General features: G+C 54.1%; 3 protein-coding genes across 3 annotated transcripts in view; 2 read left to right on the top strand and 1 right to left on the bottom strand.

The window, feature by feature from the left end:
* Nucleotides 1–7,927, bottom strand: part of LOC111159606 (serpin family H member 1) — an 8,665-nt gene extending 738 nt beyond the window's left edge. The window contains exons 1-5 of the mRNA XM_022522144.1: nucleotides 7,855–7,927; nucleotides 3,244–3,899; nucleotides 2,803–2,901; nucleotides 2,480–2,712; nucleotides 1–267 (exon numbers count right to left, since the gene is read on the bottom strand). The exon at nucleotides 1–267 is cut by the window's left edge and continues 738 nt beyond it. Coding sequence (XP_022377852.1) covers nucleotides 1–267; nucleotides 2,480–2,712; nucleotides 2,803–2,901; nucleotides 3,244–3,856 — 1,212 coding nt within the window. The 5' untranslated portion in view covers nucleotides 3,857–3,899; nucleotides 7,855–7,927. The remainder of the gene's footprint in view (nucleotides 268–2,479; nucleotides 2,713–2,802; nucleotides 2,902–3,243; nucleotides 3,900–7,854) is intronic.
* A 29,682-nt stretch (nucleotides 7,928–37,609) lies between these two features.
* LOC111159474 (glycerophosphodiester phosphodiesterase domain containing 5) lies at nucleotides 37,610–120,001 on the top strand. The gene is made up of 18 exons (XM_022521982.1): nucleotides 37,610–38,138; nucleotides 67,550–67,633; nucleotides 78,579–78,755; nucleotides 93,959–94,062; nucleotides 97,138–97,231; nucleotides 97,860–97,919; nucleotides 103,934–104,032; nucleotides 104,338–104,431; nucleotides 104,785–104,930; nucleotides 109,270–109,352; nucleotides 110,411–110,561; nucleotides 111,075–111,293; nucleotides 111,755–111,912; nucleotides 112,150–112,297; nucleotides 113,539–113,621; nucleotides 114,186–114,200; nucleotides 116,385–116,497; nucleotides 119,075–120,001. The coding sequence occupies exons 3-18, from the start codon at nucleotides 78,639–78,641 to the stop codon at nucleotides 119,221–119,223; spliced, it is 1,833 nt and encodes a 610-aa protein (XP_022377690.1). The 5' UTR covers nucleotides 37,610–38,138; nucleotides 67,550–67,633; nucleotides 78,579–78,638; the 3' UTR covers nucleotides 119,224–120,001.
* Nucleotides 120,002–125,355: 5,354 nt separating this feature from the next.
* On the top strand, nucleotides 125,356–132,856 carry LOC111159653 (kelch like family member 35). Its single transcript, XM_022522209.1, has 6 exons — nucleotides 125,356–126,224; nucleotides 127,373–127,557; nucleotides 129,195–129,313; nucleotides 129,922–130,110; nucleotides 131,513–131,701; nucleotides 132,668–132,856. Exons 1-6 carry the CDS (start codon nucleotides 125,356–125,358, stop codon nucleotides 132,854–132,856), a joined length of 1,740 nt encoding a protein of 579 aa, XP_022377917.1.
* Nucleotides 132,857–139,817: the final 6,961 nt, after the last annotated feature.

The following is a 139,817-nucleotide window of genomic DNA, read 5'->3' as shown; positions in this document are numbered from 1 at the left end:
GACCAGGCGCCCAATGAACAGCAGGGAGCCGGTCTGGGTGTCTCGAACCAGGAAGATGAAGGGGTGGTCAGCGTAGAAGAGCTTGGGACTGCGCAGCTCCTCACGCCCGTAGATGTCCTGGTCAAAGGGGTTGCCCTCTGTGTCCCACTCGAAGGCGGTGGCGTGGAACACGCTGGCCAGGTACAGGTCCTTCTTGCCTGACATGCGTGACAGGTCTGCCTTGTTCTTGTCGATGGCCTCAGTCAGACCCAGTCCAGCCAGGTGTTTCTGTGGGAGAAGGGGGGTACCAGGTGAGGTCACAGCGGGCATGGCTCCTAGACCCTCACCCTCCGCCCATACCACCCATCACCTCCTATGCTGTCTGTTCCCCTCCCGGTCCTCTTCTGTGTGCTGGACATGACGTGGGCCCTCTGAACCATGGCCTCGTCACTCTCATGACAACCCTCCAAGACCTTCTAATCACCACTTCGAAGATGAGGAAACTGAGGTTGGGGAAAGGGAAGAATTTTATCCCTGTTCCTGCCAAGCGATCCGGATCAGTGCTTCTCAAAGCAGGGGCTGTGGACAGCCAGTATGGGCAGCACCCAGGAGCTTATAGGGAACATACATTTCCTGACCCACTCCCTCCCACAGCCACCATCTCAGTCTCCAGGGGTGGACCTGGGAACCTTCAATAAAATCTCTAGGTAATTCTTGGCGCACTCAAACATGAGGAAGACTAATCTAAGGATAGCTAACCCTGGGAGTTAAAGCCTGTCCAGAGTGACAGATGCCTGGGACTTGCTTCAAAATAATCTGACTGGGGAGGAATAGGTGTGTTTAGGTGAATCCTTATTGGTCATGAGTTAATGAGGGTTGAAGCAGGATGATGGATACAGGAGAGCTCATTATGCTGATCCCTCTATTTTTAATATATTTCCATAGAAAGAAAACACAGCCCCACAAACATACACACCCCCACCCCCACCACACATACCTTCCATGGTTCTGCAGAGGCCCTGGAAGCCAAGTACAAGCTCTTCCACACGTGAATTGTGTTTGCACCATAGCCTCACCTCCAACCGTCTCCCTTTCCAACAGCCTCACTGAACCATCAGCGCCCACAACAGTGTCTCAATGGCCGACATGCATTCCGGTAAGGTGCTTTCACCACCCCATCTCCCAGGAAGCCTTCCCTCTCCCCAAGACTGCAGCCCTGCCTCCCTGCGGCTCAGCACCCCAGCCTCGCTCTGTTTCAGTGTCTGGGCCTGTCTCTGGCCCCCGACTCAGAGCTCTCCCAGGGCAGGGCCCCGGTCCCACATCCTCCCTGACTCTCAGCAAGGAAGACGCAGCCATGGAGGGCTGCCGTCTTGAGTCCAAGGCCCACTTCCCCGGCAGGACCAAACGGGCACCTGACCTGGGATCCTGAGGGTCAGGGGTCCTGAGGCAGGTGTTCCAGGCCCAGCCAGCGATTCCAGTCCCAACGACCCTATACAAGTTACACCCTTCCCATTTCCCAACTCCGTGTACCCACTGGACTGGTGTGTCCACTCAGGGTTCCAAGAAGACACATGAGAGAAAGGGGGACCATGGAGTCAGGTAGCAGTGACTACAGGAGGAGGAGCTGGGAAGGGCCGGGGACAGGCTCAGGACACAGGGATGGCCCGTGTCTGGAAAGCGCAGCTCAATCCACAGTACAGACTCACAAGTGCCCCATTTTGTCTCAAGCTTCCTGTCCACTGTGTCAGCAGTGACTGTGAATCAATCCTGTGAGGGAGAAGCTTGCCAAGGAACCCTTTCTGGCATCCAAGGCAGGAATGAGATAAAAGCTTCCTCTTTTGAGTACATAAAGAAGTCTCTCTGGACAGACAAGGCCACCCTGAGTTTTCACCTTGAGGACTAACTACAGCTCCACCACTGACTAGCCAGTGTGACCTCAGCGAGTCCCGGCTTCTCTCAGAGCCACGGGCCACCACCCAGGGTGGTCACGAGGGGAAAAGACTGTTGAGCACGTGGCTTTGGGTTCCGGTCGTGGCTAGTGCCACACTGCTGGCAGCCATTGTTAGTCTTACTGCTATGTGAGCGTCGAGGTGGGCTTGAAGAGCCCGTCGCTGGGGGCACCTCAGACTCTCTGAGGGCACGGCCTGGCACCAGCCGCCTGAGCCACTCTCTGTGTGACTCTGGAGAAGCTGTTTAACCTTCCTGAGCCTCCATTTCCTCATTTGTAAGGAGCTCGATAGCCCTACCTGACGAAGCTGTTTTGAGCATGAAAAGTTTAATATATATGAAGTACTCTGTATACAGCAGGTGCCCCATTATATTTAGCTACTGAGATCATCATCATGTTCCCAAGGACAGGTTCCATGCCTCCTTCCCCAGCAGCGCTCAGTCCTGCCTGGACACCTAGAGGCTCAGGACAGCCCTGCTGAGCGGACAAATGGGCACCCCAAGCACCCCTCTCCTGCAGGCCCTGCAGCCCCCAAGCGGAGCCGTCCCTCACCTGCAGGTCATGGGTCACCTCTACCACCCCCTTGGGCAGGGAGATGGCAACAGCTTTCTTCTGCATCTTCCCCATCCAGATCTTCAGCTGCTCCTTGGTCAGAAGCTTCTCCAGGCGCTCCAGGGGCTCCACGTGGTGCGGCATGAGGATGAGGAGGCTGGACAGCTTATGGGCCAGGGGCATCTCCACCATCTGCAGCTTCTCCTTCTCGTCGTCGTAGTAGTTGTAGAGTCCTGTGGGGACAGCAGGGAGGCCGCTGGGCAGGCCAGGCCCCAGGCACCCTCACACCCCCAGCTCAGCCCCCTACTTGGCCAGGCACCCACCTGTGCGGTGCATCATCGTAACCCCGACGGTATATGAGCGGGTCACCATGAAGCCTCGGTTGTCCACCATCTTGTGGTGGAACTTCTCGTCCCAGTGCGCTGTAGCGGGAGGCAGAACAGGGTCGGAAACAGGCCCCGGCTTGGGAAACATGCCTTCGTTCCAGTCTTTGGAGCTCAGCAGCAGTCCCCCTCCCCTCTGAGCGCCCACCCCCCAGAGTACATGCTTCCCCCGCTTTGGGGGACTGGGGTGCTGGCCCCAGGACACTGCCGGAAGCTATGGCTCTCTACAGTCAGGGCCTGGCTGTTTCCACGTGACGGGGAATGCCTTCCGGAGGAGGACCCCCAGCTCAGCCACCACCCACCTCCGCCCTCCACTTGGCACCTGTCAGGCATTTAGGCGGCCCCTGCGGAGCTGTAGCCACCACCCCTGCCCAGACTCACGCTTGAAGAACATGGCGTTGACCAGCAGTGCGCCATCCGTCCGCTCTACATCCTTGGTGACCTCAGGCAGCTTGCCGTCGGTGGTCTGCGCAGCCCACTCATTGATGGACTGCAGGGCGCTGCGCTTGTCGCGGAAGTTGATCTTGGAGTGCTCGCAGTTATAGTGCTGCTTGCTGCTGCGCACGAAGTCCTCCGCGAAGCTCACCGAGCTGGGCCCATACAGGCGGCTGCCCAGCTTCCAGGTCACGTTGCGCGCTGTGCTATTGCTGAAGGCTCGCAGCAGCTCGCCCAGGCCCGCGTGCACCTCCTCGTCTCGCAGCTGCTCTGCACTCAGCACCGACTTGGCCTGGGACGCCGTAGTGGCCTTGCCCCCTAGCGACACGAGCCCCAGGGATGAGGCCACCACCACAGGCGACAGCAGGATGTTCTCCACTGCCTGGTCCTTGGCCATTGCCTGGTACAGGCTGAAGGCCAGGCCGGCACTGCGCTCAGCCAGCGTGGCTGCTTTGGGGCTCAGCTTCTCTGCCGTGCCTGGGGCCGCCGGTTTCTTCACCTCGGCGGCCAGGGCCATGGCCAGGAGGCAGCAAGTGCTGGTAAGCAGGAGGAAGCGCATGGCTGGGAGGCGGATGGTATGCACCACGAAGGACCTGTGAGGGCTGCAGAGAGGGTGGGCCTGAAACCTCGGGTATTCCTCCCTGATGACCATCCCCAGCCTTCTGGCAGCCACCAAGTCCCCTGCAGATGGGAGCAAGAAAGCCCCAAGTTCTGAGGAAAACAGCCCTAACTCAGAGCTGCCCAGATCCAACGTCTTACTCAGCCCACTCTCTGAGCTCCTCATCCAAAACAGCGTTTCTAGCAAGCCACCACCTCCTCCCAATTGATTTCTGAGGTGGAACTGACAACATGCAGTCTTATGCATTAATTATGCACTACCTCCATGCCTAACTAGACTGTGACCTCCAAGAGGACAGGAAATCTGGCCAGTCTGGTTTCCCTGTGTATCTCCAGCGCCTAGCACACAATAGGCCTCAGCTATTCCTGAATGAACAGAAACCAGGGCCACTCGGCCAGACTCAGGGTCCTCAGTTTGCATAAAGATTAGCTCTGATCTCATACCACCCCAGGGCCCTTCTCCCAGTGGCAAAAAGTGGCAGATGGACTGAGGGTCTGCATGAAACACAGGTGCCTGGGCAGAGGATGTCCTGTTGGGACAGGCGAAGGCCTGCTCCTCCCCCTATGCCTTTCCTTCTGCCCTGGGATATTAATGAGTCACTGGTTAGCTCACTCATTAAGCGGGGAAGCCCAGATGCTCCACTCTCCCGCCCCACGGTGCCCTTGCGTGTCACCTCCTTGCTCAGCCTTGGTCCCCATTTTCCACGCTGTCAGGGTCTAGGTCTCCATGCCCAAGGCCTGTGTCCTAGCAGGGACAGGACTGCCCAGCTCTCCACGGTCCCTGGCGTGAAGGGGAAATTCCCAGGACACAAGCTGAGTGCGGGGTAGGTTTCCTGAGAGGAAGGATACTGGAGGAGGGGTAGGTCACAGCTCAGTGGAGCAATGACACCCCCTCCCCTTCACCAGAGGCTGGCCAGATGTGTGTTTGCAGGAAGCTGGGTCTACCTCAAGTTCCATTCTGCCCTCTCATCTGACAGTCGCTGCCACCCAGGCCCTCTGCTCTATGGCTTCAGGGTGGGCAAGACCCCTCTCAAACCACAGTGGTAGCAGTGGCCCCTAAAACCAGCCTCACTCGCCTCTCTGGGGCCTCCAACCAGGACAGTCTCTCTGCATGGGATACATCCCCCCTACTTTCATGCAGGACAGAAGAGATGACAGGGCAAAGGGAAGGGTTGGAAGAACTCTAGTGGAAGCTGGGACCCCACTGCTCTGGCAGATCCCATCTCGTGGTTGTCCAAAAAGTACAAATTCGGAATCCTGGTGGAAGACCCTCAGGACCCTCAGGACAGATCCTGCAGGCCTGTCTGTAGGAGCCCCGGGTTTCTGGGAAGACTCCACGCTATAGCTACCCTATGAACCAGGGCACGTCCCCCCTCCCTGGGCTGCCAGCTCTTTGAAGGTATGGTGTAAAGGGAAAGCAAAAAATGCATGGGAGAGGGATGGGGTGGGGGGAGGCAAGGCACAGAGAGACCCGTACCCTACCGAGAGTCCAGACTGGGGAGATCATCTATCCCAGGGCCCAGGCCGCCTTCCTCCCAGCCCTAGCTCCTTCCCCACCAGGCCTGGAGCCTCAAAAGCAGAATGACCATAGGATTATTGCACAAACAAGGACACCTAAGAAAATGAAATGGAGCACTACTGATGATTACACCAGGACAACAAACATATGGCCACTCTATTAAAAGGCCACCACTAGTTCATACAGCTGTGATCCAGAGCACAGACCCTGGGCAGAGGCCACGAGCAACTCATTAGAAGAAAGTCAAGGAGCCCAGCTCACAGCTACGCCACGTGGCAGACACCATCTTGACAGCCCCCACCCACAGCCAACTACGACCTCAAAGGACTGGGAGGGGCCTTCCAAGAAAGCGCCAAATGACTAGTTTAGGATTCCTCAGGCAGCCACAGAGCTGCGCTCCTGCTCCTGCTCCTGCTCCCACTCTGGCTCTAGGTGACGTGGCAGGCTGGAAACGGAATTATCTGCATCCGCCAGCAGAGGGGGGCTTCCAGCTTGGGAAGCAGGAGGGTTCAGGTCCCAAGGGGTGCTCCAGGGCCTCCCTGGCCTTGGCTATGATAGGCACATCTGGCTCTGCAGGGAGATCCGTGGCTGTGTAGAGGGCTGCCTTGTTAATCCAGCAGCAGTCACAGAGGAAGACAAGTCATGGCAAGCAAGCCAGCTTCCCGAAGCCCAGCAGCCCAGCCCACGTTGCCACAGAGAAATCCCAGGCCCGAGGCCATGGTTAGACAATTTACAGTCCAACAAAGGACAGGAGCCAAGGGCTGTGCCCATAGCCAGACTCAGCTGAGACTGGATTCCGGGCTTCTCTAAGAGGGGAAGGGTAGCAAATTTTCAGGGGTCCACAAGAGAGGATCTCAAACAATTGAGGGAGTCTAAAGTACCTTGAAACTGCCTCAGAGGGAGGTCAATGCCTGCCTTTTTCATTCTGAAAGAAAACAGAAGAGTGAGGAGGGTGGGATAGGGCAGAGCTGGGGTGGGTGGTGGTGAGGGAGGGGCCTGTAAGGCCTAAGCCCCAAAATGGGGCTCTCCCCCAGCACAAAAAAAGGTTTAACCAGTCCCAGATCCACAGGGACCTTGGAGGCTGTCCACCTCACTGGGCAATGGGAGCAACTGAGGCCAGAAAGTGGGCAGGGAGGCACCCCAGGTCCCACAGGATCAGTGGGGGTCAGGCCTCCTAGCTCAGGGCTCCTTCCTCCCAGAAGCACCCACAGAGCCCCCTGAGGAAGCCAGGATGTAGTATCCTGTTACACAGGGAGTTAAAAAAAAATTCTGCTGGGAATCCCGTTGACCAGAGACAAAAGGAGTGGATCAAAACGGGAGGCCTCAGGAAGGGGGGGATGGGCAGATGAACCATCTGAGGACAGGAGGGTGTGGTACCAGCCAAAGACTTCCAGGGAACCAAGGCCCCCTAATTTTCCTCCGGCCTCCATCCGGGCCCTATAGCCCAGAGGGACATGGTGGACGGAAACCGGGAAGAGGAGGGGCCGGACCTCCTGGCAATGCTGGAAGTGGTTTCATTCTTTCTCCACTCCAGCCACCTCAGGAATGTCCCTGAGCTGGGGGCAGGGAACCCTGGCCTCTGGAAGTAGTACTCTTAACCCTGCAGTTACCCCCAGGACCAGGAGGTGGACAGAGTTAAGAGTGCCTTCTAGTCAGCTAACCCTTCCCTCCTGGGTGGGGGGATAGGGACCCAGCTGTTTCCTCCCCCCCAACCCCGTTCTGGAAGGAGGTGGGGGAGACCGTGCTGGTCAAGTTCCTTCTTTAGGAGCCAACATCTACCGGTGCAGGCTGCTGATCAGAAAAGGAGCAACCGTTGGTGACCCCTCGCAAACTGTGGGGAACCCAAGACACACACACACCCCCGCCCTGAGAAGAGCCTAGACTATTTCACCTCCTTTCCTACCTTCAGGAGGCTCCCCCCACCCCCAACAAGCCCGTCAGGAGCTGGACCACCCACCCCTGATGACCCCTGGGCCTCAGCCCCAGAGGCGGAGGCACCATTAACCGTAAAGCTGGCCTGGCCTCCTACCCCAGCTGGAAAGGGCCCCAGACCCCATCTTCTCCCTTCTGGTTCCCACACAGAGGCAATTCCCAGCATCCTGGCTCCCAGGCCCACTGTTTGCTCTCTGCCATCGCAACCCCTGCCCCATACTTCTGTAGAACTCCGCACTTGGTCCCAGCCCCCCAGTGCTCCGACTCCCCGCCCCGCCCTACACCTACGGGCTCACTCGGCCATCACCATCTACCCCCGAGCTCCGGATCCCAAACGCTCCAGCAGCTCCCAGGGTGCCAGGGCCTCCAGTTCGCCGGCTCTGGGTTGGCCCCCAACCCCTCCCCGAGGACCTCCCACCCCCTCTCACTCTCCGGAGCACCCCCCCCCCAAGGCGCCGGCTGCACGCTCGCCGGCCCCCCGCCCTCACCTGGGCCGGGCGGGCTGGCGCCGGACTAGAGTCCCACTCGAGCCGCGGACCGATTCCACTCTCCGCCGCTCCCGACTCCCCAGGTCTATATATGGCGTTCCCCTCCTCCCGCCCGTCCCGAGAAACTTCTGGAAAGTTGGAAAAGCTTCCGGAGGGCGCCCCGGCTCCGCCACAAAAAGCCAAAGACCTCCCCCAGACCGCCCCGGCTCCCGCCCCTCCCTCTGAGGGCTTTCACCCGGCCCCTGGGTCCTACTGCCCCCCACACCGGGCGGGGCTCGAGGAACCCCCGCAGAGAGGCTGGGCGCTGAGACCTGCACGACCTGCCCAGGGCGCGGGTGACCTCTGCCTCGGCGCACACTGCGGAGACTCCGCACTTTCGAGGTCCTGGAGATGGGGAACGGGGGGAGGGCGGTCGTTCGAACCGCTGAGCTGGATGGGACACTGAGCTCCTGGGTCCAGCTCCCAGGAGAGGAGCTCCCTCCTCCCCACATGCTGGCTTACCCCCGTCACACACCCTTCCAGCAGCCCTTACCCTAGCAGAGGCTCTGCCCGGAGGCGATCCACTCCCCCGTTTTAGAACGGAAACTTAATTAGGCCCCCGGACACAACCCTCCTCAGTCAGGGTCCCCCGCCTTTGTTTTAGGGGAGGTAGTCAGAAATTGAGAGACCGTTATCTTTCTCCATCCGCAGCTTATCCTGAACAGCTCGACCTCAGCGACCGCCCTGCCCAAAAGGGATCCTACCGGGCCCAATACCTGAGCCTAACTCTGGAAAGTCCCGACAGAGGCGGAGACTCCGGGAACGTCGTGGTTTGGCCGGGTCTGGACAAGTGCACAGGAAGGAGAACCTTGGCTGTCCACTAAGGAATACGTTGTATGATTCTAAGCAAGTTACTTGCCTTTTCCGGGCCCAGTTCCTTCTTTGGCTGTGAAATGTGCGGCTGTCATTCCTTGCCTAAGTCCCCCCACCCCCTTGCTTCCCTGTCTGTCTCTCGCTCTCCTTGGTTATCCCTGCCCCCTCCCAGGGCTCCAGGGCTCATTATCAAACCCTCTCATCCCACCCCTCCCACAACTGATAGTCCCTTGAGCCCAGAGCTAAGCTGGGTGTTCAGGTCTGTGCTAGGTGCTGAAGCCGCAGCTGAGAACAGGACAAAGCCCTGCGCTCAAGGATGTACAGTGTGAGGTGGTAAAGCGCACGTTAGCAGGGAACTCCGCAGAAGATTATTTAGGACTTCCCACTACCTCCCAGGAGTGCAATGATGGCTAACAGATGAGCCCAGTATAGAGAGGACAGGGCAGGTCAGAGAGACAGGACAGAGAGACACTTCATTCATTCATTCGTTCAACCAATCATTCAGCTGGGCTGAGTGTCTTCTGTCTTCCAGGTGCATCCTTGGATCTTGGGGAGCCAATGAATCTCAGCCACTGTGGTGAATCATCTGGATCCCCAGCAGCAGGGGTGGGGGAAGGGCCCTTTCCCTTTCCAGTGGTGACTAACTACAAAGTCTGGGTTAGGTGCTGCTGCTCAGAGTTTGAGGAAAAGGACTGTGGGAAATCTTAGGTTCCAAGAGCTTCAGACTCTTTGAGTCAGGGTCAAAGAATCAGAGAGGACTTGAATCCAAAAGTGACCATCATAGAAGGTAATATCTTACTTGAGTCCCCATGGAGTCTTTGAATCCATCTAGAGAATCTTAGAGTGTTAAATCTCAGAGTCAGAGAAGCTTAGAAGAAAAGGAGCAGGATCTCAGGGCCACAAGGCATCTCAGAGGTCATGGGTTCCTGTATGTGGCCCCTGGCAGGATCCCAAAGGCAGTATCCCAAAGGCAAGTGCACAGCCTCTCCTAGAACAGGGAATTCAAGCCCCACAGAGGCAGCCCAGTATTCTTTCTTAGGATAGGTCCCATTACTAACAAAATTGTTCCTCCTCAGTGTGGTGTCCATCTTCTTGGAGTGGCTGTCCTGGTTTCTACGTGCCTCTTCCTGCCTCAACTGTGGAACGCTTTTTTCTTTTTTTAAGATTTTATTTATTTATTTGACAGGTAAAGATCACAAGTAGGTGGAGAGAGGCAGGCAGAGAGAGAGAAGGAAATAGACTCCCCGCCGAGCAGAGACCCTGATGCGGGGCTCAATCCCAGTACCCCAGGATCATGACCCAAGCAGAAGGCAGAGGCCTTAACCCACTGAGCCACCCAGGCACCCCTGTGGAATGCTTTTAAGGGTAAGTCCTTGTTATCCAAGGAAGCCCGCTGGGTCACAGGCCATACCCTGCCCTCTATCCAATCCCCATGCACAGCTTGGTGCTCACAGGGTGATCAGCCCCTGAACTAAGAGTCCACAAAACTGGTGGAATAAAGGAAATGTCTTGGTTTCCAGTGGGTCCAGATGTCAAAGTCCCAAGAGACTTCCTTTTCTCCACACTCTTCCATTTCTTAACTCTCTGAGGCCTCACCAACACTTCCAGGATGAGCTGAGTGCTATGATTCTCAGTGCTGGCCCTGAAGGGGAAGGGTCAGTGGAGGCTCCTGCTGCTGGATAAACCCAGAATCCTAAGGTCAGAGTAGAAAGGACAAATGCCCTCCATTTACAGAGAGAGAAGCCGAGGCCTAAGGAGAAGGCTAGGTCTGAAGTAGATGGCTACTGTAGCTCAAACTGGGCCAGAAGCCTTCGCCATGGCATTATTTCTGTATCATCACCCTACAGTGTCACTGAGTGTCACTGGAGACCCAGGCCTTCTTCTCACTAGGCGTCCCCAGTACCCAGCACAGTGCAGGCCAAAAAGAGGAACTTGGTAAGCGTGGTCAGAGAGCAAGTGGTGGGAAGTTGCTGCCTGAGTCTGTGGGGCTCATAGCACCGCCTCCCTGAGGAAAGACCACGGCTCCTTTAAACTTCCAAGATCAGCAAAAAAATGTTGAGAGCCTTTGCCACATTATTCTTAGCTCTGAGCCCAGCCCAGGCCTGGCTGTGGCCCTTCCCCCACACTCCCAGGCTGCACATTCTGGAAAAAGCACTCTCTTTGGAGGGAGGAAAGGCTGAATTACAGTGAGGCTCTCCAGCATTTCAGGTCTTTCCTCCAGTGCCTTGGCTCCCTGAAGGAGCTCTTCCTGCCCTTCACCCCCATCCCATCCCTGAGAGGGGTGGAAAGTTGCCCAAGGTCACAGGGCAGGTCCAAGGTAGAGCTGGGCTGGCAGATTCGAGGTAGAGTTAGGCCAGAGTCCAGGCGCGGGACCCCCAGCTCTCTTACCCCCAAACCACCTTCTGATTGATCCAGCCCGATAGGCAGGCCCCATTCTGGGGCCTGGGATTCAGCCAGGGATTACAGAAACAGCTTTCTCTGGCTCCAGTGGCTAGACTGATGCAGTCCTTGCCCTGTAGAACCCTGGGGCGAAAACTAACATATCATTTAAGTGCTCAGCATACCCCTATTTAATATTTTCAGACTAAGTAAGAATGTCACCATCATATTTTCAAGTAGACTCCACACCCAGCATGGAGCCCAGAGTGGGGTTTGAACTCCCGACCCTGAGATCAAGACTTGAGCTGAGATGAAGAGTTGGATGTTTAACCCACTAACCCACCAGACACCCCAGAACGTCGCCATTTTAAACCCGAGGAAACTGAGGCTCAGGGAGGCCCAGTGGCATGTCTAAGGACATAGAGCGAGCTGCATTCAGCCCGGGGATTTGAACTAGGTCAGTTTGTCCAAGGGAAGTTAGGGAAAGAAACGGCATTTATGGGTCACTTTGCTCTGGCTGGCCGTGCTGGGCACCTAAACAGTATCTCACTTTTAATTATAGGACACTAATTGGAAAGAAGTGTAATCCCTTTCTCCTTTTTACATGGGTTAAAACGGGCCAAGAAAGGCTCTGCTAACCAGACCACGGTGGGCCTTCTTCCTCAGGGAGCCTGTGCAATCACAGGCAGTTCTTTGAGATGCTGCCCAGAAGCCAAGAATTTGCTCGCAGCCCAAAGCATGAGTCAGGGAAACACAATTTCTGCGATCTCTGATGCTCTCCATGGCGTGTGGGGCCTTCCCACCGAAAGGGCTGTGCCATAAGCTGCCACGTAGGAGGGTGGGAGGCCTGAGTGGGGTTGTGGGTGGGCGGGTACGAGGTCTCTCCCCTCCTCCTCCCAGAGCCTGCCCACCTCACCCCCACCCCTCAGCAGTTCTTTGCTGCGGAGGCTAATCACAGGGGCCATCCAGTGTCTTCACTCACACGCCTGACGCGGCACCCAGGAGACACGCCCACAGACATGTGACACTGCAGATGCACGTGTGTCAGTCCACCCGCTGTGGCCCCTTCATGCAATCCACCTACACACGTGGCTGAGTATTCTCTAGCAACACAAATGCACCGCACGGAGCATGCTTGCCTTGTGGGAGCCCGTGTGCCCGCGTGGACGGGGGCGGGGGCACAGCCAGGAAGTCAGGGGTCCTACTCTCATCTCTTTACCCTTTATTAGCTGTGAAGAACCGAGGAAGTCACTGCCCTCTCTGAGTTTCCATTTGTAAAATGAGAGGCTGGGACTCCTTGCCACCCCACTCTCCACTCCCTGTGGACATTCACCCTGCCTTCACCTCAGAACCTGCAGGTTGGGGCCACCTGGGTGGCTCAGTCAGTTAAGCGTCTGCCTTCGGCTCAGGTCGGGATCTCAGAGTTAAGGGATCAAGCCCCACATTGGCTCCCTGATGAGCAGGGAGTCTGCTTCTACTTCTCTTCCCCACCGCCCCCCACCCCGACCACCTTGAGTGGTCTCTCTCTTTTGCTCACTCTCTCTCAAATAAATAAATAAAAATCTTTAAAAAAAAAAAAATCTGCAGGCCTTTCTTGAGCATCTACCATGGGTGGGGTGCTCAAACACTACGAGGCTAAGACACAGTTCCCACTGGGAAATGGAATGAGCTAGGTACAGAGCATAGGGACAGGGCTCCTGACCCCAGCCTGGGCTCCCTCCATTGCACCAGCTCTCCGGTGGCTTCCAACAGTCCCTGGAGAAAGTCCAAGCCCCTTCTTCCCCTCATCCCTGTGCATCAGGCATGCCAGTTTGCAAGTGCAGGTCCTTGGGGCCCCGGGGCAGAGATGTTCTGCCTTCTAAGGGTCAGAGCAAGGGAAAATGCTCTTTAAAAAAACTCAGCTTTAGGGGTACCTGGGTGGCTCAGTGGGTTAAAGCCTCTGTCTTTGGCTCAGGTCATAATCCCAGGGTCCTGGGATCAAGCCCGCAGGGAGCTTGCTTCCCTTCCTCTCTCTCTGCCTGCCTCTCTGCCTGCTTGTGATCTCTGTCTGTCAAATAAATAAATAAAATCTTAAAAACAAACAAACAAACAAACAAACAGCTTTAGGGACTGGGGGAGTACATTCTATTTTGGGTGGATTGGTAGCTCTCTCCCTGCACCCAGCCTCTTCCTCCTAGGCCTCCTCTGGCAGCCCCCATGGAAATGGCTCCAGCTGCCTGTAAGGCCAGGCCAAGAGGGCTGGTATGGTAGTAGATGCTTGTTAAATACACTCTGGCCTTTCCCTTCCCCTGCTCCCTCTTCCACCCCGTCACCCAGCACCCAGCTCTTTTCTTCCCGCCTAGGTGACACCCACAGCTGTCATAATAGTGATGCCCAGCTCAGCCACAGGGCTGCCCTCCCTGTCTCACCATCTATCTCTGACACTCAGAAAAGGGACCCCTGAGTCCTGACCACCCACCCACCCCCACCCTCCCGCCCAAGTCTAATCTGGTTCAGCCCAGGGCAGCCTCCCCAGTGTTACGAGTCCAAGAAGTCCTGGCTTGGAGGTCTGCTACATTTTAGCCTCATGCCCTTGATCTAGAAACACCACGCCCCCAATCCCCTTAAACTAGGAATGATCATCTCCAAGATAATGAGAAGCACAGATGAAACAAAGAATTGGAGAGCACTTTGAGAACTCCGGATGAGTTTCCACTCCGCTCTCCTCTTCATTGCCTAGTCCAGTCCTACCTGGCCACTCCTGCTCTGTCCTCTGAGCCCTGTCCTGTCGGTTCACTCACACCTGCCCTTGCACATACACATGAGGACCCCAAATGGCTGTGAGTGTCATGGCGACTGCTCTGGGGAAGCACAGGCAGAGGATGGCAGCCCAGCCAAGGGGGAAGAACCCAGCCTGGGAGTCAGGAGATCTGGGTGCCACTACTCGTTGAGTGACCTTGGAAAGTCACTGCACCTCCTTGTGCCTCAGTTTCCTCATGTGTAACATGGGGGTATGAGCAGGATCTAGAAGGATCTGAGAGATTTCATTTTAAATAGGAAGAAGTGTTCTGCAAGGGGAAGAAATGGGCACAGCCTTTCTAGAAGGCACTTTGCACCAGGAGCTTTCAAGACATGTTACTGAATAATTCCCTGCAACATTGCTGTAATAGCAAAAATTGGGAATAATACCTCTATTGGTAGGGAATGGGAATACCCAGAAGCTGGGAAAAACAGTAAGTAGGATGTTCTTTATGTCCTGATACTGACATGGAAGAGGGAAGTGAAGGAGAATGTGTAAGTTACACTGATGTCTTTCAGACCCCCACATAGCATCCCCTGCAGGGGGGTGAGAAGCTTGTACCATTCTTCCCTGCAGGGGAAGGGCTGGAGGGAAGGGAGAAAGGGAGGGGTGACACATATGTTTGGAGGACTGACCCAGAGCTGACCCAGAACAGCTCTGGTTTGAACATTGTGAGTCCGCTTATATGCAGATTTTTTTTTAAATAAATACTGTACAATACTGTGATCCTTATGATTTTCTCAAAAACATTTTCTTTTCTCTAGCTTACTTTGTGGTAAGAATACAGTATATAATACATATAACATCCAAAATATGTGTTAACTGACTTTATATTATCAGTAAGGCTTCTGATCAACAATAGGCTATTAGTAGTTAAGTTTTGAGGGAGTCCAAAGTTATATGTGGAATTTCTGACTGTGAAGGGGTTCAGCACCCCTAGCCCCTGTGTTGTTCAAGGGTCAGCTGTATATAAATGCATTATGTATTCACACATTTTTAAATTTTTAAATTATTTCTGTTCTTTTGGGGGGAAAATCAACTTTTTTGAATTTAGCCTAAGGAAATTATTTTTGAAAATATGAGCCTAGGAACATATACAAAGATGCTCATTACAGCCTCTGTGTGTAAGGGCCAAAAATTGGAGACAGTGTCAGTATGGGATGGACTCTTGGCAGCCATCATAATGGGGGAAATTGTTTTAATCCTCAAGCAGAGAAAGACAGCTCAAAGGATTTGGTGGATTAAAAAATAGAGCAGCTTATAAAATAGCATGTTTATGAAAACTCTCTGTGCAGAGGGACAGATGTGTGGAAGTATGTTCACATTACCCCGAGAAGTCCACTCTTGGTATTAGATTATTTCCACTTAATTTTTAAAACATTTCTGCTGTTCAACATTGTCTTATTTACTTATTTTTTTATTTTTTAAAATTTTATTTTTTAAAGTAATGTCCATATCCAACGTGGGGCTCGAACTTACGACCCTGAGACCAAGAATCCCATGCTCTACTGACTGAGCCAGGCAGGCATCCCTGAAGTTGTTTTATTTTTTTCAATGAATGTGTGTTAATAAAAAATATGAAGAAATGTGTATAAAACTCATAGAAAAAGACCAGAAGAAAATACTCTTAAATGGTTTAATACTGTTTATCTTTGGAGATGGAAATATACATTATTTCTATTTTCTTCTTTCTGCTTCTCTGAAAATTTTCAATAGCATATATCATGTCTATAGTCAGTTTCTAAAAATCAATAAAGTGAATAGGGAAGAAACATCCAGTGGGAGGTCAAGCTGGACCTGAAGGCCACATCTGAGTGGGGGGCGGGGAAGTGCAGGCCAATGGCCAGTCTGCTCAGGGCCCCTCACTGCAGCTCTGGGGAGGATGGGAGGGTGGGAGGCCAGAGCTGGAGCTCTTCTGGCTAGACCTGGCATTTTCCACCCCCACCACTCCAAGCCTGCTGGCTTTAGGCCTCAGGCTAAAATGAGCTAGATCCCAACAGTACTTCATGGGAAGCCGCCAAGGCAGGCAGAGAAGGTCCCAACAAAGGTCACTATGTGAGGGGTCGGGAGTATGTGTGGATAAAGCTGCAGAAGATGATGGCCAGCCAGGGTTGTCCCAGGAGCTTGGAGGCGGAGAACTTGGAGCTTCCTCCTGAAGACAATTTAGCAGGGAACAGACAAGGTCACGTTGGTGTTTTTAAAGATTTTATTTATTTATTTTAGAGGTGGGGGGAGTGGGGAGGAGTAGAGGAACAAACAGACTGGTTGAGCCAGGAGGGAACCCCAGGGCTCAATCTCAGGACCCTGAGATTGTGACCTGAGCCAAAACCAAGAGTCAGGTGCTTAACAAACTGAGCCACCCAGGCACCCACACCCTTTTTTTTTTTTTAAGATTTTATTTATTCATTTATTTGAGAGAGAGAAAGGTGTTTTTAAAGTAGTTCTCTGCCTGCTGCGTGGAGAGTGACAGAGGCCAGGAGGAGAATGTCACAACAGTCCCAAGCGAGGTGTTAATGCATGCACCCGGGCAGGAATCATAGGACTGGAGAGGTCCTGGTGGCAGACTGAGCATGGAGGGGCCAGGAGCAGGAGGAAGGAGGGCTCTGGGGCCTGCAGCCTGGGGGAATGGGTGGCCCATGGTCCCCTTCCTGAGATGGACTCTGGAGGGAAGGTGTTGTCTGTAGCTTGAAGAATCTGGGAGGCTGTAGCATCCATTATTATGGAGCTCAAGCGAGAAGGCCAGGCTGGAGAGGACGATTTGGGAGTACCCGACATCACGGGATGGGAGGTGTGGGTGAGGGCCGGTCCAGAGCGAGAGAAGAACTGAGCCCGGGGAGAAACAAGGCCACTCCAGGCAGAGGGGGCTCCCCTGCCACCGTCAGGAAGGAGGATCAGAGCGGAGCTGGCCGGGCCACCCTGAAAGGGGGCCGGGTGTCGGGGAGGGAGGTAGTGGGAAGAAAGCCTTGCAGGATGCAACGGAGAAATCGTGCCCTGGTCCCCTCCTCCCTCGCTGGGAATGCCGAGGGAGGACCGGGCTGCCCCATTCCATGGCGGGTGGGGTGCGACCTAGCCGGGATCTGTACACTCGGCCCGACCCCATTGGCTGGCGGGCGGGAGCGGGCGCAGAGACACGCCGCGCTGATGCAACGTGGGCCTATGGTTGCCGGCCCCGCTGAGGGGATGCAGCTGTGCAGGCCGCGGCCCAAAGGTTCCAGCGGGGAGGGGGGACCGGCTCTTAGGGGGGCGGAGGAGAGGCCAGAGCTCTGGGACTGCAGCCCAGCCAAGCTCCAAGGCTGTCTGTTGTGCGTCTGCTCTGACTCACGAGGGAAACACGCCTTTCATGGAAGCACCCAGAGCCCTCAGCTGGGTGCGAGTGCGTGGGGGCGCGGGCTGGGGGAGGGGCCGCGAACGAGGCGCCCGCTCCGCTGTCCCTCTCCAGCTCAGCGTTCTTGAGGCCAGATAGGGAGGTGGGTAAGGGGGAGGGGAGAAGGGAGAGGAGGGGAGGAGCTGGGCACCTGCGGAGCCCAGGCTGAGCATCGGGTCTTGGGTTTCCATCTGTGCTCAGCCTCTGACTCTGTACGTGACTTCGGGCAAATTCCTCATCCCTCTGAGCCTGTTTCGCCATCTCTTTGGGAGATGACAGTTATGGAAAAGGACTTGGAGGTTGGGGGCTGGAGCGGGAAGGGGGTTCACCAGGAGCAGAGCTGACTAGTCCGAGTCCCCATACCAGGCACAGAGGAAAAGGAAATGGCATTTATGATGCCCACTGTGTGCCTTCTCTGTTAAGTCCCATAACCCCGCTGTGAGGTAGGCCTTTTTAATTCCCACTTTACAGATGGGGAAACTGAGCCTCAAACAGCCCAAGAATGATAGAGCCTGGATTTGAAGCCAGGTTTCCCTGCTTGGGGTCTGGAGTTCCGTCAACTCTAACAACTTGGGTCGTACCTGAGGGCATCAGGAGGCTGAGGCTGGCTGGCATCACTGATGACCAGAACTCAAAGTTGGCCAAATCTTGGACACTTTCTGTCCTTAAGCAATGAGCGTCACGTGGGATGCTCAGAGATATGACAGAGGGGAACAGGGAGAGGGTATTAGAACCCAAAAGTACCTAGCCCCATGCAGGAATGAAGGGCAAGGAAGATTTCCCAGAGGAGACTGCCTGGGGTTGAGAAGGCACTCACAGCAAGCTCAGAAGGCTTGGGAGGGTGAGGAAAGTGAGGTGCTCACCTCAGGTGCACAACTGATGGCAACACCCAAACCCACAGTAATCAAGGTAAGTAATATTTTCCAAAAATCAAAATCAACACACACAACACACACAAAAATCCATGATGAACAAAATATCAAAATTTTAAATAAAGCCAGAACCAAGCCAACTTCATGGGTGTACAACCCGTGTAGTCTCCAGGGGCCCCACACTGTTCTTCTGTTGCCATCTTGAAATTCCGAATAATTTTTGAGAAAGGAGCCCCACACATCATGTAACCCGTCCTGAGCGAGAACAGTAAAACAGTCCTGTGTCCTGCTGTATTGGAGGCTGAGCCCAAAGAGGAAAAAATAAACATTTCTTTTTGCATTAACTTTGATTTTTTTTTTAACAAAAACTGTTATTAAAAATATTGCAAATGTTATTTCTCTTGATTACTGAGGTTTTTGGTGCTCCTTTTATTTTTATTTATTTATTTATTGAAAGATTTTCTTTATTTATTTGGCAGAGAGAAACAGTGAGAGAGGGAAAGCAAGCAGGGGGAGTGCGATGCGAGGCTCAATTCCCAGGACCCCAGGATCATGACCTGGGCTGAAGGCAGAAGCTCAACAACTGAGCCACCCACCGCTCCTCTGATCCCCCTTTGAATTCGCAGCAGCCAGCTGAGTGCCTCCTGGCCTCCTCCAGTCCCACCCTGACTAGAAGTTGAGGAAGGGCAGCTGGGGTAGAGGGAGCCACAGGGCAGTGGTCAGAAGCCGGCCTGGCTAGCAGAACCAGCCTGTGAGGAGTTTTGGCAAGACTGGGGCGTGGGGGGAGGCTGGTGAGCCACAGAGTCCTTGCAAGAGAGGCACCTGGAGGTCTCCCTGCCTTGCAATCACTGTCCAGAGCCTTAGTGCCCTATCTGGGAAGTGAGAACAAGGGTTCCTTTCAACAGCCCCTCTTCCAGGTTGTTCTGAGGGACAGAAGGAAAAAAGTTGCCCTGTAAATGGGAAAGTACATGGCCAAGTTCTGTGATGAATGCCACTCTGCTCCCACAGGCATGCTTGGGACCCTCTCCCCTCCCCCGCCCCATGTCTCAGACCCTCTGTCCCTCTGTCCCTCCATTCTCCTTTCTCCCTCTGCAAAGGCAACAGCGCAGCAGCATCCTATCTCCCCCTCTCTCTGCCTCCTGTTATGTTATCACACCTCTTTCTCTGACTTGAACCCCTGTCCCCACCTCCCTCCTACAGGGACCCATGTGGTTGTGTTGGCCCACCAGGGTAATCTCCCAATCTAAGATCCGTAATCGAATCACCCTTACCATGTAAATGAACATATCCAAAATTAGGACCCAGACATCTTTGGGGGACCATTGTTCTGCTTACCACAGAGGCCAACCCTGTGAAGGCCTTTGAGGAGAGGACAGCAAGTCCTCCAAGCAGAGGGAACTGTGTGTGCAAAAGCTTCAAGGCTAGGCATGTTCTCAGAATAGCAAGAAGGCCACCCTTCTAGAAAGTCTTGCTCCAATTAGCTTGATCTAGTCAACTTGATCCATGAGGTCAGTCCCACCTCTGCAGATGAGTGTGTTGTGCTCCAGGAACCCTAAGCATCCAGGACAATCCCTATGGAGCAGTCCCTGGGCACTTCCGGTCATCTCCTCCATCCCCCAACTTCTTGCTGGCCAGCCGTTCACATGCTTAGAATGAGAGCCCTGGGTGTTTGAAGAAGGGGCCTGCCTGGGCAGCCACCTAGAGCTGGAGGCCACACTGATTCTGGTCAAGGAGTAGGCCCAGCCCCTGGTACTTGCACATAATCCTGCTTTTTCTTCCCCTCTGAAGGCCAGGGTTGTGTGGCTAAGGGAGGAGGGGGGCAGGAAAGGCTAGGCCTCTAGCAGAGGCAGCGGCCTTCAATGGCCACACTGTTAACTCTGGACTGTGGCAGGGAGGGCGCCGGGGTCTGGCTGAATGAGGCATCTGTGATCTCTAGGTCAGGGGCTCTCCTGGGATATACCTCCCACCTCCTACCTCTACCTGTACAGTTGGTTTCCTTAGCATCCCTCGTACTGTCCCACAGGGACCGCAGCTGCCTCCCTGGGCCACTGGCTGTTGGATGGTGGTCTTTCCTGTTAGAACTGAAGCTCTGAGAAGGCCAGACACTCTCTGTCTTCAACACGCCAAGGCCCAGCACCCAGTCCAGGGCTTGGCTCAGAGAAGTTCTTCCATAAATGTATGGCATGAATGAATGAATGAATGAATGAATGAATGAGGGACTGTTGCCATCCTTGCTTCATCTGATCACCTCTTCCCTGGACCATTGCACCAGCTTCCTCACCAGTCTCCCTACCTCTAACCCCTGCTCCACACCATTTCAGGGGGTGATGCTAGCATACCTAGTTAAAACCCTCCAGAAGCTCCCTGAAACCAGCTAAGTAGCTGCAAGACTCACTAGGCATTCACCCACGAATTCTCTTCCCTGCTCCTGCACTATCCGCGGAGCACACTAAATACTTTCCAGCCTGTGTGCCCTTCCATTTGTGGGTTCCTAAGCCCAGATGCCCTTCCTCCTCTTCTCCCCACCTGGGTTACTTCTACTCATGGTTCAGGAGACAAGTTCCTCCAGGAAACCTGCCCTGACTACCCCCAGTTTCCTCTGGGCTCCCATAGCCTCCCCATTCCACTCCGTGCTTCCCACCATCTCAGCACCAATTCTGTCTCCTTCTCCAGACCCTAAGCTCCTCAAAGGTAGGCACTGAATCTGACCTATGTTTTTTTCCTAACAAGGGCTCTGGACAGGGTCAGGCATGGAGCAAACGCTCAACAAAGCTCAGCCTCCAGAGAGCGGGAGGCCTGAGGCCTGACTAGTGGGCACTTCTGCCCTCTGGTGGCCCTTTCGGATCACTGCGCTTTTCTGTGTCCTATTTATGAGCCTCACTAGGGTAATGGACTGGCTCCTAGAACAGTGGTTTTCGAAATGTGCCGCCAGGGGGCGCTTGGGTGGTTCAGTCTGTTGGGCGTTTGCCTTCGGCTCACATCATGATCTCGGGCTGATCTTGGGATCCTGGGATCCTGGGATCCAGCCCAGCGGCTAGCCCCGCGTGGGGCTCCCGGCTCAGCGGGAAGTCTGCTTCTTCCTCTGCCTCTGCCCCTCTCCCTGCTGCTCTTGCTCTCTCTCTGTCTCTCTAATAAATAAATAAAACCTTAAAAAAAAAAAAAGGAAGAAGAATGTGGCCTCAGGACCACAGCATCAGCATCACATTGGAACTTGTTAGAAATGAAAATTCTGGGGCACCTGACTGGCTCAGTCCGTGGAGCATGCGACTCTTGATATCAGGGTCTTGAGTTCAAACCCAATGTGGGTCATAAAGCATACTTTTAAAAAAAGGGGGGGGGGAAGAAATGAAAATTCTTGGACTCCACCCCAGACCTATGAATCAGAAACCCTAGGGGTGGGGCCTAGAAGTCTGTTTTAACCAGCCCTCCAGGGGCTTCTGATGAAAGCTAGTTTGACAAGTCACCTCCCAGGAGCCCCAGGCGGTGGAGGAGACAAGGGGACCTACCTGGTGGGGCTGGCAGTTAAAACACAGGACTCCTGCTTAAAGGTGAATCTCAAATAAACCATGAAAGATTTTTATTGCAACGATTGCATCAGACACATTTACTTTTTATTTTTATTTTTTTATTTTAAAGATTTTATTTGTTCATTTGACAGAGAGAGACACAGCGAGAGAGGGAACACAAGCAAGGGGAGTGGCAGAGGGAGAGGGAGAAGCAGACTCCCGGATGAGCAGGGAGCCCGACGTGGGGCTCAATTCCAGGACCTGGGATCATAACCTGAGCTGTAGACAGATGCTTAAAGACTGAGCCACCCAGGTGCCCCACACCAGATATATTTATACTGAAACATTGTTTGTTGTTCATCTGAAATTCACCTTTAACTGGGTTTCCTTTGTTTCTCCCCCTTCTAAATCTGTAGGTTTTTGTTGTTTTTTTTTTTTTTTTAAGATTTTATTTATTTATCTGACAGACAGAGATCACAAGCAGGCAGAGAGGCAGGCAGAGGAGAGAGGAGGAAGCAGGCTCCCTCCGGAGCAGAGAGCCCAACTTGGGGCTCCATCCCAGGACCCTGGGACCACGACCCGAGCGGAAGGCAGAGGCTTTAACCCACTGAGCCACCCAGGCGCCCCTAAATCTGTAGGTCTTAAGCAAAGAACTCTTCTCCTGGTTTAATGCTCTGGTGTCATCATCTTGAAATTCTTTTTTTTTTTTAAGATTTTATTTATTTATTTGAGAGAGCACACAAGACAAAGCATGAGAGGGGCAGAAGGAGAGGGAGAAGCAGGCTCCCCACTGAACAGAGAGCCCCACACAGGACTCAATCGCAGAACCCTTGAAGTCTGGAGCCAAAGGCTTAACCGACTGAGCCACCCAGGCGCCCCATCCATCTTCCAATTCTTAATAGTTTTTGGACATGGAGCCCTGCATTTTCATTTTGCACAAGTATTGAGTCATAGTAAGGACCTTTGCAAAGCCTTATCCGGAATATTCAGAACCCAGAGCTCAAAGACAGGAGGGGTCTGCTCTCCAGCCGCTGAGCCATACCTCTAAGTTTTCCCAGACACCCTGTCTCCCACATCCCCCTTTGCTCCCTGGCCGGATGGGTCAAACCTTCATCTCCTCTCCCCAGAGTGTACTATGTGTCTCCTCATTGTCTAGCTGTCCCCATCCTTACCCCTTCTCTTCCTGGTTCCACTCAGTGAACTCCCCCAAATGTTTGCCATGCCACCCTCCTGCTCAAAACTTTTCTTGGAGCATCTTCTAACTCTGCCTTTGTTATACCAGCCACCTGCCATTAAGAGCACTGAGCTGGGCACTTTGCGGCCTCGTTTCCCATGTTCAGGGCAGGAATCTTGCCTCTGGCCCAGGCCTCTAGGTGGGAGCACTGTGGGCAGAGCCCTGCTGCAGCCTTGACTGGAAGGCTGTTTCATCTCCAGCATAGCAGGAAAGTTGCTGCCTGGGACGGCAAGAACAGGTAGAGAGGCTCCAGAATGACTTATCGAGCACCTCCTTTGTGCCTGGCATTGTCCTGGGTACCGGGAGAGAGAGGGAGAGAGAGAATCTTAAGCAGGCTCCAGAACCAGTGCAGAGCCTGTCACGGGGCTCAATCCCACAACCCCAAGACTGTGATCTGAGCCCAAATCAAGAGCCAGGCGCCCAGCTGACTGAGCCACCCAGGTGTCCTGCACACATTTACTTTTTCAAAGTAATATTAAGACTCCAAAATCTTTCTAGTCTAGAATGAGACCCTTCCTTCAGGCTAAGCTTGCCTCAGAGATTGGAAACCTGGAGAGAATGCTGCTCTCCTACCACGACCATCTCTAGCTACCCATGGTCCCTCCAGAGTGGAGTGCAGGTGGGAGAGAGGGCAGAAGAGGCCCTCCTTGCCTGACATGTTGTAACCTGGCCTGGGAACCCTCTGGCCATGGTGGATGTCCCAAGTTGATCTTAACCCATGGGATTCTCCTGGAGATTTTTCAGGAAAACTCCTCCTCTGGGGCCCTCTCACTTAGATTTCCCCTGATAAAGTAGGTCCTCCACCGATTTGGCACTTCCCCGTTGGTTTCCAGCTGTCCCCATTCTGTCAGGATCTCACCACCCCCCAAAGTGGTCCTCAGGCAGCGGGACACCAGCTTAGGTGGGCAGGCCCTCATCTGGTCCCCTGGAAAATCAGTCATCCTCTACCTGGTCTACCTCGGCTGTAAGCCATTCCCAGTGGGGCTGCGGCTCTCTCCACTCTGCCGTTGCTCGCAGCCCCTTCCTGTTAGACGGCGCGGCATGTGAGAGCCCTTCTGGTCCCAGTGTCTCCCAGACTCGAGGCACCTAGGTCAAGCTCTCTAAACAGTGCTCTGGAAGACCCCTCATTTGGCTTCAAGGAGGGAAGGGAAGCAGAGCAGAAAGACAATTGTCTTTTAAACAGCCCCTGTACCACAGCTGGGTGATGGCTTGAGGCTGGCAGGACCGGTCTAGGAGCCTTCCCTCTATTGCTCCTGCAGGATGGGCTGGCACTCCATTTAGGACTCTGGGTGCTGGGGACCTCTTGTCCTCAGCTGGAGCCCTTGGCAAGACACCAGCTATAGTATGAGCCGCATTCCCACCCCAGCCTATCAGGTGATAAGAGAACCCCCAACTTAGTTGTCAGAGGCTCCTCCATCACCTGGGTTTGCCTGGCAAAAACTTGCTCCTCCGCAAGACTCCAGTCAAGCTCTGCCTCCTCCAGGATGACCTCCCTGATTGCCCCATGGAGCACACTGAGACTCTCCTCCTCCCTGGGGCTCTCACCCTACCTTGTTCTCTCCTCCTATAAGAACTGTTCTAGTTCCTGTACTTTTGAAATGTCTGGTGTCATCTTTCCCCATTAGATTGTGAGTTTCTTGAAGAATATCCCTGGATGGCTTCTGGTTTGTCTCTGGGTCCCTGTTATCCAGCACAGAGGCTGCTGGAGACCAAGGAGTAGTAATGCAAGAGCAGCAATGATGACAACCTCCACTGAGGGTTAATTGCATGCCAGGCCCTGTGCCAAGCCTTGTGGTGAATTATCACCTTAATCCTGTTTGAGTCTTATGTAGTAGGTACTATTATCCCTGTTTTACAGAGAAGGAAACTGAGGCTCAGAAGGGGAAGTCACTGGCCAAGGTTACACGGCTTGAAGGCAGGAGAGCCGGGAGTAGACACAAGTCCTCCTGGGTGCAGGGCCCCTTGTGCTAACTGAGTTGGGGCTCAGTCATGCTTGATAGGCACCGGGATGGGGGCAGGGATGGCTGGGGCCCCCTTAGGTCAGCCTGATGGCCTCAGAGCCCACCACGCCAGGACTCTGTGCTTTCCTGGGGGGGTCGCAGGACATGCAGAGAAATCAGTGGATACGGAAGGGTCAAGATGGGTATGGGAGATGCTGACTTCTGAGGCCAGTGCAAGGTCAAGTCAGGGATCCTGGGAGGGAGAAAACACATCCCTGGAAACGGACAGCTTGTAATGGCACAGGGTCTGGGTGTCACAGTGCAGCAATGGGGGTTGGCTGGGCCGCAGTTCTGGGTGACCACCTGTCCGGGTTTGCCTGTGACTGAGGGGTATGGGGCTTCTAGGACTAGAACTATCCAGGAAGCAGTTGTCACCCTGCAACTTTAGATGTTTCTGCTCACTAGATGCTTGTGGGCCCTGGAGGAAACACTCTTGGGAAGACCAGGTGTCAGCGCACGCAGGTTGGTTGGCCTGGCTGTGGACCCAGGGGCTGGTGGAAAGAGCAGGACCAGCTGTCAGAGCATTGGGGGCTGATACCCACTTCAGCCTTACCCTGGTCAAGGGCCTTAGGCCACTTGCCTAAATGACATCCCTGAGCCTCCTTTCCTTTTCTCTCCAATGAGGTGGATAACATCCGCTTGGTGGGACTCTTGGGAGGATGTAAATGAGATAACCTGGCAAAAGGCAGGCACCATCGCAAGATCAGGTTCATCTGAGAAAAACAGATCACCAGAATTGTTCTGGTTTAAACGAGAGTTCATTTCTCTCTCACATGCCCCAGGCAGCACATCCATGTTTCAGGCAGCAGATGAGAGAAGGACCAAAGAAGGGCACATCCCACTCCCTTTAAGAGTACTTCCCACAAGTTGTGCGCAGCCATTCCGCTTACATTCCACTGGTCCTAACTTGAGTCCCAAGGTCACGGCAAGAGAGTCTGTGAGATGTACTTTTATTCCAAGGGGCCTGGTAAAATCAGGAGTGCTATTCTTTTTTTTTTTTTTTAAGATTTTATTTATTTGACAGAGAGAAAGAGAGATCACAAGTAGGCAGAACGGCAGGCAGAGGGGGAGGGGGAAGCAGGCTCTCCACTAAGCAGAGAGCCCAATGTGGGGCTCGATCCAGGACCTGAGATCATGACCTGAGCCAAAGGCAGACGCTTAACCACCTGAGCCACCCAGGTGCCCCAGGAGTGCTATTTTTATGGAAGAAGGAGGGTACAGATTTTGGGGAAATAGCAGAAGGGCTGGCTGCATGCACCTGGTATAGGGCCTGACCTACATCAGAAGGGTTCAGCAAATGTGAGCTCCTTCTCTGCAGCCTGAGAAAGCTTAGGGCTCCAGCTCCCGAACCAGCACAGAGCCTCCTGGGTGCCTCGGTGGGACACGGAAGGAGGAGAGCAGAGCTGGGACCGGCTGGGATGTAAGAGGCAGGGACATCCCCAGGTACCACAAGGCTCAACCTGTGCCCCCCCACATCTGAAGGCCAGCCCCCTAGGAGCTCAGCAGTGGGGTTCTGGGGGGCAAGGAGCCCTCATAGCCAGGCCAGAAGCTGGAGGCGGGAGATGGTCCAGTAAGGGGAAAGGGCTTGACCAATGCCAGGCAGGACACCAGAGGCCACCCACGTGGCCTGAGATCGGGACAGAAAAGCAGCAGGCAGGGGGGTCCCTAAGAGCCAGGCCTTTACTGATGGCCACCATAGAGGAGAAGAACACCAGGGAGTCACATTTGTCCAGTTTTATTTTGGAAGCAAGCTAACAGATGTTAAGTCATCTAGGAAAAACAGCATCTGCCAAAAAACAGACCCCAAAATACAAGGACAGTGAAACCAGTCAGGGAAGCCCCACACTGGCTCTTGCCCCGGAGATGGGGGTCTCCTTCCTAAGGACACGACAGGGATACTATCTGTAGTATTTATGGGTATAGTAGGGTTGGTGGCATGTAAGACCTTCCCAAAGAGAGGCCGCTGAGTGCCCCACTCCCCACATAAGCTGTTGGAAATGGAGGCCGGGGAGTTTTGCCTAAAGATGTCAGTCCAGTCTTGGAAGCTTGAGGTGTGCTGGACACATTCCTTCTCCTGGACCCTGACAGGCAGCATGTCGTTTATTCCCCGAGTGCACGTCCGTCCACGCCGTGTTGCCTGGCCCGCCGACCCAGGTTGGAAGAGCTGGTGCTTCCAGGCAGGTGCCTGGGCTTGGGGTCCTCCAAGGACCCTGCAAATTTCCATGCACGCATACCAGGGCGTGCCCTCCCAGGCAACAGCTTCTGCCCTCCCATCTCCAAGACCCCTTCCCCGACCCCACCTCCCCGCTTATGGTCTTGCCTCCTGAGTCACTGAGAGTAGGAAAGAAAATGGACATTTCGCTCTCTCCCACCCCTTCAGCTCTTCTCGCCTCTAGATCCTTCCCTTGGGCGTGCACAAGTTCTAGTTCTAGCTCATGAAGGCCCTCTCTGTTTCCCTCCTTCCCCAAGTCTTCCCTTTCTCCCACAGCAGAACCCCTCGGAGGAACGGTGCGGACCTCTGTCTCCAGTTCCAGCCTTCTCTTCTTTCTTACACCCACCCTAACCAGCGTTTCTCCTGTCCACCAAAGGTCCTTCCAAGGTCGCTCTGTACTGTGGACCCAGTAAGTGAGTTCAATGCTGCCGCCTGTCCCTCGTCGGGAGCCGTTCCTCTCTTAAGTTCCAGGACTCCACACACCTTATGGTTCCCTCCTCCTCTTCTCCCAGACGCCCCCTCTCCATCTCTGTTGTTCGTTCCTCCTCTTCCTCTGACATGGGAGGCTGGGGCTGGTCCCCAACCTTCTCTCCAGCAGCCACCATTTCCTTGTTGGTCTTATCCCACCTCGAGGTTTTAAATACCTTTTCTTTGCCCCAACTGCCATGTTTCTGGACCTCTCCCAGACGCCAGACGAGTATCTCCCAACTGTGCGCCCACCATCTCCTCTTGGATTTCTCAGAGACGTCTGAGAATTAGCACATCCGGATCCGAATTCTGATCTGACATCCCAGAATGTGACTCCCTCTCCCACTCCCTGCTGGGGCCCTCCCCTCAGCCACCTGTCCTCTGACTGTCACATCTGCTTCAACCCTACTACCCACCTTGGTGTGTTTCACTCATGAGGCAAAAACACTGACGGCCTCCTGCTTTGAACTCTGCAGTGCCTTCCCCGTTCAACTGGATGGAGACTTAAATTCTTACCGTGGGCTCTAGTCCCTCTGTGCTCTGATCTCCGTGACCTCATGGATCCACATTTTCCCTCCCTGCCCCACACCACCCCTTCCATCACCTCCTTCTTTCAAGCCACACTGGCCTCCTGGCTTGAACATACTAGCTGTGCCCCACCTCAGGGTCTTTGCACGTGGGGTAAGATTTGTTGTTTTTTTTTTTTAAGATTTTATTTATTTGACAGACAGAGATCACAAGTAGGCAGAGAGGCAGGCAGAGAGAGAGGAGGAAGCAGGCTCCCTGCTGAGCAGAGAGCCGGATGTGGGGCTCATCCCAGGACCCCAGGATCATGACCCGAGCCAAAGGCAGAGGCTTCAACCCACTGAGCCGCCCAGGCGCCCCAGTTTTGGGTTTTTTTACTCAAATGCCACCTTTCCTGACCACTCCATTTAAAATGGTAAATCCCCTGTTCACCTTTCATGTTCTCCTCTGTCTGTGGTGTTCTTTCTTTTCTCCATAGCACATATCCCATTCTTTTTTTTTTCTTGCTTATCATCTACCTCCTTCCACTAGAAAGTAAATTTCATGAAGGTAGAGATCTTTCCCTGCTGTACCCCCAGCATTCAAACAATGCTAAGCACAGAATAGTCACTCAACGTGAACATATTTAAAGAATGAAGAAAAGCAAGGAGCAGTGACTATGTGAAGGGGTTGCTCTCTCTGCCCAAGGGGGCTGGGCTCCCAAAGAGGGCACTAGAACGGGGGTGACAATGACTATTGTTGAGAGTCCCAAGATGTACCAGGTCCCGTGCTGGGGGCTGGGGGCAGGGTGTGGCAGACACAGACGCTGACAGTTGCAGAGACAAGTGATAAATGAGGGGACAGTGGGAACCCCCAGAGGAAGCCTGTGGCAACCCACAGGAGAGCTTACCCATGGAAGACTCCTGTGAGAAGGGGACCCCTGAGCCCTGCCTGAGTCCTACCTGGCCACTCTCTGATCAACTCTCCTCTAAGCCTCCTGGAGACTCTGGGGGAGCAGTGAGATAAAGTTGCCCCGATGTGGTGTCAGAACTACCTGGGTTTCCGTGTTGGGTTCCCGGCTGCGTGGCTTTGGGCAAAACATTTCCCCTCACCAAGTCTCAGTTTTCTCCTATGGAAAGCGTGCCAGCTGCTGACCGGAGCTTCTCCTAGATTCCTTCAGACGGCAGACCTCAATCAGGTCATGGAAGCTGGCCACTCAGAGAGAGCCCACAGCACGGAGTGGAAGGAAGCCCGGGGCCTCTTGGCTAGGGACAACAAGCACCCGTAAGACTGACGGACCATTCGCAAACTATGGTGTTTACAGTTGAAGAAACAGAGACCAAGCAGAGTAAGCTATGTCGTTTGTTCTCCATTCTTCCTTCTACCGTTGCCATGGTCCACAAAGAGTAGAGATACTTCCTTGCTTTGCTGAACTTGGCTTGGTCACGTGACTTGCTTCGGCCAGTGGAATGGGGCCAGAAGGGACCAGGCGATTGTTCTGAGCCCCGGCCTTAAGAGGCATCACGTGTTTTCACTTGCACCCTGGGAGTTTCTGTCATCCACCTTGAGGAAAGCGTGCTCTGGGGAGACAGCGATCCCCGAATGAGAGGCACGTGGGGCAGACCTGAGCCTGAAAGACAGCTGGAAGCCTTCCCTGCCATCCCAGCCCACCTGCGGACTGTGAGCAGGACAGAGGAATATTGCTTATAAGCCACTCAGAGATTTAATTTTCTGTTATGCGGCTTTATCGTAGCAATAGCTGACCGAGCCCCCGAGGTAAGAGAAGTCCTATCACAAAAGGCCACACTAGAAGTCACAGCATGTGAATCTGATCAACGCTATGCATATAGAATTGTTTAGTAAAAGAAAAGTTCAAAATATTATCAACTAACTTCATTGTGACTGAACAAAAGACCCGTTTGTGTCCTGGTCAGTATGGGACCAACTGGGCAGAGGGTCTGCCAAGCACCTTGTTTCTGAGATTTGCCTCTGCTCCTCCGTCCACATTTGCAGACAAAGATACCACAGTCCTTTGCTCTCAACCTCCATGATGAGAAATGAGGGCATAGTCAATCTAGGCCACATGCCTTCTTTCCAAGAATTTTGGAACTAGGACAGAGATAGAAAACTCCGTTTCTCTTTGGAGGGGGGTGGACCATAATATTAATTTAGGACCTGTTTGATGGCCCTGTTTTTGCCTCATCCTGAGGCCTGATGGTACCTCTGCCCTTTGAGCTTGGGGGACTCCCCAGTAACCTTCCACTGAATTCCCCTTTGGGCTGACACTTGTTCTATTACAGAAACTGAATCAGAAGAAAACTCTTTGGGAAGCAATAGGGGGCATTTTGAGTTCATGATATTTTGTTTGGTATAGTTATTACTATGATGTGGTACATCTGTTTACCCCCACTAAACTGGACACTCCTAAAGGGTGGAAGATGGGGCCTGGTTCCATTCTGCATGTTCCTGTGCCAGCTTCAGGTCTGGTGTGGTCTGGGTGCTCAGCAAAGTTTCACTGAATTGAGTCATTACAGGAAGCCACAGCTAATATCACCTTTCCTGTGATGTTGGCTGGTTGAAGGATACTTTTATTCCCATGTTCATAGCATTATGCCCAGCAGCCAAAAGGTGGAAGCAACAGATGAATGGAGAAAATACATGCAGTGGCATATTATTCAGCCCTCAAAAGGGAAGACAATCTGATCCATGCTACAACACATAGCCTTGAAGCCATCATGCTAAGTGAATAAGTCTGTACAACTCCACTAATATGAGGTAACTAAAGTAGTCAAATTCATAAAGACAGAACGGAGAATGCTGGTTGGTAGGAGCTGGGGGGTTGAGGGAATGGGGTGTCATTGTTTAATGGGTACTGACTTTCAGTTTGGTAAGACAAAGAAAGTTCTGGAGACAGATGGTGGTGATGGTTGCACAACACTGAATGGACCTCATGCCACTGAACTGGACACTGACAGTGAAACACAAATTTTATTTTATGTATATTTTACTACAATTTAAAAAAAAGGAATAAAATGCTTGGGCCAGTGCCTAGTACCCAATACACACTCCAGAGCAGATGGGGGAACACTTTCGGATCAAAACTTCTTTCGTTTTTTGCCTTTTTCAATGGGGTGATGTTTCACAGATGGGGCCAAACAAGGGGGGTGTGACCAGGGCTGCCCCCACACCCATCAGAGTGCCAAATTGTCCTAGAAATAGCCATATTCTTTGCTGCCTTGCCCTCACAGTAAAACACTGCCAACATCACTCAAGAAAGCAATAACATTATTTTATTGATGAAACAATAAAATGTATCCAATTCATTATATATTGAACCTTGAATATACACCTTTTTAATATTCCATGTGGCGGGGGCACCTGGGTGGCTCAGTGGGTTGAAGCCTCTGCCTCGGCTCAGGTCATGATCCCAGGGTCCTGGGATCGAGCCCTGCATCTGGCTCTCTGCTCAGCGGGGAGCCTGCTTCCCCCTCTCTCTGTCTCTGCCTGCCTCTCTGCCTACTTGTGATATCTGTCAAATAAATAAATAAAACCTTTTTTAAAAATTCCGTGTGGCCAAGAGGAAAGTATCATAAAACACTTCTGCTGTAGACAGAAGCATCATGGCCGTCTCTGGGAAATGCATCTGTGCCATTGTTTGAATTGTGAGCTAAACTAGCCACTTTTTTCATGGAAACAGCATTTTGACTTGGAAGAAAAATTGACAGGCAAATTATGGTCATGCTGACTTGAGTATCTGGCAGGCAGTTCTCAAAAATGAATAAATGAGCCTGACAGTTTGAGGTAGACTGACAGTATTTGCTGCTAATGATAAAATTCAACCTTTCAAGTGAAAATTAGAATTCTGGAAAACTGTGTTCACCAATGTAAGCCTGACAGCTTCTCAATCTGTAAAGGTTTCTCTGATGAGAACTGCAGTGATATTCATGAATATGATTTTTTTTACATTACATGCTAAAATTTGTCAGTATTTGAAAGATAAATTGATGAACTATTTTCTCCCCTAACGGCCAATGCATGCTCTTACAAAATCATGCATGGGCAAAAGATACATTCAAAGTGCAAAAAAAGGGCTTGTGGCAGGTTCAGTTGGTAGAGCGTTGATCTTGGAGTCAGGAGCTTAAGCCCCAATGTTGGACGGAGAGCTCACTTAACCAAAAATGCAAAAGAGACCAATGAATATTAATGTAACTGAGGAAGAAAATTTCATTGCTATGATTTCAGATTCTAATAGCAGCTAACTGTCAAGAAATTTATGGAGTTTGGGTTAGTATCAAAGAAGAATATGCACAATTATTTGAAAAGACCATGAAAATACCTCTCCTTTTCTAGCTACAAATCAGTAGAAGCCTGTATTTTCTTTATAAGCTTCAAACAAAACAACATATTGTGCCTGATTGAAGGCAGAAACAGGAGAATCCAGCTGTCATCTATTAGGAAAGCATTAAAGAAATTTGTAAACCTATGAAACAATGCCACTCCTGCATTAGTTTTTGTTGTTGTTGTTTAGAAAAATATATTTTTCATAAAAATATGTTAAAATTTAATATGATTGTTATTTTAAGTTAATTACATAAATATTTTTAAATGTCTGTTTTAATTTAGAACACTGGAAATACCAATATAAGCCACATGAAGAGAAGTTCCGTGAAGTCCTCAATAATTTTTAGGTGTGAAACTGTCCCTGAGATCCACAAGTTTGAGAGGGAGAGCTCAAGTGTCAGCCCTTTGAACAATTATGCTGCACCAACCCATATCAGACACCAGGAGGCAGCAGAGACAGTCAGAGAAAGTTATCCCTCTTGTCTGTCTAAAGCTATTAGGCACTTTTGGGGTGTGACCCCTGCCGTTTGCTGCTGAAGACACAGAAGAAATCCAACATGGAGTTCATGGTCCAGTGGTAATGCAGTCGACAATGGGAGAGCCATGATCCCCCCTCCTGTGAACATCAGGAGGTGCTGGTAAAGTCATAATGATCCCGGTTATTCCCATGGACGTGTGGCAAGGCCTGCCAGAGGGAGGGAGCCCACAGGATCTGGGGTCAGAAAGGACCCTGAAGCTCCCCATCTTTTCAAGGCTGGAGCCAAGGAGCCAGCAGAAGGAGAAGCAAGTCAGGTATAAGTTTTTACTTACCCGAAAGAGATACTGCCCAGAGCCGTCCCCAGTCCCCTCACCATGTGAAAAAGGCCCGCACAGATCTATGCCTCTCACCTCTGTCTCCCTTCCACTTTCCACGGCCGCACCTCCCAGCCTTCCGCCTTGGCTCCTGCTTCCGTGAGGCTTCAGGCCTGATCTTCCTCACCTACCCTAGCAGCTCTAGCCACCACCACCACCACCTAGAAGCTGGGAAGTGCTGTCTCTCCTGAGTCTCTGGTCAGTGCCCTGTCTCTCTCCAGCACTGCTACTCCCTCTCCTCACGTGGCTTTAGGCTTTAAGTCCTCCTCCAAAAACAAAAACCCAAAGCCTCCAACTCTACCTCCTGCCCCCGCTGCCACCCAAGTGTGACCCCCCTTTGCCAGCGACCCTGGAAAAGGCTGCCCACACTGTGTCCACGTGTTCCTGCCGCCACTTCTCCCGGAAACCACCCTCAGTCCCCAGCTGCTGACCCTAACGATTCAGCCCCGATGCTCCTAGCCTGTGCCCTTCTCCCCTTCTCTGACCAGTTTTTCCCTGACTCTGTCCTGGCCTCCATCCCCTGTGGGGTTTCCTGTGGCATCCTTGTGAACCACATTCCCTCCCTGGGGCTGGTCCCCTCTTACCCCAAAGACAGGCCCAGACCCCACAGATTCTCTATCTCCCTTATCTTACATAGACACCACCAGCAGCTTGCCCCTTCCCCGCTAAATATTCTTGACCCTCCATGCCCACCCTGAAGGATGGACGAAATTCCACGGCCAAGGATTCCAGGCTGGCAGAGGCAGAAAGGTCCGAAAGCAGCACGTATGGGGAGTTCAGCTGAGCCTCCAGGACCCACCAACAGGAGTCCCCCAAATCCGGGGACAGCGCCTGTACGTGGTGGGTGCCCCACGAGGATTTGTGAGAAGCAGAGCTCATGAGGTGTGAAGTCATATAATTTGGTGGCCCTGTGTTTAAGAAAAAGAATGCAAGATTCCTACTATAAATGTAGGCATGAAAGTGAGTATTTATTTGCGATGAAAATACAAAGGATCTGTGCAACAGAGTGGTGGCTACGGCAGCTTCACTGTCACTGTCCTCTGGTCAGAAGGCTATGAGGAGGATGGGGGGTTCGGGGAGTGCGGGGGCACAAGACTGACAAAGTTAGCCTCTCCTGTCAGTGCCAGACGCCCAGGTTCAGAGCCTGCCTCTGAGCCCTCAATCACCCTCCCAGCCAAGCAACCATGACCGTGACTCTGTCACCCTTTGTGGGCCTCTCCAGTGGCAAAAAGGCCCAGATTCTCCCAGCTCAGGAGACTTCCTCCCCCGTGGGAGTGTAGCCAGAGGACAAATGTGGGTGTCTGAGAACTCTTTGCTGGTCCCCTCCTGGTGACCTTGGGCACTCTTCTCCTGGGCCTCAGGGGTGATGGCGCGGCTGTTCTGAAAGCCTCCTTTTCATTCTGGCATTCTGTTCATCTGACCCGCCTGGGAAGCTCTCCCAGAAGGGGCAGCCAGAGAACGGAGCTCTGAGAGCCTCATTCATTCCCCAGGGCTGAGGTCTTCCAGGGGCCTGCTCCACACTCTGCTGGCTGCTGGTGGGTGGGGCCACACGGCCACGGAGGTGCTCCCAACCCCCATGGGGCCAACTAGACAAGAAATATGTCATTACCACGACTTCCAGCCAAGAGATCTTATACCAAAGGCAGACTCCCTGGAGGAGTCCAGGAAGGCTTCTCAGCAAGGTGACACTTGATTTGAGAGATGCAACATTGACTCAACCATTACTTCCTGAGCACCTACTGTGTGGCAGGCTCTGGGCTAGGCTCTAAGGATATAGCAGGAAAGAGGCCACGTGGGCATTTGCCCTAAAGTTCCTTCTCTTTGGTCCAGCAAGGAAGTAGAAATTACTCAGGAGTGAAAAGGGGTATGGGATCCCAGGCAAGGAGAACAGTAACAGCAACCCCATGGAAGGGACGGACTGTATCCTGCTTGTGCACAGAGCTGAGAGTTTAGTATATTGGGAGATGAGGCTGGTGAGGTTGGTAGAGAGCAATCATGGAGGGCCTCTAACACCAGACTAGGGATTTAGGATTTGATCATGCTGGCAACTGGAAGCCATAGAAGGTTCTGAACAGAGGGAGAAGTCAAAGGTTTCTTAGCAAAATAGCCTCCTCGCAGTCCTCCTGCCACAGCCACCAGTGTGAGCTTCCTGGGGCCAGACTCCCCACCCCAACCCCTGGACTTCGCTAACAGAGGGTGCCCCCTCCCCCCAGCCTGGACTTCAGCTTTCAGCTTACCCTCTTCCTTGTTGTTCCAACCAGACTCAAAGGATGGGGTACTTCAAGAGGGGATGAGGCAGAGCCTCACTGAGGACTCCAACCCTTCACTGTGTAGGCTCCAGAGGATTTGCCTCCTGGGGTTGTTAAATGTTTTCATGCTACCTGGTTTCCCTACAAAGTCTTTCCCATATCAATGCCTGGCTTAAAAATTTTCAGGACACCCCTCTGACAACCAGTAAGTCCAAGCTACGGCCTCAGAATAAGCCTGCTGGGTTCGCGGTCATGAGCAAGATCCCAACAGAGTTCTTGGACTCCTACCTTTGCATATGCTGTGTCCTCTGCTAGGAATACCTTTCCCTCCACCTCTTAAAAGTCTGGTGCCTGTCTGCCCAGTCCCTGCCAAGTAGCCGCATCTTTAGATCCCTTTTACAGATGAGGAACCAGAGGCTCAGAAAGGTCAAGTAACCTGGTCAAAGCCACACAGCTCTGCCCTAGAAAGTGATAGTGATGAGTGGCTAGAATCCTGTGCCAGGTATATGGTCTTGGGAACATCACTTGGCCTCTCAGTGCTTTGGTGTCCTCATCAGTGCAATGGGGTACCATGCTGTGCAAGGTTGACACGGGGCTTACAGAAAAGCTGTCCTGTGCGGCCTCCATTCCTTTGCTCCCCAGACCAATTAGTGGCTCTCACATGGCCCCAGTGGCAAGTCCACTACTCATTCATTCGTACATCAATAATCTCCAGCCCCTGCCCTGTGCCCTGCCCAGTCCACTGGGGACTCCTGGAGATAATCAGACACAGCTCCTGCCCATTGTGCGGGGTGAAGGAAAGGGAGGGGAGGAGAAGGGCTGGAGCGGACGGCAGCTCCATCACTACTTGAGGAGAGTGTGTGTATGTATGTGTGTTATCCTCACACACTGCTAGTGACTTGATATTTCTTTTCTTTTAATTTTTAAAGATTTTATTTATTCATTTGCTAGAAGGAGAGAGAGCAGAAGCAGGGGGAGCAGCAGGCAGAGGGAGAAGCAGGCTCCCCACTGAGTGAGGAGCCCACGTGGGACTTGATCCCAGGATCTGGGATCATGACCTGACCCAAAGGCAAACGTTCAACCAACTGAGCCACCCAGGCATCCCCTTGACTTCGTATTTCTAAAACTGACAATAACTTTCCTTCCCGCGGATGAGCGCTGGGAAGGGGGTAATGTTGACGAAAGAGCCGCTCTTAAGAAAGAAAGAAAAGATCCGCTCTTTATTTTAAAAAACTTGTTTTTCACCGCTTCCTGAAATCTGAGTATTTCACAGCTTCCAAGGTTCACCTCTGCGCCCTGAGCCCTAGAAGCTGAGGAGAGGGGAAGAGTACTGTGAGGGCGCTGTCCCAACCACCCCGGAGAGCTCCCCTATCTCTGGGAGACTCCACTACCCGCCAATAACCCACCTGACCTCCATCCAGCTTCTTTTCCGACCCCAACCCCTGTTCTTACCTCCTGACTCCCCACTCCTCAATACACGGCAGTCCCCACTCCCCCATCCCACACAAACCAGCCGTCATCGCCTCTGCCACCATCCGGGTCCCCAGGTGACCCTGTACCCTGTTCCACTCTTTAAACCCCCCCCCACCCCTCCATTGTCCTCTCCCCAGCCGCAACCTAGTCCCTGTCTGCCCCGCCCTCTCCGGGGTAGAGTACACATTCCGCAGAGCGCCGCTCTTTTCCCACTCTCCCATTGGCTCCTGCGGCCGGACTGCGCGGGGGCCGGAGGAGGGGTTCTGGGGCGCGCCCGCCCCCTGCCCGTGGCCCGGGCGGGGGCGGGGCCACCGCTGACCCCACCCCTTTCGGATGGTGCCTCGCCGACTGGCGCTCAGGCGCTGGGCGGCGCTGCCACCGCTGGGCTGGGCTCCGGCTCTGGCTGCAGCTCCTGTGGGGGTGGGCCGCGGGGATGACAGCAGCGGGGGTGGCAGCGGCTGCCGCACGGGGCTGAGCGAGCGGCGAACGAGCCGGGGGGGAAGAGGAGGAAGTGGAGCCGGAGCCAGGAGCTTCGGAGTCAGCCGCCGCGCCGAAGTCCGCCCCATTTTGCAGAGCGAGCGGAGTCCGGACCTGGGAAGACTTCCCCGCGGGGCTCCGGCCGCGGCGGCTGCGAGCGTCCTCGCCTGCGCCTTGCCCTGCCCCGCCTGCCCCAGCCAGAGGTTCTGCGCCGGGACTCTCCCAGTCCCGCGATCTCGGGCGTTGTGGCCGGGACGCCCTGAGCCCCCAACCCGATTCAAGTGCACCTGGGCGGGACGCTCCCGGCCCACCATACGGGTCCACGGTTGCGGGCTCGTTCCCAGCCTTTCTATAGTGTGTGTCGGAGCCCTCCGCCCGACACCCGGCTTGAGGCAGGTGCCCAGCAGCCCCCCCGGCTGAGTGCAAAGGGGCCCAGAAGTCCCCAGCGTCGGGCTCCCGAGACCTGAACCTTCAGCTGCCTTCGCCCCGGTGCTTCGGACTTGGGACTGTGCGAACGTCCAGGAAGCCCCGGCCCGGCTCCAGAGCCCTGTGAGGAGTCCCAGGCGGGCTGGGCAGTCGGACTAAGCAGGACCGAGCTGGTGCTGCGAGCCGAAGCTGCCACCTTTTCTGCCGCCTTGGACGAGGGGCTCAGCGCTTGCCCGGAAGAAGGGAGCACCGGGCTCCCCCCTTGGCGCGGCGCCGGCGATAGCCGAGAGCTGCAGGTGAGAGAGCCCCGGATGCCGAGTAAGGGCGGCCTTCGACCCAGCGGGACAGCGCCGGGGCCAGCAGCGGGCGTGTACCGGTCACTAGCTGGGGCTGCAGCTGGGTAGAAGAGGGCGCGGGAGAGGGCGGAGGAAGGGAGAAAACAGGCACTTATTGAGCGCCCATTGTGTGCGGGTCCGCGCCCCACCCTTGCGCAAAAGGTCCCTCCTTGTGCGGCTCACTTCTACTCTGCGAGATAAAAAGGTGTTGTGTATTGATGCGGGCTCTTACAGATGGGGAAGCTGAGGCTCAGCGGGGTTGAGTGACCCTGCTCTTTCACTCTGGGGATGAGAGTGGGTAGGAGGGTTAGGGTGGAGAGGGAAAGAAGCAGGGAAGGGAGAGAGAAAGGAAGTGGATAGCTGCCAAGCAGGAGGCGATGGGGAGGGGTCAAGGTGGGGCCACTGGGGCATCCAGAGCTGAACCTGAGGCCCAGGAGGTGGCTTCCTCTGACCTCCTTCCCTCCCACTCCCTGGCCAAGTCACGTCCGGGGAAAGGTGACCCAGAGTTGAGTCTGGGCAGAGGTAGGAAGCTTCCCAGTTCCACAGCTTCCCTCCTTGGGGGCCCCAGACCAGGGAGCCATGGCCCCTCGCCCCTGTGTGCCAGACTCTAGGGTCCTTAAGACATGGTGGCATCCTGAGATGCTGCTTACATGTTGGGAAAACTCACTCTAAAGGTCCCCAAGTCAGAGCCCATCAGAGCTGGGGAGGTGAGGTCTCCCAGCACTCTCCAACTCCCATCCTTCACATTGTCCACGGGACATGGGAGGCTGGTGGGGTGGAGGGTCCCAACTGCCCTGGGGCCTAGAGTAAGTTAGTGGTTGAGGCAGAAGTACACTTTAGGAAGCCTTCCCAGACATCCTTCAAGGTATCTGTTCCCAGCTAGCATCTTCTGGGTGGGTGGCTGGGGTTTTCCCAGCCCTCATGTGAGGTCAGGGTGACAACTTCTGAGGCTGCTTTGAGAGTCTTGTGTGGTTGTTGCTGGGGTCCAAGACAAGCCAGCAGCCTCATTGCCTTTGGCCCAGACTGGAGGTCCGACCTCAACTACTCCTGGGCAGGGGAACCTGCCAGACATCTCTGGCCCTGGAGGGGAGGGGCTTGCTCAAGGTCTCAGGGCTGGGACTGCCAGTCTGGGGGCTCAGTCCCATGAGTCTGGATTCCCAGGCAAGGGCTCCTTCTGTTGCCCCTTGGGGCTGTGCCGAAAGAGGGGTGTTTTGAAAGATAGCTTGGCATGAACTCTGTGGGTTCTTGTTCTGAATTGGGAGGGGGAGGGAATGTGGCCTTGGTCTAAGCCCTGTGGCCTTGGCTGGGACTAGTTAACCCCTGCTGTGCCCAGCTTCCCGGAGTCTAGGGGAACCACCCTGGAAAGCCCCTGGGACGTGGAGGAAGGTGGGGAAATCGGCTGAAGGCTGGAGTCTCGGTCGAGGTGCTGGAGGGGTTGGGAGCACCAGAAGAGAAGGTAACTGAAGGGCTTAGGATTACCCCCACTCCCATCGGTGAGGATTCAAATTCTCATAATAATCCCTGCATCTAAACAAAGCTCCTCTTTGGTGAGATAATTTCACACCTGTGATCTCATTTCATGGCATGGTGGGAAGAGCCTGGAACCTGGAGTGAGGCAGAATGGGGGGTTGGGGAGGCACCTGGGACCTCTCCGATGCATCCGTGGCTCCAAGCCTCACCTGTAAAATGGGGTCAAGGCAGGCTGTTTGTTATGTGCTCAGATAATGGGGCCATCACATCTGGCAAACTGTCAAGTGCTCAGGAGATTTTCATGTCTGCCAAGACTGGGCTTGTTACTAATGGCTACCACGTGTGGGAAACTGAGGCTCAGAGCGATGAAGCCTCTTGCCCGGGACCTTTGAGTTTGCTTCAGGAACTGAGAGTTGACTCATGCCAGGTGCTCTGGAAGCTACCCAGATGGAAAAGGCAGTGGGGCGACTAGCTCCCAATTGGGTGGACTAAACAGCGCCGACAGACAGGCCGGGTGGGCGTGAGTCCGTGCTTCTTCCCACTCGCCATGTGGCGCTGGGCAGAGCTCTTCACTCCTCAGAGCCCCTGTCTTCTCTGTAAATTAGAATTTCTCCTTTCCAAGGCTGTCCTGAGGATGAAATGAGATATAAATGTATAGCGCTTGGCCGAATACCTATTTCCTTCCTAAAGGAAGGAAGCTTGAATTTTGACCAGGAAATTCTCAGGCTTGCCTTAGATTAGAAGGTTCTGTTGCAGGCTCACAGACTTGGGTTTGCTCAGCTGGGACTCCAGTATGGGTCATGCTCCCCTGTTCTGCAGCCCTCTACAATCTGCTTGGGGACCCGGCAAGGGGCCTCTAGATTCTGAGCCCCTCACCCCAGGGCTGTTGGCTCCTGGGGTTGGGGGCTGCTGGTACTCATTCTGTCTGTGGCCCATTGTCTGGCCTCCAGGGCACAAAGGTGTGGTGAATAATTTACGGCTCCCCTCAGGAGCTGGGAGGCAGGCTCTGGGAAATTGTGCTCAGCGGAGCTTCTGAACTCCTCCAGAGCAGGTGGTGGTTCCTATCAGTGGTGGAAGAAGTCTTGGGTATGGGGGGAAGGGGAACAGGACCCAAAAAATGTGACCTATCTTCAACCCTGGCTCTTCTCTTATTGGAGGCGGGGGCAAGCTGGACCCATAGGAAGAAACAGAAACTAAGCTAGAAGAGCTAGGATCAAGCTGTGGGCCTCTGATGCCAAGTGGGTGGTGGCGGCTGGCAGGGAGAGGCCCTTGAGGACTGGAGTAACCCAGAAGGCTTCATCAAGGAGGAAGGTGTCTGGGCTAGGACAAGAGGCAACTTGCTATGGCGAGTAGGGGTCCCGACATTAGTTCAAGGTTGAAACCTCTCTGTGTGAGATGGTGAACAGGACACCGACTCTGCCATACCTCCGTTTTCTCCTCTGTGAAATAAGCGTAGTTATGGGTCATATCCATAAAGCACATGGCGTGATGGGTACTTGGTGAAAGGGTGCTTCACTGTGAACTTGAAACATGGGGTGGGCTTGTAGAAGGGCAGACGAGATGGTGTAGTGAGCAGAGAGGCAGGGAGAATTCTGGGGTCGTCATCCAGGGGATCGTGGGCTCAGCGAGGGGTGTGGAGACGAGCAGGTGGCCAGGGCCTTGAGTGTCAGACAGAATTCACCTTTCAGAAAGCACTATGCAGCCCCCGTCTTCATCTTGTCTGTAAGATGAAGACCCCTTTGTTGTGCGTTTAAGCCCTTGGCTGGCACAGCTGCTGCAGGGACCTCTGGCTTAGTGCTCATCACCGGCTCCTGGACCTGTCCCATGGAGGCTTATCACAGCCCCTTTGCTGCTGCTTTGCTCACCTCCCTGTCTCTCTAGGCCCAGCTCCAGTCATGATTTCCCCCAGAAACATTCCTGGATTACCTAAGCCTCTGGTCACATCTCCTCTGGATTTTTAACACTTCCCGGGAATAGTCATAAATAATACCTACCCCTGCATCACATTTTGCAGCGTGTAGGATGTCTCTCCGTACTCCTAGCACCATACTGATGCTATTGACAGTAGCTAATGCCCTTGAGTACTCTCCATGAGCCACTGTGCTAAGCACTTTGTAAAGATTTTATTTATTTATTTGTCAGAGAGCAAGAGAGTGAGCACAAGCGCACAAGCAGGGGGATCGGCAGGTGGAGGGAGAAGCAGGCTTCCTGCTGAGCAGAGAGCCCAATGTGGGGCTCAATCCCAGGACCCTGGAATCATGACCTGTGCCGAAGGCAGAGGCTTTAACCCACTGAGCCACGGAGGCGCCTCTGTGCTAAGCACTCTATAGACACTCTCATTCACAGCTCTGGGAGGTAGCTACTGTTATCACCCAGAAACTGGGTTCCAAGAGGTACCCTGTCTTTTCAAGGTCACACAGCTAGACAGCAAGGAGTGAACAATCAGCCTCCTATCTGGCACTGAACAAACGTCCTGTCCCCTCAACTTTCCCCAAGTACCTCGAGAGCATAACCTCACATGTAAAATGCCTGAAAATGAGCCTTATTCTCAAGGATAAGGAAGGGCCAGGTGTCCAGGCCCCGGGTGTGTGACTGGGTATGAGTCGGGCCTCCTCTGGGGTCCTGTTTGCCCATGTCTGTGGGGTGGGGCATTCTGAGCCCCCAGTGCTGCAGCCTTCTGCAGTATCCTCTGTGACTCTGGAAAGTAGAGGAGGAGACGACAGCAATCAGGGCCAGAGGATGTGGTGTGACAGGCAGCTGTGATTTTTGGCCTGGCCACTGTCTGGGCCAGCAGGCTCTGTAGTTAGCTGCTGCCTCCCCTGAAGGAGGGTGGAGGCCTGGGCTACCGGCAGCACAGTCATTAGCTGGACGGAGAAGACCCTGTGATTGGGAGCCGACGGGGCCATGCCAGGCTGGCGGGGCCACAGCAGGGTCAGAGGCAGGGCATCTGGCCGGGCAGCTCCTTCTTTTTCCTTCGCGGCCTCCAAGGTGGTAACAAGTACTCACTGGGCACCAGACCTTTGGAGGCCAAGGCTTGCCCTTCTTCCTGTTGTGGTGGTCATGGGAGTAGAGCAGTGAGGATTCCAGCCACGCCTAAAGATGCCTCCTCCTAGAAGCTTCCATGACTTCCCTGAAGCAGGGGGAATCTGAGCTGCCTTTTCTGCAGACGCACGGCCCTCACTCATGAACTGTGGTCTGCGGAGGGGGGCGGTGCACGTCTGCTTCCCTTGCTGGCTTGTCAGAACTAGATTCTCCACCTCTCCAATTCTCCCCTGCTGACTGAGCTCCTGGCACAAAGTAGTGACCCCCTAGTCAGGGGAGGCAGCCCCTTGGGCAGCCTGCTCAACCCCTATACCTCTGGTCCCTGGCCTGTAAAATGGGGCTAATGATAACAGTGGGGGGGGAGGGGGCACTAAATGAGATGACAGAAGGGAGGGACCCGGCCAGGTCTGGCACGTGGACTGGTGCTTGGTCAACCTGAGTCCCCTCCTCTGTCCCCTGGGTAGCCCTGTGAGGGAGTGAGTCAGAAAGAAGCTGATTGAAGAGTCCGGCCAGTGATACCAGGAGAGAGGGTGAAGGACTTCCAGAGGAAGACACTCTGCTGCCCGGGGGGAGGACTCTGTCAGAGAGCTGGGGTTCCTGTACCTTCCCCTGGGGGCAGGCAGCTGTCACACACAGAGGGCCCGGAGCTAAGTTCAGGACAGTTGGCAGCACCGGGGTGGCCAGCGACCTGGTTCTTCTCAGGCCTTAGCAGCAGCAGGGGCCCAGTTGGCAGGAGCCGTCTGGGTCCTACAGACTGGGCCCTACAGGTAGCAGAGGCTGGGCAGAGAGCGAGTCCTTCCTTAAACGGAAGCAGTGTTCATTTGGTCTGTGTCCCAGCTCTCTGTCTCTGTCTCACACATGCACATCCAAAATGTGGTTCAACTGTTGGGGATTTTCATCTGCGGGCGGTGTTGTGTGTGTGGTGGGGGGGTGGGAACACAGATACTAAACAAGTGGGCACACAGAGTGAAAGGTGAGCTCCTGGGGCAGGGCCCGCCCCATCTGTGTTTGTGGATGGTCACAGTCATGCTCAAACCACAGCCTGAGTGCACGTACTCATTAACCATGTGACTTGGGGAAGTGATTTACCCTCTCTGGGTCACAGTGTCCCCGTCTGTAAAATGGGGACAATTATAGCACCTGGTGCATAAGGCTGGGGTGAGGAGTAAAGAAATTATATGTATAATGCACTCAGAAAATTACCAAGCACGCAACAAGCACTCGAGATTGCTATTGTTAGCTCTATCCCCAGCACACAGCAGGGAGTTCGACAGAGATCAGGAATGGCCTGTGGAAGGAATCCCAGGCAAAGGGCTCTGTGGAATGAATGAATGAATGGCCTGGGAGGGAGGGGAGGACACAGGAGCAGTGACAACATAGCATGGGATAGAATGCGGCAAGGAAGGCCAGGGGCTGGGGTTGTCCAGTGTTGGGTGGGGAGGGTATCAGGAAAGGCTTCCTGGAGGTGGTGTCCCTAGAGCTGAGTGTGAGCATATCCTTTAAAACACACAAGGACCACGGCACCATGCACTTCCTTCGGAGAGGAGAGACTCCTGTCCCAGGGGAGCTGGTGGGGGGCCAAACTTGGGCAGAAAACCCCACAGGCTTCCCTCTTTGCAGAACCACACGCTGTCTCACCACCTGTGACATTCTGCTTTGAGGGCACGAGGAAGGCAGGTGCGGAGGATGTGTGGGCTACCTGAGAGTCTCAGCTCTTCCCAGGCCTGGGACAAATCTCCCTTGGAAAAGAATAAACAGGTTTTGCTCAGAATTGTTTCCTCTTCTTGCCGCCACAGCAATCCCACCCCTAGAGGTGGTCTTGCAGCATTATCACTCCGGTGGCTGTTTAGTTTTTAAATAAGTGGACGCTTCTAAAGGAAAAAAATGCCGTGAAGAATTTGTCTCACCCTCCCACGCAAGAGGCTCAAAGACACTGACAGGAGCCGGGCTCCCCAAGTATTGTAAAGGAGTTCGCCCCTGAAATGTCCTGAAGTCAGGGGTCCCTGGGGCTGTCTGAGCTCCTGGTTGGCTGTGGGGTCTTGAGGACAAGACCTCACCCTTGCTGTGAAATGGGCTCTGAGTAATAAAGCCTTTCTCTTCAGGAGGCAGGTGGGGAGCTTGTCAGGTGGGAGAGGCTCCAGTGGGCATCTGGGCCCATGACTCTCAAATTTTGCTGCACACCAGAATCCTTTAGGAAACTTTTAAAAGTCCTGCCTGGGCCAAAGACCAAGGCATGAGGAGTTTTTAAAGCTTCCCAGGTGATGTCCGCTCCCCAGGCTTGACAACCAGCCACCACCCTCTGGGGCCTGCGTTCTTCTTCAGGGTCCTCAGAGGGATACCCACACACCCCCGTGAGATGGAGCTCATGGCTTCCACTCTGTGTCCTCCTTTGGGACCCAGCCCTCCCCAGGAGCTCCCTGCCTGGAGAGATGGAGGAGTGGGAAGACTTTGCAGTCTGATAAGTCTGGGTTCCAACCCTCCTCTGCTCCCTGCTTGGCATCTTCTCTGAGCCTCTGTGTCCCCCCTGCCCTGAATAGTGCTCTTCCTCCTGCCCCAGCCACCTGAGGCTGGGTCTCTTAGAGGTGTGAGGAGGGACCCACACCCTGTCTTGGAGCCCTTGCCTACTCCCCCTTCTCTAAGAGATAAGACGAGGCGGCAAGCATTTTGTTTTGCTGGGGTTTGTTTTAATGGCCAAAGCGTCAGACCCTCTGTAACAATGAAGCCTTGTCTGAGTCTGCTTGTTTTTCCAACCTGGACACCCAACTGTGCCACCCGCTTGGGGCCCTGTCCCACCTGGGAGAACAGAAGAATGTCAGAAGGTTGTTGTTGTTGTTGTTGTTTTCATTTAGGGGAGGGTCACGGGGAGACATTGGAGGCCTCTATCTGGCCCTCACCAATAATTGACCCCATTTAAGTCAGCTGCCTCTGTTGGAAGCCAGTTCAATGAAATTATTTCAAGGGAGTCGCCAGCATGGGTTTTGTAGGCTGAAGAACTTGCATTTGCGCTCTGTCTTTGTCGGTCACCAGTGGTGTGACCCTGGGTGCGTCATTTCAGCTTTTTGAACCCCAGTTTTCTTCTCTGGAAAATGCCTAAATAGGATGTCCTTCTTGGGCTGTAGTGAGACGTGAATGAATTGCTTGGTGCCTCCTGCAGAGTGAGCACTCAGAAACTGTCCTCAATTATTCTCCTTCGGAGCCCAATGCTTCCTCCTAGGCCTCCCTCCCTGGGCCTGGCGCCACCCCTGCCTCCTGCCTGCTCCCTGTGCTGGGACAGCAGAGGCCTGCATTCTCAGTAATAGTAACAAGTCCCCCGTAGCTGCCCTGCTCCCCTCGTTCACCCCTTGTGTATTTACAAGCAACTTTCAAGGGCTGTTCAGGGAGAAGGCTGCAGAAAGAGGGTTGTCAGGGGTGGTGTTTGGTCTCCTCTGCTCTGGCCCTGCCAGAGGGGTGTCTCAGCCCAGCGTGAGCTGCTCAGGCGAGAAGTAGGGGCATGGCAGACCCGTAAAGTAGTGGGCAGCACTCAGAGCTCACAGTCCCCCGGGAACAGTCACTGCCCAGGGCTGAAGTGGGCCGACATGGCCAAGGGAGGAAGTGGCCAGTGATAGGGACTGGGGCTGTGGCCCGAAGTAGAGGGAGTCAACCCCGGAGACCCATGTGGTGGGGTGGAAAGCCTCAACTATCTCTCTTCCTTCCTCCAATCTCCCATTGGGGCTCCCCCGTGGGTGAACCTACCCAGAAGCTGATGGCACGGAACCCAGTGCAGCCCAACCGTGGGGATCAGGCTCCCCGTCCCGGGCATTGTGGGGAGGGGGCCTGGAGTGGCAAACGGAAGATACTCCTCACTTGCTCACTCAAAAGCCATGGAGTCCCGTGGGCCCACCCTCCTCAGGAAGCAGTTTAAGGATCACGTGTGGTTACTTGAGCATCCCCCTTCTGACGGGGATCTCAGCCCCCCACCAAAGATGAACTAAAGCGTTCCACCTGCCGCAATCCTCCCAGAGAGGGAGCTCTGGGGGGAGCCCATCTTTCCATCCCTGCCTTACCAGTGGTGCCTTAGCCCACCTTTGAGATTGGTGCCTGGGCCTCTGCCTACCGTGCCTGCTGCTCTGTTGGGCTCCACCCCCACTGGTCCCGGGAGGACCTGGCTCTGAGTTTTGTCCGGCCTGATCACCTGAACAGCCTGTGGCTCTGTCCCTCCTTGTCAGGCAGTGTGGAGTCATGGTTAGAACACAGGCTCCGAAACCAGACTTTCCTGAAATCCTGACTCTACCATAAAAGCCTGGAGAATGACACATTGTGCCCCTTAATCTCTTATGCCTTGGTTTTCTCAGCTGTGAAATGGAGGTAACAGAGGGTACGCAGGGTCGCTGTGAAGAACAGACGAGTGAGGAAGTGTGAGTACTTGGGACGGTGCCCGGCGAGCAGGGAGTGCCCAGGAAATGACAGTCTTTACTGTGATCACAAATAATACAGCGGGAGCCCAGAGCTCACACTGTGACTGGACCATCAGTGAGAGGACGGGGACTGTCACCACTCTCAGTCTAGACTTTGCTCTAGTGACAAAGCTCTCATAGGGTCATGCAGCCTGGCAATACTGTGGACACTCATGTATCAGCTATCTACCCCTCCCCCCAGTCCTCAGCTGCAAACCATGTCCTGTGAGAAATGGCTTCTCATTCTGTCAAGCCTCAGTTTCCCCATCTGTGGAAAGCAGTTGGACTGGGTGTTGCCAAGTTGTGCCCCGAGTCCATCTGTGCCAGAAGAGGAATCAGGTTGTCCCTCCCATGGAGGATCTCTTGGTGGGGGGCAGGGAATGGGGTGAAGGCAAGTGGTCAGGACACAGGCCAGTTCTGTTCGTCACGGGTGGGCTGGACAGCCATGAGCAGGAGGCAGAGGAGAAAACAGGAGCTAGAAGAGAATGAGAGAAATTAGGGGGGGCTTCATGGCAAAGTGGGTGTATGAAATGAGTCCTAAAGGTAGGCTAGGCCATCTGTTGGGCCATATTAGAGGTGAGAGGGTGCATGGCCCTAGGGGAGCAGTGAGTGGGGCGTGCAGCTACCAGAGCTCACAGCAGGGACCCAAAGAGAGAGTGGTGTGGTGGGAAATCAGGCTTCTGGATTTAGGCCGACCTGGGTTTGAATCCTGGCTTAGTTTCGTATTGGTTCTTTGATGGTTGACGGGTGGCTTGGCCTCTCTGACCCTCCATTTGGGGGGAATGTGGGCTTCCTGTCAAGCAGGGAGCTGGAGGCATGGTCAGAAGGAAGATGTGTTGGGGTACATGACATGGAAGAATGAAGACACCTGTGAGGCTCCCGGTGCGTGGCATCTTGGGAGTGGCTGCACAGGCCTGAGACGCAGAGCCCTTCTTTGCATCCAGCCTCCCCTGAACCTCCCTCCTCCCTGATGGAACGGGTGCCTCTGCCACAACTTGCCCTTGGGCGTCTGAGGAGGGGTGCTGAGATGCCCAGAGCGGGTGTGGTAGGGCCTTGATCCTCAGAGGCCTTCCTGGGAAGGGAGGTATGCAGCTTCCGAGTCTGTCCTGGCTGCAAGGCCCAGCTCTGCCTCTTTTGATCAGGACTTGGAAGACACCGGGCTGGTCACTCCACCTCCTGGAGCCTCGGTTACTCACCGATGAAATGAGGGCAGCAGCTCTTACCTTGAAGGCCTTTTTCACTGCTGAAGTGACCCTAGTGGGTGAGCTCAGGCCTCTTGTGTTAGATGGGACTCCTCAGTCCTCCTCATGCTTCTCCCCCTCCCCCGGTCTGTTTTTAATGCCACCTCAGGAAGTTCTTTCTTGTGTTTGACTCAGAGCCATTGTGCTGTAACTGGAACCTCCTCCCTCTTGCTGAGGGCTCCACAGAGGTGGACTGAGCTGGGCCTAGAGACCTGGATCCTGGTGCCCACTTGACCTGTCTTGCTGTATGGCCTGGAGCCAGTTAGCGACCTCTCTGGGCCATGGTGAGGATGTCTGTGCCCGGGGTTCAACTCTCACCCGTGAAGATGTATGCAGTTCTGCCTAAAGACTGTTTTCTTACCTCTCCCCTGACCTGGGCCCCAGCCACCTGGGGAAACCAGCAGGTTAGGGTCCTGTTGGTGCTGGTAAAGGCTGAGTCCACTCTCAGACCAGGGCTCCCAAGGGCAGCTAGGGAGTTCGAGGTTAGATGGGGGATTCCTGGTGGGTGGGATAGCACCCTCCTCTTCAAACCAGGGATTTTGAGAGCCTGGATCTCCTCCTACCCACCCAGCTAAACTCACTCAGCTCAAGGTCAGTCACATTTCTTGAGTCCCTCCTTGGAGAGTATCTTTCCCTTGTGAAGTCTGCTTTAACCCCTCATGTTGTGGGGGAGCCCAAGGCTCCGAGAGATGAGAAGACTGGCCTGGGCCCCACAGCCTCTCTGTGGGGAGTGGTGAGGGTGCCCAGAACTCCTGATTCTGCCCTGGCGTCCCCCATGGCACCTGGGCCACTCTGTGTCCTCTAGGTGCTTGGTCGGGTAGAGCACGGGGGAGCCAGGTGGGTGGTCATGAGCAAGGCTGTTTCTGGTCTGGGATGGGGGCTCTGGGAAGAAGTTGGCCAAGGAATGGAGGAGGCAGAGGGGTCAAGAGCCCAGGAGTCCTGAGCTGCGGCCTGTTCTGAACGCCCCTGTGAACTTTAGTGTTTGGTTTCACGGAGGAATCAAGATTTGTTTCTTGTTGGCTTGGGATACCTAATAGTTTACGTTTTTTAAAGCACTTTGATATCCATGGTGTTACCGAATCCTCAGCAATCAGTGAGAGGCAGCTTGGGACTCCTCCGGGAGGGCCGGAGAAGGTGAGCTCTGGAATCTGACAAACAGGGGCTTAAATTCCAGCTCCCACCAACTCTCTGACCTCAAGCAAGTGAGTGAGCAGCTGAGTCTCAGTTTGTTTATCTGTGAAAGGGACAATCATTCCCAGCAACAAATAGCAACAGCTATCCGGCTGGCTGTGCCGCCCAGGGCCGGATAACGTCTATAACCACTGGCCCAGCGCCTGGGGCAACATCACAGTTTTCATGGTATTTAGTATCTCCCCACTTTATAGACGAGAAGATGGAGGCTCAGGGAAGGAAGGTGACTTGCCTGAGGTCACGAGGTCATTTAGCTTGGTCCTCCAGACTTCCCGTCTGTGGCTTTTTCCTCCAGCTCTTCCCTTTCTGTCTTCAAGTGACCTCACACCTCATTTATCCAGTCTTCAGCGTGATGCTATCTGATGAGGCCCTGAGTCTGCCCTCCCCCACCCACATACCTAACAGTGCTTGCCTGGCACGCAGTAGGCACTTTTAAGATGTTTGTCCCGCGCACGAATATGTTGGTAACTTGGTAGGAAAACATAAGAAGTATTTTTCCAGGCAGCTAAGCTTGTGTCCCTAAAGTTTCCTTCTGCTCCCTTATCCCCTTTAAAAACAACCTTTTAATAGTTTGGGTTGGAAACCTTTGTGAAAAGGATAGATCACTTCCTTTCCCTGCACAATGCCGACATGGTTAACTCTCAGGGACGGGCCTGGGGCACAGACTGCATTGCTGGGAGCGCCAAGCCCCGCTGACCCCTGGACCCAGCTGCTGGGGCTACTGCACCTGCTCCATGAGAGTGTCGGCCTTGGCAGGCTTCTGGTTCTTCTCACCCTGACCTTCATTCTGCTGCCCACAGACCAGCCTCCAGCCATCCGGTACCTTTCTTCCCTCTTGTGTGTGCCTGTGCATGTGTGTTTCCTTTCTGATTTACTATTTCTACCAGTCAGGGACTAAGAGGTGCAACAATTGAATTTATTGGATTTGTTCATTCATTTGTGTGTTCATACCTATTCAAATAGACCCATTCTGGGTCTTGCTAGGGAATCATCCATCCCCCCCCCCCCCCCCCCCCCCCCCCCCCCCCCTGATCAAGGACTTCTGCAGTGGCTTGTGATCAATCCAGACGTGACCACAGCCTCCAGGCAGTGTATGCAGGGTGAGAGCGATGTACCTCACACATGCCGGTACAGGACCTCCGGTTTATACCCTGCCTCTGCGTGCATCAGCACACTGAGTCTTTGCAGCAGCTCTGAGAATAGCATTCGCCCCGTTTTGTGCATGATTAAAGCAGAGCTCAGCAAGATGAGGTCTCCCGCCCAGTGGCCAGCAGTGAGCACAGAATTGCAAGGGGAGCTCAGGTCTCCAGCTTGTCCCGTCCCCTGTTCCTTTTCCTCTGTGTTCCGTTTGTCAGCTGGATGACGTCCCTTTCATTTTCTGCTTCTGTCCTGAAAGATGGTTGGTGGCGGCTTAGGTCAGACCCATTCCTCTGTAAAAAGGCGGGTGCGAGGAAGAGTACCCTTTAGTGCCCATACCTTGTCCTGCAGTAAGTAGATCAGCGCACACCCTACAGGCCATACTTCCCCAACTGTGCTCTCAGGAGCCCTGCTTCCCTGTGATGGTCAGGGTCCTAGGACGCATGTGCACACAAATTCGGGAAATGCTGGATCACGTCGGTTGAAATAGGACTCCTCAGGGCTTTCCAATGTGTTGATGTCAATTAGGGATCCCAAAAGGCGGTACAGTAGGCAGCCAGCCTTCCCCAGCCTGCAACTCCTTTGTCACAGAGCAGACTCTGGGACTCATCATCGCCTAGAGGGGACACTTGGGGAACCGCTGATCTACAAACCCTCGCTTTCCCATCTTGTACACAAGGCCTCCAGCTAGAGCGGCTTCCTTGCCCGAGGCTGTTTGCATTTTGACAGAGGATCACAGGGAGCATGGTTTAGCCCCAGGAAGGAATCAGTAATAATGGCAGAGTTTCGGGAGAGGAAGTGCGAGGTGGAGACCCTCTCATTCTTATTCTTTCATCCTCCACAAAACATATCTCAGACATCTACCGTGCGCTGGGCACAGAGCCAGCATCTGGAAATGCCAAGATGAGTCTGACTAAGAAGCTTCCATTTCATTTCCCCGTGCCCGCCAAGGGTTTTTAAAGAAAGCCAAATTCAAGCCCTAAAAGGAATAAGTAATTCTTCTCGTTTTTCAGGGGTCTTTGTGGTGGGTGTGGGTTGACGCTCTCTTCATCTGGGCTTTAGTCCTGGGTTCTGAAGGGCACGAGGGAGCCGCTTCCAAGAGCAGTTACCCTGGGCAGAGGGCACAGAGGTCATCTGGGAGGGCAGGAGTGTGGGAAGCCCAAAAGGGGGAAGGAAAGAGGGAGGAGTACTTCCCCTGGGATTGAGCTGGGGAGGGGGCAAAGGGGTGCTGTGGGGGGATCTCCCCACAAAGAAGCACAGAGGTTATCCTGGCAGTTGTCAGGGTGGCAGGCTCTGGCCAGCTGGGAAGAGCATTCTTGGAAGACAAGAGCCTGAGCAAAGGTAGAAAGGTGGCAACAAGTGGGTTACGTACGTCTTCAGGACGCTGGAAGGAGCCAGGGTGATGGGGGAAGACGGAGGAAAGGGGGTTTGCTGGAGATGGGGCTGAAGAAGCTGCCTGGGGGCAGATCAGGAGGGTCTGAACAGCAGCCAAGGGGAAGCATCTGGAAGGGCCAGACCACGTCATGTTTATCCCAGTGTCCCCTGCACCTGGCAGTTCCCCGTTTGCAGACTGACTGGACTCTTCCACTGTGGGACCTTGAACAAGTCCTCTCTGGACCTTGAGTCGCTCATGCTCATGTCAGGCAAAGTCACCTAGCACTTCCCCTCCAGCTCTGAAGGACTCTCAGGAATTCTTGTAGTGTGTGCAGGGCAAGGCTAGAGTGTTTCTCCCCACTCCCTGAGGTCCACTGGGCTGCCCCATTTGGGCACAGGCCAGAGGCTCCCTGGGTGTGGGGCAGCTCATTTGCTGGGGTGGGGGTCAGGCTGGCTCTGCTGGTGGAATTCGCTCCTCTCGCCCCCTTCAGCAGTTGGGCAGTGGGCTCAGGATGAAGTGCCTTCGTGCCCTCCCTACTGGATCTTCTCAGTCCCCAGACTGTGCTCTGGGGGGAGGGGGAGTTGAACCAGCCTGGGGTTGAGGGTTGTGCTCATGAAGCAGTTTGGTGCAGGGTAGGAAGTTCTCCTCCTTCCCTCTTTGGAAAAATGGCTAAGTTACTTAACCTCTGAGCCTGTTTCCTCATCTGTAAAATGGGAAAGTCGTAATTCCCATTCTGGCCTTTTGTGAAGATTCCATGAGATAAAGTTTATGAAAATGCATAGTAAACTCACTTACCCCACACAGGTATAAACCATTTTGTCAATAACATGTATTTGTCCTATTTCCATGATCCCCCGGGGCCTCTGGCCCACTCACTTCTTTCCGGAAGCCCCCCCACCCCACCCCTACCTGCTTACTACTTACCATGAGGTTTCTCCTGCTGAGTACATTTTATCCAGGCCAAAGTGATAGGAGCCCATGAATTATGTACAAGCAGCACACGCAGGCCTGGGCTGTGTTTGCACTCCTGTGCTGGCGTGCATTCCAACAGGAGAGACAGCCCTGCCCTTCCTGTGTACTGGGCCCTGGACCAGAAACAGCCCCCTGTCTGGCTGCCTCCCAGATGTCTGCAGAGTGTTGGGTCCTGGGCCCAGGGGACGGGTGGGGAGCACATGTAAGGAAGTCCTTCTCCCCAGCTCACCTGTCCTATTCAGGAGGCTGGGTCCCACAGGTCCTACAGGAGACTCTGGCCTGTGTCCCTGGGTAGGTGAGGGGGAGGGGAGTGATTGGGGTCCATGGGCAGAACGACACAGTCACCCCTCCCTCCTTTCTACTTCCCAGAGGGTACCAGGAGGTGTCAGTCAAGGTGGCTCTGATCTCTGGTGTGGATGCTGCTTTATTTCTGGGGGCTAGGTGCCCACTATGGGGGACAGCCTTCAGCTTGTCGCACAGAGTGCTCGGTCAAAGCCACTCTGCCTGTGAGGAGGCACAGGGAGAGAGGAGTGGGCTGTGCCCAGCACCCCTTCCCTCAGCGTTCTGAGGGGCCTTCTCAATGCCCTGGTTCCTGAGAGGCTCCCAGATGGTGTCCTGGCTCAAGTAGGGCTGGGGTCTCCGGAGACAGCTGGACTCAGCCAGCACCCAGGAGTGTCACAGACGCTCCCTCCGCTTAGGTTGGCATGGGGGCAGGGGAGCAGGAACAGGCAGGCAGAAGGATATAATGGAGCAGGAATGTCAATTTAAGCAGTTTATTGAAAGAAGAGCCAAGAAACATAAGCATCAATTGTCCCCCATCCTAAAAAGGCCTGACACACCCCAGTTCCTGTCCAGCTCTATCCAGTGCCTCTGCAACCTTGGATATGTGACACAGGCTCAGCTGGAAAATGCTGATGACAAGGCCAGCCTCCCAAGGCTACTGTAAGGTCAGATCAAAGCCCCCAGCAGGTGGGACATTCAGTAAGGTGCCGGGCACCTAGTAGACCACCAATTCACAGGGAGGATCTAATTATGGCCCAGAGCAAAGAAATCGGATTTTTAGATAGTCAATGTGGTCTTTAAGCTGGAGAGAGAACATTCCGTTAAAGATCCTTGGAAAGGTCAGCTCAGCTTAGACGTGTTCTCGAACCTATGACCCCAGCAGAGTTGCTTCTAAGTCGCCAGGTGTCGGGGAACTTCCTTCTGGGACCAGGCCAGCCTCTGCGGCCAGGCCGCCCAGGGTGTGAGGCATGACTCGGCATATTGCCAGTGGCCCAGGGTGAGTCCCTAGTCTCCCCGTCCCCATGGAAGGAGGGGAATGGGCACTAACTCTCTGAGTGGTGAGATTCAGGTGAGAAATGATCGGTAAAACTCTACTGGGAAAAAAAGCAAAATGGACACATAGTGGGTGCTTGGGGGCTTTCTGCAGGAAGGTGGCCCCAGGTGCCGGCCAGCGGCTTGGGGCAGAGAACCCGGCCTCTGCTTCTTTCTTGGTGTCATGGCTGTGCTCTGCAGCCCTCCCTTGGTCTCGGGCTCCAGCCGGGTCAGGGACTGCGGCCACCTCATGGTCACGGCTGACCCCCAGGCCAGCACCCCAGGGCTAGCCGCACTGCTGGCAGCTGGCAAGGCACTAGGCCCCTGCTCAGCTAAGAATAGAAGGCTTTGTGTGAATTAAGCAGCAGCCGGATCATCTCAGTCCTCCTAGCCCGGCCCACAGGGCTTTATTAAGCAGGATCTGGGGCCATTGTGGGTCCTCCCGGGTGGAGGAGGGAGAGGTTGGGTGAAGGGTGCTTGGGCTGCCACAGGCTTCCTCAGGACTTCTCTCATGTTTCCACGTGAGGATGATTTGATTTTTTTCCATAAGTAAGGCTCACTGCTCCTCCCTTCTCGTCCCTGGGGCTGGCTGGGGAGCATTACCCAGGGTTCCTGGGGGAAAATCTCTCTGAGATGTGTTCAAACAAACAAGCTGGCCTCCAAGAGGAACAAATGGATCGATGAAAATGGCTTTGTCTTCAAGGAGAGCTGATGACGGCGGTCATTTATTGAGTGCCTACTGTATGCCACAACCCGGCCGGGCTCCGCATTGGGGCCCTTGGCTCATCTAACCCTCATAGGGGCACTGCGGGGAGGTGTCCTCATGCCCACCATGTGCACAAGGACACCAAGACCCAGCTAGTACTTGGCAGAACTGAGACCAGAACCAAGGTTGTGTCCTACCTAGTTCCTTCTGGGGGCCAAAGATTGTGAGTTGGGGGAAAGGTGAGAGTCCCAGTTCCTGGAAAGAGCCCTGGGCAGGGAGGACTTCATCTCGGAGCAATGGCTTGTGCTTTACTTTACGTTACTCCAGGACTGGATGGGGAGGACAACAGAGTAGATGTAGGCACCTGTTTGTTGAGTTGGAATGAAACCAAATCCCGTGCATCTCACGCTCCCCTTTAGGAAGTGGACAGAAGCTGCTTGGGGCAGGGTCATGAGGCCATAGCTCCATATTCCTGGTGTTTTGAACAGTGAGTGTCCTGGTCCCCCCTTCTCTGCAGGGCCCTAGTGCCTCCCAGCTCCCTTACCCCTTAGAGATTACTCCCAGTGTGAAAATTGGAAGGAGTCTTAGGTCATGCTCTGGTTGTACAGGTGGGAAGCCTGAGTCCCAGGAGAATAGAGGCTGGGCTGAGGCCATGAAGTAAATGGGGTGGGAACACATAGTAGGTGTTTAAGAAATCCCTTCTTTCTTCCAATGCTTGCTTCCCTTGGGCTGAAGGGCTGGAGTGGAATGGGGCATAGTGTCAGCCTAATCTTAGGAGGGAGGGAGGGAGGGAGGAAGGCAGGGGCCAAAGCTGCAAGCCTATAATCCCCCAGTCCCATCTGTGCTTGCCCAAACCTTGTCTAACTCAAAGCCCCCTCTTCTGTGAAGCCTGCCTGGACTCCCTTCCCTAACTGCCCTTATAACCTCCCTCTCTACCCTGAGAGTGGGAATTTTTTTAAGCTGTGGTAAAAAACATATAACTTAAAATTTACCATCTTAATAATTTTTTCTACTGATTTTATTTATTTTTCAGAGAGAGAGAGAGAGCAAGCACAAGCAGGGGAATGGCAGGCAGAGGGAGAAGCAGACTCCCTGCTGAGCAAGCAGCCCAATGTGGGACTCGATCCCAGAACCCTGGGATCATGACCTGAGCTGAAAGCAGATGCCTAACTGACTGAGCCACCCAGGTGTCCCCCAACTTAATAATTTTTAAGTGTATCGTTCAGTAGTGTTAACTTTATTCACATTATTGCACAACACATCTCCAGAACTTTTCGGCTGACAAAACTGAAATACCCAGGGCACCTGGCTGGCTCAGTCATTCAGCCTCTGCCTTCAGCTCAGATCATGATCCCAGGGTCCTGGGATCCAGCCCCGCATTGGGTTCCCTGCTTAGTGGGGAGTCTGCTTCTCCCTCTCCTTCTGCCCCTCACCCTGCTCATGCTCTCTCTCTCTCTCAAATAAATAGAATAAAATCCTTAAAAAAAAAAAATCCTGAAATACCCACTAAACTACAAAACCCATTTCTCTCACCTTCCCGCCCCTGGCCACCTCCATTCCGTTATGAATCTGACTATTCTAGGTGCTTCATATCTGTGGAATCCTACTGTATTCGTCTTTTTGTGACTGGCTTATTTCACTTGGTATAATTCCTCATGATCTGTCCACGTTGTAGTGTGTGACAAGATTTCCTTCCTTTTTCGTGGCTGAATAATATTTTGCCATAGGTGCGTACCACGTGTTTATCCATTTGTCTGTTCCTGGACGCTTGGATTGTGGTGAAGAGTGGGAGTTTTGAAGGTGAACAGGCCTGGTTCGAACCCTGGCTTCCAGCATCGTCTGAGCTGTGAGTCTCAGTCCCTCGTCACTCACTGCTGAGCCTGGTGGGGCTGCAAGGATTAGAAATCGTGCATGTAAAAATGCCCAGCAAAGCAGGTTCCCAGTTGGGGCGGTATTCATCCTCATTATGCACTTTCCGTCTCTGGATGGATCCCTTTTGGGATTTTTGGGACCCACATACCCAAGCTCACCTTAACCCTCCTCCACGAGGCCAGCTCAGTATTTGGTGAATGAGCAGCTGGAGAGCTCGCGGGCCCAGAGAGGGACAGAGACTCACCCAAGTTCATGCAGGGGGTCAGTGGCCATGCCAGGATTACACTGTCTCCAGCCTTCCCGCTCAGGGAACTTCCTGCTGTGGTAGCCAGGCTCCAGGAGCCTTGTCCTCGGGTGGGCCTGGCTCTCCAGGGGCCCGTGTGTAATCCTGCGGCATGCAGGGCTGGGAAGACTGGGAGCAGGGAGACAAGCATCTCAGGCTCCTCTGTGTGGGGCCAGAGGCAGGTGGCATCTGCCAGGCTCCTCTGATGGCCACCTTCTCCCAGGGCTGCAGACAGCAGTGTTGCCCCAGCGATGAGGGGCTCGTGTCTGACTCCTGCGCATGGCTCAGGCTTGCCTGAGGTCCTGCCTTGCACCTGGGAGCTCACGCTCTGCTTTGACTCACCTGTTCATTTGCTTACTCCTTCACTCGGTCATTTATTCAGCAGCAGCTCCCTGAGGCCTGCCAGGGGGGCCGGGTACCAAGCAGACCTTGAAGGTAGTTAGTACAGCATAGCAGTGAATATCGTGCTTTCTGGGGCTGAACTGCCTGGGTTCAAATCCAGACCCTGACCATTACCAGCTCTATGACCTTTGCCAAACTGCTTAGCCTCTCTGTGTCTCAAATTCTAATTCCCTAAAGCAGGGATGGTGATGTTCCGGTTACTGTTATTACAAATCAAAACCACCTCAGAGTTTTGTGACTTTATAGAAGAACAACCATTTTGTTATCTCAGTGTATATAGGTCAGGAATCTTAAGGTGGGCTCAGCTGAGGGTTTCTGGCACCAATAGAGTCAGATGGCAACTAGAGTGGCGAGGAGCTGGGGCAGCTGGTGACTGTCTGGGCCTCTCTCGTCACAGGGTTCTGTTCCTAGCTGTGGGCTCATGTGGGCTTCCCCATGAAACAGCAGCCTCAGAGCGGTCGGGTGGTCCCCACGGCGGCCCAGCTCTCCAGCAGGTGTATCCCGGTGAGGGTGGCAGAAGCTGCATCACATTCGATGAGCTGGCCTGGGAGGCCTCATGGTGTCTTTTCAGCCATTAGTCCAAACTCCCCACCCAGATTCAAGTGGGGGTAGCATAGACCCTACCTTTCCCTGGAAACATTGTAGAAAGAGCATGTGGGATGACAGATACTGGCAGATGTCTCTGAAAATACCATCTGCCACAGTTGTGAGAGTTAGGTGAGTCAAAACATAGGAGCCATCTAGAACAGTGACTAGGCATTGTAAATAAGTGATAGCTATATATAAAATCAAGGGTGATTTTAACCATATGCAATTTACTCATGGAGTGCTGCCTTTAAGACCTGATGCCCAGTACAGAAGCCAGTTCACTGAACTGCAGCATTTCCCACTTGGGTATTGAGGGATCTGTAGGAGTTTGATGCACAGAGGGATATAGCTGTGTAACGGTGTGGAGTGTGGTGTTCCTGGGGCAGGGACTTAACTCCAGGTGGCTGGGGCTCCCCTGAGATGAGGTGGGGGGCTGAGAAGGTGAGAAAAGCTTTGCATGTAGGGCTTCTCCCAAGGGGTTCTTGGCAGAGATATGAAAGGCTGGAGAAGGGGCCTGGCTAATGAGGGAGCCACTTCTGAGGTGTAGTCAGCAGGATTGGGAAGGTGCTAGGCTTAGGGGGTATAGGGAAAAGGCAGGGATGTTGGGGTGCATACCCAGGTGTTTGCCCAGGGCATTTGCATCCATTTTGCATGTGATATAATACCCACCCTCACTTGCCTTTTTCTCCCCTTCTGGTATATTGGATACTTTGCAATTTTCTTCTGCTGCAAGGGGAGATGGAAGGGTGGGAGGGTGCCTGCCTTGGCAGAGGGGTCTAGGGGAACCTAGAAGCTAACCCTAAGGAAGCTGGCAGGGCCAGAGAACACCCAGTGGCCTCAGCCCTGCTCCTCTCCTGGCCTCTCCTTCCAGCACCCCTTCCTACTCTGCAGACTTGCACGGTCTGAGTGGAACAGATCCTGTGGGTTGTGGTGTCCTCCTCCCGCTCACATCACGGATGGGGAAACTGAGGCCTGGGGACTTGCTCCACTCCCATGGCAAGTTAGTAAAGGAGCCAGCTCCAGGTGCTCCATGTGGCTGCCGCACTCAGGGTGCCTCTGATTCTGTTCAGCGGGAATAAGAGCTCTGTAGGCCTGGGTTCCTCCCTGCGAGCCCCTCCAGCCTCTGCTCTGCTCCTGCAGCCTCCTCCCAGCCATTATCCATGGCTGTGGCTGGGCACAGGATTTCAGTGAAAGGAAGAAGGGCTTAGCAGTTATGTGGCCCTGGGAAATTCACCTGTCTCTCACCTGTAAAGGAGCAGCCCCTCAGCAGCCCCCCAGACCCTTCTGTCCTGACGATCAGATGGACTTGCCAAGGCTGGCTTCTGCCTCTGATGTTGGTCCTGCCTCTGGGGAAGGGAACAGCCAAGGATTACTTGGTGGGGCATGTGGGCTGCCATGGGGAGGCAAGGCAGGACCAGGGCTGGGGAAGGGGACTTAGTCTTGATCCTAAAAGCTCTGAGCTGAGACCAAGCTGGGCCAGCCCTTCCCTTGCATGGGAGAAGGGGCCCAAGGGAAAGATCAGGGTGGGATCTGAGCAGGATCTCCTCTGGGGGCCAACTCCCCACCTAGCACTGAAAGGGCGGGCTTCCTGGAGGAAGAGGTTATGGAAACAGGGGGAAAGAAGGGCGGAAGCTGCAGAACTGTGAGCTATTGCCGCCGCCCTCTGCCCCAGGCCCCTGGTGTGCGGAGCTGAGAGCCATCCCTGAGCCCCAGCCAAGCCAACCTTGACTCTTGGCACCCATGGTGCCCATGGGGGAAGCAGAAGCCCAAGTCCATGCTGCTTCCAGGATGCTGCGTCTGTGGGCCTGTCTACACCTCCACGAGCCTGTGTTTGTGCGCGTGCGTCCGTGTGTATTTGCCCGGGCTGCCTGTGAACGTGCGCTCTGTATTTGTGTGTGCCTGCCTCTGTGTGTTTGTGTGTGTGCTCGCTCGCACGTGGATGAGAGGGGCCCCTTGCTTCCCTGCAGGCCCCGGGGGGTCTCGCCTTAACACGGCAGACAGGTTAGACTGTGTCTACAAGGGGCTGTTAGAGCTCCTGGTTTTAAGCCCCAGGGGGAGGGGAGGGGAGGGGAGGGGAGGGGCGGAGCAGAGACAACCTTTACCCTGGTAGGTGTGCGGGTAGAGGGGTGATCCAGAGCTCACCAATGGGGCAAATTCAGGAGAAAGATGAGTTCCCCAGGTCTGGGGACTCTCTCCCAGGGGCTCTTGTGTATAGAACTTGGGCGGGATGCTAGGACCCACAGTCAGATCAGGTACTGCCTCTGTCCTTCCAGAGCCATACAGGGGCATCAGGACGCAGCTGGACACAGTGTGGCTCCTGAAGCAGGCTGTGCAGGGCTCACGAAAACAGGAAGAGGCATGGCCGATCTACCAGGAGAGTCAAGGAAGGCTTCCTGCAGGAGGGGTTTGAACTGAGACTTGAGGGCTTTTTGGTGGGAGCTGATGGGAAAAGGTTGGGGAACTGGTCTCAGATAGGCCTAGGGGCTTGAGGAAGGTGGGTGGGAAGGGTGATTCTCATCTGCCAGGCCTGGAAGACTGGAGAATGGAGGTTTCTTGAGATAGGGACAGGGGTGGAGGGCGCTTAGGGGAATGTGATGAATTCCTATTGGGCCACCACGGGTATGAGGTTCCCAGGCCAGGATGACCAGAGGTCACTGAATACTCGGGCTTTGAGCTTGGTCCAGACAGAGATGGCACTGCTGGATCATCTTGCACAAGGAGAAGGTGAAGGGCAAGGGAGGACAAAGGGCTTGGGAAGAAATGCTGCATGAGGCCTGGGCAGAGGGAGGGGCCTAGAGACAAGGAGGGAAGCCAGAGCAAGTGATGTCCTGTATGCCAGGAATGAAGGATGTTTCCAGAAGGAGGGTGAAGCCCACTGTGTCAGGGAGGACTGAGAGCTGCCCAGTAGGCTCACTCACGTGGAGGTCATGGTTGAACCTGGCAGGAACAGAGAGCTGTGGGTTTAGCAGCAGGTGGGAGGGAGGAAGAGGGGACATGAGTGTAAACAACTCTTTCAGAGGTTTGGATGAGAGGGAAGGAAGGAGAGAGAGTGCAGGCTAGAAGGGCTGGAGGGGAACCAACTGGGTGAGACTCACGCCTGTTCATTGCCACCTGGAAGGAGCCAGCCCAGCGAAAGTTGGAGGCAGGAGTGGGTGAGACGGGCTAGGAGCACCTTCTTTAGTCCTCTGCAGGGGCCGGGGGATTTTCCTGGAGGGATGGTTATATGGAGCGGGGGAGAAGGAGGTGGCAGCCCTCAGTCCTGCCCTGAGCTCTGCCAGGCTCCAGGACCTCCATCCATCTTGCGGGTGGGAGGATTGGGGAACCCTTTCCTGAGGAGACTTTTGGCGTCCTAGGAGGCAGGAACCCTGCAAACCGAGCATCCTCATAAAGCAGGTTCCAAGTCAGCGCTGACGCTCAGGGCTGGGCGGAGTTGCACTCCCATGTTTTTCTGTCTCAGGACTCTAGGGTGACTTCGGAGCTGCTGCAAACAAGAAAAGCCTGGGAAGGTCAGGGATCCTCGGGCTTCCAAGGAGGACACACCCAGCTCCCTGGGGGAGCCGGGGCAGGGTTGGCCTGCAGGGAACTGGAGCAGGTGTTCCTCGTCCTCCCGGTACACCACCACGGGGCTGGCTCTTTCCAGGGGTAATCAACAGACGAGTCTCACCCAGTTTGTCCCCCTCCACCCCTTTCCAGCAAGCACTCCCTTTCTTCCCAGTGACCAGGAAGTTCTTCCTCTGGGTCTAGCCGAAGTCTGTCCTGCTGCGTGTTCCCTTCTGGTGAACTTGTTCAACCCTGCTCCCTGGAGCCAAGCTGATCAGCCGGCCTCTTTGAGTGGTGGCCAGTGTTTTTACAACTTGTTTTCATAAAGATGGTTTGAAGTCTCCCTGCATTCCCAGAATGTCAGACCCGCCCTGATTCACAAGGATTGACCAAAACAGGATCTGAGCCAACCAGAAGAATCTGAGGACTTAGTCATTCTCCTTGGATCATCTACAGTTCCTTCTGCTTTCCTTCTAATAAAAAAAATGAAAGTTAGCTCAGATGACCAGGAGGGGACAGCGTTGAGGGCTGTAAGCAAATCAGACCATGCTGGCTGGTGGAGGGGTCAGGGCTCAGGCTTTGCCTACCTCAAATCCATTTTGCTGCTTGCCATATGGGGAAGCTTTAACAACTCAAAGTCTGAGCCTCAGTTTCCTTGTCTCTGAAATGGGAAAATTAACGGTACCGATCACCTAGCTGTCTTGGGTTGGGTGATCTAGAAGCAGACCATGAGGCAAGGATTCAGGTGAGAGTGATTTATTAAGAAGTTTTCCCAGAAAAGAATCTGCTAAGGGCATAGGGAAAGTAGAACCAGAAAGAGGAGGAAAAGCAAGAGTGGAAGGGTGCTTGGCTCAGTCTGCATGGGAGCTCTGGGGACAGGGGACCAGAGCTGACTGCCAGAGCAAGGATGCCGGAGAACTCAGACCTTTACCCAGGTGGTCATGGTAAAGGGGGCCCCAGGGAATGACCATGACTGCAAGTGAAGGGATTCCGGCAGGCTCTGGGTGGTCTGCCCATACACTTCCATACATGTTGGCCGCTAGGAGGGATCATGCAAGCCCGTGTGCCCCTGAACCGTAAAGGGATCCAGGGAACGTGTGTGAAGCATGACAGAGGCCTCTCCTGAGAATTCGTCTGTGGATTATATTCCAATAGAGCATATATGGAGCTGATCACCTGGAGTCTGGCCCAGAGGAAGTTCCACTGAGTGACAGCTCTTCTCGCCTGTTAGAAAGGGTGGTGTGGAAGAGGTGCTGTACAACAGCATGGTCCGCACGACATGGGGCCTTCTGAGAGCTTCCTTGTGCTTCCGCTGTTCCCTCAGGCCCATGTGCTCTCTCGCTGCTTCCAGAAGCAGAATCCCACAGAGCTCCCCAGCTGGGAGACCTGACTCCAGCCTCCAGCCCTGTCTAACTTGGAACCTGAACTAAGTTCACCATGATCGGGATGGACTGAGCTGGGTAGCTGAGTACTCCGTCACTGCTGTTAATCACTAGCACATCTGACAGCCGTCTGTGGGGCTCGTACTCTGCTCAGATGTTCAGGGTCTTATTCTCACCAGGCTTAACGACTAGGGTACTGCAAGACCTATCCTGAGGCCCGGGCTCCTCCCTGCCTGCTCGCCACCCCACCCTCCCTGCCACCGCCCCGAGGAGCAGAGGGTAGACAGGCAGGCCCTGTACAAAGTGTGCAGGGCCCAGGGCAGAAATACAAATAGAGGCCCGTAGATCTCTGTCGGGTATTTGAAGGTTATAAAATAAGCCCAGACAATTAATTTGATTTTCTCACCTTGACAATTATATCTTCATGATAGAAATTGAAATATACATGTAAAGTGAGGATTTTATACAACTGAAATTGACAAAATAGCAAAGAAGACCGAACGTAATTACAAGTGCACATCTGGGTCTTTTGTTGGTTGGCCAGTGATGTTTCGATGAGAGGTAAGACATTACTCCTTATTCATTTCGTAAAATATATTTGTTCATTTTAGGGAGATTGCCACAGTTAATAGTGTTATAATCAGGATTTGCACATCATTTGAAAATTAGGTACCGATAGTAACAGTCTGAAGGATTAAAACAAAATGCAGTTATATTTAAGGTGCATGGAATTTGAGTATATTTCCATCAAAAATGTAAATTAAATGCAAAGAAAGGAGAACCTGTCTCTTCAAAAATAATTTTTATGCCTTGAAATTATGTATGGAAATCAAAACTATACACATTATAATCAATGAATATCAGATTTTAAAATAAAATCATTTGAATTGAGATGAAATATTCAACTTTTTGAACATTTATAGAATTGAAACCATTCAGTCCCAGCCTTTCATGTCAATGTAAAGAATTTGTGTCCCATTTCATGTCACGTTCATCAGGGTGATGTGAATTCTAAGATACTGTAGCATGTTCTTCAGCCACTTTGTGCATTTATTGTGGGCACCACCCTCTTAGAACCACAAAGTGGAACAGGGAGAAAAGCCCAAAATAAATAAATAATAAAGTTGCTCGGCATTCCTGGGAAACAGATACTCTGTTATGCAAGAAGCCATTGCTCGTTGCAGTCTGAGAGAAAGGATTAGACAAGTTGAATTTGCCCCTAAACCTACCTGCCTCTTGGTCCCCTCCCATTCCCCGCCAACCTGGGCCACCACCACCCAGTGTCCCTCTCCCCCATCAGTAATAAAGTGACCCACAGTTCTTCATCTGGACAGAATCACCTTTTGTTCTTCATGCCCAAGGAATGGAGAAGGGGTTTAGGGGGGCCTGAGTGGCGTGAGGGGAGCAGATTATGCCTGCGCGTCCCACGGATATCCCGTGGCTCCCGTATGTTCTCTACCGTGTTCATTTGTGAGCGTGTTTCTGTGATGTGTGGGCTCTGGGCAGTGGCCTTTCTTCCCTGTGCCTCAGGGTGATTCAGGGGGTGGGAGGAGATCTCATCGGTGAGATCTCTATCGTACAGCTAAGAGCAGATAAATGATGGAGCCTGTCCTTTGGCGGGTGTTTCAATCTATGTGTCTGCATTACTCAATGCCTTTCATTCATATATGCATTTTCTCATTTATTTAAAACCCGTATTCGCTTCCTCCAACCCTTCATTTTATCGTGGAATGCCAGGCCATAGGCAGTCTTGTTTTTTGTTTTCTTTTAAAGATTTTATTTATTTGTCAGAGGGAGGGAGAACGCATGCATGCATAAGCAGGCTTCCTACAAGGAGTCCGACGTGGGACTCGATCCCAGGGCCCTGGGATCATGACCTGACCTGAAGGCAGACGTTAAACCGACTGAGCCACCCAGGCGTCCCTTTAGGCAGTCTTGTAATGCCACCCCACATCCTGCAGATGAAGGAATAAAGGCTCAGAGAAGGGCACTGATGTACCTAAGATCACATAGCAAAAAAGCCCCTGGCCACATTTCACAGTCCAGGGATGGATGCCATGTTTGAGTTTCAGGTAAAATCCAAATAGGTGTTACTGTATCCCAGGCAGCTTCTTCAGGCTCTGCTCCTCCAGCCACCTGCTGCTCAGGGCCCTGGGGGATCCTGAAGGGGTTTTCAGCTAGAAGAGCCACTTCCTGTTTGGGGCCAAGCACTTCCTTGAAGTGACTCACAGGCTCCCACTGGCCCCGTGCTGGGAAACCAAGGTGGGGGTGGAGCCGGGCTCAAGCCATGTCCCCTTCTTTCTGCCTGCCACCCAGCTGGGGGACCCCGAGACCACACAGTGCCAGAGACTGGAGGTAGGAGGAGATGGCGATGGAAGGAGGCCGCTGGACTGTTCTCACCCAGCCTCCTGGGCAGGGCTCTGAGAGTACAGGGAAACCTGGGCCACGGCGGGCAGGCAGGCAACCTCCACATCGCACCATTCCCACATCTGGCTTCCAGGCTAGCTACCGGCCATGTACAGGCTGACAGCAGAGGCTGGGACCCCTCGGAGAGAATCTGTGTCACTCTCTTCAGTGCAGAAGGATGGTGAGGTGGAAAGAGCAGGAGGCTGGGAGTCATCAACCTGGATTTGTGACACCAACTTTCTCATGAATTTGCTCCCCACCCTTCTCTGGGCCTCAGTCTCCACGTGTGGAGGAAGAATTTCTGGCTGTGGCGTTCTGTGATGGCTTGGTGTCTCAGGATGTGTGTGAAGAGATTTGGGGTTGAATTCTGGCTCTGCCACCTTGCTGGCTGTGTCCGTCTCTCAGAGTCTCCATTTTTAAATTTGAAAGAAGAATCACTTTAAGCATTTTACATAATGTAATCTTCACATCAACCCTATGAGTCAGGTTTAATACTGTTGTCATTTTTGCTATTTTATAATAAGGAGATGGAGGCACAGAGAGGTTAGGTAACTTGCCCAAGGTGACACAGTAAGAGTCAAGATTCTAACTTGGACAGTTTGACCCCAGTGCGCATGCATTAACAACTGTGTTTTTGGGGTGCCTGGGTGACTCAGTTGTTAAGCATCTGCCTTTAGCTTGGGTCATGATCCCAGAGTCCTGGGATCAAGCCCTGCATCAGGCTCCCTGCTCAGCAGGAAGCCTGCTTCTCCCTCTCCCACTCCCCATGCTTATGTTCCCTCTCTTGCTGTCTCCCTCTATATATCAAATAAATAAATAAAATCTTAAAAAAAAAATGGAGAATCTCAGGTCCCGGTCTAGACCTCCTAGAAAACACTGTGTCAGACTGTGTTTTAACAAGGTCTCTAGGTGATTTGTTTGTACATTGAAGTTTGAGAAGCCCTGCTCTATTTATAGTCCATCTGTCACTTAGGGTCCTAATGGGAGATGCAAGAAATAAGAAAGCTTTGTAGATGGTAGCACTAGGAGAAAGCTGGGGACTGCAGGTAGAGGGAGGCAGGGTTCGGGTGCCCCGGGGGTCTGTGTCTCAGGAGCTCGATGTCACTTCTAAGTTCCGTCCCGCTCTGGTCTGAGGCTGAGCCTTGGCCGTGTGTTTCTCGCCAGTGTGTGACTCCAGGACCCGATGGCATCAGAGTTCTCATGTTGGTATGGGCTTGGGCAGTGGGCCTGAGCCACCCCTGTCGTGGGTCTGCACAGCAACAGGAGGCCAAGGTCCCAGGCCTAGCTCTGCTTCTGACTCTCTGAGAGGCCCAGGGAGGCTCCCAGCCATGCCAGCCCTTGTGGGTGATGTGGCCGCATCCTCGCAAGCCCGCAGCACTGTCCCAGGACTGCCTCCTCTCTCCTTTTCTTGCCATGGCCTATGGGTACCGTCTCTCCTCCCAGTTCGTGGACAGGAGGGCTGCCCCGCTAGCTGTAGGAGCTGGGGATGGGGGAGGCAGCACATGAGTCAGAACTTAGCCACATAATTGCGGTGCCCCGGATCCCTCCTCCAGCCCTCCGGTCCTCCCTTGGTAGCTGGGTTAGAAGAGCAGCTGGTTTGGTGGCTACCTCCAGAGAAGCAGGTCTCTGGGCGGCACGAAAGGACCTCAGCCCCCTCACCCCAGGAGCCACAAGCAGCCCCAGTCTCTCTCCAGGGCAGCTGGGACTTGGGTTGCGTTTCTGTGGGTTCCGGAGGGGGCAGGAGTGGTTCGGGGTACTGGCTGCCCTGGGTTTGGGGTTAGGGCTGGTTTGTGGGCAGCATGCGTGGAGGTAGGATTGCTTGTGTGGGGTCCCTCCCACACAATCCCCCAGTCAGCTCAGCAGCTTCCCTGGGCAGCGACAAGGTGTGGCCCATCCCTGGGGCCCACACTCAGCACAGGGTGGGCACGCATGGGGACTTGCAGAGGGTCAGGTGGGAGAGGAGAAGGCAGGGTGGACTGATGAGTGATCTGATTGGGTTTGTCTCCTTGTCCCCTCAGCTGTCCCAGGGGAGTGACATTACCACCTCTGTGGACAGGACATCCTCAGGAGCCCCAGTCACAGCCACTGATACCTTCTTCCAGGTAAAGAAAAGCGAAGGGAAGTGTCAGTGGCGGTGGGGAAGGGGGAGATTAGAGACAAGCTACAGAGGGCAGCACGCTGGCTGCTAACGGGGACAGCGCCGTGCAGTTTACCAAAAAAAACAGAGTAATAATAATCAGAAGCTCTCAGTAGAGCTGTCTGGTAGACCATTCCTTCCTGTGTACCAGGGACTTGCCTAAGCCCCTGAGACATATTAGCTCGTTTCATCCCCACGACAACCCATGAGGTGCTATTATTATCCCCACTTTATAGATAAGGAGGCTGAGGTCTGGTGGTATTATACCAATTAGTAGGTGGTAGAACTGGGTCTCAAACCCAGGCAGACTGGCTCTCAGTGCACATTCTCAGTCCCTGTGATTTCCTGTCTTTAGAGCCATATATTAAACTAAGTTTCCTTGACCCTCAATTTGGGAGTTTAAAGGGCTCCCATTTCTAGGAGGGATCGGTATTTTAAAAGATAATCCTAGAGAAAGTGATGCTTCAGCCAAAGGAATGAATAGCAAATGGTGGAATTGGAGGTCTTGAATCATGGAACTGGCATGAACCTTCAAGGCATGCTGGGCCAGCATATTCCTGCAGCTTTCTTCCTCAGCATTCGAGTAAGTCCAGTTTTCTTTGGTTACGGAAGGGAGACCTAGACATTTGAAAGGAGGCAAGAAAAGGTTAGGCCCCTGGTTCTCAGACATCCTGGAAGTAGAGGGGCCCCTGTCCTTCACAGGACATCACGATGAAGAGAGACAGAGTAACAGGAAGTCAGTATTCTGTGCTAAGGCTGAGGTCATCTTGTTCTAGACCCAGAGCAGATGTGTGTAAACAGATCTCAGGGGGTTAAGCAAAAATTGTGGGAGAAAATACTTAATTGAGACTTTTTTTAGTAACCTTTTTTCCTGTCAATTGGGAGAGGCTAATTATTCTTCAGGAGCAGAAGTGGAAAGGGCTCAGAAACGGCTGCGCGGTTGCGTGGTTTAAGAGGCTCTGATCTCCTTTCCTTCTGCTGCACATTCAACCAGCTTTTCCGACTGACAGATAACCCCACGGCCTCCTTGGTGCCAGGCCCAGTGCAGAGACACAGGCCCCCTGCACAGTGACTCCCCTCGTGGGGATGGGGACTGGAGTATCTTGTGTCCCCATCGCCCTGTGCAGGGTCACAGACACTGGGCTCCTCAGAAAAGCTTGGCTAAATGGTTCTGAAATCCTGCCTGGTAGGCAAGGCAGCTACTACGGAAGCAGATAATTACTGGGCACAGAGACCTGCGATCATGTCTGGAGAGTTCTGCCAGATGACGAGAACACAGAGACAGGAGGCAGTGGGCTTCTGGGGGGGGGGGGGGGTCCGACCGAGCTTTGCACAGGGTCCGTTTGTTAAGATGGATAGGACTTGAACTGGGGTGGTGGGGAGGGCTTTCCTGGCAGAGGGCCCAGCCTGAGCAAAAGGTGTGGAGGTGGGGAGATGGGATAATGTGGTGCGCTTGGAGCAGAGTGCTGTGAAGAGGGGTAAGGGGGAGGTGAGGCTACGCAGGTAGATATAAGGGGAAGGAAGCAAGAGAAAGATTCCTTAAGTGGTAGGCCTTGCTTCTCTTCCCAACCCCAAGGGCCTGCTTGGGAAACCCGTTTGTATGATAACTGCTGTTTTACATAAATAAATAAAATAAATCATTGCTCTCCATTACCTCCGGGGGTAAAAACTGGGCAGGGATAGATTTGCTCAGTGCAAGTCTCTGCCATACTCAGCTTTCTCCTTTTCCTCCCATTTGGGTGCCCCCCTTCACGAGGACCCAGGGAGAGGCCTTGAAAAAAGTCAGCCTAGTCCCTGTGATTGAATCACTGTGTTCCTGGGAGGGACTGGGGTGTCAGCTGAGACGAGAGGTTGATGGAAGTCTCCCCCTCACCAAGCCCCCAGGCTGATTCTTGAGGCCCTGCCAGAAGCCCTGAGAATATTTGCTCACTCTGCCTGCTCCGGGGAGAACCTGTCAGTGCCAGTGGGTAGCAGCAGTAGGGGTCCTGGCAGCTTCAGGGGGGAAGAAGTCAGCCCTCCAGGGAGGGAGGGGCCTATCACAGGATGTATGCAAGCCCACACAGGCCGCTGTGCTGGGGAACCACCCCTAGGAGCTGTACAAGGGATTTCTGCATGAGAAGGGTGGCTGGATGGAATGTTCCAGATCTTTCTCTGCTGACATTTGAAATGGTCTGAAATCCAAAGATAGTCTGAAAATCCAAGGATAGTTCTTAGATCCCTGTTGGACTGCACCAGGATTTCGTGATTGTATGAGTCTTGAGTGAGTCGATTCTAAGACCCTGGTTTTGAGAGCTTGGAGCTAGAGATTTTAAGTTCTGAGATGCTAAGCTCCACATTTAGGGCAAGGCCAGGTCATTCCTGTGAACTATTCAGCCCACACACATAGTCCAGACTTGGGAAACAGTGGTCCCGCCTATGTCAAGAGAAGCCAGGTGCCCCAGGCAGGGTCCCTTCCTGGCTCCTGTCCAGCCTGCAGCCACAAACATGCCCGAGACCCCTGTGTCTGTCGCTGTAGGGCCTTCACTGAAGCTCGGCACACCTATCCAAGCCTCCACCAGCCTCTCCTCCCCGTCCATCCGTAAATCACGGATCTGCTGCTTCCCTGCGGAGCTGGCCAGATGCTCTGTGAGCGGGTGTGTGGAGGCCCGCGTGCCCTGGAAAGCACCGGGCGCGGGCTGTAGCTGTAGCTGCCATTTGGGCAGCGTGCTTGTCTCCTCGAGAGGAAGGTTCGCATCTCATTCTCTGTGAATCATTCTTGGCTCCCAGCAGGGCCTGCCACAGAGCGGAGGCTTCTTAAACATAGACTGAGGGAGCTCAAGAGCTTTAGGTAGGGGATAAATCGTCCCTGAGGCCACAGTTCCAAGGAAGCCATCCCATCCCGAGGGAGAAGCAGAGAGCCCTTTCTTCAGGAAGACGGCCAGGAGGGGCGGAAGAACTGGGGAGCCCATCGCCGGGGTCTGGAGCCAGCCCGGAATATCAGTCTGGCTTGGCCTGCTTGGAGGGGAAGGGAAATCAGAGGTCTCCTGGCACGGAAGTGTTGGATAAACAGGCAGCCCTGGCACCACTGTGGAAAGAGACGAATAATGACCCTAATTATGGCCTGATTGATTCTTTGAGCCTCCTGCAGAACCCAAGCTTTTGCCACTGAGCCAGAGCCAGGGATTTGTCTCAGTGGGTTTGGGTTTGGTATCTTGATGGGTGACCTGGAGGTGCCCTGCTACCCCTGGGCTCCCAGAGGGCGAGGAGTCTCCTGTTGGCAATAGCCCCCCCTCCCCCATATGGTGCCCACATGGGGCTTCACTTGCTGGCTGGAGCCTGGGGCCGCCCTCAGCCCTGCTCATGCCTCTCAGCCACCAGGCTTTCCTTGTGCTGTCCCCCTACCTAGAGCCCCGTGTCCCCCCACTTTGCCACAGATCCTTTCTTATTTCTGAATTCCGCATAAGTCTGCCCTGTTCTAGAAGTCACCCTACAATGATTAGCGCTGGGATCCGAGGAGGCACAGGAGTTAGTGAGACCCAGAAGAGACCCTGACGTGGGCAGGGAAGGTTTCCTGGAAGAGGGAATTTTGAGCTGAGCTCAGTAGGAGTTTTCCAGGCCTTGAAGATGGGCGGAGGGGCCCAGAGCAAAGGCCGTAGACAGGCACATCTGCGCTGGGCACAGGCGATGGATGTGGGGCAGTGAGGAAGGACCACAGGGAGGCCGTGTTCCCTGAGCACTATGGGGACATGTCCTCATAGCCCTGTGCCTTTTATGCCTGGGGTTTTACTCTAGGAGAATGTTGGGGTAATCACTGTGAGTTACCAAGGCTATGACTACCTATACCGTGGTCCTCATCAAAGATGTTGGACGCATGTTGGCGGGGGCAGCCCTGGCCTGGGGCTCTAACCATGTCACAGGCCTTCCTGCAGCTGTCATCATTGTTTTGACTGTTCTAGTCAGCAGCCCGCTCAGGGCTCCCAGCATTACTCTTGGGAAGGGAGGGGCCTCTTCTCAGGCTGGGCAAGGACCGTGGGGTTTGTCTTTCCCTCCTTCCTGTCCTGCCCTGTCTCCAGTTTTCTCCGGAGGCTGAAGAGAAAACAAGTGGTTAAAAGGCTATCATCTGGTGTCCTGTATCCCGAGACAGGAAAGCCGAGGCCAGAGGCTTGTGGGGTCACCCAGCTTGCTGATCACCCAAGGCTGGGTTGGGGTTGAGGCCAGTGAGGGCAGCTGTGGCCAAGGAGAAAGGGGGCTGTTCCTTGTGCACTCGTGTGCCTGGCCTCCCTCCCCGAGGCCCTGGCAGGCTGCTGGAGAAGCTCAGGTCTCCTCCTCCTCATCAGGGGTTTCCCTTTTCCTCCCCTGGGTTCTCGGCCCCATTCCCTGTCCCTGCTCCCCTGGTGCCAACTAAAATATTGGGTTTGGCCCTTTGATGTGCAGTTTGCTGGGCGTCGTGGCCGGCGCAGACATGGAAGGCAGCAGGAATGTGGGCAGACCTTCCCCCTGGGGCTGGGGCCATGGAAAGACTTGACAGTCCTGGGTTCACATCTTCCCTCCTCCCCAGTTAGCAGTTTGGCCTTGGGTGAATTGCTTAGTCTCTCCCTCCCTCCTACCTATCTGTCTATTCATCAATCGACTGATATAAGTATCAAACTGAATGCACAGGTACTTAATTAATAGCCTTTGGGAAACATTTTTAGGTTTACGGAAGAATCGATCACAAAATAAAGAACTGCTCTATACTCTCCCCTCCCCTCCGCAGATGCCCTCTTTATTGACATCCTATGCTGGGGTGGTACGTTCGTTCCAACTGCTGAGACAATGCTGACACAGCGGCATTAACCGAAGTCCTAGTTTCCACCAGGGTTCACTCGTGCTGTGGGACATTCTATGGGGTTTGACAATTGTCTGATGACATGCACCCATTATTACGGCATCGTATGGAATCATGTCATTGCCCTAAAAATCTTGCGCACTTCTCCCGCCCTCAACCCCTGGCAACCTCTGCTCTCTTTACTGCTCCCACGGCTTTGTCTTTTCCAGCGCGTCACAGAGTTGGAATCGTGCAGTCGTGTAGTCTTTTCTCAGACTGGCCTCTGTCACGGAACAACACGCTGTTAAGATCTCTTCATGCGTGTTTGTGGCTCGATTGTGCTTTTCTCTCTGTCCCTGAGACTGATTCTGTTGTCTGGGGAGGACCGGTTTGTTCATCCATTCACCTAGGGCCCATGTTTCCAATGCATAAAAGAAGGCCGTGGAGCTCGACTTGGGAAGATTGTCATCAGGAGACGACCCAGGTATAATCCATGTCACTTTCTGCGACTAGCTTCTTTCAGTCGGCCCTGTGTTTTTAAGATGTATTCCTGTTGTAGCATATATCCAGGTTTTGTTCCTTTTTATTGCAGCCTTGGGTCCTTTTTTAAAAGAATTAAAAAAAAATTTTTTTAAGATTTTTTTTTTTTAAGATTTTATTTATTTATTTGACAGAGATCACAAGTAGACAGAGAGGCAGGCAGAGAGAGAGAGAGAGAGAGGGAAGCAGGCTCCCTGCTGAGCAGAGAGCCTGATGCGGGACTCGATCCCAGGACCCTGAGATCATGACCTGAGCCGAAGGCAGCGGCTTAACCCACTGAGCCACCCAGGCGCCCCTTTTTTTAAGATTTTATTTATTTATTTGACAGAGAGAGATCACAAGTAGGCAGAGAGGCAGGCAGAGAGAGAGGAGGAAGCAGGCTCCCACAGAGCAGAGAGCCCGATGCGGGGCTCCATCCCAGGACCGTGAGATCATGACCCAAGCCGAAGGCAGAGGCTCAAACCACTGAGCCACCCAGGTGCCCCATTTTAAAAGAATTTTAAAGATTTATTTAGAGGGATGCCTGGGTGGCTCAGTTGGTTAAGCTTCTACCTTCAGCTCGGGCCATCATCCCACGGTCCTGGGACAGAGCCCTGCGTCGGGCTCTCTGCTTAGTAGAGCCTGCTTCTCCGTCTGCCTGCTGCTCCCCCTGCTTGTGCCGTCTCTCTCTCTGTCAAATAAATAAATGAAACCTTAAAAAAAAAAAAAAGATGTATTTAGAGAGAGTGCAGGGGGAGGGGCAGAGTGAGACAGAGAGGGAATGTCAAGCAGACTCCGTGCCAAGCGTGGTGATCGCTGCAGAGCTCAATCTCACGACCCTGAGATCATGACCTGAGCTGACATCAAGAATCGGACGCTTAACTGACTGAGCCACCCAGGTGCCCCTGCTCGGGTCCTTTTTGGTGTCATTCCATCTAGTCCCCCATTTCTCAGGCTAGTAAAGTAAGGCTCAGAGAGAGCTAATGAGCCGTCCACGGTTGCACAGCAAGTCAGTTGAAGACCAAGGTGGAACCTGGGCACCGACAGCTGGCCTGAAATTCTTTCTACTCTCAGGACAGAGAACAGGCTTGGGGGCTGCAGGCAGCATGGTCCTGGACAGTGAGGGTGGCGGTCATGTGAGGGAAGTACAGGGATGAGGGTCAGGTCTGTGCCCGAGATGTCAAGATAGGAGAGGAACCTGGAGGTGTCAGTATCATGCTCCTGCTCCATTAGCAGGGGCTCACTGCATCCCAGGCACAACCCCTTGCAGGCCCTTCCGTGTATAAAATAGGAGGCTGTAAAAGTTCAGGGCAGGGGCTGGGAATTTGGACAGAAAATGGAACTTTGGACCGAGGGGTGCCCTTGAACATCAGGCTCAGAGGTGAGGGCTTTCTCTTATCCCAGAGCCAGGAGGAGGTCCCAGCTAGGGATTTCTTAGGAACTTGGCTGGTATTAGCAGCCCTGGAGGTGGCTTGGAAAAATCGATCAATCCTAAGTAATGTCATTAGCCCTGGCAGGAAGGGGAGGTATCGGGGGGGGGGAGTCTGGGGAGAGTCTGGGCTCTGGGAGCATGTCTGACTGCTCAGTGACTGAACAGCATACCTCTGTTAGCAGAACTTCCAGGCCCCCACAGGAATCCAGTCCGGAAGGTCCCCAGTGCCCCCCACCTCTTGTGGCTGGTCACTGGGGACATGGGCATAACTCAGGCCATTCCATAGGGAAGGCAAGCCTGTCAGCCATGTTTGTCCAGGGTGCCTGGGGAAGACTGAGGGATACTCAGGACTATGGGAAGCTGGGAAGCCCTCTAACTAAAGCTGGAGCTCAGGGGAGGCTCCCTGGAGAAGGTTAACATCTGAGCTGAGACTCAAAGTGTGGGGAGGTGTTCATTAGCAGAAGGAACAGCGAGTTCTGGAAGGTGAAGCTAGGAGAGTCAGAGGCCAGATCCTGGTCATTTGCCTGTGAAAGAGCTCACTCTGGCCACAGGGCAGGCCTTAGACTGGTAGGGTGTGACCCCCGTAGGAGCCAGAGGATTTCCTATTGAGGGGAGAGATGAGACCCGGGCCAGACCAGTGGCCAAGGGGCTCATGAGAAGAGGGTATGAAGGATGTCAGAAAAAGGTAGAGGTGGTAAGGAGGTCAGTGTGGCCTGTGCTGGGTCTGTAGGGCCTGGGGGACACCCCTGGAGGCAGCTAGGAGCCACTGGCTGTCCCAGTCATGAGGGAACGATTGAGTGGGCTTGGCCACACCTGGTAACTGAAGCCCCGAGAGTGGACGAAAAGGTCCCAGGAGAGCATGCAGAGGAGAGAGAAGAGACTTGCCTCCCCAGAATTCCCCTGCAGTGATGAACAGTGTGAAAACTCATGGGGCAGGGGGGCGGGGAGGGGAGGCAAGGCGATTCTCAGAGCCACGATCAGCTGAGCCCTGAGCTGAGGCCTAGTGTCTGCTTCCCTAACATGTAGTGGAATTTTCATTCCTGTGCCTTGTAAGACTCAGTGTGTAGGGGCGGGGCAGGGGAGGGCCGAGGACATGTGGGCATCAGTTTTGGGCTCTGGGAGTCCTGGGAGAGGCGGGTGAGAACAGGAGAGCCTGGGTGTGGGCTCCTGTTCACGGAATGCCCACCTGCTGTACCTTGGTCCCTGCAGCCATTTGCTGTCCTGGCACTCTCCCCCTGTAATCTGGTCTCCTGTAGGAGTCCTGGCAAAGGCCATTAACCATTTTACAGATTGAGAAATCAAGGATCAGGGAAGAATCCCGGAGGCCCCAGCCACGGAGCAAAGCTGAGACAGATGTGATTGATCTGACCAGTAGAGGCCTCATCTTGGGGTAAGATTTGGCCTTCTACCCCCTCTGCAAGGCTGCAAATGCGGGAGTACATTTGTGAGCACACACTCCTTCCGGAGCTGAGAGCACCCCCATGGCCCCTCCCCTGTCCCCATCCCCATGGGACCTAAGTCCCCAGACTGCAGCCATACACCATCCATACTGCCCTTAAGCACTGGGCTGGGCTTGGCTCCCAGAGCCCCCAGCCCGCTGCACTGTGGTCCACAGGCCTCCCCGGGGAGCCACAGGCTCAGAGGCTACATCACACAATTCCCAGCAATTAGGAGGCTCCAGAGTCAGTCAGTCGATATTCCCAGCAAAGCCCTAATGCATTCCCCACCCCCTTTGCCAAACTGAGGCTGTAATCCCAGTGCTGAGGTGAGCATTTGGTGGGGGGTGGGGTGGGGGGATGAGGGTAGGTAGAGGCCCTGAGTGAGGCCAAGGTGGAAGTAGTGGGTGGGCCTGAGGCCCAGCCTGCCCCTCTGGTGAGGCCCCTGGGGCACTTAGAGACAGGCCTCAGCCCCTGGCTGCCTCCTGGAAGTGTATCCTGATCCTCCGTGCACAATGCTAAGTGCCGACAACCTGTGTTTCCTCTCTCCAGAATACCAGCTCATGAGCCGCTCTGGCCAGCCTGGAGGCTGCCAGAGTCAGCAGACTGCCCCCGTCAAGGGCTGGGCAGTAAGTTCTAGGCTTTGTGGGCCCTTCAGTCTCTGTCACAACCACTACCCTCTAGAGTTTCTGTTGCCCCAGCCATAGATGATATGTAAACGAACGATGTGGTGCAGCCAATAAAACTTTATTTATGGACACTGAAACTTGACTCTCCCATAATTTTCATGTGTCAAGGATATTCTTGTTTTGATTCTTTTTTTTTTTTTTTTGGCCCCTGAACTATAGAAATAGAGAAAAGTCATTCTTAGATTGTAGGTTATACAAAAACAGTCGGCCACTCAGATCTGGTGCCTGAGTTACACTTTGCCAACCCCCGGGTTAGAGTAAAGCCCATGGAGCCAGACTGACAGGCTCTGCTGTGTGACCTTTGGCAAATGGCTAAACCTCTCTGTGCTTCAGATTTCCGAATCTGGAGAATGGGGGTGATAATGACAATATGTGGGGAATGTAAAATGGTGCGCTGCTTTGCTGTTTTTATGAAAACGACTCTTGGCCATTCTTCAGAAGGTTAAATATGCAGTTGCCGTATGACCCAGCACTTCCGTTCCAAAGCATGTGTGTGCAAGAGAGGAAAGCACGCTCACACGGTAACTTGTTCATTAGTGGTGTTATTCGTGACAACTTGAAAGTGGTAACAGCCTAGAGGTCTCACAGCTGATGAATGGGTAAAATGGTCTGTCCGTTAACTGAGTGTCCTGCAGCCCCTGAGGAGGAAGGCAGCACTGACTCCTGCTACAACAGGGTGAGTCTCGAGAACCATTAAATGAACGAAGCCAGACACAAAGGGCTGCTACTGTATGACTGCAATGACAGGAGGAGTTCAGAAATGGCAAATCCATAGATGCAGAAAGTACATTAGTGGTCTGGGGGAAGAGGAGAGGGGCGACGGAGAGGGGGAGGAGTGGTGAGTGCTAATGGGTCCGGCTGTTTTGCTGGGATGAGGAAGATGCTTTGGAATCGGTGGTGATGGTTGTATAACTATGTGACTACACAAAAAACTAAATATGCTTAATACTGAATTGTACCCTTTAAAAGGGTGAATTTTTTGGCTTCTGAATTTGATCTTGATAAAAAGCTAATTCCTCCCAAGGTTGCTAGAAGAGTTAGTGCAAGTGAGAGGCTTTGTCTGTCCCTCACTGGCCCTTTGGGGCCCTGAGGGCATCAGTGTGCCTGTTGCGTTCACATTGTTCACATTGTCCCCAAGACCAAGGACAGGACCCCATACATACCATGTGGCTCGAGTCTCTGGAGTCCCACGGACCCGGGGTTGAGTCCTCACTCCTTGGAAAATCACTGGGCTTCTCTGAGCCCCAGGCCCCTCATCAGGGTGTGTGAGGCACCGGAGCCAGAGGCCATGTGGCCGAGGCTAGCCCCGAGTGGCAGAGCCCCCAGCAGGCATCTCCACAGTGCCAAGCAGGGCCGGGCCAATTGCTGCTGGTGGCAGCGACTCAACCCACAAGACAACTCTCCTTGTTCCCGCAACCATGACAGGATTCCCTGAACCCAAAGCTGTGAGCACTGTGGACGAGAGCAGATTCTCAGACCGGCCCCAGCCCAGTACTGGCCTGCTTGCCGGGCACCGTCCCTTTCTCTCCCTGAGCATCAGTTTGTCCAGTTATCCATCGGCTCCGGGACCCAACACCTACCACGGGAGGCATACCGGGGTCACCCCGTGCCTGGCCTATTTTCAACCAAGTACATCAGAGGCCGTGACTGAGAAAATAAAGCTGAGGACGGCTGAGGGCCTTGGGAAGGGGTCGAGGTTTTATAGGAGGGGGCCTGGGAAAGCGTGGATGAGGAAAGAACATTTGAGCAAAGACCTAAGGAGAGGAGGGGAAGGATGGCGCCCTGTGGAGCTCGAAGGGAAAGGCATTCTGGGCGCAGGAAGCAGCGACAGGTGTGGGGCAGGTGCGGCTGGGGGTGACTGGGTCTGGGGTGAGGGGTGGGAGACCAGCCCAGGGGCGCTGCCATTGTGTGGGCCTCGAGCTGTATACGCCACACGGCAGGGCCCTGGGCAGGGACTGGCACCTAACTGCATGGCAGCGAGTTGGGCTGCGTCTGGGGCCAAGACCCTGTGCCTCCCCTTCCTCACAGGCCTGTGCTTCCTCCCACAGGAGCTGCCAGGGGCCTCCATGGGCGCCTGAGGGCCAGGCGCCGGGGCGGCAGGCGAGAGTATGGTGAGACACCAGCCGCTCCAGTACTATGAGCCCCAGCTGTGCCTCTCCTGCCTCACGGGCATCTACGGCTGCCGCTGGAAGCGCTACCAGCGGTCCCATGATGACACCACACCGGTGAGCCGCCCTGGGATGGGGCAGGGGACCTGGGGCACCGCAGTGCCTGGGGCAAGGCTCTCAGCTCCGTCACTCTGCCATGGGGCTCCAGACAGGTCAATGCCCCCCTGGGTTTCAATTTTTCCTTCTTTAAAACAGGCCCATGGTCATTTCAGAATCTACCTGACTAGGCGGGCAGGGAAGTAGGCCATCCTGTCCCAGATGGAGCCAGTGAACTCTCCCCTGACACCTGGGACCTGGGATGCTCCTGAGGTCTGGGCAGAAAGGGGCACACCTAGGAGGGACACTCAAAGAGGAAGGGCTCTCACCCCCGCCTGCCCCCTGCCAAGGTGAGCAGAAGTCTTCAGCTTCCTGGCAGCTAGGCAGGTGGGCAGGCGGGTGGCTGGAGGGGAGGGTGAGGAGGTAGGCCGGGCCATCCTGGAACCTGGGAGCTGGCAGGGCCATGGGCTGGCACCAGGGTATCGTCACCTGAGCCGCAGGCCTGTCCGAGCTGGCAGCCGGCACCCCAGGCCAGACCCTCAGCTGAGCTGACGCTTCTGTCCCTGGGGCACTGTTAGCCGCTGGATCTAGTTTCTTCCCTGAAGGAACCCAACTCCTTCAAGAGGGAAGGGAGGGAGATAAATAGTATTTATCTAAAAGATTTGCTGCCTGGAAAACAGCTCTCCTCCTCTCTCCTGCTTGTCTAAACAAAGAACCCAGGGTCCAAATTGAGCCAGCCTTGAAACAGGCTGGAGTGGCCAACGGTGTGGGTGACCCAGCTGAGGTCAGAGGCCAAGTATCACTGGCGGCGGGGGTGGGGCGCTCTCTGGATTGGGGGAGCATGGGGAAGCTTGTCTACCTTCCTGCCCTCCTTCTCTGCCCATGCTGGGGACCAACAGAGCCCTGGCCTGAGTCAGGAGCCTGGGTTCACAGTCCCCAAGGGGTAAGAAGCAAGTGCTACCTGGTGAGCACACGGTCTGACATTACCATGTCCCCACTCCCAGCCCAGAGAAGAGGACATGCCAAACAGAGGCAAGGGCCTGCTCCAGGCCACTGGGCAGGTCCCAGGGACAGGGGCCAGCAGCAGGTCCTCCCCGAGTCGGGAAAGGCAGGAGTTCAGTGGGCGACTGGCCCCAGGTGTCTGTTCCGGGTACAGTGCTGAGCTCTGACACGGCCTCTCTCAATTCTCCCACCAAGCCCTGGAGCTAGATGTCATCGCCACCGTTGTGCACAAGGAAGCAGAAGCCAGGGATGCCAGTGAGGGGGCAGAGCTGTGATCTGGACCTGGGGCAGTGACGCTTAGGGAGGAGGACGGCTGAGCTCCCCAGCAGTGAGCAACTTGGCCATCATCCTCATCAGAGTAGCTGCTGGAGGAAGGCAGAGCCCCCAGGACATCTCACAGCCCTCTGTGGGCCCAGGGCAGGCCTATCCCAGACTTCAGAGTCAGGAAGTGATAGGGCCTTGCTGCGGCCAGCACGGGGCCCAGGGTGGAGGAAGTGGTTGGCTGAGGCCGGTTTTGAGCTGACTGGGAGCCCAAGCGGGGCTGTGTCTGCAAATGCCAGCATCTGGGGTGCCAAGGATGTGGGGTGCCAAGGATGGAGCAAGGGTGGGAGGGGCTACGGGAGGCCCCAGGCCAGCTTGGCTGCGAGGGGGTTTTGTGGCAGCTTTGGGTGTTAGGACATCTGCAGACTGGGGTGAGCTCCCCTCAGGCGACCCACCGAAGCTCCCAGCTGAGATGAGCCTCCTCCTCCTTCCCTGTCACCCACCTCATTCCGCTTCCCCGCCCACTTCCTGGGTTCCAGCTTCAGCCTGCTCATCCTTTTCTCTCTCTCTCCCCCCATCCCCTTTCTTCCCAGTCCCTCCTTAGATGCCCGGGTGGAGACCATGATGGGCACTGGGCTCTCTGGCCCGACACAGGGAGGGGAATAGTGACCTGGTGTTTCAGAGTCAGGGCTGGGGCTGAGCAGGTGTTCCGTAAGCTTTGCTGAACCAACAGGCCCGGGAGTGAGCTCTGGGGGCACAGGCTGGGTGTGAAGGGGCATTGCCAAGGCAGTGGAGGAAAGGCCCCCAAAAGGGGCAGGGGCTCCACCTTTGCTTATGCCTCTTCTCATCCCCACCTTCCCTTGGTGAAGACCTTGGGGACCCCTCTCCTCCCCCTGCCCAGGCACTGCCTCCTCTCAAGTCCTCTTGAGGGAGCCTCCCTAGCACCTCCCAACTCAGACAAGCCCTGAATCAATTTCTTCTCTGAAGCCAGACCTCTCTGATCCCCATCTGTGAAATGGGGCGACAGACTGGTGGTGAGTCACAGGAGCCTTTCATCATGGCCTTGCTCAGGCTGGGAAATAAAGCCCAAGAGTAACGGTTAACATTTATTGAGTACCTATTGTATGCAGGGGGGCAAGAGCTTACATGAGTTGCCCTGTTAGGTCTGCTGTGGGGTGGATTTTACTGTGATGCTGATGGAGAATTTGAGGCTTCAAGCCACGTCACACTTGGAGTCCAGGATAGATTTATGAGAGGAACCACAGGAAGATGAAGGCTGGAGGGGAGGACAGCAGGTTTTGCGTATGTGATTAAGCGAGAACTTGCCAGAAGGGGAAGAAAGGAGGGGCAGGAGGAGGATTTGGGAAGTTGCCAGAGGGAGGAAGAGCATGGGACCAGGAGCCCTACAAGTGGGGCAAGAGTGGGCGTGGCTTGAATGCCAGACTTCGAGCCCTCCAAGGTTCTGGGATGAACAGGGGCCCCGCCCTACTGGAATGGATCCTGGGGGCAGCCTCCTTCCTGTCCCCCCAGCCTGATGCAGTCCCACCTCCCCCGAGCCTTTGCTCTCACTGTCCCCCAGGCCCAGGACACACACTGGACACATAAGGGAACGGGAAACTGAGGACCCAACGGGAGAGGTGAAATGCCCTCTTCTGCCCCCAGCCCCTAGGGAGCAGAGGAGCCAGCAGCAGGAGGCTGGCTCACTCGACAGCTAGGAAGGGGAAGTGAAGCTTTTTATAACTGGAGATAATTAATTGGTTGTTGTCTGTGACTCATTACTCTAATACTGCCAATTAAGGACCGGGTAGGACAGAAGACAGTTCTCAGGCTGTCCCCCAGGGCTCCGTGAAGACTGCATGTCTGGGGGAGACAACACAGTGTCCAAACCAGCTTCTCATGTAGCGAGGGGCATTCAGGTCAATCACCTGGGGAAGCTTCCCAGCTCAAGATGAGGAAGGAGACGGACATCAGCTGTCATCTCTCTTGTATTTCTGTGTGCATTTGCCTTTCGAAGGCTGTTTTAAGCTCGTTTGACCCCTCTGTCTGCCAGAGAGGGCTCTAGGAAGGATAAGTGATCTGTTCAAGCCACAGGGTTGGAGGCCAGGCATGCGCGGCCCTCTGCTTGCCTCCCCAGGCCTGTGCCCCCACACCTTGGGCTCCATACCAGCAATCTTGTCTGGGACGCACCAATTCCAATTCCTATTTCCTCAACAAGAACCAACACAGCCAGGCCACCCAGCGTGCTCACTGCTGAGGCCCAAGAAAACCCCAGACAGGAGAGCTGGCCTGAGCTGCTGTCTGAGAGTTAGTCCTGTCTAGCCGGATGGGGAAGTGTTCGAGGCACGGGGTGCTGTGGGTGCCAGAGCTTCTTGTGCTTGGGAACTGAGAGCAATCTGGCCTCCGTGTGGCTCTGTGTGAGGAGGGAGGTCGTTGCTAGGCGCTAGGTGGTGGCAGCCTGAGGCTGTGCTGGGGAGCCTGCTTCCCATCCCGGGCAGAGGGAGCACAGCCAGACTCGGGCTGGGTGAGGACCAGTCTGGTTCTGTTGTGGAGAGTGCGTGGAGACGCTGGAGGGGAGGTGGGGGAGCAGGGAGCCAGATAGCAGGGCTGAGGCCTCACCTGGGGGAGGCATATGTAGGCTCCTGGCAAAGGAAGGAATTCTAGAGACGCTTGGAAGGTGTAATCAAAAAGCTATCTGTGGAAGAGATTGAGGGAGTCCTGTATGATGCCTCCCATCACCTGATTTCTAGTCTAGCCGGGTGAGGCTATTCCAGAGACCAGAGATGGAAATGGGAAAGCATGCTGTTTCCCGGGGGCGGGTGGGGGGTTGTGGGGGGGAGAGTGGTCCCCACAGAGTCCAGGAAGAGCACAGGGGGGGTGGGACACAACAAAGTCTCCCCACCCCCAGTGGCCTAGCTCCTATGACCAGAGCCCCTGCAGCCACACAGGAAGACCCCTGCTGGGGGAAGTCCATCATTTCCCCCCCATACCCAACCCCTCCCAGGATGGCCTCACCTCTTCATAGCACTGGGCCTGTACTCAGGCTGCCCTGTCGCTTGCAATGCCCCTTCTCTCTTTACCTTGCGAGGCTTGTGGCAAATGCTTACTCCTCTAAGAGTTATTCCCTTAAACATAAAAAGAACCAGGCCCACTTCCCTGGGCTCCCGTAGCACCTCCAGCCTGGGCTGCCCCCATGGAATGTGACTTTCTGTGTGTCCTAAGGGACTCAGTGTTGTGGGAGCAGGGCCCAGGTCTTGGAGCAGGGCCAGCAGGATCACAGAGTTGGGGAATGGAAGAGTAGTGAGGAAGCCAGTTAGGGACCAAGCCTGCAGTCCTGCTGACTACACCCAGGACAAGGCGTCCTATGAGCTCTTGGGGATTGGGTGGTCTGGGAGGGGGCGAGCATACACTTGTAGACAGGTGCATACTGCCTTCTGGTGCTCCTGGCTGTTGTTGGCAGATGAGGGTGTGGGTTTCGCCACGGGACCTCCCAGGCCACCCTGGGAGCAGAGACTGGACCCTGCCGGCAGTGTGCAGGAGCCCCGGGGGTGGAGACTTCCTCAGCTGGGTCCCCACCTCACTGTCCTAGCCCCATCAGGTGGGCTTCCAGGGGAGAGTGTGTCCCACTCGGGAATCAAGGTGGGCTCCCTGGATAAAGCCGCCTTTGCCATAGGCTCCACGGTGTCACTGCAGTTGGCTGAAAGTGCTTGGGCATCCCTGGCCAGGGACCTGTGGCCTGAACTCCACCCTGCCTCTATCAGCGACTTAGTGTGGGACTCTAGGCAAGGTCAGACTCTCTCTGGGCCTCAGCTTGCTTATGGGTTAGATGGAGGTGCAGAGTCATATGCCCCAAGGGGGTACCAGTGCACCTCACATCTTGTACAAGGGAGACCGCTGTCCCAACCTTGGTGAAAACGTGTTCACCCTATAAACTTCCCTGTTCCCTTTCCTGGTGCTTTGGCAAAAAGGGGCCCAGCAGGTCAGAGGGGTGCCTTCTGATCCCTAAATCCCTAAAATGGAGATTTAAAAAAATAAAATAGGGGCACCTGGGTGGCTCAGTGGGTTAAAGCCTCTGCCTTCAGCTCAGGTCATGATCCCAGGGTCCTGACCTAATCCCAGGTCCTCCATGATCCCAGCCCGCATCGGGCTCTCTGCTTAGCAGGGAGCCTGCTTCTTCCTTTCTCTGACTGCATCTCTGCCTACTTGTGATCTCTATCAAATAAATAAATAAAATCTTTAAAAAATAATAATAATAAAATAATAAAACAAATAGAGTGGGGATAAGACCTGTGTTATCCTCCTTATTGCAGCAATAAAGCCACACCCGTCTTGGCCTTCAGGAACCCCTACACTCCACCCAGCTCTTTCCCGGCCAGTGCCCAGGGTGCCCGGCAGTGTGGCGGCTTGGCCCGTATGCACTCCAAGGGAAGCGGCTAACATTCTGTGACCACCTTGAGTGTCTGCTTAGGGAGCCCAAGCAGGGTGGGAGATGATAGGGAGCGCTGGCACCCAGCACTCTGCAACCCTGGCAGGGCCCTCTAAGAGCCTGGGGTAACCCCTCCTAAGGTCCCCCAGCGCTCCCACTCCCATCTCCCCGTGGGCTGGTGTAGCCCACAGGATGTGTGCGGGGAGGCGGGATGCTGCAGACTGGGCCTGGTTCCATCTCCCGCCTAATGAGCCGCTCTCAGCGGTCCCCAGCAGAAGCAAGGGCAGTCAGAGGCCTAATTGCCTGGCTCTCGGTAGCCCAGAAAAATCAATCCGGCCCCTTAGGCTGTCAGGAGCTGGCTGTGGGTGGGGACTCTAATCCCTTTCCCTGCTTTGGCCCTAATGCTATAAACCTCCCCAGGCCACCTGCTCCCCGCAGATCTCCTGGGTCAGGGCCAGAGTAATCCTGCCAGGGCCTTCCACACCCTTCCCAGCTGACATCTCCCAGGCTTTTCTGGTACATCAGTCCCCCTATTTGGCACGTGGCATGGGTGAAACAGGCCAATGACTGGAAGAGCTGGCATGCCCGAGACCTAGCCTGCAAGAGGGCAGACTCCATGGGTAGGCACCCCTCAACCTCTCTCCTGGCTCTGCAGGGCCATGTGGTGCCGAGGACCTTAAATCAGAGTGGGGACCCCAGGGGCGGCACAGGGTGCAGAGCTCAGCCAGGCAGCGCCAGGCAGCGCCCACCCATGGAGAACGGGCTGCTCTGGGACAGACTAGAAAGCCTAGAAGCAGCGCGCGCACATCATGAGCACAGAAATGATGCCAGACTTCACAGACCGTGCAGGGACAGCTGAGGCATCCATTTGGTGGAAGTAAAATTAGATCCCTGCCTCTTACCTCACACCCAAATACATTCCAGATGGATTAAATTGTATTTTTTTTCTATTTTTAAACTCCTCTTTTCTATTTAGGAAGTACACATTGGTTGAAAAATTCAAACGACTTGGAAAGATGTAAAGTAGAAGGAATTCTAATCTTAACACTTGAGAGAAATGGCTTTCCAGCCTCTCTCTGTGCACGCATACGTCCACGTGGAGCCGTAGACAGAGACGGACAGAGAGCTGGGCAGATTACAGATTTGAATGTAAACAACGAAGCCAAGAAATTACCAGTATAAAATACAAGTCAGATATATAGACTTAAGCTTTCTTTCTTTCTTTCTTTTTTAAGATTTTATTTATTTATTTGACACAGAGAGAAAGGTCACAAGTAGGCAGAGCAGCAGGCAGAGATAGAGGGGGAAGCAGGCTCCCCGCTGAGCAGAGAGCCTGATGTGGGGCTCAATCCCAGGACCCTGAGATCATGACCTGAGCCAAAGGCAAAGGCTTAACCCACTGAGCCACCCAGGCACCCCAGAGACCTTTCTTTTTCTTTTTTTTTTTTTTTAATTTATTTATTTGACAGATCCCAAGTAGGCAGAGAGGCAGGCAGAGAGAGAACAGGAGGAGGAGGCAGGCTCCCCGCTGAGCAGAGAGCCCGATGAGGGACTCGATCCCAGGACCCTGAGATCACGACCTGAGCCGAAGGCAGAGGCTTTAACCACTGAGCCACCCAGGCGCCCCGCAGAGCTACCTTTCTTAAACACAATACCAAAGACAAAACCTATAAAGGAAAAGGGGTAGATTTGACTACATAAAAATTTTTTAAATTTTTTTTAAATTTTATTTATTTGAGAGAGCATGTGTTGTGAGAGAGCACAAGTTGGGGAGGAGGGGCAGAGGGACAAGCAGACTCCACTGAGCGTGGAGCCCCATGCAGGGATCAATCCCCGGACCCTGAGATCATGACCTGAGCTGAAGTTAGACACTTAACTGACTGAGCCACCCAGGCACCCCCAAAATTTAAATTTTTATGCAAAAGTCATAATAAAGTCAGGGCGCCTGGATGACTCAGTCGTTAAGTGTGTGCCTTCGATTCAGGTCATGATCCCAGGGTCCTGGATCAAGCCCCACATTAGGCTCCCTGCTCAGTGAGAAGCTTGCTTCTCCCTCTCCCACTCTCCCTGTTTGTGTTCCCTCTCTTGCTGTCTCTCTGTGTCAAATAAATAAATAAAATCTTTTTTAAAAAAACATAATAAAGTAAAATGATCAAATAAGAGAAAATATACAGTATAGATGCAAGCAAATACTCTGACATAGAGAAAGCTTTTATACGCCCATAGGAAAGGAAGCCAGTTCCCCCAAATAAAAGCTGCTGAGCTCTGCGCCATCATACTTCTACTCCCTCCCTCTGCCCCAATCCAGGCCCCCTGACCTGTCATCTCAGCAAGCCCTTTCCTTCCAACTTTATTGCAGGCATCTCCTCCAGGAAGCCCTCCAGACTGTTCCCCCCTCCTGTAATTGGCTGTGCTCTCCTGAGCAGTCCTATTCGCCACAGTGGTTCCTAGGACTGGAGCTGCCTGCTGTCTGCTCGGTCATCTGTGGGGGTCCAACGGGATTCCAGACCTCATTCACCTCCCACTGTGCAGGACTCAGCACGCGTGTCTAGGGTGACTAGAAGAGAGTGGTGGCAAGGACACAGAGGGGGAGATGCTGGGATTTGGTTTGGTATGGAGTGTGAGGTAGGGGTCTAATTTTTTTACCAAACGGATGTCCAGATGTCCCAACACCATCTGTTGAATGCGCCATCCTTTCCGTACTGATTTACCATGTCTTGATCTTGTGTCCTTGCTTCCAGGCTATTCCCCTTCTTCAGGTCTCAGTTTTTCCATTTCAGAATGGGGTCTGTAGAGGATGAGGCGAGATGGTCTCTGAACTCTTTTCTAACTGAAATTCCAGGGTTCCTGGCCTGGCACTGCCTATGACTCACTTGGTGAACTTGGGCCAGGCCTTGCCCCTCTGAGCCAACTTCCTCCTTGGTCAGACAAGGATAATTACCTGTCCTACTTACCACTGCTCTGGGATAGTTGGAGATGCTAAAGGCACTCAGACCTGGGTGTGAATTCTGGCTTCACTCTTAGGGTTGCCCTTTGTGGCCTTGGGCAACTCACTTCCCCTCTCCAAGCCCTGCTTTCCTCCAGCTCTAGCGCCTGCTTTGCAGAGCTGAGAGAAGAGAGGATGAAAGGAGATGGAGCGGGCAGGGGGGTCTCAGGAGCACCCTGCCCCCACCCTGTGAAGAGCTCACGCAGGGCTCTGTCCTCCCGCAGCTGGCACTGTGGGGCTGGGAGTGGGCACGGGGCATCCGTGCACCCGACCGACCCTGGCACCCACCCTGGGCTGGGGGCAGGTGAGCTACTGGCTGTCCTCAGCAGCCGGAAAAAATCTGGTGTAGAGCAGGGGGCGGTGGCAGGGGGGGGGGGGGGTCTTGATCACTGTCTTCATGTAATTAAAGGGCTGTCAGATGTGAAATGATAATTAAAGGAACGACCGTGGATTTGGCAACTTACTGCTTACATCTGTAATCACATGCGGGCCTGGCAGCCGTCCCATGACGTGGAGGTGATGTCATCCCTGTGAACAGAGGAGGAAGCTGAGGCTTGGTCCTAAGCTCGTGGCACACAGCCCTGAGGCTTGTGGGGAGGAGGGCTGAGAAGTATAGTCCAGTGGCTCTTGCTTGCATTCCCCCCACCCCCGGGTCATCTGACCCCAATATTTCTTGCCCCTTGGCCGGACTTGTTCTGTGTGTTATCAGAGAGCCAGCTTCAGGGAGGCCGCGGAGGGGGCAGAGGTCAGTGGCACCTCAGGGAGGGACAGAGGGACTGCAGGTCCTTGCGGGTCTGTGCCGCCTTGCCAACCTGCTGGCCTCATTTTACGGTGCAGGCGCTGGTGCTCAAGAGAATAAACGCTTGTCTTCTCCTGGTGGCCAGTCTGGGGTCCGAAACCAGTGTTGCTGGGCTCCCAGAGGCAGCATGTCCCTATCCGGCTGCTGGCTCTGAAGGAAGGACGTTCAGTTCAGAGGGAGAGCGCCCAGCCTTGGAGCTGCAGGAAGAGACACAGGGCGAGCACCTCTCCTGGAGGCTCAGAGGCAGTCTCTGCCCGGGGAAAGCGGGGGTGGTGGTGACAGCTGGGGAACAAGAGGCCAGCACCCAGTGCTGGCTCTGCCGTCCTGTGACACTGAAGTCTGTGGGCAAGCCAAGGCTGGCTTCTGGACCCTGGGTGGTGGGGAGTGGGGGGGTTGCTTGAGGGGGTGCATCCTGGCTCGGGGCTGCAGCGTGGGGCCAGCAGGGGGCTGCAGGGCCTGGGCCCACACTTCCCGTGTAGGGGATGTGGCTGCAGCCCGGGCTTTGTGGCTGCGTGAGACCCTGCTGCTTACAAGCTCTTTCGGCACTGCATGTTTTTCTCTGAAGGCAGAAGGCTCTGGGGTGGGCGGGACAGACACAGAGAGGGGTGAGGAGAAGACGTGACCATCAGCAGGAGGCAGCGAGGAGGAGAAGTGGCCTCTGGGAAATTGGCATACTGTGGCTTGGTGCAGGATGGAGGGACTGGCCTTCCTGGGGGGCAGCGGGGGACAAGCATGAGAGGAGATGAGGCAGGGGGCACGGGGCTGGATGCCCTGGCCTCTGAGGCTGGGGCCTCTGCGGTTCTTTCTCCCACTGCTGCCAGCTCAGGGATGGAGCAGCCTAGTGAGCTCACAGCCAGGGCCTGGCCCCTTCCCAGCTGCTCTCCGCTTCCCCTTGTGCCCGGTCAGTTCAGGGACTACCTGACCTTTGTTCTGCTCCAGCGGCTAGAAGGTTCTGAAGGAAGGCGGCTGCGTATCACAGGACCTCCTTCCCTTGGTTCCTGGAGGCCCGCGGCCTCAGCCTGAGGCTACGTCTGGGTTGGTGATGACCTTGTCCGCTACTGGCCCGAAGCCTCTCTGGGTCAGTCATGCTGGCACCTTCTTCTGTTCTTCACACAAGGTCCGAACACCACCTGTGCTCTGTGGGCCCAGGTCACACAGACCTAGTTCAGCCATCCCTGCCCTAAAGGAGTCCACAGCCCAGGGAATGGTACCCTTTTATGTACCTCCCCTGTGCCACTGACATATACCGTCTCACTCAATATCAGACCTGCAAGGTAGGGGGTTATTTTCCCATTTTGCAGATGAGGAAACTGAGGCCCAGAGGGTTTCACTTGCCCAAGAGGCAGAGAGTGGTCCATCTGCCTCCCGAGCCCAGGCTCTTTCCATCTCCAAATTTCAGAATAGGATTGAAGGCCAAGTTGGTGGGTACCGAGAGTCTGTGCAGAATTGCTCAGGAAAATGTCTTCAAGGGCTGGAGGGATGGGGGCGCTCCCTGAAGGAGAAGGAGATTTGGCCCAGTGTGGTGCCCAGGGAGAGGGGAGCGAGGAATGGCAGTGACCCACACTGGGCAACTATACCGGGTCCCAGCCGGCAAGGGTGGATTTGGGGGAGAGCTGTGCAGGGCTAGCTCTCAAAGGGGACCCTCAGAGGACTGCCTCCATCAGGACGCCTGGGTTCAATCCCACCTCCAGCTTCCCCTACTAGGTGACCTTGGGTATGTCGCTCAACCTCTGACTCCCCTCTACTCATGCATATTTGAGCCTTGGTGAAATTAGCAAAAGGCTGCCCTCCTCCAGGGCCATGTCCAGGATCTGCTGGGAAAGGGCCATGATAAAAATATACACTGATGGTAAGCATCATGAGTGCCCCTTCTTAGTGATGGGGTCCACTGCTCACTCAGCTGTATGTGCTGGCCCTTCGCTGAGGCTTGGGGTCTTCATTTGCTCTTGGATGGGGATAAAAACCCACAGATAGAGACCCCTAAGCCCTGTGCAGACTGGGAGAGGTGAGGGAGGGCCAGCGGGTCCACCATCCCTCACAGCTGGCCGTGACCCCAGAGCGCGCTCCTCCCGGGAGGAGGCCCAGGCCTCTCTCCTGTCGTAGCCCCAACAAGGGACCTGTGCTGCTGTCTGGTGCCCCTTTGTTGGTGGAGCTGCTGCCCGCCTCTTCCTCCGCCAGTTCGTGGCCTTCCCTTCCCCTTTCTTCCAGCCCCCACCATCCAGATTTTTCCTCTGATTGTTCTTACAGTGACCTGCTGCCTCCCCACTGGGGTTGGGCCTCTCCATCCCCATCTACGGGCTCCTTGTGGCCTTGGAGCCCCCACCTTCCAGCTCCCAAGATTTTCATCTCTAGGTGGCCCCCAACCCCAGCTCATGCCTGGTTCTGGTAATGGGGTTCCTAGCTCCTTGTTGCTTAGGCCTGGCCCCCATCTCCACCATGCCCTGGGCATCTCACCCACCTGCCATCTCAAGTTTTCTCATCCGGGACCCTGTCCAGGCCCAGGGCAGGGCAGTGCCTCAGTCTTGCTCTGTCCTCCCTGCCCTGCTGTCAGGATCTGGCCAAGTGGGACAGTGGTCCTCAGTGCAGAGGGCTCCTGTCTGCTGTGGGCCCCCCAACCTCTGTGGTCTCCCTGGCCATCTGTCGGAATTGCCCCGGGTCCTGCATTGAACCTCACCCTAAGCCCCCTTCCCAGCCCCTGGAGTGGGTTCTCTAACCTGCCACAGTCCCTGAATTCAGGTTGCTCGCCTGGGATAGGACCCATCATCGGCTGAGGCTCACCCCTCACCCAGAGCCCCCTCAGAACCTTGTCTATGGACCACAGGTTCAGCGGCCTTGCCCCTGCTGTGGTGGACGATCTCTGTGGACAGATGGCCCCCCCCACACTGGCAGCTGGGCTGCACAGAAGCCCACGGGCCCCTCTGTGGGGGGTGGGTGGTTAGCCCCCAGTGAAACCTCTCCTGGGTGGGTGTCCTCATGCCAGAGTGGGAGAAAGGGTCTTTCTCAGCTATCGTTTCCTTATCAAATCTTTCTTACGCTCCCACCCCACCCTGGGAATGTGAAGACCACCCAGATCTCGAAGGCGCTTACGGTGGAGCAGAGAAGACCCACAGAGGCAGTTACAGAGCTGCGGGGTCTCTGCCTGAACAGACATGGGGGCCAGGGTTCTGGAAACTCTGTGGAGAGGAGGTTCTCCCTGCTGGGACAGGGAAGGCTACGGGGAGGAGGAAAGTCGCCCCGTGAACCAGAGAGGGCTTGCCTTCTAAATGAAGGGTATGGCTTGTGCAGAATCATGGATGAGGCCTGTGAGAGCCTGTGTGAGGAACTGGGGGCGATTTGGTGCGTGGCCTCTAAGGCCCAGGTGCGGACACAGAGGACAGCTGAAGTCTGTGAGACTCTTGAGCTGGGTCATGACCAGAGGTGGCTCCGTCTTGGAAGACCGATGTTTAAGCTGGCCTGGGACCAGCCAGCTGCACTCTGCAGGAAATGGGGGTGGGGGGTAGCGGTGGCAAATGAATTCATATTTGTGAGCAAATGAGGACTGGAGACAGCAAGAAGAACTCTGAGAAAGTCGAGGCCCAGGGGATGCTAGGCCTGCCAGGCTGGGGTGCTGGCTCCAGCGGGGCACTCCATAGCCCTCAGCCCCCATGGCTGAAGCCTGGCCCTTCTCTGTTCCCTGGAAGCGTGCCAGCTGTTCATGGGCAGCTGTCAGGGTTCCAGTGCTCCAGGAAGACCCATGGCTTGCCCTGTTCCCATCTGGGGTTTCTCTATTCCTGAGCAAGGCTGAGCCTCATGGGCCTGGAGCCAGGGCTCGTGCTGCTCTCTGTCTGGGCGGGACAGACACAAGTGGCCACCCGTCTGAGAAGCCACCACCCCCCCACTTTCAGGGAGCTATGACCTCCACGGCTCTGTTTATGTACAAAGTAGGGCGAAGCAAGGCAGCCCGAGTTCTGCATGTGACAGCGAGTGGAGGAGGCTGCTTTCACTGTCCCCCAAACTCAGACCCTCTTGCCCGGGGCAAGGCGTGGAGTGGGTGCTAGGAGTGGAGTGTCACAGCCCCTCCGGGTTCGAGGGCCTCTCCTGTATGCCCGGGAGGCAGAGCGTGCTTGAAGACGCTGCTGGAGCACTGAAGGCTTGTGGGCCTGGTTCTGAGCACTTGGCTCCTATTATCTCATTTAATCCTCGTATCGACCCCATGGCGTATGTACTCTCACTGTCCTTGCCACACACACGAATAAACTGAGGCACAGAGGGGTTATGCCTGCACCGATACAGCTTGGGAGACAAGGAGTCTGGCGCCAGACACTGTACACACAGCCGCTCCACGGTGGTGCCTCTTGGTGGCACAGGATGGAGGCATCCTAGGCAGTGAACGATCTTTCCCTCCTCTTGTACGTGTTCCTACCTGCAGTCATAAATTTTAAGGGCATGTATCCTTGCAGACCCTGTGGTTGATTGGGAGACCTGGTCCCAGGAGCAGATTGCGGTGCACAGGGCATGAGTTTAAAGACAGGGGCTCTGATGTCACGGGAGGGAGCAGTGTGGTGGTGGTGGTGGAATCCAGGAAGACTTCAGAGGAGCTGACGTGTGTGCTGACTTGAAAGGTGGATGGGAATGTCAGGCAAGTAAGCCAAGGTGAGAGAACTGGTAGAGGAAGGGGATGCAGCTAGGGAGGTAGGCGGAATATCCCCCGAAGGGCCTCCCTGCTTGGCTAAGCAGTGAGAAGCCCTCAAGAGGTTATACCATGGCTAGAGCCATGCCTCTGGGCTAGAAGGCTCAAAAAAGCCTAGAGGAGCCGCAGGGAGCCCGCAGGAGTTCTGGTTGGTGGCCAGGCGAGAGACGCCTCGGCTACCAGAGCCCTGCAGCCCCTCAAGGTGGGGGTGGTCTTGGTTCTTTCTCTTCTGCACTGACTTCCTGTCACCTGCTGCTGGATTGTTCTGATGACCTCAGCAGTTTCCCGGAGAGCAGGATGTTCCCAGCTGGTTGTGCTTCTGAGATAAGGGGACAGACGAAAGCAGGGGTAAACCTGAGGGCCCAGCTGGAAGTGCCTACAGACCTCTCCGGAAGCAGCAGTGTCGGGGCCTCACCCCCATCCCTGCAGGAGACAGGGGGCTACATGGCCCAGGTCTGAAGGGCCAGCACCTGGTACGGGGCGGGGGGGGGGTGCAGAACCCTGTGCTTCAAGTCCAGAGACTGGGGCGCTGGTCTTTATGTCTCTGCTGGCTTGCTGTGTGACTAGGACAAATCACTTCACTTCTCTGGGCCTCCGTGCATCTATGGGGAGCATGGAACAGAGGTGGGAAGGAACACCTGCACTGCAGGTGTATGTGGGAAGGGAAGGTGAGGGATGTGACTTCACAGAGTGCAGAGGACCACGCCAGTGCAAAGGCTTAGGGCAGACATGGCCTTTGCTCCTGGGGGCCATCGCCAGAATGCACATACTGCTCCTGGAAATGGGCAGAATGGGCAGAAATGCTCCCTGGAAAAGCCTCAGCCAAAGGGGCAGAGAAGATCCCTGGGGCAGACCCCTGACTCTGATCCTAGCTCCCTACCATTTTGTGGCTTTGGGTGCTGTGGTATTGGGCAGGTCGCTTCCCGCTCTGAGCCTTGGGTCCCCATGAGGACGAAGAGACTAGTAGTCTCTGCCTGGCAAGTGTAGCCATAAAGAGGGAGGCGGGAGGAACATTCTAGGTGGGAGGTGGCCCAAGGGGCCAGCCCCTGACCTCATTTTACCCTCTCCTTGTTCTCTCTTCCAGTGGGAACGCCTCTGGTTCCTGCTCCTCACCTTCACCTTCGGCCTCACACTCACCTGGCTGTACTTCTGGTGGGAGGCCCACAATGACTACGATGAATTCAACTGGTGAGTGGGGGCAGGGAGGACAGGGACACAGTGCCGGGGCCCTGGGCTGGAACTGGGGGCCTCTGGTTTGAACCTGTCTCCCAGGCTAGCCCTCAGAGCTCTCTGTGTGGTTTTGGGGACAGAGTCCTCTGGAGGGCACAAAGGTCTACAGGAGCAGAGACCAGCTGGGGAGAACACAGCTTCCTTCCTGGTGTGCTCTCATGGGAAACAAGAACAGAAGACTAGGGCAGGGCTCAGCCAGGATCTGGGGCCTCTGGACCTCATCATAGATAAGAACACCAAGGCCCAGAAAAAGACCAGGGCCTCAGCAGGGGAAATGATCCCAGATCCCAGGCATCTGAAATCCCTGTGCAGGACCTTGGGCTGGGCTGGCAGATGCTAGGGTTCCAGGATAGCTCAGCAACCTTTATGGGCATGAGCCTCAGGTCCAAAGGCAGGGCCTTCTGAAGCTCGTACCTGGATACACAAGGACACCTGCTTCTTCCTCACCCGCTCCGTGGCCTGCCTTTGTCAGACAGTGGAAGGCACGAGAAGGGGAGCAGGTTCCCTGGGTTCTAGCGGGGGACTCCCCTACAGACAGGTGTGGAAACCAAGGCCCCAGGTCACGCAGGTACCGGGAGCAGAGACGGGGCTTGGAAGCCAGGCCTCCTCGCTCGCCATCCCCTGCTGTCTTTACCTTCCTGCTGGATATTCAGCTCAAACTCAGTTCATTATGACCATGAGCACACTCAGCCGAGCCCCTCTTAAGCTCAGTTTCCTCTCCCGTAAGATGGATTAACTCCCCCCTCATCAGGTCTTTCTGAGGATGGAACGAGACCGTGGCCATGGGAGGGCTCAGAGCTCCATGACCCCTCAGGGCCACTTCCTGGGAGGCCGGAGCTCCAGCTGGAAGGCGGCCATGAGGTTAGAATGTGGGATTTCTAGGGCTCTGAGCTTCTGATGGGCTGTGGTGCTAGGATTCTAGGCTGATCCTATTAATGAGCCATTAATGGAGTCTGGGGATCAACTCTCCTCTGCATGGCATGAGGCTGTGGCCCTATCATTAATGAGCACAATAAAGGATGTGCTGCTGTCCCCCTGCAGCCTGGCAAGATAAGCCTGGGTCCCAGAGGTGGCCTCTGGCCTTTATTAAATGCCATCGATCAATTATTCACCCTCCCAGGTATCCAGAGCATAGGCTGTGTAGTGCATGGCTGGAAACATTGCCTGCTGGCCCTCCACGGCAGACCCTGGACAGTTCTCCTGAACTGGAGGGTTGCTGCCTGGGAGATCATTGGGTCCACCCCCGTCGTGTATGGATGGGGAAACTGAGGCCCTGAGAGGGCAGCACTCACCCACAGCTGCAAAGCCAGTTAGTGCCAAAAGAGTTTGGGGACCATCTGAGGGGACTGAAGCTTAGAGAGGTTAAGTAAACTTTCCAGAGTCACACAGCAAGATGTGGGCAGATCTGGGACAGGGACTTGCGTCACACTGTCCACAGAAGTTCCTCACTCTGCCCAGGGAGTAAGTGCCCTGTTACTGGGCAGTTCAAGCAGAGGATGGGTGTAGGGGGAGACTGTAGGGGGAAGGCCTGCCTGGGACTTAGGGAAGGCCTGGAGACCCACAGCTCCCTCACCTGTCACAGTGGTTTCTTAGAGTCAGTGCTGGGATCCAGGAGACCCTGGCCCGGCCCTCCAGGTATCGACAGTATCTGGGGATCATTCACGCAGTGAGAGGATGTGAGCAAGAAGCAGGTGGTCAGGGTGGGATGTCAAGAGCCGGGGAGCAACCCTGTGGGCTATTGCTCTCCAGGAGGGCTCCCTGCCAAAAGTGAGAGACAAGTGCCACCAAAACCTCTTTCAGGAGTCCTTCCCAAGGAGCAGGTCCTGCCCGTCTTTGGGCCTCGGTTTCCCCAGCTGTATGGTGAGAAGAGTACACTCAGTGGTGTAAGCAGTAGGTTTTCCTCTAGAATCTGAAGATGGGGGGGGTTGCTGGGGAAGGCAGGTGCCCCCAGCGTGTCCTCATGGTGTCCTCTCCCAGGCCCAAGATGGAAGCAAGCCAGAGACTGCCTGCTGCCGGCTCACGTTCTCTGATTACCCTCAGTGAATGGCGCCTTCTCTGAGCCTCAGTGTCCCCAGCTCCAGGGAGGATGCGGGTGGTTCAGTCTTTCTGGAGAGCAACTAAGCAGCACCTACCAGAAGCTTTAAAAAGGACATTCCATTTGGCCCTATAATTCTATTTGTAGGAGCCTATCATAAGAAAATAATAATACAGAAAGCTATGTGCAAAAAAAAATTGTGTGTGTGTGTTCATTTATAAGAGTGAATCATTGGAAACTGTTTTCATTAGTAGAAGGTTGGCTACATATGGCACATTAATTCAGCAGACCACAAGGCTGTTCGAAAGTCACGCTTCCTCAGAGTTTTTACTGACATCAGTAAATTCTTGGGTGAATAATGAGAAGAGAATTGATTGAGTACATACCACGTGCCTTGCCTCACTTCGTGCTCAGGAAGCCTGGTGAAGGGCACTTTGTTCTCTCCATCCTATAGAAGAAGAAACAAAGGCTCCAAGAAGTCAGGGACGATGATATCTGAGCAATCCTAGGACCCCCAAATTTTAATATTTTAGCATTGAAACTGAGATCAGTGTCACAGTCAGTGGCACCTTCACCTTGGGGAAGCCTGTCCCCAAGGAACCCTGCAGGGTCCTGCAGAGAGAGGCAGAGTGGGGATTGGAACCCTTGACCTCCCTCCAAAACCCAAGCTGAGCACATGTGCTAGGCATGACAGGGTCCTGGCTTTGCTGTTTTACAAATATATAAAATCAGGGGAAACCCATTGAAGAGAAGTCTACAGAGTCTTGGTGATGGTTCCTTCTGGGCAGTAGAATGATGGTGAATTGTTGTTTTCTTCTTTATGCCTCTGGGCCTGCCCGGGTGTTCACTGGCCTGACCAGTGAGCACGGAAACTGTGACGGTGTCATGGAGCGGTCCCAGCCTGGTCGCTGACCCTGGCCACGAGAGTGGATGGCCCGCTGGCCTCCCGGGAACCTCCTGGCTCCCTGGTGCAAGTCTGACCCTCCCCCTCCCGGCAGGTACCTCTACAACCGCATGGGCTACTGGAGCGACTGGTCAGTGCCCATCCTCGTGACCACCGCTGCCGCCTTCACCTACATCGCGGGCCTCCTGGTACGTGCGGCTGCCCAGAAGGCAGGCGGGCCTGCTCCCAGGGGGAGGGTGAGCCACCCTGGTCGAAGGGGGGAGCTGGCTTTTCCCAGGGCCTTGTAGTCTCCTGCACCGCTGGGACTTGGTCTCAAGGTGGGAGGTCATCTGGCTTTTGCCCCATCCTGGAATGTTTTCCTCCTGACCCAGTGAAAGCCATCTTGCTGCTAGGGCCCACTGCAGACTGTCTCTTCCAGAAGCTTCTGCTTTGGTTCCTGCTCCCAATTCTCTACTCCCTCAGACTCATGTCAGTCCCTAGGCTGAACTAGAAGCTCTCGGGGGACTAGGCTCAAGTCTGCTTCAGAATCCTGGGGCCTTGAACTCCCAAAACATTCACTGGGCAGCCCAAGGGCAGCAGGGCCTAGTGAACTGTCAAGGGAGAAATTGTAGAGGAGGAGGAGCCTAGAGGCCTAAAATAATCTGGGAGGTGGCCAGGCTTGGGCTAAGCTGGGCACTCCCAAGCCTACAGGGAGGGTTGGTAGATGGTTCCGAGCCAGGCTGAGAGTGGCAGCAGGCGGCAAGGTGTCTGGGAACTCATAGAAACCTTTGGGTCACAAATGGGCTCTGACTGTCCCTCTGGGGGCCCCCTCTTCAGGTCCTGGCACTATGTCACATCGCTGTGGGGCAGCAGATGAACCTCCATTGGCTGCACAAGGTAAGGGCTGCCTCTGTTGGGGGGCTGGGGGAAGGGAGACGGGGCTAACGGCTGACGCAGAAGAGGAAGAGCTTGGACGCGCCATCCTTGCTCCTCGGACTTGACGCTTGTTCCAGTGGCTACCAGAGTTCCCACAGGCTGGCCTCGGTTAACTCATTTAACCCTTCCAGTAGCCCTATGATATAGGTAATGTTATCATCGCATCTTGCAGTTGGGAAAACTGAGGTACAGCGAGGTTAAGAAACTTGCCCAGGGTCTCCCACTTAATAAAATCCTAGCTCAGTAGCTGTGGACTGGCCAGCACAGGTCACAGGCCCAGCTCCCTCATTCTTCACTGAGCCCCCAGTGTAAAACTCGGCCCGGTGATGGGACTCCCCCCTCAGAGCCCTTCCCACCACTCCCCTTGCTCCCTCGGTGATCTCACTGCCCCAACTAGCACTAAGGCCCTGCAGGACGTGGGCCCCGCTCACACCTCCCAGCTGCTGTGTGGGACAGTCACCTCAGCTTGCGCTGCATGAGACAGCCCACGCCTTCCCAGCATGACAGCCTCTTCTCTACTTACCTTTCTGCCCTTGCCTCCCTTTCTCTTTCCTTCCTTGGTTTGCCTCCCCCACCTACAGGCTGCTTAAGATCCCCCAGCACTGGCAGGCGCCCCCCACCACAGTCCTGAGCATCTGTGCTGTCCACTTTTGCCTGGCTTCCCCACCCCAACCCTCCCCAGTCTGGGAGCCCCCTGCAGGCCAGATCGAATTTGCCCATCTCTGTGGCCTCCAAGCCCCACTGAGGACTGGGCCCATACATACATGCCGGGCCTCAGCACTCAGGCCGTTCATTGCACGCCTGGTGCTGAAGGTACATGGCTGAGGTCTGCCCTTCCTGGGAACTCAGTGGGCATGGGGTGTGGTAAAAGCCAAGCAAGAGAGCCTCTCCTTCCCCAGAGCACATGGGCCTTAGAGGGAGGCTGGACATTTCTTTTTTCCCAGAGCCTGGCTCAGAGTGAGCATGCCATTTAGGACGGGGCAGAAATGTACAGAGGTAACCATGAGTCCATGAGAGGGGTGCAGAGTGACCAGGGGAGGGGCTCACTTCCTGCTAGAAGAGGGACACGGAGCAAGAACAAGAGGACAGAGCCAGAAGCTGGACTGGGCGGAGGGGAAGGTGCCAGTGGCCATCCAGGGGACCTCTGAGGTCAGGTGCTGGGGAGTCAGACCTGGCAACTGAACTCTGAGAGGCCTGAAGACTGGCCGGCAGCCCTTCCCGCTTCCTCCCACCTGTCACTCTCTCCTAAGGTCTCCTCTGGGCTTCTGAAGTCCCCTCATGGGGGCACTTTCTTCTTCCGGCTGGGCAGCTGACACTTGAAAGAACTGCTCCAGCTGGCACTCCACGGGGGGCCCGGCACCCACCGGGGTCACCTCCTCTAGCTCAAGTCCCCTTCTCAGCAGGCCAGGTCACACCTGCTTGATCCTGGTGGAGAGGCCCGGAGCCAGCCCTGGGGAGCAGATCAGTACAGGGAGTCATCCCCTGGGGCTGGAAGGTTCAGATCCTTCGTGAGCACAACGGCCAGCTCCTGGGGTGCCAGTCCTGCCTTCCTCTCCCCTCAGCCCCCTCCCGTGAGATCTCAGCATGAGCAAGGTCTTTCTAGGCAGAACTGATCCGCAGCTGAACCTGCCGCACCGGGAGGGAGGGGTCCCTGGGGGGCTGGGAGTATTCAAGCAGGGGTCAGAAATTCTGTTCTGCTTCGAAGATTCTGTCCCTTGATTCTAAAATTCTAAAGAATCCTCTCCTTGTTTGTTTTAACCAATGTTTGACCATCTAATACATTGACATGGTTCAAAATTAAAAAGGAGCTAAAAAGTATGCAATGCAGATCTCCCTATCTCCCTAGAGATACTTTAACCATGTGCAAATATACATGTATATTTCCTGTTATCCTCCTCCTTTCCCCTAAGCAGCCTGCTCCCTCTCTTCTGCACCTTGGCCAAACCAGAGCTCCTTGCCCTTCGTGCACTGAGAGCGTTGCCATCGGTGCCACCCCTCACGCCTGCCCACCAGCTCCTCCCTGGTTTCCCACACCCTCCTTTCCTCACCAGCATGGTGTGGCAGTGAGCTGGGCGGAGAGTTCTTGCAACAGAGCCTCGTTGCCCTGTGCCACAGATCCACGCCCCACAGTCGGGGCTTAGAAAACACCCTCGCCATAAAGCGTTCACCAATTTCTTTCTTGGCTTTGGCCAACCTGACAGGTGAAGATGCCGCTCATTTGAACATGCATTTGGAGTCACTCACCTTTCCTTTTCCATGAACTGGCTCTTCCTCTCTTGTCCTTTTAGCGATGGGATTTGCTTTTTGCTTTTTGATTTGTAGGACTGCTCTATAGATCCAGAAAATTAGCCCTTTGGCTGATGAACTGCAAATAATTCTTCTTGATTCATCTTTTCACTGGGCTTGTATTATTGCCATAAGAACTTTTTTATTCTTCAGTGTGTGAATATATCATCTGTTTGATGTCTTCCGGGTTTTGTGTCAGAGTTAGAAAAGTCTTTCCAGAAAAAAATGTCTCTGCTGGTATCACTTGGTAACTGTAGGTTTCTATTTTTTTTTTTTTTTAAACATTCACCTATTTTATCTTTCTGGAAGTTATTTAAGGATATAGTGTGATCTTTGTTCTTTTTTAGATGGCTTCCCAGGTCCTCTCTGTTCAATAATCCATTCCTTCCTTCTAACTGGAGATGACACTTTTATATTAGACTAATTTTTTAATGTATTTAGATCTGGGGGCGCCTGCGTGGCTCAGTCAGTAAAGCATCTGACTCTTGATCTCAGCTCAGGTCTTGATCTCAGGGTCATGAGTTCAGGGCCTGCGCTGGGTCCCACACTGGGCATAGAGCCTACTTAAAAAAAAAAAAAGAAAGAAAAGAAAAGATCTTTCTGAGCTTTTTATTTACTTCCACTTCTCTCTCTGGTCTCATGCCAATATCATCTTGCTTTACCTCTGACAGTTTGATGTTTTAATCGTTAGCTTTATTTTGAGCCTCTCTCGTTCCCCAGGTCGTGAGTAGGGCTGGCTGCAGAGCAGAGGGCCCGGAATGGTGCAGAGAGGGAGCCATTTGGGGCAGGCAGGGTACTGCGAGCAGATCTGGGTGTCCATTTGGGGACCTTCCCCCTTCCTCCCCAGTCCTCCCAAGGTTTCTGTTTCCCAGAACCAGGAGCCAAGTCCAGGGGCCCAGAAGATAAGATGGTCGAAGTGTGCTTGGGGCCTTCCAGTAAACAGGAGGTCCTTTCCCTGAGATGCCCTGTTTCCACCCCACCCTCCACTCCAGAATTGGCTCTGAGGCCACTGCTGCAAGGGGCTTTGACCACAGCTCCACCTTCCCAGGCTGTTCCCCGTCCCGACACTGCCATGCCCCATCTGTGGCCTTGTCTGACTCCTCTACCCCAGTGGCAGCAGCCCCCAGCCTAGGGGCTGCCTGGAGGAGGTGTCTGCCAGTGACTCAAGCTGCAGCCCAGGGAAGAGGGTGGGGCACCGTGCAGCCACACCACCAATTACCAAGGGAGCTGGGCCCAGCCTCCCCCACACCCCCTGACCAACCAAGCCGGGGTCCCCCAATTCTTCCTGGTGTCCGGCCCCCTCCCTGTCCAGCCGCTGTTAAGGAAGGCACGCTTGTGCTAGGTGTTGCTCCTCACGGTAGCCATGGCCTTGTGTCCTCGGCGCTCATTCTGTGTGTCTGACACTTTCCACACAGTATGTCGGTTACTCTCGGTAATAATCTTGCTCATTTGTTATAATGCCCGCTTTTCCAAATGCTACCACTAACACTTAGCAAGCATTTACTCTCTGGGTGCCGACCACTGTGCTTACCGGCACGCCACCTGCTTTCTGTCCCTTGTCCCCACACCCCTTTCAGGTGGGCACTCTCTCTTCCCATTGCACAGCTCAGGAGATGTGCTTCGGGAGGCTAGCCTCTCCCCGTAGGGCTGCAGAGTTGGGGTCTGACTGAAGGATGGGACGTGCAGGGCCCCGAACCCTGGCCTGCCATGGGGACTGCAGAGCCCAGCGTCCAGCTGCACCTGGGAGGCTGCCCTGTGACCCCTCTGCAAGCCTGGCTTCCAGCCCCTTGCTGCTTGGACAGGCTGCCTGTGTCTCTGTCCCTTCTGCTGTCCTCTCAAACCACGGTCCCACCTGTGCAGAAGACCGAAGACCGCTTTCACAGGAGCCTAGCGGGCCATCCCTGGGCCTTCTGCATGAACTCTATCCTTTCCAGTCAGATGTGAGGAACAATGGTCATGTTGGGCATCAGTACTATTATTGTGGCTTCGGGAGACAGCGGGGTGGGGGAGACCCCACAGACACCGAACACCGCATTAACGCCTCTAAGCATAATGGTTGCCACGACAGCAATGACAAGACTCGGAGAGAATAACAATTTTAATTGTGCTAGGATTATGGGAAATCAGCGTTACTGCAAGCCTTTCCACTAGCAGTTAAATGCAGTAAGACTGTCAGAAGCAACCCTCCAGAGACCTTTGCGGTGCGCAGGGCTGGCCTGGAGGGGGCGGCGGCGCGGGGCGGGGGAGGGCAGAGAGCCTGTGTGTGGAGCAGGGATTCTCAGGGATGGCGAGCATACCGCTCCGCCTCCCTCCACGGCAGTGTGACACCCCAGAAAAAGCACAACCTCTGGGACAGGCAGGATGGGGTTTGCTTCTGGATCTGCCCCTCAGAACTACACAGCACGCCAGCTGTGCTGAGTGGTTTCCCTGTGCATAAAATCAGGGTGATCATGACCTCACCCAGGACATTAGAAGAATAAACACAAGGAAAGCAGGACGTCCCTCCCCTGGCCCTGGGCACACAGGCCCTCTGTCTACCTGTGCCTCCCCTCTTCCCGTGTCCCCCAGGCCAGTACGTTATAGCCCTCCACCCATCTCAGCCTCATCACTGCCGCTTATGGGAACGTTCATCTCCAGGCTGATGGGCTGCAGTGCCAAACCTCCAAAGGAAAACTTAATCCCAGGAGGAATGAATCTTCCCTGCCTGGCAGGGGACAGAGATGGATCCACCGCTGTCTCTGCCCTTGCCATCCGGGCTCGTTCAGTTGGTGGAGGGCTCTCAGAAGGCTGCTGCCTGGAGGAAGGTGCTGCAGGAAGGGGGACAGTGGGAGACAGCAGCTGTAGGGCAGGGTGGGGCCTTGACTAGCGCATTATGGAGAGGGGGTTGGGGGATTTGGGGAAGAGGTGTGACTTGAGCTTTAGGTGCCAGGCTTGGCAGTGAGGCAAAGGTGGCTGTGCGCAGTGGGGGGCGGGCGGGAGTAGTTAGAAACTGGGCTGCGCTTAGTTTTGGGGGAGCATCTGGCTTTGCATGAGATGTTCCATATTCATCTGTCCCCAGAGCTCTCTGTCCTGTGGAGGTCCTGTGTTGTCTTCCCTTGGAGTCACACTCCTTGCTTCCTCCAGGAGGCAGATCAGAGGGCAGCCCCCCCCCCCCCCCCCCCCCCCCCCCGCCAGAGGCCAGAAGCTCAGAGGCGGGGGCTGGGAGCAAGCCTTGGCAGTGGGGCCGGTGGGGCTGCACCCCGCCTCACAAGTCACCCTTCACCCCAAGAGCTGCTGGCTGGGCCAGGAGAGTGACCGGCTGAGCCCAGATGTCCCCACTGGCCAAATATCTTCCCTCCTCACACCCTCAATGGGGCTGAACACTGGGCTGCGCCTCCACCTCCCCCCGACTTCCTCCCACCTTCTCTCCTCTCCAGCCTCCCTCCTGTTCACTTGAGGTCCACAGGCCTCCTCCTGCCTCTGTCCCTCACTGTCGCTTCTGGCTGGCCGGCTCTGGCTCTCTTACAGTCATGCCTCTTCTCCACTTCCCTGCCTCCCTGCTTTGCGGGTCTCTCTTGCACTCTCCATTCCTCCTTGTGTCTCTCAGCCTCTCCTGCTGCCTCTCCTCCCCTCTCAGACACACTGGGGACACTCTGGCTGTCCAGGCACACCTGTTCTGACCCTCTGTCTGGTGACTCTTCCCCTTCCAGATAGGGCTGGTGGTCATCCTGGTGTCCACAGTGGTAGCCATGTCAGCCGTGGCCCAGCTGTGGGAGGACGAATGGGAGGTGCTGCTCATCTCCCTGCAGGTGAGTGGGGGGGGAGGTGCTGGGCAGCCGCTTCCTCAGAACCTTCCAAACAAGGCAGTGCCTTTTCATGGCTCACATCTCTCCAAAGGCCCAGAGGGAGTAGGGAGCGGTCTGGGTCACAGAGTAAGTCAGAGCAGGAAGGAGGCTACAGCTCGGGGTTTCTGCACCCTGAGTGTCTTCCACTGAAAAATGGAGACAGAGTTGCCTGCCCCATGGATAGAGACAGGCTATCAGGATGCTGGTGACCAGAGGGAATGGACATGGCTGCAAGCCAATGGTCCCTCTTGCCCCTTCCCATACACAAGGGCACAGCACCATTCCTGCACGTCGGGGCCCTGGCCGCCATCACTGCACTCTCCTGGATCGTGGCAGGACAGTTTGCCCGGGCAGAACGGACCTGTAAGTATGACTACCTGCCCTCACCTAGGTGGCCTGGGGACAATGTGTCGCTCTTGGCGTGGGGGGGGGGGGGTTCTGGTTCAGAGTGGCCCACACATTCCACCAAAGACTGCAGCCCCAGTAGGCCCTGCAGTTCTCTTCTGCATGCCTATGTGGGAGTTAGAAGTCAAGCTCACCTTCCCAATGGCAGCTGCCCATGGTGCAGGGTCTCCACAGAGTGTCTGGATCCTGACAGGTAGAGAGAAGAGAGGTCCAACATCCCCCCTGCCTCCGACCTGCCCACAGTTTGTGGTTGGGCCTCCTGGGAGCCACACGGCTCACCAGACAGCCTCACTCACAGCCTGTGTCTGCAGCCTCCCAGATGGCCATTCTCTGTACCTTCTTCGCCATTGTGTTTGCCTTGTACCTGGCACCTCTCACCATCTCCTCTCCCTGCATCATGGAGAAAAAGGACCTGGGCCCCAAGCCTGCCCTCATCGGCCACCGCGGCGCCCCCATGGTGAGTGCCACCTGAGGGTCCTAACAGAGTTGGGGGGAGGAGCTGCCATTCTGGGGAGACAGGCCAAGACTAGCTCCTTGTAGGGAAAGGGACAGAATAAGCATAGTGTAGCAACTATAGTAATCCCTTCCAGAGGGTATGTGGGAGAACTGGTGGAAAAGCTGGGGAGCTTAGATGGGACTGAATCCTGAAGCATCCTGAAGATATCTTGCTAAAAATATTTAACTTTTATCCTGAGTGCCCTGGGGAGACACAGGAAGGCTTCAGGCCAGGCCAGACCTGGCCAGGTTGTGGGTTGGGAAGGCCCAAGAGAGAGAGTGCTGGGTGTGGGGAGAACAGCAGGACCCTGGGTTACAAGAGCCAGAAGGAACACCTTCCAGGCTGTGGGGGGCGGAGGGGATGGGTGCAGCTCAGAGCCCATTGCTAATCGGAATGTAGCTGAACAGGGTTGAACTGGAGAGAGGAAGAAGTCAAAGTCCAAGCCCTGTGACCCCACAGTAGACATTCCACTTGAGAGGACGGGTTCAGAGGTGTGCTTCCCTGGCCTTTTGGCAGCTGTGGGAGCCTGGATCAGTCCCTATCTGCTCTGTGCCCATTTCCTCATCTTGTGTCCTAGACTAATGGAGAGTGTCTGGGCCATGTGAAGTAGGACTTAGCACACGTGAAGGGCCCGGCTATGAGCCTGGTGCACAGACAGTAAGAGGGAGACATTCCTGCTTTCTGGGGCAGGCCCTCTCCCTTCTCTGGACCAGGGGTTCCTTCAAGAACACCCTGAACTTGTGGTTCTTAACAGAAGCAGTACCACTTCCCACCCCCAGGGAGCGCTCGAGGACGTCATGAGAGCTTTTTCTTGGTTTTTGCAGTGATTCAGAGTTCCATGATGTTACTGAATTTCAGGGTAGTCAAGGTGGCCTCACAAAGTAACTTTTAAAAGGAGGTGTTGAATCCAATAGGGCTGTGAATCACCCTTAGGTTCTTCCTCACTACCTGTGGTGAGTGTTACTGTGCCCATTTTCTAGGTAAGATTCAAACACCTGTGCCCAAACTGGACCCTGGAGTCCTCCCAACATATATCCCTTGCTGGTCCCAGCACCTGTAGGAAACTAGCTGGAAAGGCCATGGCTGTGGAGTCAGAGGGATCTGGGGTTGGGGTCCAGTTTTGCCCCATGTTGCCTGGGTGTCTCACCAGTCCCCTCTGAGACTTATGCTACAAAGGATCATGAGCAGAGCTTAGAAGCACAGCCCCCTCAGGTGGGTGGAGCCCAAGATTACAGCCCCTCCTCCGTCCAGGACCCAGATCACCCACCCACCTGCTCTAGAGGTCCGGGGACAAGCTCATGCCCTGAAGGGGTGGTGCTCAGCCAAAGGGAAGGAGCCGGGTGGCCCCAGCATGGATTATTTTTTTTAATAGGAAAAATTTCTATTATTTATAGAAGTTGCAAGAATGGTATAAGGAATCCTAGAAAGAAGAATAGTATAATGACTCCAAGACCACATTCAACACTTCTCAGTTCTCTTGCCACTCTCGTTTTCTCTATCTCCCTTTTTTCTTTTCTGCAATATTTTAAAGATTTTTAAAAAGATTTATTTTAGAGAACACAAGTAGGAGGGACAGAGGGAGAGGGAGAGACAATCCCAAGCAGACGCCACACTGAGCATTGACGAGATGCAGGGCTCGATCCCACGACCCCAAGATCACCACACGGGCTGAAACCAAGAGTTGGATACTCAACTGACTGCACCACCCAGGGCACCCCTATTTTAAGATTTTTTTTTAAAGTATATTTATTTAAGCAATCTCTATACCCAATGCTGGTTTTGAACTCGTGACCCTGAGCTGCAAGCTCAGGACACCTGGGTGGCTCCGTCAGTTGAGCATGGGATTCTTGGTTTTGGGTCAGGTCATGATCTCATGGGTTGTGGGATCAAGCCCCAGGTCAGGCTATGCTCTTCCCTCGGGATTCCCTCCCTTGGGATTCTCTCCCTCTTCCTCTCCCTCTGCTCCTCCCACCTCACACCCTGTGTTCTCGCTCCATCTCTCAAGAATAAATTAATAAAATCTTTTTAAAAAGAAGGCTTCATGCTCCACAGACTGAGCCAGCCAGGCACCCCTCTGCTGTAATATTTTAAAGCAAATCTCAGCTACCCAGACAGCATATTGTTTTGCCTATACATACTTCAGGATGGATCTCTAATCCACAAGGACTGTTGTTGTTGTTGTTTTAATATAATGACAACTACAATGCTGCTGTTACACTCAACCGAATTAATAGTAATTCTTTAATATTATCTTATACTGCACCCATGTTTAGCTTTCCTTTGTTGACTCAAAAGCTCCTTTTTACAGCGGAGGTGTTAACAATCAGGATCCACACGGGGTCCACATGGCGCATCTGGCTGACACGTCTTCCCAGTATCTTCTAGTATATGGTGATCCCCCCCACCCCGTTTATATGTCAAAGAAATGGAGTCATTTCTCCTGTAGAATTTCCCACATTGTGCCTCTGGCTGATCGCATCCCCAAGGCGGCTGCAGAATGGCCGGCACACGCGTCTGACAGGGCCCCATGTGTCACTGTGCCTGCATGTGTGCTGGGGCCTACACCCGAGTGTGTCACTGCTTCTGGACCCATGCATCTGGGTGTGACAAGCCGGAGTGCACACTGCCGTCTCCGAGAGGGCATCTGTGTGCCCTTGGGTGTATGGACCCGTTTGTGACAGCCACCCCCACATACACATTCCTGACAGCAGAATTCCAGCTGGGCTTAGGCCTGAGGCATGTAGGGATGAAGATTCACCCTGAAAGATTCACACAGGTGTGCTCCTTGGAGCCCTTTTGGGGTCCCCAGGCTGGCCAGGGAGGGCTAAGTTTCCACAGCTCTTTCTCCAGGGGCCAACACCTACCCCAGGGAGACCTGAGTTTACAAAGCCTCTGCCCTTCCCCCTCACTGCCTCTGCTCCCTGGGGTTATTTGTTGCCCCTGCTGTGCTCCTTTTTGTCTCCTCACAGTCTACCTTCTGCAGCTGCAGCCCACAGGGGAGCGCTGGCACCCCTCACAGGGTCACCTGTGAGAGGCCTGGCCACAGGGCATTTAGAGGCGGGAGGGGCAGGAACTCCACCAAGTCCATGCCTGTTTCTGATGCCTCGGAGGACCTGTGCTGCCTCCGGGTGGGGCCTCACACAGCCCATCTGACTGGGAGAAGGGAGCCCTGTCCTCCAGAGCTGCTCTGCCCCAAGGAAAGAGGAAGAAAGGAGCTCAGTTATAGAGACTGCTGCTGTCTCTCTTCTCTCCTATGAGCTCGATAACATTAGCCTGTTTTACAGCTAGAGAAGCCAAGGTGCAGAGGTGAGGTGAGAGGGAAGTGGAATCATTCCTTCTCAGCCCCACAGCCCTTGCTGTACCAGGCTGCCTCCCAGAGGAAGGGGATGTGTTACATGTGGGAGCAGCATGGACAGAGGGAGAGAAGAAGGACACAAGTGTGTCTCGGTGGGAATGAGATCGGCCCATCCCTTCACTGCCAGACCTCCCTTCCCCTTCCAGCCTGCACTGCTCTGGCTCCTAGTCCAATCCTTGGTATGGTTGTGACCCCCAGTGGTGACACAGGGTATGACAGGGTCTTCAGACCAAACAGACTAGGGAGGGAGACTTGGAACTCTGACTCCCAACTTGAAGGACAAGTGAATTCAGAGAACACTGAATATCACCCCCAAGGGGAAAACGGGGAAACTGAAGTCCCTAGGAGAAAGAGTTGCACCAATGGTCACAAAGCTATGGCAGGGCCAGGGCGAGAACCAGAATCTTCTGATGTATATGCTACAGGATTAATAGTAGTCCCTTATTAAGCACTTACTGCATATCAGGCAACATGTTGGGGGCTTATAATCCATGTAACCATCTAGGAGATGGTCTTGTCATGTCTGTACAGATGCAAAAACTGGGCACCCCGTGGAAACTGCCATCCTGAGTACCCCCTCCTCTCCCTCTGGGATCTCCACCCAGACCCCGGGAGTAACCAGGAGGAAACATGGCTTGCAGCTCCAGCCCAAGACTGCCACAAGGCAGAGAGCTGTATAAGAACCATCACACCCCCACATTTATGTACATCAACACTAACCACCCCTGCCTCCTCCCCCACCAACAAAACCTGTGAGGCAGGCACAATTTAACAGATGAGGAAATGGAGCCTCGGAGAAGCTGCATGGGTACCCAGGGTCCCGCAGCTACTGCCTGGATGAACGGGAACTAGAAGCAGGCTTACTCCAGCCTCCCAACACAGAAGGTTCTGCATCAGCTGGGGAGGTGTGTATCAGCTAAATTTTGGCTCTCCTCTCCTGCCCAGCTGGCCCCAGAGCACACGCTGATGTCCTTCCGGAAGGCCCTGGAGCAGAAGCTGTATGGGTTACAGGCTGACGTCACCATCAGGTAGGTGTGGCTGTTGGGAGGACCACAGTCCCCCATCATCCCTGCTGCATCCACATTTGGGACTCTGCTGAACCTCAGGTCCCAGAGCTTCAGAGATGGGAGGGCAGAGGCTTGGATAAGCCACTGAGTGCCCACACCCTGTTTGTGCCAAATGCCAGGATACAAAATAGGGAGATAGATAGGCGCTCATGGTTCAAGCAGAGGTAGGGGAGTGGGATCTAGAGTCCCACCACAGATGCAGTCAAAGGAGAGGCCAGCTGTATGTGGCTCAGCAAGACCGAGCTTGAACACGGGTAAGGGAGATAAGCACACACAGAGCTAGATAGTCACTGTGATGTTCAAAGACCACATAAAATGATTTCTATGTTCTCAACATGGAGATTGTAAAAGCACCTATTAGTACAAAGGTTGAGAAGAATTCATAGCCATCTCACAACAGAGGAGCTCTGAGAAGGGGAAAGTGGGGGCTACCACGTACAGTTTACACAGGTGGTGCAGTGAGTGAGGGCACCACACGTGTGAGGCTCCGAGTGTAGACACCACAGAACTGTGTGTTCATCACTTTACAGCAGGTGGTGGTAAGATGCCCTGAGGAAGGGGGCCATGCATACCTCTTCTAAGATACCACATGGGCTGCTGGCAGCCCCAGTGGGGTAGAGGAGGAGGGCGGTAGGGGGGAATGTGTCCAGGGGGCCTGCATTTGTCCTGTCCTATTATGGCATCACATGGATTGGGTTCTCATCAAGTTCTACCACTTCCCGGGCTAGTGGGCTTAAGCTAGATAATTGCCTTTTCCCAGCCTCAGTTTCCCCATTATCAAATGAGGTAGCACCTTTCTGCTACCCCACTCTAACCCTCACAGAAAGTCAGAGGGACTCACCCCATCCACCCTGTGCACAGAGGGAGCCTGAGGCCCAGAAAGTAGCAAAGCCCGCTTGGGTCCCATGGTGGCTGGTGTATGTGGGTGGGAAGGAGTGTGTGGGGGTTGGGGAGGGATCACTGGCAGGCAGGTGAGGGGCCTGGGTGGACAGTGACGTGGGGGTCCCACCTTCCCGCAGCCTGGATGGCGTGCCCTTCCTCATGCACGACAACACCCTACGTCGAACCACCAACGTGGAGCAGGAGTTCCCGGAGCTCGCCCGCAGGCCCGCCTCCATGCTCAACTGGACCATCCTGCAGAGGCTCAACGCTGGCCAATGGTTCCTGAAGGTGTGGCTCTACCTGTCCCAGCCCTAGGCATGGACCACACAGACGGGACCCCACGGAATGAGGGGGCCGGAGGTGGCCAGCAACTCAGAGGACCGCTAGTCCCCTAGCAGCAGGGACTCACAGCCAGGCCAGTTAGAGACCTGCTTGAGCTCCCGCCGCTGGAGCCCGGGTGCCATGTGGCGTGGTCGTTACTGCTTGTTCTGGTTCTATCTTCCCCGTCAGAAAAAGTTGATGGCAATGATGAGAGTTAACAGGTAAAAACTGTGACTTTGTCAAACTCCAGAGGGAGACTGGTTCCTATGAAATGCTACTAAAGGAGAATGTGCAGGCGTCTGGGAGAAGTCCCAAGCAAATGACTTCCAGAAAACCGGGGTGGCGTGGATAAGCTAGGGTTGGGGTCTCCTAGACCCCCCACAGGGCCCCAGCCAGCAGGTCGCCTGACCCCGTGCCCCAGCAGCCTCTCGGTGCTGGGGGTGCTGGTGATGTAGCCGTGTGTACCCCTGTCTCTGCCAGACGGACCCCTTCTGGACGGCCAGCTCCCTCTCACCCTCCGACCACAGGGAGGCACAGAACCAGTCCATCTGCAGCTTCGCGGAGCTCCTGGAGCTGGCCAAGGGCAATGCCACTCTGCTGCTCAACCTGCAAGAACCGCCTCGCGAGCACCCCTACCGCAGCAGCTTCCTCAATGCCACGCTGGATGCCCTGTTGCGCTCTGGCTTCCCCCAGCACCAGGTGAGGCCCCCGCCTCCGCGCCGCCCGCCCGGACCTCCACTTCCGCCGGGGCAAGAAGGGGGAGCACACCCCTTGCCGTCCTGACAGGTCAGCCCAGGGCCCAGAGGGAAAAAAGGAAGGCCTTCAGAGTGGACAGCGGGCAGGAGCAGGCTCTCTGGAACACTGCTATTTCCGCATCCTTGCGGCCTCACACTCAGAGATCAGAGAAATCAGAAACCACTTCATGGTAGCACACGGGACTGGTGGCAAGCTGCAGAGTGACGTGGATTATCAGTCTTGTGACAGGGGTCCGGAGGGGAGAGCAGTTTCACAGGCTTGGCCAGACCACGTTGTCCCCTGTAGATGCTTATTACACGTGAGCCTCACCCATGGGCCGCGTCCCATCGCCTTGAACCCTCCCAGGGGCTTTAGGAGGGGTAGACGCTGTAACCCCAAGTGAGGCCGCCTGCTCCCGCCTGCAGGTCATGTGGCTGCCCAACTGGCAGAGGCCCTTCGTGCGGAAGGTGGCTCCTGGTTTCCAGCAGACATCAGGCTCCAAGGAGGCGGCCGCCAGCCTGTGGAGAGGCCACATCCAGAGGCTGAACCTGCGCTACACTCAGGTGTCCCGCCAGGAGCTCAGGTGCTCACCCCAGCTCACGCGGTAGGGGTGGGGGTCAGATGCGCTGGGGCTAGTGGTTCGGAGAGTAGAGCTCGAGAGTATCAGACAGGTCTGGGTGTTGTCTGAGCTTGGTCCTCTGGGGATGGAGACTCCTTTCTCGGGGACAGCTATGAGGACAGTGGGTTCATAAAGGGGTCCCACGCTAGGCCCGGAAGCCCCCCTTGGAGGGCTGACCGCCTCTGTCTGCCTGCCCCACAGGGACTACGCGTCCTGGAACCTGAGTGTGAACCTCTACACGGTCAACGCGCCCTGGCTCTTCTCCCTGCTGTGGTGCGCGGGGGTCCCCTCCGTCACATCCGACAACTCCCACACCCTGTCCCAGGTGCCTTCCCCACTCTGGATCATGGTAAGTTGGGGAATAGTGGGGGGGGGTCAGCGGGTCCCTGGCGGTGTGTCAAGAGAGCCTGGGGCATGAGGTGGGGGCAGGCTCCACGCTTGGGGCTCTCTGGTGAGGTCTCAAGGGGGAGCAGCATGGGAGGAGGATTTTCACAACCTCTGGGGTCTGCAAGGAGGCGCTAGGGGGTGGGAAGAACCTAGGCCCAGCCCATGGGGAGAACAACATCATTCAACGGCCCTAGAGAAGTAAATTACTACTTGGGGCTTGGGTTTTGGGGATTGATTATGTTGTGTTTTAAAGGAAGGGAAGGCATTAGAAAAAGTAACAACAGAACAAGGATAGGGAACATTAAATGCTGTTCTGAGAGTACAGCAAATAAAACCAATTTTTATCTGGCTGAGCGAAGCTCTCCTGACAGGCCTGAGCTCCAGTTCCAGCTCTGCTACTGGGGGCTCGGGGCACCCCTGACCTCCCCACTGTGCTCCACTGCCACCTCCCTGAGGACGTGATAGCCAGTCCAAGGGTCTCGTTATGGCTGAGACAGTGTCAGGCTTACTGAACCGAATCTAGGTTATGGACGATGTGTCCACCCACCTGCCCACTGTCCTTACAAACCTCCAAGGGCTCTGCTCAGGACAAGGTGAAGTGACTTACTAGCAGCAGCAGCAGCAATGAGGACACTCGCATTTTCAGGTCACAGGAGCTGACCAACAGCAAGGACTCCAGGCACAGCCCCGTCCCTCCTCCAGTTTACCTGAGCTCGAGGGCCCAGGAGGCCTGGCCGCACTGGAGGCTTCGCCCACCCTGGCCCCCGGAGGGGGAGCCCCTGCACTCCACACCCTACGGTGACACACGTACTCTTACACCCGCACAGATGCCGTACACCTCTCCACACACACCCCTGCAGAGCGGCTCGTCATTTACACCTCCACATTTAGCTGTCTGCCTTCCATGTACTCCCCTTCCACTCGGAACCCCCTTAAACACACAAACACTCCAAGCTTATTAACACATGCCCCCTTCACCCTGACCACTGTGTCTCTTATGCTACACACACACAGACCCACAGTGCTCAGAGCCCACACCTACAAAATACTATCTCAAGGCCCCAAGCCCCAAAGCCCCCTCTAGATCCTCCGTAGCCCTTCCCTGATGGTGACATGGGGTTGTCCTCCCCACGGACCCTCAGTCTGGAGGTCTGGTATGAACCAGCCAGGACTGAAAACTGGCCACGGGCCATCTGTCCACAGCCCCCCGATGAGTACTGTCTCATGTGGGTAACCGCGGACCTGATCTCCTTCACGCTCATCATCGGCATCTTCGTGCTCCAGAAGTGAGTGGGCTCTGACCCCCTTGCATGCCCCACAGACCCAGCCCCTGCCCCAGCGAGGTAACCCTCCTCCCGAGCCCGCGGTCAGGAGAAGCCCTGCCTGGGCAGCCTGTTCAGGTAGGACTGTCCAGCGGGGCCCCCCAGCCCCTTCTCCTCAGCCAGCACGGGTGGCTTCTGGAATGAGCACCCAGCTGGGAGCCCAGAGCCAGCCTCGGCCACGACCTGCTCTGTGGACTCTGGCGGGTTGGGATCCTCTCCGGCTGTGTCCTCACCTGTTCCCCAGGGTCTGGGCTGTCACCAACACTCAGCACTCAGGTGTGCCATGCTGGAGACCTCCTGCCTGTCAGGGTGGCAGCGGGACGGCGGTGGGCGGTGCTGTCGGGAAGTGGGGTTAGTCCTTAGTCCGGGGGAGGGCTTAGGGCCAGGCAGGGGCCCGATCCAGCCACAAACAACTGGCTGTTTTATTCCTGACTGACGTTCTTTCTCTGTCACTCACCGCTCTGATCCGGCGCATGTCCCTCCTCTCTCTCCCCACCCCCCTCTCTGCTGCACTCTGGCCTCTCACAGCTATCACTTGATCAGGTAATTCTGGTGTGGTCTTCCTCTCCTGCTCCTCTTTCTCCCTCCTCCTCACCATCCCCTTCTCCAGTTCCATCCAAAAACCTGCTGTGCACCAAGCCTATGCCTGGGTCAGGGTCCCTGGTGGGCCACCCTCCCAGAATCCTCCCCTGGTAGCCTGATGCCTCCTGCTGTCCCCTGCACTCCTCTCCCCATCTCACCATGTGTGCACAGCCTCCCTCTGGTCCCCCTTGATGTTTCTGTGGATGGAAGGAAGCCAGTGCTTCCTAGCAGGTGGCTGACCTGGCCTCTCTCAGCACCAAAGCAGCTCCCTCCGGGGAGGGACTGTGCCTGGCCACCCCTCCCAAGGCTGGCACTTGCAGGGACCTTCACTACTGCCCTGAGCAAACCCTACCAAGTTCTGTCTCTCCCTTCCCATCTCTCGGTGTCTCCCCTTGGGCTTTGCCTCTTGAATCCGTTGCTTATCTTTCTGTGTGTCTCTAATCTCTCTCACTCCCCATTTCTGCCTCCTACCTGACTCCTCCCGCCTTATACACACAGCCTTCCTGCTTTCCCCTAGGGGAACCCCACAGTGGTTGAGCTTCCTGTCCTAGATGTACCTGGCTGCAGAGACCCTGGCATGACTCCTTCCTCCTGGGCTTACTATGAATTTCCAACATGAGTCCTAGGTCCGGGGGATCCAAGCCCCCACCTTGGTCCAAAGCCTTGGCCCTCCTGGTGACAGCTTCCCAAACTGCTCCCTGGCTGAGGGACGTTGCCCAGCGAAGGGACATGTACTGGTCCTTCCTTCATCCTCTCCATCAGCAGACGCCCCCATGTGCTGCTGCTGTGCTGGGCCTCTAGCAAGGAGCCAGGCCTTCACTGTCGGAGCCCCAGGGTGCTAGGGGGCAGCCGAGGTGGGCCAAGTGCTGAGATGGACAGGCCAGGCCCGCTCAGTGTCCAGCCAGGGCCATGACACGGTCTTCATGGGGGTCAGGAGTGGACTGACAGAGGAGGGGACCCTGAGGGAGGCCATTCCCTGCAGGCCCCCTTCCTCCACTCATACACTCAACAGATACCCTGGGCACCTGTCACACAGCAGGTACTAAGGTTGGCACCAGGGACACTGTGACAAATGAGAGACCCAGTCGCTGCCCTCAAGGACATGTAGGGCAGCCAGCCCAGCCAGCCCACAGGCTGCCTTCCCCTCTGCTTCTTGCTTTCCCCTGTCTGTCTGCTCTTTTAATTCACCCACCTGCCTGTCCATCTGTCTGTCCATTTCTGCTGTGCTGACCCCATCTGGAAACACCTGATTTCTCATGGAATCTGGGCTCCCCCTCCCACCCCAGCAGGACTCAGTGCCTGGGGGGTTGGGTTCTTGTTTCCAAGCTGACCCCCGCTTCTCTTGGTGGGAGTGGGGGTGGGGGTCCAGTGAATCTTTCGGTCTAGTCCGTAGGAAAAGTCTTAAGTTTGGACACCAGGGATTTGGGGCTGGTTGAGAGGAACTGCAGGGCAAGACCTGTTGAGGCAATACCTGCCCTGGGCTGGGCACAGGACCCCACATCCCCGGCTCGGCCTGGCCCCTGCATGCCCCGCACAGCCCCATCTCTTGCCCACCAGCCTCCTTTTATTCCCGCCTCCCCACGAGGGAAGAGGCCCCTCCTCCAGGGCTGCTGGAGCAGAGCAGCCTATGGCCCAGACACCCTTGCCTCTGAACCTGTGAAGACAAGGCCCCCACAGCCTCCCCTCCCTCCCTCACTTCCCCTCTGGCTTCACTAGCCTGGCCCTAATGAGGGAGCTGGAGGATACAGCATCTGGGACTCCCTGAGATTGGTGTGTACCCCACAGATGGGTGTCAGAGTCATGCCTGCTAAGCTCTCCCCCAATTTGTCCCATTCAGAGTCTGTGTGCAAATGTGGGCACCTGACACACAACTCCCCAGCCCCAAACAAAACATCTTCGGGGCAAGGGGACCTGATCTTGGGTTCCGGGGACAAGGGGGAGGCTGGAGAGCCCTGGCTGAGAGTCAGTAGACTCCGATTCAAGCCCTATAGCTCTGCCCTCATCTGGGCCTCTGTTTCCCCATCTGTAGTCAGACAAGAGTCTTGCTGGTCTCTCAGGCCAAATCCAGATAGGCACTGGGACTGGACAGGACCCTGCTCCAGGGAAGGGTGGGAAAGGACCTGTGCCCGTGGGCCATCTCTGCAGGTGGCGCCTGGGCGGCATACGGAGCTACAACCCTGAGCAGATCATGCTGAGTGCTGCAGTGCATCGGACCAGCCGGGACGTCAGCATCATGAAGGAGAAGCTCATCTTCTCAGGTAGGCAGCCCTACAAGTTGAGGCAGGCCATGGGCTGGGTTACCTCCAGCCCCCGACGTGCACACACACCTGCACGTGACACATATAGGCAGGAACACAGCATGGACACACATCTGTGCTCCTGGCTTCACAGACACAGAGAGAAGTGCACACCCCTCCTCGTGGTCATCAGCTCCAGACCCCGTGGCTGTCAGCCCCACGGGTGGTGGGCAGGGTGACATGCAGTGGGGGTGGGGGGGGGGGCTGCTTTTATGGCTCACCTCCCTCTGCTGGTTTATATGCCGTAAATACTGATTTTTCACTCTTGCTGGCTGCCAGCCCCCATTGACATTCCAGTCTGATGGAAGAGGGAGCTGTATAAATAAATACATAGAAAACTGGGTGCCACTAGAGCTCTAACGGGCATGCTGAGCCAGAGTGGGGTACAGAGGAGAGTGGTCAGAGCTCTCTGGGGCAGTGAGGGTCTCAGGGCCCACTTTGCAGGGTGACCTAGCTGGAATAGGAAGGACGCACAGGAGGAGCCTGGGTGGTAGGTTGGAGGTGAAGGATGACTGAGCAGAGGAAAGGAAGGGTACTCAGGCAGGAACAGCTGATGTTCAGAGGTAGTGAGGGGCTATGGCTTACTGGGGTACCAAGAACTATCCACCATTCCATATGGCATGAGGGGTGGCCTCATGGTCGCTTACCCCAGCGTGGTACTAGGGAATCACTCGGGCCTCACCCTGAAAGCACAGCGGGGTCATGGGCATGTCTGTCCTTGATACAGTAGGGCCGTAACAAGCACCACAAGCTGGGTGGCTTAACCAACAGAAATTTATTGTCTCCGTTCTGGAGGCTGGAAGTCCAAAATCAAGGTGTTGGCAGGGTCGCTTAATTATGAGGGCCATGGGAGAAGGATCTGGTCCTTCTCTCCTTGACTTGTGGGTGGTCCTCTTTGTGTTGACATGGTGTTCTCCCAGTAAGCATCTATGTGTCCAAATCTCCCCTCTTTATAAGGACACCAGGCAGACTGGACTGGGGCCCACCTTAATGACTTCATCTTAACCAATTACCATCTGCAACAACCTTATTCTCAAAGTCACATTCTGGCAGTACTGGGGGTTAGGACTTCAACCTATGATTTTGGGAGAGAACACAATTCCACCTATAACAAGTATGGATGGTGGACAAGAGGGGGAAGCTGGAGGCAAAGAAACCAGTAACTCGGGAGAGACTGAACGTGGGAACACAGAGGAGAGATTTGAGGAATATTTAGAAGCCAGATGGGCTGGGGTTCAAATCCCAGCTCTGTCCCCAACTAGACAGGTGGACGAGAGCATGCTGGCGTCAGACTCCTCTGTAAAAGGGACTGGCATTCCCTCACAGCGCGCTTGACAGTCAGAACCACGCCTGGCCCAGAGATGCTCGGTAACCACTGTCTGAATGAATGACACCCCAGTGGGGGTGACTGATTTGGGGGCTGGTTCCCGGGACTGTGTGAACATCCACTCATTCATTCACCCCTTTATTTATTCATTCCTTCAACAGATGAACTCGTCACTGTGTTAGGTGCCTAGGAGTCCCAGATTCTTGCCTATGGGGCACTTGTATTCTCCTGCCTTGGCTCAAAAGGAGCTTCCCTGAGCACTAAGGCTGGGTTGGAATGCCTCCCCTCGTGGCCCGCAGCCCTCCAGCCACACTGGAGAGCTCCTGGGATGAGGGGCCAAAGGCACCCACTGGGGTGCCCAGGCTCCTACAGCCTGGCCCAGAGAATTCAGAAGGGGCAGGGAGAACGAACAGAAAAAACAGGCCAGCCCCTAGACCGGGCAGGTTCTGCACCTCCAGGCCCCCCATCCTTCAGTGCCAAAGGCCATTCATTGAGCACCTTCTGAGGGCAGACTCAGGCCAGCCACAGTCCTCCCCCACCCTGCCCACTCCAGGCTGAAAAGTCCTTTACAGAGACCCTCAGCCTCCCCTCCCCTCAGGGTGGGCTCAGCTCTACTCAGCAGACCTTTTCTGAGCCTCTGTTCTATGCCCAGTGCTGTACCAGACAGCAAGACACAGATGCCCAGACCTTCCCCCTGTACTGCATGTACTCCGGCTAGTGGGGTCACAGGTAGGGACAACAGAGGAGGTGATGGGGCGGGGGAAACAGGAGCTGGGGGGACCGTGAGGAGGCTCCATTCCAGCTTGAGGGGGCTCAGGGAAGGCTTTTAGGAGGTGGTAGTAACAGAGATGAGAACAACTGAACCAGATTTTAAGAAAAGGAGGTACTGACAGGGAGGTCACTCTCAGGAGAGGGGCCAATGTGTACAAAGGCCCTGAGTAGAATAAACTCATGGGCACAAAGGTCAGGAGGGGACAGATGGTTTTCTGGGGCTGGAAGGCGGAACAGCAGAGGAGAGGAGACTGAGTGTCTGCAGAGTCCAAGGAGGGCCTTGAAAGCCAACTCAGCAGCAGACCCAAGCCCAGTGATCTCATCAGCCTCCAAGTGCCTGACAAGGGCTTGCTGCGGGGTACTCGTCCCACTGCATCTGCCAGCCATCCTCATTGACCCCACTCTCCCCACTCCCGTTCTGCCTCCCTCTGGCCCCACAGAGATCAGCGACGGCATGGAGGTCTCCGATGAGCTCTCTGGATGCTCAGACCACAGTTACGACACATACACCACCAGTGCTTCCACCCCTGCGGATCACCGAAGGAGTGGCAGCCACACCAAGACTCTCATGGACCGGAGTGGGCGTTAGCTGAAACCCTGTCTGTCCCAGCCTGAACCTAACGTGGAGATCAGGGAACCCATAAGAGCTGGCAGAAGCATGTCTGCATGGGGAGTGCCCTGGGAGCTGGCTCCACTGCCTCCTCATTGGCTCCAGCCCTCTGTCAGCCATGGCCTCCCCTGGAGGAGGCTCCCTTCTCTCCTGAGGCCCACCTGGGTCAGGACTCCAACCTCGCAGATGCCCCTGCAGGCCTGGGGCTCCTTCTGGAAAGTTTGGGGCCTGGGGCCTGGCCCTCCCCTGGAGGCCTTCCCTTATATCCTGATCTGGAAGGTTGCTGAGTCACTGGGCTATGCCCTAGCCCCTGTGGCAGCTGAGAATGTGGATGTCCACATGTCTATGCTCAGAGGCAACTGACTTCTGCATGTCTCCTGCCTTGAGGGCCTGGGCTAGGCCTCTGCCCCCAGCAGCTCTGTTCTTCATGTCAGTCTCAAAAGCACAAGGATTTTCAGCCCAGGAGGAAAGCCTGCTGCAGTGGTGGAGAAACTCCTCCCCAACCGGACTCATACCACCACTGGCCCTGCCCTGGGAGAAGGACCAAGCCAAGTCCCCAGGAGCAGCTAGAGATGGCCAGAAGAGTAGGCTTAAGGCTACTTTTACAAACCCTGACCTAAGTTTCCAGCAGGTCTCTAGGGCAGAGAGGCACAGAGACCCAAGAGATCCACAGACTGACACAACCTCAGGTTTCCGCATCAGTGGCCACAGGGCAGTGGTCACGTGGGAAGAGTGTTCTAGGCATGGCCAACGGTGGGCATGTGCCCAAGGAGGTCTATCGCGGAGCAAGCCTGAGGGCCTTGGCCAATATGATTAAAGCTGCCATCTTGACATGTGTCGTCTCTGAATGGTCTGTGGGAGGGAAGGGATAGGGTTTGCTGGGTTTGGGATTCAGTTTGAGGCCAATGATTTGAGGAGGAAGCATTCTCAGAAATGAATGGAAGAGCGCAGGGTGTTTGGACCCCTACCCAGCATCACCAGGACACCGTGACTTCATGAACAGCCTTGGGGTTGGGTTCTAGAATCCCCATATTGTGGTGGGGGGAGACGGTCCTGGAGTGGTAAAGTGACCATCCAAAGTCACACAGCTTAGTATGGGCAAAGCCAGAAGCCCGCCTGAGCTCTGGCCCCAGAGTGGATGCATGGCCTCTGTAACCAGCCAGAATGGCAAGGCAGATGGGGAGGTTTCCTGGGTCTGATATAGGGCTGGGTGGCGGAACTAGCAGGTCCCCTCACAGCCACATGGAGGCTTTCTGAGGTGCTTCCAAGAGATTTATCTCTTCTCCAAATACGGGTCTTCTGGATAGAATTCTTGCGGTCTGAGCAATTCTGGCACCTTCTTGGAAGAAAGGAAAAGAAACCCCTCCCAAATGTGGAATTCAGACTGGGACCCCGCATTAACCTCTAGGACTGCCCTCTAGGAACTGTGAGGGGATTCACCCTCCTTTCCTCCTACTGAACATCTGCCAAGTGCATCCCTTCCTGGGACAGAGGTCAACTCCCCCTTCTCCCTGGGCATGAAGTGTAAGGGGAATCCTGAATGGCTGGATCAGGGATGGGGCACACTGCTCCACCCACAATGCCTCAGTAACTGCTCCAGCCTCTGGCAGACCCACCCAGGAAAGTGGATTTGACCTTTCATTCCAGCCTTTCCCTGTCCCATCAGTGCTCCTGGCCAGGCTATCCCAGGCTCATGGCCACACTTGGGCTATCTGAGACATCCCTGATCCTTCAGGGATCAATATCGCTTGACCTGAAAAGTTACTGAGAACCCCACCTTCCTGATGCCATCCCCCACATTCTCCACTTGTCTACGGAGGACGGACTGCCTGCCTTGTTTGCAGGAAAACCAGAGATGGGACCCCTTCCCTTCCCATTTCTTCCCTCCTGCCTTGGACCTCAGGGGTGCGGCCCCCACCAGGCAGAGCCTGCCCTCCACCTGCTCCAGGGCCCTTCTTCCCAGGTACAGATATAAAAGGGCCCAAATCTCTCTTGTCCTTTGACGCCCAGCAACACACACTCCTTCTTTAGGGAGAAAGCAGATATACCATTCCCCGGCGTGGGGTACACGAAACAGACGCTGCCCCTAGGCCTCAGGACACACACTTGGCCAGCATCACAGTGACCCGACCACAGCTCCTTCCACAAACTCAGCCCATCCAAGCTGGCCAGGCCACGTTCCTGCAGCACCCAGGCCTCACGGACTCCACACAGCACACAGCTTTCACTGACAAACCTCCCCTTGAGGGTCACAACAACCCAATAAGATATGGCAGGGCAGGAACTGCGCGTCTCCCTCCTGCCAAGATGAAGAGCTGGGCCAAGGGATGGGCAGTGATCTGCCTAGGGCTCCGTGGCGGGGCATAGCAGTTCCAGGACCAGACCCCAAGTGCCCCAGGTCTATCTAGGCTCTCATCAGAGTAACCTCCTCCCAACTGCTGTCCTCCTCCATGAAGGCAAATCTTACCGGCCTCTCAAACACCAGGCCCTGTGGCCCTTTGTGGAGACCAGCATATGGGGTGACCTCCTCTGGCTCCTGGAGGCCAGGCCGGCCCAGAGCTGCCTCCTCTCATCTACCCCAACCAGGCCTGCTCCATACCACCACGGCCCCCCTCACTGAGTCCCCTCCAACATGGGTCCATTGCTGAAAACCACCTCAACTCATACCATGCCACAGACGTAGGACACGCACGGGCCACAAGACACAGCCCCCTGTCCTGCACAGACAGACCTATGTGATCACACACAGGATCACATAGACACAAAGAGGGACACACCGGACAGAGAACCAGACACATGAAGTCCTACTAAGACAATGTCTGCTGTCAAAGAGGAACACAGGCAGAGTCTCACAGAGGCAGGAGGGAATCTGAGAGCCCTAAGCTACCCAGCCATGGTGTGAGTCACACCTGCAACCACACAGTCACACCCACCACGTCCCTGTGTGCTCCCACACTCACATACAGGGGCCCTGGAACACTCACATACAGGGCACCCTCACAACCCCCCAGAAACACCCTGACTGCTTAGGGCAGGCCCCACACACACCTTCACATCCATGCATTTATTCAGGGGCATGGCCAGGGCCAGATCACCTCCAAACCAGGTACAAGGATCCCCGAGATGCATGCACAGTCAATGCCATGCTTACTTTCCGCCTCCTTCCTTCCCTCCCTCCCTCCCGGGGCTGGCCCAAGAATGGAACAAAAGCCCAGCGTCCCCTCCTCCCCCTCCTCTCCTCCCCCCTCCCCCCTGGCGTCCAGCCCCTTTGTCCTCCTGCGGCTGAGCTGGAGCAGGAGTCCAGGCAGAGCGGCAAGGACACCAGAGCCCGGACTGCCAGGGTGCAGCAGCGGGACATACAGGAGTGGTCAGGAGAAGAGCAGCAGCTGTAGAGCACCTGTGTGAGGCCATGGCCAGGTAAGTGCCAGGTACATCCGGGGACTTGGCCCCTGAACCGGCAGGGCTGTGTGGCGTCTACAAGGCTGAGTATGTGTGTGTTTGTGTGCATGTGACTGGGTGTGGGTGTGAACAAGTAACAAGGGGGCATGCCAACTTCTAGGGGCAGGACCTCTTAGTTTGCATCAGGACTCTTGGCTGGAGGTACGTAGATTCTTAGCTAGGACGGGAGAATGTCCAGTGGAGCCTGGCCTGGGAATCCCTACTGTCCACATTGCAACTGGGTCGTCCGGCCCCCAGACTGGGAATCCCCAGGATGGAAACTGTCCGAGGTCCCAGTGTGGCCACAGTGCCTGGCACAGCAGATAGCAGTAGAAAAAATGAAAAAGTACTGGTGCACTTCCCAGATGACTCCCTGTGCCCCCCACAGCCAGCCCCTTGTGCTGCAGGAAGAGGCCCCTCCTCACCCCCAAAGAGACCTGCCCTCCTGGATCTCAGCTCAGGGGCTGGCTGCTTTCTTGGAAAGCAGCCAGCACAGAATGGACCGGGGGCAGCATGCTCTAGGTGACCTCTCTCACCTCCCTCAGCTGGTCCTGGGCTGCTGCTTAGGAGATGCCCTCACCCTAGCAAGTATGGCTGAGTACCTAGGCATGCAGAGTCTGGTGCCAGGTGGGTTCAGGGCCCAGCCCTTCTACTTGGGCATAGTTAGCTTCCTGGGACCCTGCCCACCAGGGAGCTCATTTCTATAATCCTGACATGGGAAGCCACCACCCAGGATAACCGGGGCACGAGCAGTGAAAGCCAGATCTGACCTCCAGGGCAAAGCAGTCTCAGAGGAGGCAGAGCACTTGGGATCAGGAGATGGAGGGAGAGGCAAGAGGTAGAGGGCCGAGCTATGCTCCCCTAGAGTAAGTTGCCACATAAAGAAGTGAGCTCCCTGTCCCGGGAGGTGTGCAAGCAGAGACTGCATATTCATAATGATCAAATCATAACCAGCCCAGTACCGTGTCCCAGTCTGTAGAGTGCTTTCACAAACACCCCTCCTTTGATCCTCAGAGCAACCTCTGAAGGGCCAGTTTCCTGTGTGCTTCTTTCCTTAGGACAAAATTAACAAAGGGCGGGGGCATCTAAAGGTTGTGAGGATCCAACAAAATTATGTACATAAAAGCCAGCACACCTGGTGTGCTCCCTTCCTCTTGTGTTAGCTGAGTCTGTGCTATGTACCTAGCACTTTTCATAGTCCACTTCATAAGCAAACGTTGCAACAATGCTGTGAGGTGGGCATCGCGATCCCATTTCAGAGGGGAAAACTGAAGGAGAGTGACTTGCCCAGTGAGTTAGTGACAGAGGCAGGTATAGAACCTGGATTAGTCCTTAGAGCCAGCTCCTTCTATCCCCCTGGCCCAGTGCTTCCTTGAGAACACAGAGAGAACTCACTAGAGAGAGGGCTAACTTCGCTCTCAGACTGGGTTCTAGTCTCCCGCCCTCCTTCCCTCTGGGCCTTAGCAAAGATTGTTCTCTAAATGGAGACGTCCTCCCTGCACTCCCTTCCCTTCTCCTGGCTTATTCTCCCTATGCTTCTCAGTCTGAAGATTCCTCCTCAGGGCTACCTTCCCTGACTCCCCTCCAACAGGGACTAGTGCCCCTTCTATCGGCTCCCACAGTACCCCATGAGACCCCCACCAAGCTGTGAGATCCAGGAGAGCAGGGTCTCTGCCTGTCCTGCTCATTACCTGGCACAGAAAAGGCTCTAAATACTTGTCAGATACTCACTCTGCTTAAACAGATATTAACTGAGCACCTGCTGTAGGAGAAGCTGATATTAAATAGAATAATTGGGTGCACTTGGGTGGCTTGGTCGTTAAGCGTCTGACTTCAGCTCAGGTCATGATCTTGGGATCCTGGGATCCTGCCCAGTGTCGGGCTCCACACTCAGCGGGGAGTCTGCTTATCCCTCTCCCTCTGTCCCTCCCCCAGCTCCTTCATGGCACACACTCTCTAATAAATAAATAAATAAATAAATAAATAATTTTTTAAAAATCAGGGTTTGGTCAGTGCAGAACATCTAAGGGGATCAGGAGACAGAATAGGGTGACAAGAGGGAGCATAGTTATTCCTCCCCACACCACACTAGGTCTCTGTGGGGTAGCCTGAATCCCTTCTGCAGCTCCTGTCAGGGGACCCTTCCTATACAGGTATTTTGTGCAGGTTCCTGTAAGCTCCCAGTCCTCCCGTTCAGGACCTTAGAGAGCTAAAGTCTCCCTGCTGTTGGCGGCCACGGGCACTGCTTTACCCATTCTGGGAGGTCCTAAACACTATCTACGTGTTTGTAAATCGTTCCCTTATTAGACTATCCTCAAATTATCCCATTTGAGAGCTTGCCATCTGTCTCCTGCTGATAGTGACGACAATTTAACGAGTCTGAAGAATAGAAAGAGTAATATGGCTGAAGTGGGTGAGGAAGGAGGTGATATAGCTAAGGCAGGGCCTAGTCCTCTAGTAGGCAGGGACGAGGTCACTGCCGCCATTAGGACTCAGATGAAGGGATGGAAGGAAGAGCAGCTGCGTAAATGAAAGCACGTGCGTCACATTCACACATGCCGGCTTGGGTAAACCAGGAAACAAACGACGGAACCAACGGATGAAGGGCCTCCTGCCCTCTCTCCCAACCCACCAGGAGTATTCCGACGCTGTTTGTGTTCTTTACCTGGCAGGATGCTGGAGGGCCCAGCGCTGGAGGAGTCTGAACCCGGCTCCCTGGCGCCGTGCGCGGGGTCCTGCCACGCACAGCGCGTTCTACAGACTCTCAACGCGTACCGGCGGAGCGGCACTCTCACAGACGTGGTGCTGCGCGCCGGTGGCTGCGACTTCCCGTGCCACCGCGCGGCGCTCAGCGCGGGCAGTGCCTACTTCCGCAGCCTGTTCGCAGCCGGGCAACCGGAGCGCGGTCTGGCCGTGGTGCCCCTGGCGCCCGTGGCCTCGGAGGCGGGGCCGGACGCGGCGGCTGCGCTGGCAGTGGTGCTCGACTACGTGTACGGCGCGGGCGTGCGCCTGCGCGCTGAGGATGAGGCGGCGGCCGTGCTGGCGCTGGCTGAGCGGCTGGGCGTGGCGGGCCTGCGCGAGGCCTGCGCCAGCTTCCTGGAGGGCCGTCTGCGCGCCGCCAACAGTCTGGCGCTGCGCCGCGTGGCCGCCGCCTTCTCGCTTGCCTCGCTGGCCGAGCGCTGTGGCCACGTGCTGCGCCAGGCTTTCGTCGAAGTGGCTCGCCACGCCGACTTCCTGGAGCTGGCGCCCGACGAAGTAGCGGCGCTGCTGGCCGACCCGGCGCTGGGCGTGGCGCGGGAGGAGGCCGTGTTCGAGGCGGCCATGCGCTGGGTGCGTCACGACGCGCCGGCCCGCCGTGGGCAGCTGCGGCGCCTGCTGGAGCACGTGCGTCTGCCCCTGTTGGCGCCCGCCTACTTCGTGGAGAAGGTGGAGGCCGACGAGCTGCTGCAGGCCAGCCGCGAGTGCCGCCCGCTGCTGCTCGAGGCCCGCGCCTGCTTCATCCTGGGCCACGAGGCCGGCGCGCTGCGGGCCCGGCCGCGGAGGTAGGGCTCCTTGCCCCCTCGCCTTCCACCCGCCCTCATCCCCAATTCTGCAACCATTCATACTTGTGGCATCCTTTAATTCAATCACTTTATCGTGCCTCTGGAATGGGCTTTGCTCATTCATTCAGTACAAATTTCATGGGCTTGGTATTAGGAATTCTGCCCTTGGAGAATTCACAGCCCAGTGGGGGAGACGCAGGGATCTCACACCTTGCATACATCTTTCCTCTTGCCCATCCATCCATAATTCTGAGTGCTGCTCCTGTGCAGATCTTGTGCTGGGTGTCCCGTAATTGGAAATACCCTTTATCCTAAAAATAGGGCCTGGTAAAAAATGAAAGAGACTTACTCTCCCACCCCTGGAATGCCAGGCCAGACTTTGGGTGAAGTAGTCCAAGACAGGCTGTCATCCTCCAGGGGATAGAAGACAGGATGCCTCTGTCTTAACACACTGTGTCTCCAACACTTAAGCTCAGGGCGTGCTACAAAGAAGGTGCTCAATATTTGTCAAAGGAATAAGATAGGAAGCTGGTGGCTTGGTTTGGAAATTCTGGTGGAGTCAGAAGCCTGAGGGGTTGGTTAGTGGGAGGGGAGAATGTTTTACTGAAGGGGTGTGTATGCTAGTCCAATGGAATTAGTGATTAGGGAATGGGTTTAGGAAATGGTTATAGTAGGAGGGAGGCAGCAGAATTAGGTGGGGATGAAGGGCAGAAAAGGGTAAAGAGAATGGGTTAGTGGCAGCCAACCTGGGCTTGAATTCCAGCTTTCTCACTTATTGGCTCCATGACTCATGGCAAGCCAAAGTCTATGAGCATCAGTTTCCCATTCTGCAAAAGGAGGAAAACCCCTGCCTAATTAAACTATCATAAGGATTAAACGAGGTGACTTTTCTAGGTAAGGACTCTGTAATGATCCTTTCCCTGTAATTTAGATGTTGGTAGACTGGGATTAAGGATTGGTGACTTGTCTTCCCATCAATACTAGGGAAGGAGGTGGCAGAGTCCAGCATGGGACAGGCGGGCAGGGAGTGCAAAAAGGCATAAGGGCATGGAAGAGCAGCAGGATGGTACAGTGTGGTCAAAGAGAAGATGAGAGAGGGCCAAAACTTGGGTGTGGGTCAACGGGCATTGGGCTTATCCCCACGCCAGATTCATGGACCTAGCTGAAGTGATCGTGGTCATCGGCGGTTGCGACCGCAAGGGGCTCCTGAAGCTGCCCTTCACCGATGCCTACCATCCAGAGAGCCGGCGCTGGACCCCACTGCCCAGCCTCCCAGGCTACACACGCTCAGAGTTCGCTGCCTGTGCTCTCCGCAATGACGTCTATGTTTCCGGTGAGGGCAGGGCCGCAGCGGGAGCCCCCACAGGATTGGCTCTTTTCCTCTTCACGCCTCTCCCTTTTTCTCCAACCGCGAAGTGGGGGTGGGATTTTCCCTGATAACCTACAGCTATTGGCTGAGCTGGTGTGGAGTCCTGCAGGGCCAGTCATTGGTAGGACCCCGACTGCCATTCAGCAATGTCCACTCCAATTCGTATTACTATTAATTACTTCTCTTTCTCTAGCCAACTATGTACAGAACATTATGCTACACAGCTTACATAAGTTACTCAATTTCTGCTACAACCCCATTTTACAGGGAGGTTAAGAATTTTCCCATTATCTCAAAAATGGTTAAAGTTAGGAAGAACACGGATCGATTTGGTACCAGTGGATTGTGCCTCCCTGAGGGTCAGGCCCTAGAGAGAGAATAAAACAGGCCCTGCTCTCCTGGAGATGGGTAGATAGAGACTTCACTTGACCATCAGACTTTTCACCTGGACCTTGAAAATCTGGAGGAAAAAGCATAGGCAAAGGCATGAAGACAGGAATGTGAAGAAAGGAACCCCAGGTGCTCAGGTCTCCAAAGTGCAGGTTGAATGCGTCTGGGAGAGGAAGGGAGAGAGGTATTGTAGATGAGGCAGGAAAGGGAGTCAAGTGGGATCAGGGAGGCTTTGACTCCAGGCCGAGGTAGACTGCGCTTGTTGTAGGGAGCTATCAGTGTTTGGGAAGGATAAGGAGCAGCAGAATGAGCCAGAAAGGACTCAGGAACCATCCAGGCCACACTTATTACTGGACAATTTATCCAAAGCTGCAGATGGCCTACATGGTGAACACCATGTAGGGCCTCTGCTGGGTGCTGGTGGGAATACACAGAGGCAAAGGCTAAAAACAGAGCTGGGGCTTGGAGTCATGGGCTCAGGCTGAGGGATGCAGTCAGGGTTGTCCCCGGGAAGGCTGCTTCTAAGAGGTGAGTCACTGGTCAGTAACTCCGGGAGGAACAGGGAAGAGTCCACAGTCTGCATTCCAGGGCCTAACCCCACAGGGCATACCAGTGCTCAACTTGGGAGACTAGAAGTTCTGGTTCTGGTTATTGGAAGGACTAGAGTGAAAGGCTATGGGGCCTTCAGCAGGGCCTTCCTGGTCTCTAAGCCACATCTGAGTTTCCTGTCTGTAAACTGGGTACAATAATCTTAACACCTGAAAGGGTGAGAACAGACATGAAATCATGAAGGTAAGGGCAGGAATGAGGCAGGGTTACTGAATCACTCTCTACCTTTTCTCATCCCAGTGCAGGTGGCTCTGCTTTCCCTCTGCCCCCAGCCCGTTGCTGATGCTTGTTTTGGGCACACTGTTTACTTTTCTCTCCAGCTGAATTCTAAGTGGCCCCCTCTTTGCTTCCCAGAGTACAGAGCCTGGCATACCACCATAAGGCACCCAGTAAAGATCATCTCCTTCTCCCTAAATCTCTCAGGCCTTTCCCTTTAAAACTCCCCACCCCTTGTCCTAATTCACACCTTCCCACCATTTGTTCAAAGTACATTGTCTACCCTTAACTCTTCCTTTGGATCTGGGGGCCCTTGTTTCTAGGTCTTTAGAGGTGCTGTTGACCCCAAGAGGGTCTGGAGTCAACAGCTGCTTCTCTTTCCCCAGGAGGCCACATCAACAGCCGTGATGTGTGGATGTTTAGCACCCCTCTGCACACCTGGATCAAGGTGGCCTCGCTGGTCAAGGGCAGGTGGAGGCACAAGATGGCAGTCATGCAGGGGCAGGTAGGGACACAGCAGCTGCTGCCCTGTGGCTCAAGGCACAGATCAATGGACTTCCTGGGGGAAGATCCTATAAGACAGTCTCTCTGAAAGATGGGATTTCAACCACCAAAAAGAAAAGATACTTGCCTGAAGTTACATGATAATGCTACTAATAATACTAACTACGCTAACAGCACAGCCTAGTAGTCAGGGGTCAAAGTGTGGGCTGTGGGGCCAGACTAGGTGTGAATTTTGACCGGCCACTTAAAAAAACAAATCTATCTTTGTAAGCTAGGTCCTGAATTCAGAAAATAAAAATGCTTCTTAGGATCACTTAAGTAAGGTGATACACTCTCAATAAATTATTAGCTATTATTAAGCATCAGCTTGGTGTCGGATATTTGACAGGTCTAATACCCATCCCGGAGGCGGATATCATTACCCCCAGTTAATAGAAGAAGCCCGCTAAGGGAGGCTGCCCAGGCGCTGGCAGTGCTGGGATGTACCTCCTGTGGGTCCGGTGATAGTTTCTCCGTGCATAGAGGAGTTAGTGGGCTGAGACACAGAGAAGGCCCTGATCCTTCAGGAGGCATCTCCAGCATCCCACCCTTGCTTGTCCTCATCTGCAGCTGTTCGTAGTAGGCGGCTTCGATGGTCTTCGGCGCCTGCGCAGTGTAGAACGCTACGACCCCTTCTCCAACAGCTGGGCGGCCGCGGCGCCGCTCCCCGAGGCGGTGAGCTCGGCGGCAGTGGTGTCCTGCGAGGGCAGGATCTACGTGATCGGGGGTGCCGGCCAGGACGGTGTCAGCACCAACAAGGTGGGCATGGACAGGGTGCCGGAGGCCTGCTGTGTGCTGGGCACAGTGTTGGCACTTTCATGTCCTTGTCTGTTTTCTCACTCCCAACAGCCCTGAGGAGTTGACCCCCTGGGTTTCAGCAAGGAAGTGAGTTCAGAGACATGACCCCAAGGTCACACAGTGGGTCCAGACCCGAATATTTGAGCTGGTGCCATATGGGTTTCATAGATTTTAAAAATTAAGTTAGGGCAAGGGTGGGGTCAATTAAAATGTTTTCCCTTCATTCCAAACAAAACAAACAAACAAACAAACAAAAAACCCCACACACTATTGAAAACTTAGAAAGCACAGAGAAATAGAAAAAAAAAAAAATCACACATGATCCCACCACCAAAGGATAACTACTATTAATATTTTGGTGCACTGCCTTTCAGGCTTCTTCTGAATCTACTTTTGTGTTTCTTTTAGTTGTGTGTTCTTACTATTAGTAAATTTTGCATTCTGCTTTTTATTCTCATTTAAAAGTAAGCATTTTCCACATGCTGAGAAACTCTTCACAGCCGTCATTTCAATGTGTAATAGATTATGGAGTGGATGAACCATAGTCTAGAAACCAAATTTTCTGTTCTTGGATATTTAGGCTTTCTGTGAATGAAAATTAATCTTCATAGCAGCTTCCTCCCTCCCTCGATGGCCTCACAAGTCTGTTGTCCTGGGATTTGAATCTTTCCCTAAATAGGATCCCTCATCGCTCCTTATTCCACACCCCTCCCTCTGTCCCTCCAACACACACACCCCTTCCTGGGACTGGCTGGGGGAACTGCCCTTTGGTGCAGCGCTGATAGGCCATTCCAGGAGTCTCCAAGTAAACAAGTGAGGAAACAGAATAAAGGTGAACATGCAGGTAGTAGAAGCCCTCAGAAACTCTGGAAGGTGTGAACAGTGGTGGGCCTGGGAAGCCTGTGGACAGCTGTAGGAATGGGGGCTGCAAGACATCCCAGCTGGAATCTTGTCATGAGCTCAGAGCACAGGGGGAGAGAAGAGGGCTGACAGTGTACGCAATAAGAAATGCATCTCTCTAGGCTGGACCTGCTCTCTGAGGACCTTCTATAGCACTAGTGCAGATGGTACTCCCACCTCCTGGGATGCAGACCTTTTCTGGACCCCGAAAGATGAAGAGGCTTTGGACAAAAGGAGTCCAGGGCGGGGGCCAGAATGTAGAACCAGACTGAGCACACTTGAGGGCAGAGATGGTGGGCCTCCTCTGCCCTCCCCTCCACCCCCATATGCTAGCTCAGATCTGGTAGATAGAAGCAAAGGTGCTGAATGAGTCCCCCTGCTGGGGAGGTGGGAGGATTGCACAGCAGGGCAGTTGTTGGCGGGGAGGTGGTGAGGGTTCACTACAGCCTCTCCTGCCCCTCAGGTGCAGTGCTTTGACCCCAAGGAGGACCGGTGGAGCCTGCGATCTCCAGCACCTTTCTCACAGCGGTGTCTCGAGGCTGTCTCCCTTGAGGGCACCATCTATGTGGTGGGGGGCCTCATGAGCAAAATCTTCACCTATGACCCTGGCACAGATGTCTGGGGGGAGGCAGCTGTCCTCCCCAGCCCTGTGGTAAGTAGAGGCTCCCAGGCACAGCCTTAGTATTGGTTCCATTCAGGAGAGCAAAGTCCTGGGTCTAAGAATGTGGAACTCAGAGGTTGTGAGTCTGTCTGACTCCATGCTAGGCAATTAGACATAGTTTCTTAGCTTTGTCCTCATTAGGATGATCAGCCTTGTGTTCCACAGATGAAGAGACCAGCCTTGGAGAGACTGAGGCCTTGCCCAAGGCTGCCAGGTAAGCCATGCTAAGGTAGAGCATGGAACCCCAGTTCCAAGTGCTTTAGCCTTGGATGAGGGTCTTGGTCTAAATGACCCTGTAGTCTCTTGTCCTGAAGGCCACCAGCTGGGAGCCTGTTGCAGGGAGATCAAGGTAGAGAAGAGACTTGGTAAGTTCCCCTGCCCTAGTTATATCAGAGCAGGGAGGTCCCGGCCCTGGAGGCTCTGGCCCCTGCATTCCTGGCCTCCCCTATCTCTTGTACCCTTCCCCGAAACTCCAAAGAAACTACATAGGGGTATGGTTGGATTGGTGGTCCCTGCCAGTTCTGACCTTCAGTGATTCTAAGAGCTTGAGATTTCTGGCTTCTCTGAGTCTGAGATCTCAGGGCAGTAGTGGTGGCAGTGATGGTGATGGCTGTCACTGCTCCTGGAGTGCTTACTGTCTTCCTGGCACTATGTAAAATGCTTCACATGCTTAATACCATTAACTGTCATGGCAACCTTATGAAGAAGGTACGATTATTCTTCTTTGTAGGGGAGGAAACTGAGGCCCAGAGAGCTTAAGTGACTTGTCTAAGGCCATTTAGTAAGGGTTATGCCAGAGATTGAACTCAGATCCACCTAGTTCTTGCCTTTCTGCCATGCAGACTGCCTGCTCGTATTCTGTGGGTCAAGGTTTTATTGCCTGGCCTGGCCCGTTAGGGATAGAGGGAGCCCCACACTGGACCCCATAGCTGATTATCTTTCTGTTTGTCTATCCAGGAGAGCTGTGGTGTGACTGTGTGTGACGGGAAGGTCCACATCCTTGGTGGGCGGGATGATCTCGGGGAGAGCACCGACAAGGTCTTCACCTTTGACCCCAGCAATGGGCAGGTAGAAGCCCAGCCATCCCTACAACGCTGTACCAGCTCCCATGGCTGTATCACCATCATTCAGAGCCTGGGCAGGTGACTCAGACTTGAAAAGCCTGAGCCAGGAAGCAGGCTCACCACTGCTCCCCTCATGGCACCTCCATGTAAATAACCCTTAATTTATTGCCCCCCTTTCTTGTAGAAATAAAACCTCCTTCAAAGGTTGGGTCTCTGTTCCAGCTCAAGCCTGCTTTGTGTGGAAAAGTAATGCCCAGTATCTGCTCCCTGCTTTGACTCTTTACAAAGCACCTTCATATGTTACCTTATTTACTTTCAAAATGGCAGTGTGGACATGTTTTTAAAATTATGAAATATTTCATGCATAAAAAGTAAATATATATTTTTGTACAGTTTAAGAATTACAATAAAATAAATATCTGTGTTTCTACCATCTAGCTTAAGAAATAGATTGTTGGGACGACTGAGTGGCTCAGTTGGTTAAGCGGCTGCCTTCGGCTCAGGTCATGATCCCGGCGTCATGGGATTGAGTCCCACATCGGGCTCCTTGCTCGGCAGGGAGCCTGCTTCTCCCTCTGCCTGCCTCTTTGTCTGCCTGTGCTCACTGTCTCTGACAAAAAAATTTAAAAAAAATAAAAAATAAAATTCTCACAGCAACACCATGATACAGGTTATTAATGCGTATTAAAAAAAAAAGAAATAGATTGTTACAGTCCACAATAGCCAAACTATGGAAAGAGCCTAGGTGTCCATCAACAGACAAATGGATAAAGAAGATGTGGTATATATATACAATGGAATATTATGCAGCCATCAAAAATTGAAATCTTGGGGTGCCTGGGTGGCTCAGTGGGTTAAAGCCTTTGCCTTCGGCTCAGGTCATGATCCCAGGGTACTGGGATCAAGCCCTGCATCGGGCTCTCTGCAAAGCAGGGAGTCTGCTTCCCTTCCTCTCTCTCTGCCTGCCTCTCTGCTTACTTGTGATCTCTGTCTGTCAAATAAATAAATAAAATCTTAAAAAAAAGTTGAAATCTTGCCATTTGCAACGATGTGGATTGAACTAGAGGGTATTATGCTAAGCAAAATAAGTTAGTCAGAGAAAGACAATTATCATATGATCCCATTGATAAGAGGAATTTGAGAAACAAGACAGAGGATCATAAGGGTAAGGAGGGAGAAATGAAACAAGGAAACCAGAGAGGAAGATAAACCATAAGAGACTCTTAATCTCAGGAAACAAACCTGCAGGTTGCTGGAGGGGAGGAAGGTGGGAGGGATGGGGTGGCTGGTTGAAAGAAAGTTTAAAAAAAAAAAAAGGTGCCTAGGTGGCTCAGTGGGTTAAGCCTCTGCCTTTGGCTTGGGTCATGGTCTCAGGGTCCTGGGATTGAGCCCTGCATTGGGCTCTCTGCTCAGCATGGAGCCTGCTTCCCCCTCTCTCTCTGCCTGTTGCTCCGCCCACTTGTGATCTCTCTCTCTGTCAAATAAATAAAATCTTTTTAAAAAAGAAAGAAAGAAAAAAAGAGATTGTTACAAATGCCTTTGTAGATACCTCCATTCCCAAACCCATTCCTTCCCACATTCCTCCCAGAGGTAATCACTATCCTTAAATTAAGTTACTGGCATTTTTTAAAAACTTTTAATGAGCTAGTTATTAAGATTTGTATTTTACAGAAAAGGAACTAACTGCCTTAAAAGATGAGGAGACTTGCCCAAGATCATATACTTAGTAACTGGCAGAGTCCATAACTCATAAGATTTCATGAAGCTTCAGAATCCATGAAGCACTTCTAGTCAGGATGTTTCTCTTTCTAAACCACCCTCTACACCCTCTCCAATTCAAATACTAAGTGATAACTTAGTTAGATAAAATTAAAAGTCAAACAACTGAAAAGACAGAGGCTTAGGCTTTTAAGTGAGCAAACATGTCCAAGAACCAGAAACAATGGAATTATAAAACCATGAGGAAGGGAGAAGCTTCAGCTCTGGGTTTCAGACTCTAGGACAAAGCTTTAAAAAAAGGGATTACAAGCCAGTCTCACTGCTAGAAGACAGGGCCAATGTAGGGCTCCCCACCTCCTCAAAGAAGCAGAGAAAACAGAAAACTGTTGTGGGACACTGAGCAGCCCTGAGGCCAAGGCTCGAAGCAACTGCAGGCCTAGGGTAGTAGGAACCAGAGCCCCAGGCCTGAGAACCCAGCCATCCCAGCTCTGCACCTGGACCTGTGAGAGACCCAACATCACCAGGGCTGCGCCCCTCATGCCATCATAAGCACCTGGGTGGCCTAAGGCTCTATGGGCAGCAACATAAAACTGCTAGAGGAGGAGGGATGAGCTCAGAGGAAAGAGGGGACAAAAGATGTCACATATTCTGTGAGGCAGAGACCCAGCAGGTTCAGGTCCTATGCTTGTGTTTCTGAGGCCCAGAGGAGCTGGCCAGGTCCCATCTGCAGCTCGCCATCATGTGCACTCAGACTGCCTTTTGAAGAGCTATCATCTGCTCCTTGCATCCCCTCCAGCACAGGGCCAGCCCCATGCCCCTCCCTGTCTTCCGAAGCCCCAGGGCCCTATCTGTGGGGTCTCTCCAGCTGGGGCTGGCCCATCACAGCCCAGGACAAAGGCCTGGGTCCCAGCTCAGCTGCTACCCTCTGATTATCTCAGATTAGGGAGCCTGTGACCATCTGGACACAGCTGATAATGGCAGAGGGGAGGGTAGAGGAGGGGAGGGGTGTGGTGGGGAGGCGCAGACCCTCAGAGCCTGCCTATCCCCACCGCAGGGATAACACCCAAGACAAAGCAAAAAAGGTGCTGTATTGTTTGACCACCTAAACAAGAGCCTGAATGGAAAAGGCAGGGGCAAATTCAGGATAAGATTTGAGAACATGGGCACCTCACCTGGGCTGGGCACTTCCTGTATGCCAAATAGACCACCCCATTTCCTCAACAATGACCATTCATTCTATCCCATCCAAGTACCAATGCCCTTTCCTATTCTCTCTGCCTGGGCAGATCCAACACCCTCCACTCCAGAGCTGACTATTCTCTCCTTATGCCCTTCCTTATCTATCTGCCCCTTTTCCCACCAGGTATATGGCCAGGCCTTTATATATGACATCTCTAGTCTTCCCTGACATACCCATAGAATGCTTCTTGAGGCAGGAAAGGTGTCAGCTTGATTTTTCTATCCCCCAATGCCCAGAACAGGAGCCCACCTCACCCCCACCTCAGTATGCTATACCAGTTTCCTGGATTTCTATTTTATAGAAGGTAGGTAAGGTAGATACTATTGCCCCACTTACCAATGAGGAAACAGAGACTCAGAGCTGCGAAGTGATTTGCCTACTAACGTCACTGGTCTGCTGAGTGGTGGCAGAGCCAGGATTCCACCCTGGGTCCAGCTACCTCCAAAGCCTGCTCTCTCCATGAGGCCTCACCAAGGCTCTGCTGATCTGAGAAAGCTAATCTGAGAAAACAATGTTGAGGGTGGCACATGAGTTATTTAGAAGTAGAAAATATGGCAGTCCTCTCTTATCTGTGGGGGATACATCCCAAGAACCCCAGCATATGCCTGAAATCACAGACGGGAGCAAACCCTGCACACACACTGTTTTTCCTATATATACATACATACATAGGATAAAGTTTAATTTATAAATTAGGCACAGTAATAATAGATTAAAATTATAAAAATTATAACATACTATAATAAAAGTTATGTGAATGTGGGCTCCCTCAAAATACCTTTTTGTACTATACTTACCCTTCTTGCAATGATGTGAGTTGATAAAATGCCTACAGGATGAGATGAAATGAAGTGAATGACACAGACATCATGATGTAGCATTAGGCTGCTACTGATCTGACCTAAGTCACAAGGAGGATCGTCTGCTTCCAGAATGCGGTTGATCTCAGGTAACTGAAATTGCAGAAAGTGAAGCCACGGGTAAAGGGTTCAGGGGACTACTGTACATCATCTCCACCCTGGGAAATCCCAGCCTCATGTGATTTTGTCCCTGCCCTTAGGGGCCTCCAGCTGGATGAGGGGGAGACATGGTTCATCTCCCTGGTGAGTGAGGCTCACAGAACACAATACAAAGGTACACACCCATGTGTCCTAATTTCCTAGGACGATGGGTTTGACCAAGACCATATATGGAGGGCCTCCCTGGTTTCTAGCCCACTGCTCCTCCCCGCAACTGGGCGGCCTGCTGAATGAGAGGGACCATCACTACACAACAAGAAACCAGACCACAAGTTCTGAGTATATGACTCCTTAGCCACAGGGGTTTGCTATACTCTCCCCAGCTGAGAACACCCTTAACTCTCTGTATGCCATCAGAAGCCACTGGACCCAAATTTAGTTTTTGAGTTTCATTTTTAAGAAGTTCTATTTGTAAGGATCAATGTTTTATGACTGTTATTCTTAGCGGGCTTCTAAAAAACAATGAGAAATTTATTTACCTTCCAAAGACATAAAACTCATATGGATTCATTAGATTCTTTTATAAATCTAAATACATTATGAGATCATGATGAATTTATTTTTCCTGTATCTTGAAAAGCTTTGCTATTTCATCATCCTACAAATTATTTCATGTTACTCATCAGTGATTACCAAACAAGATCACGATGATAAAATGGAAGGATGGTATTGCCATCACATCGTTCTTCAGTTTCCATACTGAACTTCCCTTAAGTACTACAGATCATCTTTCAAGAAGGTACAAGAAGTCCAGAGACATTGGCTAAGAATTCAGGGTTTTTCATTTTCCACCCATAATGACAAAAGAGAAGCAAACTGACAGAGGATCTTTCACACTTAATCAGAAAATGAATGAAATCAGAAAATGAAAATCAGAAAATGAATGCAGAGACACATGGTAGTACTCTAGTCTCTGAGGATGGGGAAATTGCTCATATAAACAAAATCTTTCCTACGTGAATTTTTTTTTAAGATTTTATTTATTTGACAGATGGAGATCACAAATATGCAGAGAAGCAGACAGAGAGAGAGAGGAGGAAGCAGGCTCCCTGCTGAGCAGAGAGCCCAATGCAGGGCTCGGTCCCAGGACCCTGAGATCATGAACTGAGCCGAAGGCAGAGGCTTAACCCACTGAGCCACCCAGGCGCCCCCACATAATATCTTTTGACAAAGACCTGTACCATTCTGTTTTGTATAGTATTCATCTTTTAGGATGCCTATGCCCCCACATTTACTTGATATAGTTTGTTACATGCTGAGGCAGTTGTGTACTAAGGTGACTGTAGGGAAACAGATACTGTAGATATTTTTAAAAATTCATTAGATTGGTCAAATTGATCCTTATACACTGAAAATTAAAAATGTTTTAAAATTATGGAGCAAAGAAAATGACTGTCCCCTCTTCAACATTATGAGCCATCAAAAAATTTTTAAAGTATTCCATGTTGACAATGCAAGTGCAAAACTAAACAAAACCAAAAACCCAGAAGCAGTAAGCTAGAGCCTACTAGAGATTGATTTGGAATCTGGGATCAGTAGTTATTAAGATGCGTACATGCCAGCTTCACACATGGTGGCTGATGAGCATTTAACTGCATTCAAGGGATGGTGTGCTTTGGGGGCATATATGTCTTCCAGGCAAGGAAAATATGAAACTGCTTGCTGTTTTAATTCATATATATATATATGAATTATATACACAAGTATTTATTTTCATGACTATATGAATCACAGTTCTATTGAGATGTAATTCACATCCCATAAAACCCACCCATTTGGAGGGTATAATTTAATGTTTTTTAATATATTCAGAATGGTGCTGTTACTGCTTGCTAAAATTTTAGTATTTTTTAAGATTTTATTTATTTATTTGACACAGAGAAAGTGCCACAAGCAGGGGGAGCAGGAGAGGGAGAAGCAGGCTCCCTGCTGAGCAGGTAAGCCTGATGTGGGCCTCGATCCCAGAACCCTGGGATCATGACCTAAGCAGAAGGCAGTCGCTTAACAGACTGAGCCACCCAGGTGTCCCCAAATTTTAGTAATTTTAAATACTTCGTTGAATACTTGTAAAATTTATAAAATGGTTTTCCACTTTCCCCTTATTCTTCCTTACGTAAATTATCTGTAAAGTGACTTAAAAGGTAGGGTGTCTTGGGGCGCCTGGGTGGCTCAGTCATTAAGCGTCTACCTTTGGCTCAGGTCATGATCCCAGGGTCCTGGGATCGAGGCCCACATCAGGCTACCTGCTCGGCAGGAAGCCTGCTTCTCCATCTCCCACTCCCCCTGTTTGTGTTCCCTCTCTTGCTGTGTCTGTCAAATAAATAAATAAAATCTTAAAAAAAAAAAAGGTAGGATGTCTATTAGACTCAAATGGTAAATAGTGATGCCTATTTTTCCTGTTGTACTAAGGGAAAACCATTGAGCAAAGACCCATTACCTCTGGTCTCTGATCCCTGAAGGGAAAGAGGCCCTCTTGCTGGGTCTGTGCTCTCCCTCTCCTCCCCCTAAAAAGCAAAAATATTCTTAATTAAAGGCCAGGGGAGCCCTATCCTCTCTCGGCAGTTTGGGATTCAAAAGGTCCAGCTCCTCTGGCTCACCACACAAAGGACCAGCAGGAGCAGGCCAATCATGAGGGCAGTCCCTGGCCAGCCAAGGTGGAAGGTGGGATGAACCCATAGCAGCAGCACTCCCCAATCAGTGGACAAAGCCCCAGCTGCTCTTGTATGGCTGCGCTGCTAGTACAACACAGGAATGAGCAGCAAAGGCGTGGTCTCATTTGAATTTCAGAGCCACTGGGACTCTAATTAGTAAAAATGAGGGTTTAGAATCAGATAAGCTTTTCCCAACTGAGGGCTCCCTATTTGCTCTCAAACCAGAAATAGGGATCTTGAGATACTCTGAATATTTTCCAAAGCCCAAGAGAAATCACACATTCCCCTAAGATGTATGATATGGGTTAAAGCTGCTATAAAATGAAGTTAGTAATGGAACTGGCCCATTACAGGGATGTTAAGATTAATGAAGTGTTTACAGCAAGATTGGGCATGTAACAATTATCTTCTCAC

This window comes from Enhydra lutris, unplaced genomic scaffold (genome assembly GCF_002288905.1).
Source record: "Enhydra lutris kenyoni isolate GAN:26980312 unplaced genomic scaffold, ASM228890v2 scaffoldscaffold68, whole genome shotgun sequence".
Taxonomy (NCBI): Eukaryota; Metazoa; Chordata; class Mammalia; order Carnivora; family Mustelidae; genus Enhydra; species Enhydra lutris.
This window is presented reverse-complemented; position numbering and strand designations above follow the sequence as displayed.

Excerpts from the sequence above, each read along its gene's own strand:
- LOC111159474 (XM_022521982.1), top strand. The coding sequence starts at position 78,639 with ATGGTGAGACACCAGCCGCTCCAGTACTATGAGCCCCAGCTGTGCCTC. Across the intron at positions 97,232-97,859 it reads CCTACATCGCGGGCCTCCTG|GTCCTGGCACTATGTCACAT; the intron begins GTACGTGCGGCT and ends CCCCCTCTTCAG. Across the intron at positions 116,498-119,074 it reads GGAGAAGCTCATCTTCTCAG|AGATCAGCGACGGCATGGAG; the intron begins GTAGGCAGCCCT and ends CTGGCCCCACAG.
- LOC111159653 (XM_022522209.1), top strand. The coding sequence starts at position 125,356 with ATGCTGGAGGGCCCAGCGCTGGAGGAGTCTGAACCCGGCTCCCTGGCG. Across the intron at positions 126,225-127,372 it reads CTGCGGGCCCGGCCGCGGAG|ATTCATGGACCTAGCTGAAG; the intron begins GTAGGGCTCCTT and ends TCCCCACGCCAG. Across the intron at positions 127,558-129,194 it reads CAATGACGTCTATGTTTCCG|GAGGCCACATCAACAGCCGT; the intron begins GTGAGGGCAGGG and ends CTCTTTCCCCAG.